Source organism: Alligator mississippiensis, chromosome 8 (assembly GCF_030867095.1).
Source record: "Alligator mississippiensis isolate rAllMis1 chromosome 8, rAllMis1, whole genome shotgun sequence".
NCBI lineage: Eukaryota > Metazoa > Chordata > Crocodylia > Alligatoridae > Alligator > Alligator mississippiensis.
In genome coordinates, this window is record NC_081831.1 from 80,249,678 (window position 1) to 80,372,130 (window position 122,453).

Sequence of the window (122,453 nt, forward strand, 5' to 3'; positions counted from 1 at the left end):
CACTGCAATAAACAAGTAAAAATGCTCTCAAGTAAAAGATCTTTTCTCAGTGACTGCCTTGGCCCAGCTTCTGACAGCTGAGTTTGGTGATGATAGGCTGGTAGCTGGTTGTCATCAAACGCAAACATCAGTCCAAATTGTCAGACATCAGATGGTTTTTTATAAGACTGAATATGGTTTTAATTTTGTGAAAACACTTGTTCACAGTGATAAGTAGATCCAAAGACAAACAGCAAGGCAAAAGCTACGTTTTTCATGCAGGCATACTTTTCAGAAGGGAAGACCAACACACTGTAATCTTGAGTTGCCAATCCCTTTCATTTTCAAGTTCACCTCGCATCTGGGTATCAAAGTTCAAATTGCTGCATGAGTTTTGAAAATCAATCAGTTCCAATTCAAATCCTTCAACATTCATCCACTGAAAGCACTGCAGTTCTATATCTTTCCCTAGTACTGTACACGGGTCCTGTTGCAAAAGTCTTGGGATCGGCTTGTGAACTCTTCTTCCAGCTGTCCTATGTAGTTGCATATATCCCTATTATTCAACTGATGCCGCTCAGAATGGATTTTCAGAATGAGGAAGTAACGGAGGGCAGACATTTCGATATCTCGTCTGAAAACAGGCAACGTATCACAGAAAGTTTTCCAGTCTTCAGACAGAGAAGGATGGTTTTCTGTGTTCCTCGTAACCTAGTATTCAAATAATTTAAAATGTGATGTCTGTCAAAAACATCAATTTTGTTAGCCATTTGTCATCAGTAAGGTCTGCATATTACTGACTACTTTCCTCAAGAAACAGCTGGATGGATTCGAGACCAGCAACAAATCGTTTGAGCATGTTACCTCAACTCAGCCAGTATACATTACCGTGCAGCACTAAATCTCCACATGCAGAATCCATATTGTTTAAAAGTTCAAGGAATCTCCCGTGTGTCAAAGAGGAGCGGGCTATTAAAAAGTTGACAGTTTTCACAACCATTGTCATGATTTCATTTAAATCAGAAGACGAAATCTTAGCGCACAGGCTCTCCTGATGAAGAATCCAACGGAAACTCATAAGAGGACATCCAATCTCAGTTCCCAGAAGCTTTACAAATCCAGCTGTTTGATTCACCACAGCAGGTGCACCATCAGTGGTAATAGAGAACACTCTGTGCAGGCCAATTTGTTCTGTGTGAAAATATTTTTGATGGTATTAAGTATATTGTTGGCCTTTGTTGAGCTATGCCTACGCGCTCAAAGAAAACAATTCCACCCGAACTTCCCCAGAGATAAAATATTGAACAATTATAGCAAGATCGGGCATATAATTTATGTCTATGCTTTCATCCAGTGCAAGGCTCATCATGTCACAAGCATGGAGGTCTTGAGTGATTTGTTCCCTAACATTAGTCGCCATTTCATGTATTTGCCTTTGAGCAGTCCTGGATGACAATGGCATTTCATTAATATGAGCAATATCTTTCTTATTCGCAAAATCCTGAAAAAGGTCCTCAGCATATTTTAAGAAAGAATCTTTTAAGTAATCTGAATCAGTAAGGCAAGGTTTTTTTGAGACCAACATGGCTACAACCAAAAACCCAGCTCCATCTGAAAAACACTTGCTTTTCTGAGCTACAGCTAGAGCTGTGATGTAACTTGCCCACGTGGAAAGAGTATTCCTAGTTACAAAACTATGAATCAACAGCTTTTCTAATGGATTCACATTTGTCCACTTCATCAACCTCAGAAAATTTGGCTTCGTGCTTGGTTGCGAAATGGTGCTGGATGCAGGAAGTACGAGATACCACTTTTGCTGCTGTGATGTAACTTGCCCACGTGGAAAGAGTATTTCTAGACAACATGATCCCCTTGCTGCACAAAACCATACAACTCTCTCCATGCTGGCTGAAACTTTTGGATATCTACCTTTGTTTTTTACTATCCAGAGTTATACATCTACATGCCTCCTAGCTGTAAAATGTCCTGAAGTTCACACAAACCAAACAATGTAAACAGGCAGAAAGCATAAAAATCAGAAAGAACTGAATTAATTCGAAGTGCATGTAAATCTGGGTAAGTATTTCCAAGGAGGCAATCAGAGAGCAGAAAAACACACAAAAAAGTGAGCAATATATGAAGGGTTTAAATTTAGCAATGCAAAATAGAGATCAAAATAAACTGAGTACTAACTGTTCTAATACAGTAAAAACCTGAAAAATACGAACTGATGTAAGAGAGTGAAAAACTGAATCAGAAATTATTTAAATAGAGCAAAATCAACAGATTAATATGAACTGTTTTGAGACAGCAAAGCTGACTATGAATCAATATAACAGAACAAAATCAATGGATTAATGTGAACTGGCTTGAGAGAGCACAGGGTGAATATGAATCAATATAACAGAGTAAAAATCAAGTGAATAATATGAACTGATTTGAGAGAGTAAAAGGTGGCTATGAACCAGCATTAACAGAGCAAAATCAACTCATTACAGGCAGTCCTCGGACTTACAACAAGACGCGGTTTTCAAGAACCAATTGTAAATCGAAACGTCGTAATTTGGAACCAGTTTTCCCATAAGAAACAATGTTATAAATAGGGGATTGGTTCCTGAACCAAGACCCCAAACCCTGTTTTCACCAAAAATATCCCAGAATTTTGTACTTGATCAATTACAGACGAGTAATATAGCTACATTAATGTCTTTATATTGTATATAGCAGTCATATTGATTTGGAAGGACTTCTTTGAGGTGACTTTGCTGGACTTTTTGAAGGGTTTTCAGTTGGACTCTGTGAAGGACTCCTGGCTGGAGACTTCTCTGGAGTCCTGGCTACAGGTTTTTGTCGGCTTTCTTAAAGTGTCCAAGGAAGTTTGGACAGATGTTCTCCATGGAGACGAGCGACGCAGCGGACTTGTTCGCCAGCGTGGCGTTGTGTCAGATCAAGCGTCATGAAATCAAAACTGATGTCAGAGAGTTGAAACAAGACGTCCGTTTATAAACAGTTGTAAATGCGCAACGGTGTAAGTCGAGGGCTGCCTGTAATGCGAACGGGTCTGAGAGCGCACAGGGTGCGTACGGATTTTTTTAACAGAGTGAAAAAAAACAATTAATGAGCCGTTTTGCGGGAGCAAAGGGGTGACTATGAACCAGTATGAGAGTGAAATAAATGAATTAATATGAGCTGTTTTAGGGGAGCAAAGGGGTGACTATGAATCAGTTTGAGAGTGAAAAAAAATGATTAATATGAACTGTTTTGGGGGAGCAAAGGGGTGACTATGAACCAGTACAAGAGTGAAATAAACGGATTAATATGAGCCATTTTGGAGGAGCAAAGGGGTGACTATGAACCAGTAAATCAGAGTGAAATAAAAGGATTAATACGAGCTGTTTTAGGGAAGCAAAGGGGTGACTATGAACCAGTATAAGAGCAAAATAAACGGATTAATGTGAGCCGTTTTGGGGGAGCAAAGGGGTGACTATGAACCAGTATAAGAGCGAAATAAATGGATTAATGTGAGCCGTTTTGGGGGAGCAAAGGGGTGACTATGAACCAGTAAATCAGAGTGAAATAAAAGGATTAATACGAGCTGTTTTAGGGAAGCAAAGGGGTGACTATGAACCAGTATAAGAGCGAAATAAACGGATTAGTGTGAGCCGTTTTGGGGGAGCAAAGGGGTGACTATGAACCAGTATAAGAGCGAAATAAACGGATTAGTGTGAGCCGTTTTGGGGGAGCAAAGGGGTGACTATGAACCAGTATAAGAGCGAAATAAACGGATTAATGTGAGCCGTTTTGGGGGAGCAAAGGGGTGACTATGAACCAGTAGAAGAGTGAAATAAACAGATGAATGCGAGCCGTTTCGCGGGAGCAAAGGGTGACTAAAAATCAATATACCAGAGCAAAAATACACTGAAGAATACGAGCCGTTTCGAGGGAGCAAAGGGTGACTGAATCAATACAACCGGGCAAACCCCAACGGGTGGCCAGGGGCAGTTTTGAGGGAGCAAAGGGGCGACCACGAATCAATGTACCGGAGCGAGACGAAGGTCGCCCGGGAGCGGGAGCGGGAGCAGGAGGAGGCCGCGCTCGAACCCTTCCCGCCTCGCCTCGCCAGTACCTCACGCCGGCGCTCAGCCCTCGCACTGCGCACGCGCGGCCCCGCCCCGGAAGCGGCCGGTAGCCCCGCCCCGGAAGAGGCCGGCGCCGCCGCCGCCGCCTGTGCGGGACGGAGGAGGCTGCGGGCCGGCGAGGCCCATCCCCGTCCCCCAGGTCAGTGCCGGTTACGACCCGCCTAGCACCGCCGCCGTTTGAAAGGCGTATCTTTCTTTATATCTGTATTTATTTGTGTGGCAGTGACCCTGCGTGAGGGGGCGCGGGGGGTTGGCGACAGCGGCCGCGATCCCGTGTGCTTTCTCTTGCAGGATGGCCGAGCCGTCGTAGGCGGCGGCTGCTGCTTGGTCCGAGCGGCTGGCGAGGGACCCGGCCCGGCTCCGCGGCGCAGAAGCGGCGGCGAGGGAGACGCGGCGCCAATGCAGCAGCACAGAAGGCAGCCGGAGTTAGTGGAAGGAAATCTTCCTGTTTTTGTGTTTCCTACAGAGCTGATCTTTTACGCAGACGACCAGTCAACACACAAACAGGTGTTGACTCTATATAACCCCTATGAGTTTGCCTTAAAATTCAAAGGTGGGTTCCTCAGCTTCGGCTTCACTTCAGGGTGACTTGGTTTAACTGTGACTTGTGTAACGCCAAAACCCGCTGTCTGATGCAGATTTTGCTCCCTCCCCCCATCCCCCTCCCCAAACCGTCCGCCTTTCAAACGTCGCTCTGACCGCCGGTGTGCTTTTCCTTCCAGTTCTCTGCACGACTCCAAATAAATACGCGGTTGTCGACGCTGCCGGTGCTGTGAAGCCTCAGTGTTGTGTGGATATGTAAGTAAGCCCCATGCCCCCGAAATCGGGAATATTTGCTTAACTAAAGCAAGCCCGCCCTGTTCTGTATCGAAACTCCCTTTGCGATACAAAAGGCATCTTTTAACCGTGCTCCCGGCCCTCCTAGGGTGGTCGGTTGTAGCCGTCTTGGACCGCGGGTCTTTGGGTAGATGTGATGTCTTTTATTAAATCCACTAAATAGTTAGAAAAATGGTTCTTTGCCGAGTTTTGGGCACAAACACCCTTCTTCAGGCACACGGAGAGCCTCTGAGGGACTCCCTCCTGTTGTAATCACACTTTTTGGACTGTTAAGACTATCGCAATGTTAATGGAAGTGGCTTTTGGATCCAGGTTAGCCAAAGACGACAAAATACTTGAATTTATAAGGTGGGTTCCCACCTTAGTTAGGTCATGTCTGATGCATGCAGTGCCAGGCTGGATCACGCGTGCTGCACACTCGCCTCAAGCTGGAACGTAGGTGCAAGAGAGGGAGCTTCTTGGCACAAGCGCAGCGTGTAACAACTACGCTTTGGCCCACGGCAGGGGGTCGGACTTGGTGATCTGCTGAAGTCCCTTCCAACCCTACCTACTGTGAAACTATGGTATGGGTGCTGGCATGTACAGAGCAGGGGCAGTGTCTCTGATGCACATACCCTGTTAGCCTACAGCCAGATTTCAAAGTGGTGCTGATGAAGAGAGCAGGGGTTTAGGTTGTAGCCCTGTTGGTCTAAGGACATAGGCAGACAAGGTTCCTTGGGTGAATTTGATATCTTTTATTTTATTTGGTATCAAATATCAAATTCACCCAAGGAACCTTCTCACATTTTTAATGATAAAACAAAGTAATTGCCACAGTGATCAGGAATCCTCAAACCCACCACGTCTGTAATATATTTATTTTGATGTGTCTAGCTTTTCTCCTATTAAACCTTCTCAGTTTTATGTTCTGCCCGCTTCTGGATTTGTAATTCCTGGCAGGAGAGGGACTCGTGTTTATTTGTGCGCATAAGTAGCGTTCTAACGAGTGCAGCCAGCAGCAGAGTTTATTGGAACAAAAAGAAGTGTTTGTAACGCGAGCCTCATGAGTGTACTTCACTTATGCAATCTTTTCTAAGAAGAAAGCTGGGGCTGCTGGGGTTGGGATTTCTGTTTTGTTCTGGTTTTATTTTCAGATTGGCAAAGAGAATTTGTAACATTCTGCTGTCTCTCTTTTTCCTGGGTCATATAATATATGTGCTATAGTGTTTAGGCCCCAACTTTTTCACAGAAAAGAGCTGATAATCAGTTAAGATTTGCCCCCAAAAATCCCCAAATATGACTAGTTCTTGTTGTCTGTCTTAAGTACTTTCAGTTACAGGCTGCTCTAATTCAGGGCAGAACAGATTGGTGAATATTCATTTATGCCAAAATAGCCTGACATTTTTCACCTTCCTTATTAGCTTTAGGCTGCTCTACGTGACTTCTAGGCAACAGCATGAAGTATCCACACAAAAAAAAATTGCGCTTTCTAATTAGATTTGTATTTACTCTAAAAAGCATCCTTTGGATTTTCTGGCCAAAAAAGGCCATTCACAAAAGATCTGTTTGTAATGAACGATCTGTTCTTTAGACTGCAAATGGCACTATGATAAGAAGAGAGAGTTCCGGAGTGAGGCACTGATTTCATCAAGATTAATTAGGAAACTGAAGGGTCAAGTCAAATACTATTTTCCAGCTCAAATTCAGAGAGCGACTGTTTTGAAACTTTTCAGTTAGGTTTTTTTTTACTCTGTTGGGACTTGGGACAGTCGCACTGACAGTGTCATTGAAACAATTACAGTGGTGCTCAGCTTTCCTGCCCCATGCCCTGGGTCCAGCTGTGCACTGGCACAATCTCATATGCAGAGCCACATCATCTGGCCCATAAGATTCCCCACAAGTCCAAAAATTTGGCAACAGAGAAGCAGCAATTATTGCTGCCACTGCTCCCCCACCATCAAATTTCCAGACCCATGGGAAGACCCACAGGTTAGAGGTTGACTGTCAGTGGATTAAAACATATCAGTGCATGAAGTGCTCATTACTTTAGTTCAGTGAATCACTCTCACCTCTAGCTGGCCCGTTCTGGTAGATTTTATTTAAGATAATCTTAGACAAACATTAGTCTCCTCTGTTAGTAAGCTTCCAATAATATTTTTTTCTAGTAACAAAAAAGCCCACCTTGTCTCCATAAATATAGACTCAGAATGGGTAACTTTCCTGGAACTGTGTTTATTGCTAGGATAGGAGCAGTATGTAAGTATGGCCATCTGCCAAATAAATGGATATTCTACAGAGAAACATCTATTTTCTTGACAGTAACTGTGTGCGTTCATAATCAGATTCTTTACATAACACTGTGCTGTGTTAATGCTGAGAAGCGTGGTAACAGGAGCAGCAAACATGGGAAAGCAAAACTGAAGTGTTAAAATAAAAGTTATGGCTTTGAACCTGCAGTTCTGGCATAAATGAAGTGTCCAAGTTAGGAGTACAAGATCAAATCCTCATCAGTTAGCAGTCTACACAGTCCAGGAAACCACTCTTCACCAGACAGCAGTGTCTAGCTGAAGGTGCATTTAGTTGATGAAACACTGTCCCATGTAAACTTTTTAGCTTTTAAGGTTATGTTGAACCTTCTGGGTTTCAACAAGCTTATGGTTTAGTATCCAAACTATTTCATACCTCTATCATTCATTTTCCTTGAGGAATGTTCTGTTCAAACTACATGCTCCTTATATGCACATCCTTTATATTAAGGATAATTTAAGCAATCCAGTTTCTTACAATTCAGTTTATAATGCAGAAATTTCTTTCTTTTTCCTGAGCTGTAGCTTAATAGGGCTGAAGAGATCAGTTCCCTGGGGCAGAATTAAAAACGGTACTTTTCATTGCCATGATAGTTAGAAGCCTTTCAGGAGTTTGCAGCTTTAGGTTGAAACCTTTCAGGCTGCAACCAAGCAGGAACTAAATGGCTTAATATGGCTTTTCTCCTGGTAGCTCTTAATATCTCACTAAAGGTTGGAGTTGCCTTTCAAGTAAATGACTTGCATTTTGGAAAAAAACAGTTGCCATGCATATTAACCCAGGAGAGGGACATTGCTCCAGAGAACCTAGGTTGGTGGCTAAATACAGAGGGGTTTTTAAACACTAGGAACATAAAGAATGGTAACTACGTGGGGGAGGCAGGTGAGGAGGTTGCCCTAATTCTCAATGGTAACAGATGACAGAACAAGGAGCAATGGTCTCAAGTTGCAGCAAGGGAGATTTAGGTTGGAAATTAGGAAAAACTCTCTCACTAGGAGGGTGGTGAAGCACTGGAACAGGTTACCCAGAGAAAGGTGGTGGAATCTCCATTCTTGGAGGTTTTGAAGACCCAGCTAGACAAAGCTTTGGCCAGGATGATGTAGTTGGGGCTGGTCCTGCTTTGAGCAGGGGGTTGGACTAGATGCAAGTCTAGCCACAGCAGCCTGGCATTCATGCTGGGTTGTAAGACCTGCTTGAGAAGCTGGATGAATACTTGGGCAGCCCATCTGTGCTGCCACAGCTGCACCATCAGCATGACCTGAGTAATGCTGGAAGTAGTGCGGGTAGGTCTACACCAGCTGTGAACATCCCATTGCATGCAGCGCATGCTGCTTTGGAACATATCCCTAGCACTGACTCTTGATTGTGGATGCGATTATTTTTGTTTCCCAAGGAATATGCATAACAACCAAGACTACTTTTTCTTTACAGTGTGATTCGTCATAGAGACGTTCGGGCTTGTCACTATGGTGTGATAGACAGATTCCGTCTGCAAGTCTCTGAGCAAAGCCAGAGGAAAGCTTTTGGGCGAAAAGAGGTCATTGCCACTCTCCTTCCATCTGCAAAGGAGCAGCAGCAAAAGGAAGAGGAGGAAAAGCGAATAAAAGAGCACCTGGCTGAAAGTGTCTTCTTTGAGCAGACTTTGTGTCAACAAGGTAGTTACAGCCTTACTTCTAATCTCTTCTCACTTTCAGATCAGGCAGTTCAGATAGCTGCAGGGAAAAGGGGGTTAAACTCTAAGAAAAATATTTAAAAATCAGGGCTGTCCAACTGGTGGCCCACAGACCTCATGCAACCCGCAAGGGGTTAAGTTGCAGTCCCTGGGTTCCTGCTTGGCCAGTGCTCCCTCAGGGACTCTGGGCTCCTCGCCTCCTCTAGCTACCACTTCCTGCCTCCATCTCCAGGGCAGGACAATGATGCACAGGGCACAGGGAGCAGAGGGTGAGGGGGGTGCCCACACAGGCATGTGGTGCAGCAGTGAGGGAAAGGAAGGCTCCTTCATGATGCAGCTGCAGGGGCATTTGCAAGGCTCGGGGGGGCCGTGGTCTGCCCTAATGCAGCCTTTGCTGATGCGCCCTGCAGGAAGTATGGTCCTTGGCTGCTGGGAAGTTGGACAGCCCTGTTTCAAATCATTCCCTTTTGCTCTTTCAGGAGCATAGCTTGCTTGGGATTCAGAATGACGATGGTGCTCCAGAGGCTGAACTACACCAGTCTTGTTTCTGTCCTCTCTAATCAGATGAGACTTAAAAACAACCAAAGCACACTTACATTTTGTGTACTGTGCCTTGAAAGGTTCAGTCCTACACCCCTCCCACTGGCTTCAGTAAGCATTTTGGTCGCAGAGGATAGGACCATAGCCTTAGAGGTTACTCGTTCCCTCAGCCTCCCTGTCTACATTTACCTTTGTTTGTTTCAAAACTTTAATCCTCCAACCAGTCCTTGAGCAACACCAGACATGGCCAAGACATCTCCCACAAGTGCCGCTACTGATGGGTCATAGTCATTTATCTCTTTTAAATACACAGAAAAATACATCCACAAGGACTAGTTACAGGAGGAGAGACAAGGAGATGCACCGGCAGCCAGTGCTGAGGCATGAGCTACCTAGTTAGCTTGGGGCAGCAGGGAGGCACCTTGCAGAACCAAAAATTCATACAAGGTTACTTTTATTACAAAAAAAATAAAAAATACACGATTCATATGGGACCCAAACTGGCAAGGGCAATTGCGCTCTTCAGCGGAACACCTCTTACTAGAATTAAAAACAGATATTTATAGAAATAAAGTCAAGATCTTTGTGATATGTTACAGCATAAAAGAACATATAAGGGATTAGGGCCTTGCAGTGTTATCATTGACTTGAGGCATCTATGTGATCCCCTGTGCCTCAGGAGGTAAGTCAACCGCTAAATGGCAGAGGTTAGGAAGAGACTGCTTTGATCAGCACATGGTTTCTTGCCTTTACCAGCTACGGTAGTCTTACCCAAGTTAATGTACTCCTACCTTTTAACTTCCTTGTCTGCTTACCAGACGGGCACACAGAGGTACAGCACAGTGTGGGCATGCAATCAGCCAATTCATAGGTTTATAATAAGACCAGCATTGCCACGTCCCTCTGAGAATCACAAAGTTGAGTGTTGACAGAACAAGGACCCTTAGAAAGCGTCCTCAGAACTGCAGTTTAGGAACTGGATATAAATCTTGGCTAAATGCTAATAGAGTCTAAGCTTCTACGTACAGCATGTTTGGGTGTTAATATGCCAGTGACAAAAAAGGTAGTGAAGTATATTCGCAGAGCAGCAATGCCTGGTTGTGACTAGTTCATAAGCCTCATATTAAGCAGAGACCCACCATGTCACCAGCATATCACCACAGCTACAGGATCTGGGAGGCTCATGGAGTCTTTGCTGACTCCCTGGCAGTGCCAAGGGCAGATGGAGCCTGACTGAATGACTGGGGTTCTCTGTTCCCCAGTAGTTTTGTCCAAGCGCTCAGACATGGCAATAGCAATACCACAGAAACACCGCCTTCAGGGAAGAACAGTGGAATTCAGCACCAAGCCATGCAACCCCCAGCTCGTCTTCCACCCCATGCTCAAGCAGTCCCTAACACCCTTCCCTGTTTTCAATAGGCTCAGCAGAGATGAGTTTGTAGAGGCACTGAAAGGCATTGGTTTCAAGTGACATTGGACCAAGTGAAGGAGTGAATTCCAAAGCTGTGAAGCCCTCGTAGAAAACGCCCAATTAGCTTTCCCCATTTTCATACCAAAGAGGTATCAACTCTAGAGCTTCATCCAATCTCAGCTCTGGTAGCACAGGGAGGGAGGTGGTCAGGCTTTAAATCATAGAGCTTTGTAGGTCAACATCAAATACCTTGAACTTCACTTAGGACCCAATAGTGCAGGCAAGGGAGCAAAATGTTCCACTTACCAAGTGGTTTGCAGCATTTTGTGCCAGCTTCCATGTCCAGGTGACTGTCCAGTGTAGGCCTTATGTACAGCACGCTGCAGTCATCTGGTCTCAAAGTGACTCATGGGGACACCTGCATGCAAGCAATACAATTGTTAACCTGCTCATTGCTACTGCTTAATCTTCTGTCACCTCCATAGATCGGGGTGTAGGTGTTGTCCTTAAGATAGTTTGCTGGCTCTAGTGTGGATCTGTAGAACCCCATCAGCAGCTAACAGGTGCTAATTACAATTTGTGCGTGTGCACGTCTACGTGAACATGGTACCTAGCCCCTTTGCAGCTGAGAGTCCAACTGAACTACTTGATTTAGGATTGCAGTTGCCTCCTTTCTTTAAACTACCAGGGCTTTTCAATACTGTGGTATTCCTTGATATACTAATGATACTTTTTGGAATTAATGACATCACACAATGAAAACTGTAAACAATTCCTTTCATGGGGGGGGGGAATCATACAAAGTGTCTGTCTCCTCTTGCATTTGTTACTAGTAATTGAATTCTCAAGTGATATTGAAGCAAGTCAAGACACCTGAATTCTTCCCCATTCCCATCATTACTTTCAGTGGTAACATCAGGAGCTTCAGAAAGAGAACATAAATCATATTACAGTTATCCAAGGGGAAGGGAGCTGTAGTGGAAAGCTGCATGGAGCGCTGGCAACAGTGTTTACTCCCTTGTCTCAACCAGAAAACTGCCTTAATGCTGTCAAGTCATTTTGCAGTATTTTTAGTAGGATTGCTTCTTTGCAGCAAGTCACCTACGTGCTGAATTTGTACTTTTGTCTTCACATTCACAAGCTGGTCTACAAAGGTGAAGGTCTTACCTGTCATATTAATGAAATACTAACCCAACAACACAGGGCTGTGTGGATCTACTGTTTAAAAGGTTTTATTAATATTATATATGTTAAATGGGCTACATACAAATCCCTGAGCCCATTTTGCGAGTCGTACCTGAATGAGTGCCGATCTCATTTTTATGTTACACCATGTATTTTGTCTGTGCCACACATTTTAGGGGAAACCATGGGGTAAGAGGAGCTTAACCAAGGTATTAGGACTGTATTCCTTCTCTCTGGTTCTGTAAAGGCAGGCTGCTTTATCCCCACGTGCCCAACTCTACAGGTGTTTGATGGAAAGAGGAATCGTATCCAGCAAAATGCATTTGCTAAAGTGCAGCACCTGATGAAGTGAGCTCAGGCTCACAAAAGCTTATGCCTCTTATTTGGTTAGTCTGCAAGATGCATCTCTACCCTGGCTTCTGCCTGACTCAAGGGAAACACAGCTAACTACCTCTCTGCTTATCAGAAATAACAGCTGTAAAACAATGCTAGGATTTTAATGCTGGTATCTTAATCTGCCAGGGCTGGAAACAAATGCTTTATGCAAGGGAACATGTGGTTTCCCAGCTCCGTAGTGATATAGAGGAGTACACCATGGGCTCTAATCCTGGCACAGACCAGAAGACTCCACACCCTGAACTAGTGCAATTTGTAGGTTGGGGCCAAGGGAATGGAGGGATAGGGAGACATCTTGTAACGGTCTTTCTTGAAGAGACATGTTTGAAAGTGGGTTGATGCTTGAAGTATTAGTGTGGCTCCCAGCAGAGCTGGAGAACCAGGGAAAAGAAGTGAGCAGACAGGCAGGATAACTGCAGTCTCTTTAGGTTTGGCAGGCTCTTGCCTGGCTTCAGCCACAGACCTGCAGTGTAAATGTTTTTCCATTTAAAATGTAAATGCTCCAAATGCTCATTACTGCGACTGCCATTTCCTCTTACAGAAAACAGAACTGCCTCTGCGGGACCTAGTTTACTTACAGTCTTCCTGGGAATAGTGTGCATTGCAGCACTAATGCTCCCTACCTTGGGGGAAGTGGAATCCTTGGTGCCTCTCTACCTCCACTTAAGTGTGAATCAAAAGCTAGTAGCTGCTTATGTTTTAGGTAAGTGAGTTGGAAAAGGTTGTTTTTGTTTTTTTAATCCTTATGGGACACCGACGGTCAGCCCAAAGAAACTGCTCTGGAATTCACTATTGGTTTCAGGAGATGTATTCAAAAGTCTCAGGACAGGAGGCCAGGACTGGGGGGTTTTTTGTTGTTGTTCTCCAGTTGTATTTAGAGTGCTCTGCAGTAAAATTTGCTGGTATCGCTGTTAGTGTTCAAACTAAGTGTCCTAGCTCAGTGGTTCTCAACCTTTTTTGTACCAGGACCCATTTGTAAACATCAATGGTCAAGTCCTGACCCCCTGCCCTCAGCCCCCGAGGGCATGGGGAGCCCCTTGCAGGCTGCATCTCTGCCAGTCTGCAAGAGAAAAGCCAGTTTCCCATGTTTTTCTCCTCTAAAGGAGAATCTATTTTTAAAGTTTGCTTGCGACCTTTTCATATATTCTTGTGACCCACTTTGAATTGTGACCCACAGGTTGAGAAACACTTGTCTTAGCTAATCTTCGGACCCAGAGGCTAGCAAGGCTGGGGCCGGCTCCACCTTCACGTAACTGGTTCTGCAGAAGCTACAATCATTTGTCAGAGGAAATGAGTGAAATATTTTGCTGCTTCCTGTTGATTATCCACTGGGGTAGCTGCACTGAAAGGCCCCTCCACTGCAGAACCAGAGTTCATTCATCCTCTGTTGCCTCTTGTAATCCCATCTCTCCAACCAAAAAAAAAGTCAGATGCAAAGTACTGCCTCTGTTCACCCTAGCTTTTAGTCATGGGAATTGCCGGGAGTGGCTCCAGTGCCCTTTGCTGAGGGGGTCTGGCTGTACTACATCCAAGTCAGCCTGCAGTATTGGGGGTGGCTGAACTCACCTTGGCTATGGCGGTGCTTTGCTTTCCAGTCCTGGACTTTGCCATAGTGCTCCTTGATTTTGTGACTTCTAGGTTAGACAATTGCAACACATTTCATCTTTGAAAACCGCTCAGGAACTACAGCTGCGCAAAATATAGCATTCAAAGGGGGAGGATAGTGATAGATTTTATAGACAGCTTCACTATCTTGCTTTTGGGTGTATTTGTGGGTAGGGTTTCCTAATAATCCCTGGATGGTAGCATCTGAGTACAGGAAACCCTCGGTATTCACGGGTTCAGCATTTGCAGTTTCAAATCTCCGAATGCCGAACCCAGATTTTAAACATACTTTAAACACTTACCGGAGTTTTGTGCTTGCTGCTGCCAGGCTCCCACCGCTGTCATCGGGCTCCCACTGTTGCCACCAGAGCCGTGCCCTACCCCCAGCTGCCGGGAGCACTACGTTTATGAATGCAGTGCCCAATTTGCAGATTTTGCCATTTGTGGGGATCACAGGAACATATCCCCCACAAATGGCAAGGGTCACCTGTATTGGGCGTTCTCAGATGTATAGAAAAGATTTCTTCTCTGAGAAACACTTTTCTCACTTGTCCAGAACATAAATCAGTTGCCCTGCATGGGATGGTCCCCCTCTCTCCAACTAACCCCACACAGTAAGGGGGTGTATTGGCACTGGGGAAGGAGAGTAGAAGAAATGAAAAATGGGTTACTATTATAGGCTGGATGTCTCTGGACACATGGCTTACCTGCCCCTCAGTCTTTTTACCAAGCCCATTTGCTGCTCTTGCTTAGTGATTTAAATAACCTGAGCTGAGGTTTGTTCTGCTTTTGGTCCTCTTGACTTCAAGTTTGAACTTGCCATAGTATGAAGAACCAGTGCGGGTTTCTGAATGGATGGTATGCTCAAAAGGGAAAGTAGCTCAGGACCTGCTCCATCATTAACTCATTTAAGAGCAGCACATTCATTTCCATTGTGATCGTTTTAGATTCAGGCTAAACAGCGTCAGGGTGAAAGGCAAGAGTGCTCACATCCCCTATGCTGAGGAAAAACAAAGGTTTTGAAAGCTCTAGATAACTCACTTTTAACCTTACACGATGCTGGGACTCAGGATGACCTGGCAGATATTCACATGTCCTTTCTCCCTTTGTAGCAGAAATCACAGAAGTAGTAGTCTCATGGCTAATTAGTTGTGGATTCTCCTGGAAAGACGTGCTGAGTCAGGGGGAGCGTGGCTGTTTCACTGTACATGTGATTCAGGGAGCCCTCCATCTCCCTTGAACACTTGTGACCAGCATCCATTGTTACTGCCACTTGCAGTTTGCACCAGTGCAAGGTGGTGGTGCCCTTATCTACCCCTGGTTTGGAAGCAGAAGGGGAGCAAGGGGCAAGCAACAGACACAGGCAAAAGAAGAATCACTCAGCCTGCCTGAGCTTCCCCCCTTAACTGTTTCACCCCGGGGTCAGGAGTAACAGCAGCAGTTTAATGTCCATGCAGCAGGAGGCAGGGAATGCTTCCCTGACATCTGCCCAAGAACTTCTTTCTAAAAAGCCAAGCATGACATTGCGTTTCAGAGCACATGTCCCCAGACCATCACCTCCCTGCCAAGAACAAACAAGGCAACAGGTACAGCCAAGGGACTGACATTTGGGCACATCCCCTCTTTCAGGGCAGCTCTGCTGTTTATACGCCCCTTGGAGGTCCTGGGGAAGGGTCCAAAGGATGCTCCCCACACAGCTTGAGCAGTGGCAGGAGACAGGAGTCAAACTGACCAAACGAGAGGTCTGACTTCGGACATTGGTGCTACAAGGCAGAAACGAGAACAGCTTTTCTCTAACCTTTTACTCAGCTGGTGCCAGTAACAGGCCTATGCTGGTGGGCTCCAGAGCCCCATACAGGATTGGTGCCCCATTGTGCCAGGTTCTGGACCTGCAGAAATAGAGAGCATCTGAACTGAATCAAATTGCAACAGGGCAGCCGTTCAGACCATCCAGGGCATCTACAATTCAGTGACTATAGGTGCATTCCTGTTAAGTGATCAAGACCTGATTCTTCATGGCCAATACTTCTATAGTTCTTCATAGCCAATATCTAAAATGCCCTTGCAAACTGTTTGAGGGATGTTTGAGAAAGCTGCTTCATTGCTACATTCAAGGGAAGCATATGTAAAAATTAAATTCTAGACAGGTTCTCTCTGCCTGGGACAGACAGCTGGCTCAGCATCTACTTTCAATATTTGATTGAGGAAAGCCAAAATGACAGTTGTCTCGTTCTCCCATTCTTATCTTTCAGGCCTCATCACCATGGTTATTTTGAGAACATGAGCAATGATATAATAGGAAGTCGAAAACTTACCATACTTTGTATTCACATCATGAATGTGGACTGCCTTTTCCTCCCATTTGGCGCATTAAGATGCTAGAAAGAAAAAACATTCAGCGATTTACATTTACTCTCTAAAGTGTAATATATTTTAACTCTGTGTAATAAACGGAAGATTCAAGCACTCGTCGGTGCTTCCGTTACAGACCGCTATGAGATGTTTGGCGATACCCGTGAAACGAATTTGAAAAAAACCTTTTATATCTACTCTTCCTGTACAAAAGACTTATTAAAGCAACATTTGTTATTTTAAATCCATGTTCACATCAGTGTTTGATCACTATAAAAGCAAATTGCCCCAGCCAAAAGGCTTGTTTGTTCATTCCATGCTTGTAAATATTATTGGTGTGGGGAGGTGGTGGGTATTTAACAGTTGATGTATAAATACCAGAATGATCAGAATTTGCACATGACTGAGCATTGAAGACTGAATTTAAGATTCCATTGCTGAGAACTGTGAAATAAACGGTGTGACGTTCAGGTGAAGAAGTATTTTGTTCTCAAATTCCTTTCCTCGGTAACACAAGTCTTTGGGCTGTTAACTGTGGAGTCTGTTTCTACCAGAGACCCTTCTTGCATCACGGCTGTAACTCGTGAGACATTTTTGTACTTAGACCCTCTCTGGTAAATGAATGTAACGTACACATAAAACAAAGAATCTGTCCCAACCGTGCAGCTGGTCCAATAAAAGGATATCGCCCGCAAAAACTCTTGCCTCACAACTAAAACAAGGGATTTGCCCAACACCCGGCAAGAGAAAACTCAAGTGTCCAGAACTCTCACGCTAAAGGGGAAAATAACACTTTTTTTCCCCACTGGCGAAGACTGCAGTACGTGCAGCAGGGCCAGAGTCCTCTGTGTGCACATCTATCAAGTAATAGACTTCAGCTGGTTTTTTCAAGGAAGGACAAGCTGAGGTTCAGCTTAAGTTTTGCATTTGGGAGGAATCCCTCCCTTGCCTCTTCTGCTGGCTGTCCTTCCGCATGACAGTCCCTCTGGACAGCATTTTGCTAGTCAAAAATGAAAACCTTAGTTTTCTACCTAGGGCCCCACATTGCTGCATTTGGGGTTTTTCGCACAAATCCTCCATTACTTATTTACGGATGATTGCCACATGCATGCTTTGAGCTATGTATAGAATGTGCTCTGGAAATTAAACCCCCTTTCCCTCTGTGCATTCTGGGTCACCTTTCTGTTTAATACCTAGGTGGGCAGGGAAAGACCGGGTGGGAATAAGTTGCTTTAAAACGGCGCCAAACTGGAAGAGCCCGGCCCAGGGCTGTGCTGGATAGTCAGCTATAACTAGACACTATTGGTGGGGCTTCATAGGGCAAGTCAAGCAACATGATGATAGTTTAACTCCAGCAAACGCCAAGAACATGCGCCTTCCGGCAGGGTCAGGCACCGAGAGCACTTTCACACCCACATTAACCTTTTCAGGAAGCCTCCCAGACCACGAGGCATTTTGCATAGCCTCACTCCACCCCGGTGCCAGATGCAGTGCCCTCCTTGGGGCACCTCACCAGGCAGAGACAAGTTAGCTTCTTCCGCGCTTTGACACAGTAGAGTCGCATCCCTCCTTCGTGTTCAGGAAGCCCCTTGCAACTCACTTTGCATCTTAGCTCTTCTTTTCCAGAGGCAACAAGCTCCTCTTCTACCATCCCTTGGTAAAAAAGTGGGGAGAGGCCATCGGGAGAGAAACTGCACGTGCAGTTTCTACTAGGTATGAAAAGCCCATGTTTTCACGTTCTGCTACGCCACAGCGGCTACCTCGGAAGTGATGTAAGCTGTTTTTATCCAGTCTGTGACTAATGAGTTAGTACCAGTGAAGCAAATGAGCATCGTGTATGCATCGCTGGAGCATTGGAGTCCAGTCACTGTGCTAGGCGCTGTACAAACGAAAAACCTCTATCCACATTTGTTTGCTAGCACAGAAACAAAGCCTCAGCGCTAGCCAGGTTGTCAGATGCCAGCGCACGAGGAATTAAGTGTGATGAGGCAGGACATAAGGAAATTCCACGCCTGAAAAAGAAACGTACTGCCAGCATTTCTTATCAAGGAAGGCTACATACAGTTGTGCTAAAAAAGCTTGCCTCAAAAATAACCCCAAGAGCAAATAGTAGCAGCTCCCAGGTGGAATAAAGAAAGCACTTTTCTTCCCAAGGTCACAGTTAGAGGAGCCAGTTTGCAAGCTGATAACACAAGGTTAAACGCACAGAGCGTGGAAGTCGGTCATCAGGTACAGATAATGCACACTACAGAAGGAGCGAGCTGGAAAGCAGTGAACCTTTGACTGCCGTCTATTCGAGGCAGATTCTTGCAGTCACAAACATAACTCCAGTATTGAACAACGGGGCTCCAGTTGGCATTAGCCGCAGAGGGGTCTGCGGAAGCAAAGTGAATATGGCAAGGACAGGAGCTAAGCTGAGTTGTGTTATGGAGAGTACAAAACAGGCAACAGCACCGAATGCCAGAAGTGCCTGGTTCAAGTGGTGCCATCAGTAGGGACCACAGGAAAGATAGCTGTGCCTTTTATACTCAGGGTACAAGGGGCTGGATTAGAAAAACCTTAGACTTACACATTTTAAATACTCCCAAACTTAGCAAAAGGCCCACTAGCAACACTTCACAGGATTTGATTTCAAGCAAGGCAACCGGGCAATGTCAAACGTGTTTCCTTTAGACTGAAACATGGCACAAGCTGATCTCTGCCTTCTGCATTTCGAACCCGGTGGTTAGTTCACAACTAGAAATCACTCTGTAAGACCAAGTGTGGGTGGCTGTTTCAGGGTGGGTTCAGGAAAGAAGCACTGGCGATTCAAGTCTCGGTAACACTATTAAACCCCATTTCCAGTCAGGAAAGCATCACTGTAACATGCTTTAATCCATTTTTTCTAACAGCTGTCAGCACTCTGCCTTGCTATGGGGGGGCACACTTCCTGACCCAGCAGATTAGCTTTCCTTCTGAGCTGAAAAAGCAAGAGCTGGCGCAGGACATTCAATGCTCCTGAAAACACTGGGAGAAAATGCAAGCAGCTTGTGTCAAGAATGGGAAGCAACACAAAACAAGCCGCCTTCCTGAAATGGAAGTGTGTTGTGCAGCTAGAACGGCATAAAGAAAGTCCAGCAGAGCCTAAATCACCTGCCTCTATCCCCCGGCGGCTGCTGGAAGATCTCACATGCAGCTGTGAATCAACCGTCCTACTGGGATAGCAAGCGATGAAATACCTTTCAGTGGGACTGGAGCCAAATCACTGTGCAGCCAGGAGGGTTGTTCAGCTGCCATCGGGGAAAAGATCCATGTTAGCTATGTCCAATCTGGATCAGAAAAAAGATTGGCACGTCTCTGTGACCTCTGATCAAGCGAATCCGGAAACATTCACAGCTGCTTGAGCAATGGGCTCAAGTTGCAGCAAGGGAAGTTAAGAGTTTTTCTTAACATCTAGTCTTGTGAGGAGGGTGATGAAGCGCTGGAACAGGTACCCAGAGGTGGTGGGTACCAGCTAGACAAAGCCTTGGCTGGGATGATGTAGCTGGGACTGGTCTTGCTTCAAGCAGGGGGTTGGACTAGACAACTCCTGAGGTCCCTTCCAGTCCTCGTTTTCTAGGATTCAGTGAATAGATAGAATATAGATGTAGTCAGACCTATACCTACAATCATTTCAGCTCCCCAAGGCTCAAGTTCTCTCTATATTACCCTGCATACACGTAGGCATAGTTCATTATACTCTATTGACATAGAAGTTCACACGCTATAAAATCAAAGCAAGCCCTACCGAGCGCCTACTGAATAGTACTTGGAAATCAGAAATTGCCAGTCTAGAGTAGATTGCTAAAGCCACCTTAATCCACTGTCTGGTCTCTCTTTCAAAGCTTCTCCACTTGCTCCACAAACCAACCCTATCACAGCCTCCTTAAAACACAGGCCAAGAGAAAAACTGGACACTGCTCAATGACCGAAAAAAATTAAGCTACCAGAAATACAGGAAATAGCAGAACTGCAATCAGCGTGTTGTCATCAGCTAGGGTGAATGCTGCTAATCCCCGATTCACAGCTTCAAGAACATATGCCATTTCTTTTCATTTGTAAGTCAAGAGAACCAAACCCTATGGTAGCGGCTCACAAAAACCTGTAGCTTGCCAGCTAAGCAAATTCTGTCCGTCACCTGGTTGTTTGGAAAAATTCATGCCCAAATGCCAAGGACTGTTGTTAATGCTCCCATGCTGCTGGTCAGACACCCCTCCTCTCTCACCGTGAGGCTCTGTAGGGAGTAGTTTATACACTGAGAAAGATTGAAGTTGGTTGAACTTAGTGCTCTCTGGAAGGAAACCAGCCTTCCCAGTCCTGCTTGGGAAGGCTGTTATAGGGAAGGGGTCACTGCAGAGGTGCACTCAAGCTTTGCTTAGGTTGGCAGTGGTTTCTAGCTGTGCTTCAAATGGAAACCTGTGACTTATTAGGTACAGCAGGCTGTGCCAGGCACCATCTTCCTGACAGCTGCAACTTAGCAGAAAGAAAAATGCTTAATTCATGCTGTCCACAGCAGACCTCTTCAGCGCATGTTGAATTGAGGCCTTGCAATGTAGCCTTGTGTCCTTCATGGCATCCAGCCCCCTCGCATTGGAGGAATATCTGTGTATGACCTCAGAAGTAACGCATGCAACTCTCCAAAGCACTTCTCCTAAAGTGTGCCTGTCTTGTTCCAAAACCTCCCTCTTACCCCTCCCCTGCAAGCCTGACTGGTGCATGTCTACAAAGTCCAAATGTTAAAAGGGTCAGGAAGGAACAGCTACCATGGTCCCAATTCCTTAGGGCCATACACCCACTTTACCACTCTCCCAGTTGATGCCTCTCCTTCCAAACTGGCCTCTTATTCATAGATTCATAGATGCTAGGGTCGGAAGGGACCTCAATAGATCATCGAGTCCGACCCCCTGCATAGGCAGGAAAGAGTGCTGGGTCTAGATGACCCCAGCTAGATACTCGTCTAACCTCCTCTTGAAGACCCCCAGGGTAGGGGAGAGCACCACCTCCCTTGGGAGCCCGTTCCAGACCTTGGCCACTCGAACTGTGAAGAAGTTCTTCCTAATGTCTAGTCTAAATCTGCTCTCTGCTAGCTTGTGGCCATTATTTCTTGTAAAATAAGCATTTCTTGCTTTGTTCTGCAATGGAAGCATCTTGGGGAAACAGGCTGCAGATCTGAGCACGCTATCACTAACAGTGCAGGAAAGAAGAGTGCCTCCCGCACCCAGGCTGCAAAGTTACGCCAACGTTCTGTAGGCTTTCCAAGCCTGCAATTCAGCCGTATTAGCAACCATCACAAATACCAGTTTGGGTGATAATTTATGTCTGCTGCATGATAATATTTTGACATGGATCCCTGGAGTGGGAAATGCCTGCGTCACATCCAAGTCTGAGCTCCTGAGCGCCTCCTGGAAGCATGCTACTCCAGAGACCTAGACTGTGCTGCTCAGACCCCATCACTCAAGTAAATGGAGCACTTGAACCACTCACCCTGGTTATTACAGACAAATCAGGTAAGCTGCATCACAAGGGGGACAGACAGAGGTTCCCTTAGGCTAGGGTCTTTATGGTGCATCATAAATAATGGCAATTGCTGAACAGGATGGTAACAGCAAAATGGCAGGAAAGCCTGAGCAAATTTTGATGATAGGCCAGGGACAGCACCCTCTGCCCCTCCTTACACACACACACAAGCGTACAAGGAGCTGCGGGATTACTAAAGAAAGCGTACATACAGGTTATACGGAAAGGTCCGAGAGAAACTCCACCAGTGAGTGACAGGCACAAGACAGACATGAACACAAATGCTGAAGTTGTGCGCAGACAGCATTTGTGATGGCAAATGCTAGTTATGATGGGAAGAACCGAGGAGGATCTTTCAAGGGTAGTTAGCTTGCTTTTTCTAATCTGCCACACGCATCCTGGACAGAGCTCCCTGCTGTGAGCTAAACCTTGCTGCTGACTTGGTAAGGGATCTGCAAGTAACACAGACCCTGCACAGATACAAGGCAGAAAAACATATAACCAAGCTGTCCCCACCGAGTGAAATTTCCTTCTACTAAGTGCCAAGTAATGTGCGCTGGCCTTAGAAATAGCATCGAACAAGCAAAGCAAATAATGTGAGAGCAGGACTGCGACGGCAGACGCACAACCAAGGCTACCGACGATCTCTCCGACAGAAAGAAAAAGCAATTATAAAGCTTGGCTGAATAACAGGATGTCTTTGCTATGCTGCAGTGGCAGAACATAAATACCGAAATAAGTGACTGCAATCATTCTGAGTCACACTGTCCTCCACTTAAGAGGGAGGAGATACAAAGGAAGGAACAAACACGAGGGCATGCTTCAGAATGGGTGGTACAGAAGAACTGCAAACAAAGAGCAAGGAATTGTATACGGGCTGCAAGGGAACATAAATCAGGTGTTTCCAGTTTGACACAAAAGATTAGGTAGAGCCAACAAAGACATCAAGAACAACACACTCAAGTGTATTTTTTCCACTAATGCAATTACAGGTCTAGCCGGCGGCTTATCAGGCAAAAATCCGAAGGCATCAGCACTGGGCATCATTCAGCAAACGACTACGTGGCACCTGTAGGAAGTGCTCCAGAATCACATAATCCATCCCCAAAGACATTAACCCCTCACCTCAGGCACCTGCTGAGGTCTCCAGTGCAAAAACCCACCGCCGACAGCAAATGCGCCTCCAACCTGCAGAATGAGAGGTTAACACCACGATCTAGCCATGACTTCAAAGAGCCTTGGATAGGCTCAGTTGCTTCTAGGAAGTTATTTTTGTTCATGGTAATTATGTTGGGTTAGCTGCTCCAAGTTTTTCTGGATAGGGTGGGATATAAATCTAAGCAGGTAACTGTTTTCCAGCTGTGTGCACATTTCCAGAAAAATCGACAAGGAACGCGCTTGCCTGAATGCAGGCTCAGGTGAGACGTACTTGCATCCATACCCCAGGCGATAGTTCAGCAATAGCACAATATTTTTCCAATGCTGTAATGAGCTCATCATCCAAGTAATAGAACTGCAAACTCCAATGGGTTGAGAGATCACAGGTTAAAACAATATAATTTTCATAGCATGATTACAGGTAGAGCACGTAAAGAAAAATCAAAGCCAGAAGCGAGGAGAGAAAGAGAGGGTAATCATTTTCTTCATTATACAAGTTTGCTGGAAAAAAATCTCAACTCAAGCAAGCCCAGCTTTGATGGAAACGCTCTTGCGTTGTCAGCTAGGGAAACACTTACGACTTTTATAACGCTTCATTTTCAAAATAAATATTAATTCATGAAGCCCCAGAAGTTCCTTAGGAGGCAATTTGGCATGTTTTTCAGAAGCAGAAATGGGAGCAGAGTAAAAGGATTAAAACTCCGGCGCAGCAGACTCCCCCCTCCAGGCTCAGGGACCTGCACGAGACCAACAAGGTGCAGATTTCATGTTCGTGCACCCAGAAGCTAAAGCAAAGCCCACTCCTCTATCAGACATTGGGGACCAGAGGTCCCCTGCCCCTCTGATCGAGTGCAAACCACATAACACCGGGCCATTGCCCGGCGACTCCTCCCAGAGCCCTTGGTCTTCTATTCCTGGAACAACATGGGTTCATTTCCTGCCTGGTCTGAAGAGTAGCAGGGAAATCCCTTGCTGGAGGCTGCTCTTTTGTTACCTAGCTCAGAGCTGCCCCAGTTGCCTGCCAAGCACAGGTAGTACCGACGAAGGCTGGCAATGGAGAATTTGGTCAGCAGCACCAGCCACACGCCGAGAACCCGCAAGCAAGGACTGGCAGTGGAGGGGAGGGAGGTGCCACCTCTCATATATCAGATGGGCTCTGAGTCAAATTAAAAACGGGGCAGAGGCTGCTCTTCTTCCCAGCTCCTCCATGTCAGTGCAAGGAAGCCCTTCTAAATCAAGGCCTCCCTTTCGAGCATCAATGAGGGTTTGAGGCATCAGTTCTAGCCACAAAATGACACGTTCTTCCCAATACGCAGCCCCCGGAACACAAGCTGCCACCCAGTGGCCAGAAAAAAAATCCTCTTAAAAACCAGGACACAGAGTTCATTTATAGTTTAAAGCAATTATAATTCCATTAGCGCACACACCACGGAGTAGAAAGAATAGGAGGGGAAGGGGAACAGAGAGAGTATTTGGGCCAACGGCTGCTACTCGATGGCCACAGCAGAGCAACAGCAAAAGCTATGCAGCCAACTGCGTGTCTCAAGAAAAACTCCATCATCTTTGCCTTAAAGGATTTTTGGTAATAACATTTATCAGGTGAGACCTTGCCAAGGAGCATCAAAACCCAAAGTGAAGGGTGGATGTGGAGGAAGCCAGGGTGGATATAAAGCCAGGATGAAAATACGGCAAGAAATTAATTCGTTTAGTTTACTTTTAAAACTCTACAGGCTTTGGGGAATGTTTTTTTTCAGGGATTTATTCCAATCAGCTCAAATGTAGCTGTAACGGATTCAGAGCTGCAATGCTTCATATGCTCTATGTTGGCTTGATCATTTCGCTGCAGGAACATGTTGATTTAACTCAGTTTGGAGGGACAGACCGGAAGGGCCTAGTATAGCTACATCACAGCAAACACAGTAATTATCAAAGCACAAAATCAGAATCATTAGCTCCAAAGATGCTGCTTCTCTCCTCTCGGTGCAGCCGGCACGACTACTTTTCACCAAAGGAGCCAAAGACAGGGAACAGAGAGCTAGGACAAATCATTACCTTTCAAGAGGAAACTAGAAGTTGCTCAGGAGAGCCAAACAGATTCAAAAACTTGCTGCAGTGTCTGGAGGAGCTAGATCTGGTACATCAAAGCATGGTCAGAGTTTCAGGTAAGACATGAGTATTTTTGATACCTTTTTCTCCACAAGCTTTACTCCTGCTGCTCACACATGCAGGTGGGGTTTAAGAATGGAGGCCAGTCACAAAATCCTGAAAGGTTCCCAAACAGTGAGATGTGCGAGAAAAAGGGTTGATATACAGGGTACCGTAAACGTGGTCCAAGAACTGGGAAAGTCAAGCATTGCACCCCAGCAGCGTAAGGGCAAGAGGACTGAATCGAAGAAGAATCCAAGATGGTCAGAGCGGAGCTAGCCTGACGCCAGTCGAATAGGACTTTTAGATGAACATTCATGAGTTTTGACACATGTGTGGAGAATTACCAAGATGATCAGTGTAGCATAACAGGGACGAATAGAGCTGTTAGTCACCAGTTAGAACCGTGTTTGACACGGCTACGTGGCCATGCAAACGAGCACACAATCTTGTTCTCCGATTTCTCAGCATAGTTTTGCTCCGGGAGGTAGTTTTCTTTCAAGTGAAAGAAGTGTCCAGTCCTTCAAGTTCCAAGGCACAGCACCGCAACTGGCCAACAGCATGAACAATGACAAATGAGCGCTGCATTCACTGCATACTCATAGGTTTTCTGTTTTTGTAAATTGGGGGGGGGAGAGCAGGGGAAGAGAAATGCTGCAGAGATGTGAAAGTTCCTCCGTTCCAAGAGTAACAACTGCCTGTGAGTGCAAAGTCATAACATCTCTCCCCCATTTCTTCCTGGGAGCTCAGTGCCTCCTACTTCCCCAGCTGTTGTAATAGCTAGCTTTCTAAAAGGAAGCACATTTTCATTACAAATCTCTGCACTGCAGTATACCAGGTGGCACAGCAAGCACTTTATTTGATGTCTGCACAAGTGCAAGAGCAATGACTATTTCCAAAACGATTAAAACCCATTTGTTTTCAAGTTTACCTGAACTTGTTACAAGCTTTGCCTGCTGCAAGGGAGTGCTGCTGAACTGAGAACGTGCTAAGGAATTTCAATCAAACTTGCAACAGAACTTACCCAGGCCTGGTTGCAGAAAGCATTTTGATTCAAGGAATTAAACACGTGAATGAACCAGAGGAGAAAGCGATAAAGACATGGTGACAGTCTTGGGTAAGAAGCGTGTCCCAGAAACAGCACACCATCCCTATTTTTTCTAATTTTCTTTATTGGCACTTATTTGCAAAACCAGCATAAATATTTAACAGAGAAAAGACATGTTGACCCCACATACAATACAACTGTTGTCATTGCCTTTTGCTCATGCATCTTTTAAAAAGGACTGGAACAGAGACATAAAAAGGTCCGTCTGTGAAAAAACAAGATAAGCATAAAAATCTAGAGTCGTGTCCCCACTGCAGAAGACAGTGAATACAAAATAAGTCTTTGGCATGTTTGATATTACAAAATAAAGTTATGCTATATATTAAAGAGAAAATAGCTATTAAAGTTTTGCTTGTCTGTAATTGGGAAGGTGGGAAAGCAAGCGTCAGACACTAGAAAAGTGAATTGTGTAATAAGGAAGCATAAAGAGTCTATAATAAACTGTGTTGTCATGCTGCAGCTAAGAGACCATGAGATAAATACTATATGTATTTATTACAGGAGAAGAACGGAAATAAATCTTCAGTCCTCCATCATCACAGATCTTCATATTTCCCAACTTCAGTTTCCTTCTTGTGTGCCGCCTCTGCCCTGTCAAAGTTTTTGTGCATGAATCAGCCACAATGATGGGGAACTGCAATACCACCAGCTTGTCGACAAGCCTCCCTATATTCACTGCTCATTTCCCACCATGCACCGTGGTCTTAACACTCGGGAAGGGAACAAAACAAAACTTCACTACATCAAGCTATGTGAGGATAGCAGATACCTGGGGATCTTTTACTGTTGAGATCAGACTACCTCCAGATAGACTGTCTTTTTTTAAACCTATTATAGGAATCCTGCAACCTGCTCCTGGGTTGCTAGATTCTACATTTAACCATTCTTTTAAGTTTATTGCACCAGAAAAATCAGTTCATGCCATGTTATTGAGGAATGGTTAATAGATCTATGTGTTAATACATCTACTGGGCTGCTATTCACAGACAGAAGTTAAAGACTGTTTTGCACTCACATAGCAGAGTTCACTGCTCATGTGTGATCCCTTCAGTCTGCATGTATTCTAAGGGTCGCTTGCTCACTGCTCTCACGCTCTCCAATGTTTGGGCTTAAACGCTGCCCGGTCCTTTCTTCTGAAGCATTTAATTCAGGGCTTTGGGTTTTAATACTCTGCTCTAAAATACAACTGCTATTTTCCTACAGAAGAATCTTTCGCTGAGTATCCATCACTAGTCAGTCAGAGAAAAAGGAAGCTGGCTACCCTGGCAAACAACGTCCCCCACATTAAGCCTGCGTTTAATCACGCCAGCAATCATGATTCCAAATATAATGTGACATGTGAACGTAAGCTGGTAACTCATGCTCACTTGCTCTTTTCATACTTAATCCAAATGTAAACTTGATTAATAGCCAAAATCATGGACTCAAGCTTCAATTATCTATCAACAATACCATTTACATTTTTAAAAACAGCAAATTAAATACTTAATCCACAGGGAATAAAATGAATAAACATCAATAAACTGATCAGTTGGGATTAGATGGACAGAGGAGAGAGAATCCAATAAAGGCAGCTATTTGAAACCTAGAACAGCACCATTCTAAACTAGTGAGAACAGAAAGCACGTAGCTTTAAAATGCCAAGCTTCCCCCTTTGTAACTTCAGCCACACAGCATCTGTTGTAAATCAACAACATGTGTACAGACACAAAATATCTTAGAACACGTTCACAGTTCAAATGCTTACTGTTTTTAGTAAATGTCATTCAAATCACTATAAACGTGAATTCTTCCTCAAGGAACTATAATGGAAGTTTTCTAGAAATAAAAGACATTTCTGAAAGTTCCTATGAGGAACAGGATCATAAGAAACTCAGTCACACATTGTAGAAAGGTTTATTGCTCTCCAGCTTGTTTTTGCCACTCGGGGGACTAAAGTTTCTCAATCGATAGGTCACTTAGCTGTAAGATCTACTGGTAGAAATGGAGATCTGGAGTCAGGAAGTGAGGCTGGAGAATCTGTGGTGGTATCAACGTCACCTGGTGAATCACAGGAAGATCCAGCGCTGTTTCTATTGTCATCAAGAGCATGGGAAGACAAACTGGAAACAAAGGAAGCGTCACAGGACAACATCAACACACAAAAGAATAGCACTTTGGGGTCATGGTGTTAGTCTCAGGAGGCTTATACTCAATTATCTTCACATCTTTGACAGAATGAATTGGAACTAGATTGAAACAAACCTGTCTTTTCAAGTAGCCAGCTCTAGACATCAGTTTTACTTGACTGCAACTAAATAGGATTTTAGAGAATTTATTGCCACTTGAATTCCAGGAATAATTCGTTTCCCCTCTAAATACAACACAAATAAATCTCTATGGAAAAGTAACAAATACTAATTGCTTTCAGAAAATTCAAAATGGGATACTACTAATGCAAAGCAGTCACGTATCCACAAAGCCAATTACCTGCATTTTGGTCAATCATTCTAATTTCCATTTCTTCTCAGACATTTAAAATACTAGCTTCCATTAGCTATTAAGGACTTTAACAGCAAGAATCAAAGAACTTCAAAACCAGTAAATGCTATCTATATTGTTCCATATAACAAAATACACAGCAATTTATAATAAAATTGTTTCCAGCCAACAAAAACAACCATTTTGTCAATTCATTAGTTCATTCAACTGGCCCGAAGAATTGTTTATGGATTAGATTAGCTGGTCGCTAGCGGGACATTTACAAATCAAGACTATAATGGATTATTCAGCCAGCTCCGCTACCATTTTATCTTTTACCACGGGGATTTTCAAATGGAGTGCTTTCCTTCCACAATCATTACCTCAGACTAGATGGTAAAATAAGCAAGAAATATTTATTACCTACTTCCCAGGGCATATGAAATTCTAACGGTGCATGGGCATTTACTGCTGTTTTCTTTTACTCAAACAAGAATTAGAAACAAAACTCCTCACTCAAAAGTAGGCATTCATTATCATTTTGCATGTAGTATTCCATATTAAACTTTTTGTACATAACATGTTTTCCCTCAGTCTTCACCAGAATAGTTACAGTTTAGGAAAGGACTACCTTTTGCATGTATAGTTAAATACATGAAAATATCAATAACTCAGGTTGGCATTAATATGAAAAATCTGATCCTGACTCCTGAAAGCAGAGCTTCAGAGAAGCCAACCACAATGTCCTACTTCTCAAAATATGCTTAAGTTATGCAAATGTTAATCATATCAGGGATGGGCAATTATTTTGGGTGGAGGGATGCTTACTGAGTTTTGGCAAGCCATCAAGGGCCACATGACAAGCAGCTGGGGTGGATAAATATTAATTTTCTGCATTTTTAGTGGCCCCATGGGCCAGACAGAATGGCCTGGCAGGCCACATCTGGCCTGTGGGCCGCATTTTGCCCACCCCTGTATCAGAGAGGACAGAACCCATTTGGCTATTGTGACACGTCTTTAACACAGCAGTCATGGATAATAAAAAAAATGCTACAAAATATTTGGTTTATCCTATTTAACTCTGCTTGACTTCAAGTATGCCCACCTATTCCATGTGTTTAGATGAAGACATCCTTACACTTCCTGACTGGAGTTACAAGACAGAGCAATACTTACCATGCCCCAAGGTCTGTCAGATGAGAAACTTCAGGCAAAAGCATGCTGGGAGTTCCTTGGAAAAATCTTTTTGGTGGATCCTCTGTTTCCATTTCACCTTTGACAAACCACAAAAGGTAGAGAAAAAAAAATCAGTTGTTACTGGAAAAAAAGGATTTTTGGTTTAAACTAAACACTTAAAAAAATCAGTTTTTATGGCAATTAATATTAAAGCTTGTTTACTATTACAATTGATCATTTCAATAACACTTACATTCCAGCATGCATGTTTACCACTGACGTTTTCAAGAAAAGTCAAATCAGTGACCTAGTGAAAAATCACTGCCTAAGCACCAGGTAACTGCTGAAGTGGTAAACCAGCTTCTGACAGCAGCATCTTCTGCAGATACAGAGAAACTGCTTCCCTTGTTTCAGGGGTGTACTTGGTAGCTGTGTTGGTCCGAGACAAAAAGACATACAAGAAACTAGAACTCTTGGTCCCGAAATTATACCCTCTATTAGACCAACTGGAAAATGGCAAGAAAATTGTCCTTTTTTTCTTGCCATTTTCCAGTTGGTCTAATAAAAGGTATAATTTTGGAACCAAGAGGTCTAGTTTTTTTGTATGTTCCTTGTTTCAGTTCATTCAATTAATGAAGTTCAATGATTAGCTTCTTTACAGCATAGAAGTTGAAAAAGCAGGGAAACTTTTCTTCTTCCAAAGAAGAAAAAACAAGGCTCAAGTTTGGAAGAAGAAAAAATGAGGCTCAAGACAATGAGATCTACCAATTCTAAATACCTCCAGACCATACTGGCCAGAAATAACCAGTTCAGTGTCACTAACTAGCTATTTCCTTTGTTTATTAAACCAGAACGTTGTAAATGTAAACAGCTATCAAAACATGCTTTAAAGCTGGCTTTAACTACACTTTAAAATGCTGGCCATGTGTATTTATAATTGCATTCCAGGTTTTAGTCAAATGCTGTTGACACAAATCATAAACCAAAATAATAATAAAAATAAATACAATATTTACATTTAAAGAAATATGTATAGATACAGTGCATCTTCCAACTTAGCCTTTATGCTAAATGTACCTTTTGCTGTACTTAGTGGCAAATCAACATGTTTGTAATGGTTATCGGCCAAAGAAAGCAAATAATAATTTAAAATAAGACTGACACTGATCGATACGAATGACTGTACTGTGCAAAAAACAACAACTCCCCCCCCCTAAAAAAACCAACCAACCAAACAAAAACAAACCCCCCCCCATTAAATCAGATTCTAATTATGATCTAAAAAGCTAACGCATAACTCGGGTCCAAATTTTGGTCATGAGTACAACCATTCATTTTACATAACTATTTGCAATTTGAATCAAATATACCCAATTTATTACACATTAATACAGTCTTAATGTTCAGCTGCAGTATTTCTTATGTCTAAAACAAGATGCTGCATCTGGAATATTAACCTCAAACACCACCCAAAGTGAGGACACCTGAAAATGTCACAGTGGATTAACAGTCACACACTCCAATTATCTTAAATATTTAATTGAATAACTACCATCTTAATACAAATACTAATAGGTTTACCTCTTAACTTTCATTAAACTACTGTATCCAAGAAAATATTTTGACAGCTAGTGCAGAAGCATCCTCTGCTCAGCTGGCTTTGAAGTTATTGTTCCAAGTCTCTCCTGAACACAAACCTCTCAAAGTAACTTTTAAAGCTCCTGTCAATAACAGTAATTTATTTTCTCATCAAGCTCCATTTTGAAGTACCTGCAGGGCAGAGATGTTGAGAGAAGCAAAGGAAGAGTCCTAGCAGCACTTTTCAGAGCTCAGCTAGTGAATCTCAAGAGAGTTTCAAACACAAACACAATCTGGTCCTCCCTTCCTTCTCTTTGGCAGAACAAGAAGAGCTCAGTTGCAAGTACTTCAAAATTTGACTTACTGAGCCAAGAAGTCATTGTTTTAAAAGTGAGGAGAAAGAAAGCTTTTAAAAACAGATCCAACAGAACTGACTCAAAACGAAGGCACATGGGCCAGGAATAGGAGGAAGGACTGAGGTACATCATCTAAACAAGATAATAAGATGACGTGGCTGGGCTTCCTGTAGGTAAGGTGGCAGCTGAGTTTTGAGAACTGCATTCAATGAGAGTCCAGGGATTTGCATGTGAACTGTGTGGTTATGAACTGTGCACTTGAGATTAAGTCTGCAACATACATGCATTTGGTTGGTTCTGTTCACAAAATTAAGTACCAAGAAATCTTTTAGAACAGAGGTTACACATCTGCGTGGAAACCAATGTAATTTTATATCAGTGGATAGGTATCAGAACAGAATAAACATTTTAATGAGATTCTGATTTTGATTAAACAGCTAATTTGGGAGTTTATCAGCCCAACTGCAGAGACATTCATTTGAAGTATCTGTAATGCTTATTGCTAATTCTCAGCTGTTTTTCTAGCAAATTCCAGGACAAAAAACAAAACCATATGTACAGACATATAAAAGTTAACAATTACACCTAAACATTGAATTAGAAATGCATGATGTACCTTTTCTTTTTATTGACCCAAGAACACTTGGGCGAATGCAGTTGATAGGACTCTGGCTTCTCCTGCTTTAAAAAATAAAAATAATAAATCAGTAGATAAAGAGACTAACCGAAGACATTCGATGCAGGGCTCTATTGAAAGGCAAGCACCAATAGGAAAGGTAAAGAGACTATGAGGCAGAATGACCCAACAATTTTCATACATAAAACTACTCTAAAAACAATACTACTGACACTTGTTCTGAGAAATCAAAGAGCCTATCGGATATGTTTTCAATATGTCCAGCCCAACAAGTGCATAAGCCAGCAGTTCTCATCCTTTTCAGTCGGGGGACCCCCCACCACTTTTTTCCAATGTGGCAGCATCTCTGGTTAAGGACCACAGTTGGTGCTGCCCCAACCTCAGTGCTTCTCAACCAAGTGATTCGGCCTCTAGGTAAAACAGTCTGCATGCCTGCTGCACAGCCAGTCCAGGAAGAGCTGTGGCATGTACCTGTGCTCTTTCTGCACTGGGGCTCCCTGATGACCCTGAAGTAGGACAGGAGAGCTGGCCTGGGCTGAAGCCCTTCCTGGTTTGGTCCCCTCTACACTCCTTCTGGAAACAGAGGCATGTGGGAGAACTGTCCTGCATTCCGGTTTCTGGGAAGAGTGCGAGGACGTTGGGACCAAGAAGAGCTCCAGTCCAGGCCAGCTCTCTTGTCCTGCTTTAGGGTTCTCAGTGAGTCCTAAGGCAGCAAAAGGACATTAGTGCTACAGTCAGAGCACCCAGGTTGAGAACAATCGGCTTAAACTCTCAAATGCTTCTTGATTAGCATGTATACTTACTGATGGTGAGAAGGGCACCCCAAAATAAGACAGTCCTTTAAACTAAAACCTAGAAGGATTCCGGCTTCTTAAAGTGTGAGAGTCAGCAGCAGTACCAAAGAGATTCACCATGTTTGCATGACACTGCTGGACAAGACACTGCCATGGCCAAAATAATGTGTCCTTTACAGATGGGGAAGACTAAGTGACTCAGTTGATCAACCAGCTCTGCCAGAAACAGCCAGTCAAAATTATGAATTGAGTCAGTCCCTCTGTAGGACCTGTGATGTGACACAAAGAGTAGCCTTAAGACAAAACCTATGCTTCAGAAGTCACAAGTAAATAAAACTGTAAAACATTAACAATACAGTCTCATACTTACTTTGAGAAACGCCTGGTTGGACTAGGGCTAGGACTTGGAGGTAACCCACTGCTACTAACCAGACTTTGCAAAGCCGGTGAGAAACATTGCTGAGAACAAAACATGTTGCATTATTTATACACAAACATCATACTTCATTTCTGTAGTAGAAATACATACACATACACAAGAAAAACAAACCTCCTAACATGTAGAAAACGGAAAAATCTGGGAATATTAATACTATTCAGGCCTTAACACAGGAAGCAAGCCAGATTAGTCGACGTATTCCATAATCTATTTAAAAATGCCTAGTATCTACGGCTGGGAACATTAAGATGTCACCTTGGGTTATCACAGAAAAGTTCTGGGATATATTACTTCTACATAGAGCTCACAACTTGGTTCATGTGTTTATTTCCTTGGCCAGTTTGATCAAACCAACTCATGAGAAAGGACTCCCACCCCACACTGGTAGGGAAAGGCAGACAAAAAATGGTATTTATTTATCAACAGATTCGCTTAGCATTGACACTTATTGGGTATTTTGTATATAAATGTGTATCCATAGTTTGTACAGCTGCTACTTCGCATTTTTCATCTTTTAATTTTTGGTTTACAGTATGTGGCCATGCAGAGCTCAGGCGGGCAGTAAAGCTTCATTATATGTTTTATTTATTTTTGTAATAACTAACTGTTTTGTACTATTGGTATTCATGAAGCAAGATTTTTAGTACTTCATTTTTCTTACCTTCCCTATTCCTCTGGTGGGGGAAGGAGCTGGAGAAACTGGGACAAAGTCTACTTGCTTGGGGGATGATGATTTCTCAAAATCACTGTCACTCTGTAAGTATAATAGCACATGCAATCACCGCCAACTGCTTTAAAGCAATATTTTATGGGCCAAGCTCTACATTACTAATCAGTTCAAGGACTGCTGTGTGTGAAATGGAACCAGATGCTGAAGTTATCCGCACAAGTGGTTACCCATAAGAATTCACTAATGTGATTATGTAAGGGACAAATTTTATATTTTTGATGAAAGTAGTTTTAAACATGATGTGCTGATGTCAGAACAAATTAAAATTACGATAGGGGTGAACAAAGCTTCCTTTGAGCATATCAAGCCAAAAAGCAACCCCATAGCTAGCATGATAACCATATGCCCCTGAACGTCATACCCCATTATTACAAAAAACCTATAATAAGGTGACCGCAAAGTTTATTGCTAGATCTAAATTTAGCGATGCTTAGCAACAAACCCAATCTGTTGGGATTCTTTTTGAGAAATTAGTATTCTGTGGACAACAAAATAGGGATAATACTATAACACTGACAAAAGGAACTTCAGTCTGCAGTATAAGCATATTACCAGACTCAAGCTTTCCTCCCATGACTGGCTCATCTGCATCGCTGTTTGCACTTCCCTATAAAGAAGAAAAAAAAATCATTGTTCTAGGCCCACAGAGACCGAGTTAAAGTACTCTCATTGGCCTATTAACACTCACCGTTCATGTACTGTTTCTCTGTTCATCAAACTCATTCCTTCTTCCTGAAAGAGATGAATAGAGGAATCTGTAGGAATGTGTGTGGAGAGATTTTTTTTTTTTTTTATATAGGTCAGAACTCCCTTTTCAGTTCACTTGGATATAAAAGGAAAAAAATGTAACTTAACTACTGTAAGTGTTGATAATCTCAGGCTTTTGCTAGGCATAAGCAGCAAGACACGTATGGTCACTGTCTTATCAGAGCATTATTTACATGTCTCAGGTGCTCGTGAGCCTAGCTTTGGTTCCTTCAGAGATAAAGCAACATTTCCTTACAAATCTCCTAGTGTGCTCATGAAATATAACTGCATAAGGTACACATGAAGCAGAAGCTACTTTGTTTTCACAAGACCTCTTAAAGACTGAGGAAACTACCCCAGACATTCCTCAGTATAGAATTTTAATATTTCTTCTTATAAAAAACAATTTAACATGGCAGGCAATATAATTTTAAGGTATGACTGCATTTCCCAAGTGCATGAAGGTAAATGCCTCAACCACCTGAGTAACAGAAAAAAACAGCATATTTTATGGCTCTGCTTCAATCCAGTCTTAATATCCCAAATCCCTATTGCAGAGTTTGCATTATGTGAGGTTTCTCTTTGGAAATTCACTTTTTTAGGATCCTTCCTCTCCCTCTGAAAGAAAAACCTAAATTTTTCCTTTAATTCAAATGCTTTGGATTGAATTAACCATAATAAAACATGCTCGTAACTAATGAAGTACAACAAGAATGCATTTAATATAATATTTTATTCAGAGTCAAAACGCATTCATGTTTGAGCTTTGGTGCAATCAAGGGATAAAATAATATTGTACAGACTTAACAGACCACCAGGTTTTGAAAAGCCCAAAGCCAGAAAGGGATAAAATCCAGCTTCCAAGATAAGAAGATGCTTCTATAAAGCTTTAATAAACCATTATATAAAGAAAAGGTAACTTAAGTGTTTCATGAGGAGGAGGACCGAGCGAGACAGAAAACATGAAGGTGCAGGACACCTGGTTCGGTGGGCCCCTCCACTACTGTAGTCCCTCAGCATCATATTAGCTTTTCAGTCTTGAGCGTGCTGCATGTTAAGGCTGCTGAATAGTGCGCCTCCTGTCTCGAGGCACTCTGGACCCAACTGTTTCTGACTAAACTCAGGTCACTTTCTCTGATTAACCCTAATGTGCCACACCACACACAAAACTCCTAGTAGTTCCAGCCCCTGCAATGGGTCAGATCATGACACCTTGTGCTTGGGATGTTCCAAAGCCAATGGCTCTGAGAACACCCACTGCAAACGGGAAGACAACAATATACTCAAGTTCAGAAAAATGCCAAGAACCCCACGGTCTAGATTGCAGGAGATGTTAAAGAGGTAGGAACCACCCCCTCTGTACGTAGAAGAGAAAAATGTTTGGCAGATCACCACTTGTAAAGGAGAAAGCAGGGTTTCAGTATACAATGGCATAAAAAGATATTCTACAGTCTGTAAAGCTCAGCAACTCTGAAATGAGATTCCTTTTTCTTTTAAAGGCACACTGAAATGACAGAACAGTGTAAACACTTTATAGACAAACTTGCTTCTAAATGAAATCAAATGATCATTTGTAATTATATTTACAAAAAGAAACAGAATCTGCTCTTACCCGTTTGATTTGATGAAGGCGGCTGCTAGGAATACGAACAGGAGATGATGGCAACAACTGAAAAAAACCAAAACAATCATACTGCTGAAACAGTCTTAAAACTGCAAAAAAAAAACAACCCCAAAACCAGGAAGCCAATACCTACTTCCTAATACTCTCTGAATCTCGGGAGGAAATATTAGCAAGCCCCTTCAACAGCCCCAAAACAGGACTTACCATTTTGCATACAATGACATGAAAAAACACATACTAGCTTTAATAGTAAGATACACAGTATGGGGCGTTCACACAAATTGCTCTGCGTTCTAAGAGCTCCACATTTAAAAGAAAGATGGAAGTTGACGTGAAAATGACATCACTGCCACAAACAAATGGTGGGTTTTGGAGTTTTTTTGTATTCTATTTAAAATGGCATCTAGCAGAAAAGAAAAAAGTTATCTGTTAATCAGGGAGATCACAGCTACTGAGTAGCCCATCTGGTAACAACATAACACACTATAAAGATTTAACTAACATCGTTTCATTATTTTAAATGCTGTATTTACTCACATATCAGCCATACGGTTCCCTTGCATCCCACAAAAAAGCCAGCTCTAGACTATGACTCTGGAAAACCCATTTTTTCAACGTTCTACCTACCAAACCACAAGGTGCATGCCTTATTTGGGGGCCTGTGATGTATAAGAAAATGCAGTATACCCTTAGTAATTAAACTAGATTTTCCAAAGATCTTACTGGAGTTCACAAAGCAAAACTCTCAACATCATGCTCACTGTATGTTAGGCTAGGGACAGAAATTACCCATCAACTGGTCTAAGTGATTGGAAACCAGTTCACATCTGTAATACAACAGAAGTTTAGTGCGCATAAACCGCTTTCAAAATGGATGACGCCAGTTTAAGATAAACCTGGATGGATGTAGTATTAGACTTAACTGATTTAGGTTAAATCGGTTTAACTTCTGTCCTATATCCCCTCCGGATTCAAGTTAACTCACAACCTGCCAACACCCCAGGATGCTTTGTACTTCCCCTGCAACCTCCCTTTTGCAGGCTGGGTGGGCCAGCCTTGGCCCAAGCTGTCTACTCCAGCCAAGCAGGGAGAAGTGCTCTACCACCCCCCGCCCCAGCTTGTAGCCCAAGCATGTGGCTGCATTTCCAGAATCAAAAGTGAATGTCTGGTCATTTGCTTATCGGTTCAATCTACACAGCTTAGACTAACCTGCAAAGAGTGAACCAATTCAGCCTCGGGCTTTTTGACTGTCTGTACTTAGCCTTAATGCCAGCCTTCATAAACAGCTAAACATTTACACCTGTTTATTGAGGCACTGTAACCTACCCCCACATACTATACTAGTAGCAAGTAAATTTTCTTCATGGTATATTTGCTCTTCCTTCCCCTCTCACATTGTAGTGAGTTATGGTGCTCACCACAGTCAATAACCAGAAGCTCTAGCTTGAACCACAGATGCTGTGAAGATTTTCGAGCAAAAACCAATGATACCAAATGCAACAGGGACAAGAGCAGCATTAAATGCATGCCATTCTGTCATACAACACAGGATGCGTCACAGCCTACGTAAAAAGAACTGCAGCATAAACCGCATATGCTTGGGTAGGCATGAAACTCCAAGCTCCGAATAGTGGCCTTCCACAGCTTCCCACAGAAACATACTTTAAGTCCTTTCTGATTCCCACTGAATCAACATTCACTCATCTGTTTGCTACACCAACCTCCCGTCAGCATAGAATACAAAAGTGTTCTTGGATGCAGACCACAAACTGTTCTGCAGGCACGTATACAGAAGGTAATGTAAAAACTGACTAGCTCTGACTAGCTCTTTTTAAGTCAACCAAGCGCAGCTCTGCTGTGCCACTGGGCTCCAAAGCACTTTTGCAACAAAAAGCAAGCTGCAAACAAAGCACATAGCAGCTCACGCTGGTTTTGTGACCTTCCTGCAGTGCATAGGATCTGACAATAGCAGATTCCTATCCACTCCCACTCTGCCACTTCCCCAAGTCATGCATGTGCCACACCCCCAGTAGACTTGATGCAGAGCAGAGCACCAATCCATTCAGAAAGCTCAGCCATTCCCTCCCACAACACACATACGCCCAAGAAGATCCCTATGGTAGAAACACCCCTGGTTCTACTACCCTGATAGCCTCTTTGGTGGGGCTGAAATTGCTATTTAATAATTTTATTAATAGCAGAATATCAGTGGGGAATATTGCCAGGAAAAAAGACAAAAGCTCTTAAAGAATACCCTTGCACACACCTGAAAGATAGCAGGGAAAGCAATTATATTTGAGGATCCTACCTCCTGTTTCCAACCAGTTGCAAGCCTTGTTCTGCAGGGAACCAGACATCACAGAGCTTAAGAGCCAAAGAGTGACCTGATTTCTATGATAAGGAATAATCAAAACACTGACCGGCTCTTAAAGGACACTTTTTCCTGAAACAGAAAGAACTTGTTTGCAAGGTGGATAGACAGCTACCTGGATCACTGGACTTAGAGGGTAGTAGTCAACAGTTTGATGCCTAGTTGGCAGCTGGTATCAAGTGGAGTGCTACAGAGGTCTGTCCTGGGGCCAGGTTTGTTCAATATTTTCATCAATGACCTGGAAGACGGGATGGAGTGCACCCTCAACAAGCCTGCAGATGACACCAAGCTGTGGGGAGTATTAGATACACTGGAGGGTAGGGCTAGGATTCAGAGATCTCAACAGCATGGAGGACTGGACCAAAAGATCTCTCATGACACTCAATAAGGACAAGTGCAAAGTCCTGCACTTAGAAGGGAATAATCTCATGGTACAGGCTGGAGGCACATGTATGGTCCCACCTTTAGAACAAGGATGGCTGGAGGCCTGAGATGTGAAAGACCACTCATCAAGATGAGGAGGGATCAGAAACAAAGCTGGTTAACTGCAATGGCTTTCAGTCCTCTGCATGTGGAGGTGGACTTTGGCATGAAGCCACTCAAGAAACTTTAATTATAATTCCAGACATACTCCAAGCTATTCCCTTAGTCATTTATTCAACACATTCTAGCTAGACAGTATTACTGACTGCATCTTATGAATAAGAAACTAAATCTAGTATGAAAAAATTTTCACATGTAACTTAAAACCATTAAGACCTGTTTTTTCATTCCTGGACCTTTATTCTGCAAGACAATTTGGATAGCTGTTTCTAGTTCCAAAGGTCCCTCCCCAAGTTACAAGAATTTAAAAAAATCATTAAATAGCTGACTACAGTTAATTCTGCCCAATGTTCTCAGAAGACTCACAAGCAATGAGACTACCTATATCATGCACATAAAAAAAATCAGAGCAGGGCATGTATTTGTCACTTCCGGTTCTTCCATCATTAAAATATTACAATTGCACTTTACTTAAAGTGCTGATCAGTTTATTAATGTGTAAGAAATCCTTTTAAAAAAGCATGAGTTTTAAGTCTTCATGCAATGCCTACTGAAAAAGCTGGCTTTCGGCAGAATAGTAAGAGTAGCAGAGAAAGACAAACACCACATTTCAATGACTTGCTTCTTTTCCTTTAAAGGTACTGCTATACTTCACCTTCTTTCTGCACTTCTAAGATCCAATACCACTTCAGCAGCAATACTGAACAGCTACTAATTTAATTTTTGTCTGAGAAAATAAAACTGGTCAGAAACTGCTAATGTCCCTATTACAAACCGTTAGGTGATCATTTAAATCTGCAAAGCTCCTCATGCTTCTTCTCCTCATCCCCCTGCCAGGACTGCTGACTCCTGGGCACTCTGAAGTGTTATATTCCTTAAAAGCCAAACTAGGGGTCCTAAAACAAATCTTGATTCAGCCTAACCTGTATTAAATCAAACCTGCCCATTTCAGAGCTCCTGAGAGTCAGCCAGGACTTTTCCAAAAGACCAAGCAACTGCTTTAGGGTCTCTAAATGCAATCTTTTTTTTAATACATAAAAAGTTTAGTTATCTGCTGCTGGCAAGATGCAGGGGGTGCTGGGGCAGGGGGAAGAAAAGGAAGCTTTGAGGAACAAAGCGTCATTCAGGTGATGATATGGTTTAGAAACTGAGCTCTGGTTGTGGCCCATGCAAAGGCTCCATTCACAAGGCCACTTTACCCCTACCTAGGGGGGGCGGTGCATTCTTCCTACATTTTGGGGGGGGGAGGGGGAAGAGGATCACTGAAAATGATTTTCCTTCCCTGGAAAACACCTGATTTCTTACCAAATAAGCACATAGCTCATTTTTCGGAATATTCTTGCTACCACTGTTGTTATGACTGTCCATTTCCAATAGTTATTTCTCATCAGTCTCAATTTTGTCTACAGGGCTCACTCATCTGCACATAAGGTCATTAACTTACTCTTCTGAACTACTGTTGCTTGTATTAAAATAGAAAAAGCAAAGAGCTAATTTCTATTTGAGGTGCATGAAATATTTTTGCCTCAGTTAATCTTCAAGACTGAAAAGACAGAGTGGCACCATGGGTCCTGTGTGGCTCCACTTCAGGGGAACTGAAAAAGAACTTCAATTTCAAAATGATGTTTCTTAAAGGGAGACTGCCCTCTGTCAGCTGTTGATCCTTTTGATACCATCTGTTTAAGTGAAGCTGTGCAGGACTGAAGGAAGTCCAGTGAACTGCTGGAAAGAAAAGCTTGAAAGCAAATATGGAAATATCAACCTAAAATGAATTCCAAAGATGCCTGAATAGGACAGCTTCTAATTAAGTGTTTCTTCAACCATAGTTGTGGTGCTTCTGCTGTTATGCTTTATTCCTTAAGCAGCCAACACTGCTTCAAAGGCCTGGAAAGACTAACTTAAAACCATCAAGAATTATTTTTTTTCTGTAATAGGTCTAAAGCAGTTTTCTAAACTCCAGTTTTAATTTTCTTGGGATAAGGGAAGGAGAGAGTTTCATAGTTACTATGAAACTGTGAAAGGGGGAGAGGACAGGTATTATCCCTCCCTTTCCCCACCAGTGAGGTAACCCAAACAGAGACCAAGTCAACAATACAGAATTAGGCATCATTTCCCATATTTGTGCTGTCAGTTTTCTTTTGCTCAAGAGACTCTTTATCCTTGTAGTGCATTAACTGCTAGTTGTATTAAACTGACCTACACCAGTTTAATTGCATTAAACTGACCTATTCCCCAACACAGAGTTGGAGCATATTTTGGGAGAAATTTAACACTTAAGCTTTTATTTTTAAGAAATGCCAGGCAAAAAGTCTTCTCCTCTGATCACACCTCAAAAACCCACAGGTATTGGGATCTTTTAGTACAGACAAGCAATGCATTTTACTTTTTCTTGACCCAATTCTAAAATATTACCAAATCAATCCAAACCATTTTTCCACAACAAGTCACACAATGGATGATATACATAAAAGATCAACAATATTTTAAAAGTCAAAGTTGTGCTTTCTTTAGATGGATGAGTACTGTACTAAATTAAAAGTGATGTGTTAATAAAGCCATTTAAGTTTACAGAATTGTAATAATGGAAAAAATTTAAAACAAGTGTATGTTCTTTTAATTCAGGGAAATCGTATGGTTTGGGCGATGCAGAAAGTCAGACTGTATAGTCCTGAGAGTCTGATCCTTAGGATCAATAGTACAGGCAATGTTTAGAGTCAGGGTGTCAGGTTGTTTTAATCAAATTTTAAAGCAGAGATTACTGGGATTCCAGGTTAATTGAACTAAATACATGGTTTTTTCCCTGCAAATTGGCCTTTTTAACCAATTTTAAAACAGTAGCTTAAACAAATTAGCTTATCTTCAGAATTGAATCTGTTTTCTAAAGCCAGATGGTCTTTAAGTAGTGTTTTACCATTGTTGTAAGTATGCAGTATTAATTTCAGTCAACAGCCTCATTTTATTCTTTAATCTTGTCTGCTCACTTACACGTTAAGCCTAATGCGATTGCTCTAATAGTTTTCTTACCAGACTATGACGATTCATAACTGTTGTACTGTTCCTGCGGGTTCGCAAAATGTTAGCCTGGAACACCTGTGAATTATCGCTGTGAAAAGAAACACTTGTCAAATGGAAGAACCACTTCTCCACTCAGAAAAAAAAAAGCTTTTATGATAAGTTTATTTTAAATGCAATGTCAGCTATTATTTCAATGTAAATTGTTTTCAAGGCACAGCTATGTAAGTTTATTTCAACCCTATCCCCTAAAGCAATAGTTCTCACCATTTTTAGATACAAGGCATACCTTGGAAAATGCTTTCACTTTTCTTTGACTAGAGAAAAATAATACAGCAGTTTTTCTGTTGCAAAGACCTTAAAAGGCACAACTATGGATTTCTATTTGAAATCTCTGCATTTATCTTGTGAATCACATTTGCCCACCTAACAGTGCCAAAACTGCATGGCACCCTTGAAAGGATCTCAAGGCATCCTGGTTAAGAATCAGCCAAAACCAACCTTCCGTCCCTTCCCTCCCCAGGCCCAAACTGCTCTAGTTAACAATGAGAATCATGCTGAGTCTTCAGAGTGGCTGCACAATGTTTATGACTGTTTGCTGGGGGTTTTTTTTGTGGTAAAGCATGAATTTGTAGTGAAAGTACATGCAGTCCTTGCCAGAAAACAAGTTGCTCACTAGGATAATTTTGTGAATATAGATGGAATCACTAAAGCAAACCTCTACACCAATGAAATAAAAAATAAATTCTGTTGCAAGTCTTATCCCCGACAGCAACTTTAAGTTAAGAGACTCTTCTTCAGCAAAAGGCTAATGCAACACTCAGCAGGTTAAAATAGACATACAGTATATCTATTTAAGTCTTAGTACTTATGATTGGGGATCCTAGTTTTCCATTCACCATGGAAAACCACAGAAAACTGTGGAATCTGTGATTTTTCTGTGAGCTACCGAAAGCACAGTGGCACCCTGCAATGCATGGCGCCATTTCTGCTTTTATTTTTGCTGTGTTTTTTTTCCTCTCAGCCAATTATCAGCTGGGGGGGAGGCAGGGGGCCTTGGCCAAGAGCAAAAACCATGGAAAAAGAAAGAGCACAGAAATGTTGCTACTCATCACAGGACACAGATGTAATTTTGGTAGGCTGCAAAAAAAAAAAGTGGATTTTTGTGTTTTAAAAAATTTTCCATTTTTTCTCCACAGAAAATGAGGGTCCCTGTTTATGATTATAGAGACATCTAACAAGATGAAGGGGCAGATTTTAGTAATATTGTGTTACAATATTTACTTAATCAAAAGTGCTCTCTTTCCTGAGGTGACAGTTTGGCTCTCTTCTTTTTTGATACCTGCTTCTTCTTCCATTAACTACATTCCTAACACCCAAACTTTATACTCAGTGAAAAAGGTCAAACTGTAATTCTAATTACCATAAAAACCATGTTCAGTTCCTACAGTTCAAGGCCCCAACCTCGCAACCTGACTGCTAGGCCTATGCAGAGCCCCAGTGAAAAAACTAAACTACCCAGTTTATCTGATTTTGTCTCAGTTCATTTCTATTCTCAGCTGGATGGAGACAACCATTCATTACCTTACCAGTGAGTGCAGAACATTTCACACCCCACCTTCCAAGGTTTTAAACACCAAATTGGCAGGTAACATTAGCTTGCTTTATCAAGGGGAGAACTGACCATGTCTTCTGAAGCTGCTGTTTATGGTTCAAAATGTTTGTTTGTTGCATCTAGTAATATGGTTTTTATGTAGGCATACTGTGGCGTAAAGCTACCAAATTATATCAAAACTAATGCCAACTACTTCATAGAAGCCCTGGAAGCCACTAGACACACTTACTGCCCTTCATTTGGAATAAAAATACTGCTTGCATTCTCACCAACACCAAATATGGGGGAATGGACACAGGCATTGATCACAGTTGGAGGAAAGGAAGGTGGTGCCCTACCCTGGGGGTCTTCAAGAGGAGGTTAGATAGGCATCTGGCTGAGGTCATCTGAACCCAGCACACTTTCCTGCCTATGCAGGGGGTCAAACTCAATGATCTATTGAGGTCCCTTCTCACCCTAACATCTATGAATCTATGAAAACTCGAGGCAACTCCATTCAGCTGCTCTATTGTAAATGCAAATGTGTTAACCAATGTAGGAAGCAGGCCAAGAACCAAAGAGAGAGACCATGACCTAAAAGTCAGAGGAAAGTTTCATGCCTGGCTGTGGTCTATAGCAGCGTTACCGCACCCATGGGTCGCGACCCAAAAGTGGGTTGCAAGAAAATATGAGGGCCACAAACAAACTTTAAAAATTCTCCTTTAAAGTAGAAAAACATGGGAAACCGGCTTCTCCCTTGCAGGCTGGCAGAGTTCCAGCCTGCAAGGGGCTGTTTGCCTCCCCCCTCATGCCCCATGCACTCACACCCTGCCCCACACACTGGGGGGCTGGGGCCTGGAGGCAGGGGTCAGTGGGTCAGGAGTGAGGGGCACTGGGTCGAGACTGGCCATCGATGTTTACAAATGGGTCCTGGTACAAAAAAGGTTGAGAATCACTGGTCTACAGCAAAGACTACTTTATGGCACAAAACTGTTAGGCAAAGAAATGGTTAACAAACACCAAATCCTGGATTATTTAAAAAGTGAAAAAATCCCCAGGAAAAAAACAAAAACATTTGAGATTTACTGAGAGCCTGAAGAGCGACTAGGCTTGGAGGCATCTAACCCTTTCTCTTCCACTGACTTCAATCTTCAGACTAGCAGTTACATATTAAGCAAACGAACACGGAGACCATGATTGGCAAAAACCAACAGGGTTCCCTTTTATAGAAAATGAAGATGTTTCCAATTTTTGAATTCAGATTAAAACAGAAATTGGAAAGACTCCTGTGAAAGGGACATTGCAAAATAAGTTGATTTTGCACCCCCCCAAGAAACAAACTGTTTCATTTAGGAAATGCTGCAGGCCCTCCAGCTGCCTGGATCTCAAGCTCCCTACCAAATGAACGGGTGTGCTGGAAGCCCTATACAGGTCTGTGGAAGCAACCCCCTTAGGTTGGGGCAACGCAGGGTCTCCAAGGCAACTGAGGAGCTCAGCTTCCTTTTGTTTATTAATTTTTTTACCCCAAAAGAAAAAAAAAGTGGTTACAATATAAGCAGGAAGTTGTTTCTGTTCAATGAGGATATGGGCACATGAACAATTTACTGCTGGGTAAACCAAGATGTTACTGTGAAGTATACCCAATGCACTAACAAGTGAATTGCCTAGGGACATGCATTTACCCTGAAGTAAATGCGAAGTAATTTGTCCTCCAGTTACCACATGGAAAAAGCATATGTACAGGCAGTTACTGCAAGGCAGCGATGCTCTATAAATTCATATACTAGCTTATTTATTCTCTGTAAGTCTCTCAGTTGCTTTTTTTCCCCCTGGGGATTTTTTACTTTTTAAAAATAATCCAGGATTTGATGTTTATTAACCATTTCTTTGCCTAATAGTTTTGTGCATGAAGGAGTCTTTACTATAGATCATAGCCAGCCATGAAGCTTTCCTCTAAGTTTTAGGTCATGGTCTCTTCATTTTGTTCTTGGTCTGCATCCTACTTCAGTTAACATATTTGCACGCTACATCACTCAACTGAAGAATAATTATCCATGACATTTTGCCTCTTGCACAGCTTAAAAGTTCAAAGATGTTTCTGTCTCCTTTATTCTATTGCAGAACAGATAGACACTGCTGTAACCAGAGAATCACTTAATGCTAAAAAATGACTAGAGAGAAGAGTTAAAGTTCTCCAATTTTTTAAACCAACGTTAGCAATTTCAGTGCAGGTGAACAGAGGGTTTTACAGTGCCCATTAGCCTTCTAATAAAACTCTTTAAAAATCCCATTTTTCTACACCGCGTTTTATGAAGTCTAACACCTGCCATATCTTTCTGACAACTTTCTCAGCGCTGCATGTTGTTTACCAGCACACACTAAGATGACCCAAAATGATATCTACAGGTCAGCAGCCATAAACCGGCCTCGTTGTTAATGCAGAATTGCAACCCAGAGATGCTACAGGTACAAGGAAGCGATGTTCCTGTATGCACCAGGTATCCCAAGGGTTTATAAAACTAAACTGATACGCAAAGGACCAAGGGATTACTACTCTACGCATCACTACCACCGAGATGTGTACGACTGCCGAAATGCCACATAGCAACACGACAAAATGTGAAAAATGGGAGTGGACAAATGCCGTGCAACTGAAACCTCAGGGGAAGTGCAGACAAGCAAATCTAAACCAGTGGTGGCCAACCTTTTTTTTTTGGCAGAAAGAGTCCTGCCCTGCCCTGAGTGCCACCCCCGTTCCCCTGCCTGATCCGCTGCTCTGCTTTCTGTTCTTCGCCCTATCTGCCCCCACTCCCCGTCTCATCCGCAGCTCTGCTCTCTACCCGCCGCCTGATCTACCCCGTGTCCAACACAAGGGCTGCCCAGGCCACTAGTGGCCTATACGGTACGGGTCGACCATGACGGGTTTCCAACGACAGCAGGCCTAAGTCCCACATCTTCTAAGAAGGTGCCCAACATCTCCGGTGTCACATTTGGCCCCAAAAATGCAACCCAAGGGTGTGACATTTGGCCCAAATACCCGCCCCCCACCCCCTTTGAGACACGGATACAGTCCCACAGGGAAGGAGGTACCGAACCATGATGTTGCTGCCAGCAAAACCCGCGCATCTGCCCGAAGTCTCTAGCTGGAGGGAACCCAACGCAGCGGGAGCTGGTATGATCCCGTCTATGACATCTCGAGCCATGTCAGACGCGACCTGGACCTCCAGCCCCACCTGGGCCTGGCCTGAGGCCCCGCCTCCGCCGAGGCCCCGCCCCCGCGCCCACCTGAGGCCGTGGATGAGGGGGGCGCTGTTGGATCTCCTCAGGCCGCCCCCGTCGCTCGGGGCCGAGGCGCTCCCCGGCGGCAGCTCCAGGTCCAGCTCCATTTTCTCCTGAGCCATCGCGGTGGCTCCTCACGCCGCCGGCCGCACCGCGGGCTCAGCCCGGGGGCGCGGCGGGCCCGGCCGGGGGGCGACCACAGGAGCTCCCCATACTCGGGCGGCCTCTCCCGCCGCCTCCGGGGGTCGCGCCCGCTGCGCATGCGCGTTGGGAGATCGGGCAGCGACGCGCAGAAAGCGACGGCGCATGCGCGGAACGCCCACAGCCACCCACCTGCGCGCCGCCATTGCGCACGCCCGGAGAAGGGGGCGAGAGCAGGCGTGTGCGCACGCGCAGAGGGCTGCTCAGGGAAAGGTCAAGGTGGTAGAAGTCCCCATAGGTAGAAATTATATTTCATTTTTGCGCAGGGGACGCTGTGGTGGGTGTTTGTTCCTCTGGGCTATGGACGTAGAGGAATATCCACCAACAGCAAAGTTTATTTTTTACCTGTGGGGACTTTTACCATCTTGAACTTTCCCCCAGCCTGAGGAAGGGCGCATGGGCCTGAAAGCTTGCAGAAAAAGATCATTTTGGTTATTGCCTCTGAACCGAGAGGTCTAGAGTTTTGCATTTCTTTCAGCGTGGAGGCAGGGGTTTTGCATAGGTTGCAGCTGTGTTGGTTGAAGGACAAAGGCAGACAAGGTGCTTTGGGTAAAGGTGCTATCTTGTATTAAACCAACTCAAAGAGCTGGAAAAGTTCTTTTCAATATGGAGTCAGGCTGTGGAGCCCACTGAAGGCAGGCCATAATTATCAGTCATTTCTTTGTACCATCCTGCAGCAAATGTGGACCTGAATCCCACTGTAGCAACTGCAGGACAAATCCACAGTGCAAAGATCAGAGAAAACAGATGGTTGGGGAGGGAATACCAGGCAAGTGAGAGACTATTAGTCAGTTTAAGTTGCCCTCATCCAAGAACATATTTAATTTGAATTGGAGACTAATTCCCAGGATCCGGGCCAGGTTTGAGTTCATCCATCTGCCCGCCCGTCTGCTGCCTTAGGCTGTCTAGCAACCCATCTAGGCTGAGTTTTTAGAGGTCACGTTTCTATGTTTTTTTTTCTCTGCAACCATAAAAACAGGGGAGGAAAAAAAAAAGTCAGGAGCTCGAAGAGAAACATCACCTGTGACACGGCTGATATAGCATATGCCCAAATTCTGGATCTACCTCCTAACAGGGATTTATACACAATGTTAACTATGCACCTACAGTCCTACAGAACTCTTTACCTGTCTGAACCACCGTTTTGAGGCTCGAGGCACCCTTTGAAAAACATCAGTCTTTGTTTTCATCATTTTTCTGACTACGGAAAAATAACGGAGCAGTTTTCCTTTTGCAGATGACTCGGAACAGCCACAAGAAATACTTTTAACACTGGAGTTCCTATTTGAAATCTCTGGGGCTGTCTTGTGAATCACGTTTGCATGCATCACAGCATTCGTTAACCTCGTACAGCTTTCTGGAGCACTCCTGAAAGGATCTGAAAGCACCCAAGCAGCCATGCCACCCCGGTTGAGAATCACTCATCTATACCACGAAGAGCAGCTAGTTTCAAAGAGAGCAGCAGTGCCACAGTGGGCAGACGTAGCTGTAAAACAGTCCTTCAATGACAGCACAAATAGCATACCCCCTCCCCCAAGTTACTTCCTGGCAGCAGCGGGACTCGAACCCGCTGCTCCCACTCCACGGCTGCCCACATCTTGCCATTCAGCCGCCACACTGCTGCCTGTCGCCTATTGGTCCGTTTCAAACACACGCCTGACCCGCTCAGCCAATCGGCGCCTCTCTCCTCCTCCTCAGCGCCTGCTCGAAGCCGAGGTTTCGGCCCCGGCCTGCTGCGGTGCCTCTGCGCGTGCGCAGTCGCGGGATGCGGTTTCACCGCGCATGCGCCTTGCCTCTCCGCCCGTTGAGCCGCCTCCCTGCGCGCGGCGCATGCGCAGCGGGCGCGACCCGTGTGGTGATCGCGGGCCGCGCGGCGCGATCCCCGGAGGCGGCGGGAGAGGCCGCCCGAGCATGGGGCGCTGCTGGGGCCGCCCCCCGGCCGGGCCCGCCGCGCCCCCGGGCTGAGCCCGCGGCGCGGCCTGTCGGGGCGGTCGGCGGCGTGAGGAGCCGCCGCCGCCGGTGAATGGGCCCCGCCGCGGAGCCGGATCCGGAGCAGCCGCCGCGATGGCTCAGGAGAAAATGGAGCTGGACCTGGAGCTGCCGCCGGGGAGCGCCCCGGCCCCGAGCGACGGGGGCGGCCTGAGGAGATCCAACAGCGCCCCCCTCATCCACGGCCTCAGGTGGGCGCGGGGGCGGGGCCTCGGCGGGGGCGTGGGCTGGAGCCAGGTGCGTGGGTGGGGTCCCGTGAGGGGCGGGGCCGGAGTCACGTGGGTGGGATGGGGGGGGTCTCGTGGGGGCGGAGCCGGGGCCAGGTGGGCGGGGTCTCATGGAGCAGGGCCTGAGCCGGGTGGGGGGGGGGGGCTGGGAGGGGTGTCTCGTGGGGGCGGGGCCTGAGCCGGGTGGGGGGGGGGGGGCTGGGAGGGGTGTCTCGTGGGGGCGGGGCCTGAGCCAGGTGGGGGGGGGGGCCTGGAGGGGTCTCATGGGGCAGGGCCGGAGCCAGAGCCAGGTGAGTGGTGGTGGGGTCTTAAATGGGGGGGGGTCTCATGGGGCAAGGCTGGAGCCAGGTGAGTGGTGGTGGGGCGAGGCCAGAGTCAGGTGAGTGGGGGATGGGGCCCGAGACCTGCTTGTTGGCCTGGATGCCTCCTGGTGGGTTCAGGGGCCCTGTCCCGCTTGCCTCAGATCAGCCGTTGGCTTCTCCCCTCTCACGCAGAGGAGAAGGCAGGTGACAGCTCCTTGGTGTCCCCCCTTGTGATGCAGCAGACGGACAGTCTTGCGGTGGGATATCGCCCCTGCCTCATAGCCTCCCCATTTTCTGAGGGTTGCATCAGGAGGCAGCAAAAATGTAGAGTTACAGTAGTGATCTGTCAGTCAACCGTCGTGAGTTCACATTCATGTTCAGCACTGGTATTCGTACAGGCTCCACCTGAGTAGAGGTCGCTAAGTGCTTGTGGTTTTTTGAGGCAGGCTGGACGACTGGGAGGAGAGCACCAAATTAATTGTGTGTGGGTACAGACCACAGTTGGAGCCTGGCTGTCCGTGGGGGGTGCACCAAAGTGTGTGCTCCTCACCCCTTCCTTCACATTTAGAAGTAAATGCTCCACTTCCGCTAGAATGAGAAAATGGTGATGGGCCAAAAGTTGTGATGCAGTAAAATATTGCGTCGTTCTAGCTGACGTGCCTCTTACATTATTAATGAACCTTGTCCTGTCTTTCAGTGACAATTCGCAGGTTTTTCAGCCTTACGTGTTGAGAACCCGCAGGAACAGTACGACCGTTATGAACCGTCACAGTATGGTAAGTAATCTTCAACACAACATGCAGTTATGCTGAACACTGAGTAATTGAGCAGGGCAAATTAAGTTAAATTTGATTTGCAACTGTAGTGAAGTACTTTTACATACCTCCTGGCTGCAAAATGGGTCCTTGCAAATATACTCTGAAAAATCCAAAATACTCTGAAAAATTAAAATAAATCAAGTAGTTTTGTAGGGGTCTATGGGATACTCCAAAAAGTGAGCCATGAAGGGGTATGTATGTATGTAGGGTATTCAGTATTCCATGCAGTATGTAATTACCATCCCACCTTACTGGGATGTCCCTACATTGGTTCTAGTCTCAGAGCTGCCACAGAACTTGTTTATGGGCTGGGAAGAGAAATCTACAGAAACAAAACAACCTTGTGCTGTTTCACTTGCCATGAAATAAAAAACCAAACCTGCCATTTATCCAGCTCCCTGGTTAGGTGACTGCTGTGCAGGACACCAGGACTAGACAGTTGCTATCACAGGTTTGAATCTGGAAGAGCAGGTAATTTTAAGTTGGATGCACAGTACTCTGCTGTTTGCAGGCTGAATAACTTAAATGGTAGGCTTGTAATTATTTCAGTTTTCAAAGATATTTGCAAATCATTGCAAGAGTTTTCCAATTAAATAATTCAGATAAATATGGGAATTTCTGCTATTTTTCAGCAAAAAATCCTGTTCTTACTCCTGCTGTACAGAAGTCCTACTTTATAGTGGAATAGCACTCAAGAGGTGCTGAAATCCCTAAAACATCTATAGCCACTCTGGATCATAATCTGCTAAGCAAAAGTGTGACAGAATTCTCATTTTAAGTTTTTCATTATGAGAAATTTCTCAAAAATGTATCCTTCAAATAACATTACTTGTCCTACTATTTATTTTGTGGTAGTGCCAAAATTCTCAAATACAGCAGCGTGCCATGCAGACATCAGTGAGAATCCTTGCTCCAAAGGGATTAAATAATTAGAGAGAAATAGTACATCTTACACTTTTCCTGAAGCCCTTTCAGTGGTAACTATTGAGAACGAATGGCGTGAGATGTGATTTCAGTTCATTGTTATAAATTAGGTGAGAAATAATTGAGTTTAAGGTTTACAAGCAATTTTAAAAATATATAGATTTCGACTTGGTAATAGCCTACCTAACCTTCACAGTAAAGTTTAAAAATCCTATTTTCATAATGTGTTGCATTATTGCTTCTGTGTTTTATATAGGAGTGGCTCCCTACAAAGCAGTGATCTGTAACACCAGTTGATTAAAGGAATTAGCTGATTTGTTGTGCAGATTGTACTAAGCTAATATTGATCTTTTAAAAGAGAGTACTATGTGATCTGAGTTCTGACCACCTGATTGTCTGGTTTGTTTTAATTTAAAGAAAATGCAGGTGACTGAAGGTAGGCTGCCTGGGGACTGATTTGCGATTAAGCAGAGTGGATGTTTGTTTTTTTCCAGTTGCTGTCGTCCTCTCCTATTCGTATTCCTAGCAGCCGACTTCATCAAATCAGAAGGGTAAATTGCAGTTTACTTCATGCGTAACATTGTATAAATACTTCTCATTTGCCTCCTTGAAGGACTTAATGGAGAAATGGTACTCTAAGAGTTTGTTCTCCATGACACCTCTTTAGCTTTTTGTCCTCTAAGCTTGAGTCTCTCTTCAGACTGAAGCAGTGTAGTCAAAGCTTATTCTGCTATTATATTTAAGTGCCTCTGCATTTCTAATGCTGCTGCTTATTGTAGCCTACATGTGAGGCCTTGGGATGGGCATGGAGAGGTGATGAGTTGGAGTTGATCACAGGCATTTCTTTTTGGAGTGATAGTCTTGCTTAAATCTGACACTAAAGCCAGATTGAGATAGGAAGTCATTCTGAGTAGTCATGGTAATCTAAAAAGTTGTGAAAAGCTTATATAGTATCTGTCTTCTGCAGGAGGAGGGAGTTGACTTAATGAACAGAGAAACAGCACATGAAAGGTTAGTATAACTAAAACAAGATAAGAAAGTAGTTAGAATTACCATCTTTGTAGCCACTCATGGGATTTCCTGTGTTCCAGGGAAGTGCAAACAGCAATGCAGATAAGCCAGTCATGGGAAGAAAGCTTGAGCCTGGTAATATCTCTAATATTTTTAATTCACTTCTACACCTGACTAGTGAGCTTAAGGAAAAAGAGTGGAAATAATTTTGAAAAAAAACCTTTGGTTTTCTAGTTGTTTAGCTAATTTGGATGTCCATCAAAATGTTGCGCCTTAAATTCTAAAATTATGTGCCATATTATTTTAAGGATGACATTTTGTGTTTCCAGAGTGACAATGACTTTGACAAGTCTGAGAAATCTTCCTCCCCAAAGAGAATTGACTTCATCCCAGTTTCCCCAGCACCTTCACCCACCAGGGGAATAGGAAAGGTAGGAAATGAGGAAAATGCAATTTCAGATTAAGATGAACTGCACAAGTGTTTTTTAATATCCCAACAATTAAAAAAAACCAAACACTTGAGCCATTATTTAAAATACTCTTGAATTTTCTCATCGTCTAAGAATTCTCAAAATCTGTGGGACAAACTTCTTTGCTTTTGCATTGAGTGATCTCCGTGGCTGCATTTTGCATGTTTTGTGGGGCTGCAATATTGGTGCTAGACTGTTTGGAAGAGCTCATCCTGAAGGTGGAAGTAAAGGTGTGGGGAAAGACCTTAAATTGTTTGTGGAAAAAGAAACGGATGGGTTTTAAAAATGTAATGAAAGCCACAGCAAGATTTGGGCACAGCCTCACTATATATGGAGAAAGGGAGGAGGCAATGACTCAAGGTCGGAGTGGTGGGCAAAATGAAAGTACTGTCAACAGTGACAGAATGAGAGCAGGGGTGGTTTGTTTTTTGGAGAAAAGAGTTCAACTTTGGATATGTGAAGTTAAAATTGATAGCCCTTTCCCTTCAGTCCGCAGTGTTCCTGATCCTCAGCTGACCCTGGAGAAAGGGAGGAATTGCAGTGCAGATAACACTTCCCAATGGTCTTTTTTTCCCAGTGAGAAGCAAGTAGAGACAGTATTGGAACTTTGCTCAGGGCAACTGGCAAACATGTTTATAAGCAGATTTCTTGGCCTTACTTTCACTGCAGATTCTGTGACATTCTTTCATTGTTGCTGTGTTAGCACGGCTCCTTTATCAGCACTTGTCCTATTGGTAGTGTTGAACAGCCATAAGTTCTTTTACTGTTGTTTTGGATAAATCAGCTCTGAGCAGTTATCCACATAACAGTAGACTGCTGGCAGTTTGTATATTAGTGCTCGTACTGGTAAAATTGCAGCTGTCAAAGCACCAGTGAGAGGACTTGACAAAATGTTAATGTGTACAAGCTGCCCTTGGGCAGAAATAGAGTTCATTGCAAGGGTACAGTATGCATAGAAAGCCCCAGGCGCTGCGTTGACAAATTCATGTTTAATCCATAGTATGTAAAATATATATGTAAAAGAGTATCTTAAGCCTGGGGTGTCTTTTGTTGTTGTAGCTTTTTGATGAGTGGTTTAAGTCATAATCCTACATCCAGCAACTTCAAAAGCAAAAACCCAAATTAATTCCGGAAATCATGCATTCTTCTCTGTGTCTTGACATTTTTTTTAAATTTCATTTTTGTTCTTTGGAAGCATTTTAATTTGAATAAAGTGATGATGATAGTATTTTTTTACAGTATAGTTTTCCCTGTAAATTTGGTTTTAATTTCCTGGGCTTTCTTTTCATAAGTTATTCTATTACTGGAATTTTTACTTTAATGGGGAAATTGCTTGAAATGGATAAAAGTATCAGCTATTTAAAAGTGAACCGCAGAAGCATCTTACTGCATCTCTCTCTCCCTAGCAATGTTTTTCACCGTCCTTACAAATGTTTGTGAGTAGTAATGGATTGCCTCCAAGTCCTATTCCCAGTCCAACAAGGCGATTCTCAAAGTAAGTGAATTAATCTCAAACTAACAACTGCTCACTGATTTTATTTATTTATTGTTAGTTTACCTTGACCTGCTACATTACTTTTAAAGCTATTAAACATTAACATTTTGGCATGAAAACTGAAACTTGGAAAATACTTCATTATTAATAGACTGATTGATTAAGTTGAATAAAGCATTTGACTTCTGAAAGGCTCTAATCCTGTCCAGTTTTGGAGCAGCTGAATTTTCTTCCACTATTTTGTTAAAATGGCTGTTTTTAAGGCTTTTTTTAACTGTTTAGAGGTCCCAGACACTGCCACAAAACATTTAATGTTAAACTTCAAGAGGCAGTGACATGCTGGAATTTTTCCAGTAGCTTCTTTCCATTTAGACTAGACATCCTTTATATAACAATCTCAAAACCATTTTAAAGACAAGTTTACCAAATTCTTCAGTCATGCAAGTAATAGGATGTTTAATGGGTAAGTGGGCTGACTCGCATAGATAAAGAGAAACTAAGTCAACCTCTAAAGATCACAAGGTAGATCTGTCACAGCTTTAAAAAATTGTGGTGTATTACAGTATGAGATTTCCTAACTCTCTCTGTTTTTGAATTGCACAGTTTTATTTAAAAAAAAACCACAAAACAGTTTATTACCTTTTCTAAATGTAATTTTGTCCTGGCTTAATATCAGGAAGAAACTTTAGGAATAGGTTTTATTCAAGCTTTGGAAATCTTTCAGTCCCTACTGATTACTCCTTTTATGACTTCAGCAGGAGGAGTCAGAGTCCAATCAACTGCATCAGACCCAGCGTTCTTGGTCCCATTAAAAGGAAAGGTATGTTGGCAGTATCACATTTTAATATGGCTTTTATTTTGGCAGTTAAATAAGCTTCCAACCTTTTGTCTTAATGCTCTCACCTCAGATTAGTGTGTTTTGCTTCTTGTTGAATTGGAATGTTCAAATCCTTATTTCCAGCTGCAACATATAACAAATAAGTTAGGCTAAAATATACAAGTTAGAATAAAAAGTTTTCTAGTGAGCTTTTACGCCTTTTTTTTTTCCTGCAGAAGAAAAGAATGCTATAAATGTATTTAAACCTTGGAATTCTTTTCACCTTTTTAATTAATAAAAATGGGCAAGAGTTTGGGATGTAAATTTGAGAATTAGGGGCATGGAACAGTATAAGTGATGATGTTAGTTTTAACTGAAAAAAAATCATAATGTATTTAATATTGTACAGCAGTGAAATGTTCTCTTTAAATGTTTTCTGCTAGTAAAAGCTTTTTTTTTTTAATTAAAATGATGCAGTTTTGCTTTCATGAGAGAGTTCAGTTTCTGAATAGTTGCCTTACCTTTCTCTTCTCAGTTTGTGAGAGAATTAAAGTACTATACATGTGTTCTTTTGGGTAGCTCTGCATGATGGAAGCCATCATTCTTTTTCTTCAACGGAGAATGAATATATTACTTGCATGCTACAGAAAATAAGAAGTTATCAGGGCCACCAGTCTTGGAGTACAGGCTGAGTGGTAGTATATTTCTCTTACATTAAAATATGCTGTAAATGAACATTATGTATGTAACATGATGAACCTTTTTTAGTTCTTCAAGGTGACACCAGAACAGCTGTAAACTAATAGAAAGCTGGAAAACACGTGCTACTAGACTGATAATTAAAATGCCTAATGAGCCTGCCCGTAAAAAAGAAAAAATTAAAAAATTAAGCTATTAAATGCAAACAGAACTTGTATAAGAAACTAGTTCCATACAAATTCAAAGGGTGGCTGATCATTTGATCAAACTGCTTCTAGCATCTAGTTGTTTCTTGTCAGATTCTTAAATTAACCACATGGTCAAATCAGTGTTTGGACAAGCACACAGGGCAAGACTGTTTGCATGTAATTATATAGAAGATATTAAATAGAAATTAATTTTTTTAGTTGATTGTTTGGATTATTTTCCTCAGGCGAAATGGAAACTGAAAGTCAGCCAAAGAGACTCTTCCAAGGAACTACCAACATGCTTTCTCCTGATGTGACACATCTGACTGATCTCAGTTCATGGTAAAATTTTCTTATGAGCACTGAAACATCAAAGTAGAGGCCATTTGGTTACCTTAAGTCCATTGTTTTTCCAGAAATTATTAATTTGTGATGTATAAACTGTATATGCAGACTAGTAAAAGCTATGATGAAGTGACAGTAGGCCTCCCCTACTTCCTTTTGGATTTAAAATGCTCTTCCTTGCTGGCTGGTTGATAGCCATAGCTGCCCAAAAGTGGTTTGTTGTCTATGGTTCCTAATAGAGATCTAAGAAATATTTCTTAACACCTGGAATAGGTAGGAATAGCCCTTAGTAATTACATGGCAGAGTCCGTGCAGTGGGTAAGTGTTCCCTGTGTCCCTAACAGCGCTCAAACAGAATCCCTCACTGTCCACCATAGATTACTTACTGCACTGCATAGCAGGGGCCTGCTGTTCCAGTATGGAGTAGGAGCTGATAATCACGCTAATAGTTTTAGCACTTATAGGCTAACACTCTCTTTGGTATATCTGTAAGAGAGTATTTAACAAAGCCACATTCTTCACGTGGGCACTTTACAGCTAAGGTTATGTTGATATGCCCTCTTCAGTTGCAGTCTGATGTATCCTGATCGCACTAAGGTCTGTTTCCTAGAAGTTGGAAGGTAACCTATTTGGCTTCTGATTCCTGCTTTTGTTTTAATAAAATCAGTTAAATTAAAGGGTTCTAAAATATCAACTTCAAGGAAAGGGAAGTTTGAACTTTTTTTTGTGAAATTGGAAACTCACCCACAAAAGAGAATTTTGCCTTTGCTTACAACTGAGTTATGAAACTAATTTGACACAAAAAAAGTTGAAATCACTCTAGAAGCCCTTAGAATCTAAGGCTGGCGGAATTTTCTTCAGTGACAAGAGGGGGAAAAACCTTTAGCAACATCATGCTTTGAGTGGTACAGTAACAGAGCAAACTGGTTAATTAGTGACATCGTAGATGCACCACTGGAATGTTCCTCGGCAAATGAGATCCTTTCCCTTTCACCCTTCTTGCCATTTCTAGGTATTACTTTCACTCGCTGGTTCCCTTGTCTTAGTTGGTTAAACTGTTGATGTCTTGATTTATTCTGCATGTTAAAAATAAGCATTCTGCTCCTCTTTCCCTTGAGGAGCATGAATAAATCCATAACATGCTAAAGAAATTAAGGAGTCTTCAGGGCTACCAGCCTTGCAGTAAAGGCTGAGTGGTAGTATCTCTCTCCTACATTAAAAGAGAGGGGAAAATGCCTTCGCTTGGTTTGTAAACTAATCATCTTTAAATAACCCATTTCTTTTATCTGTAGCCTATCTTCTGATATTCTTGATGGCAGTAGCAGCAGTGTTGGCTCTTCCTCTGATTCACTAGCTAAAGGCAGCATTACTACAGAATCTCCAGTAACGTGCTCAAACTCATGCTCATCATTTATTCTGATGGATGATCTCTCACCTAAGTGACTTAATCAGTTCTGAGTCAGTGTTTGGCTGTGCTTTTTCCTTGCTGTACATTTGTACAGAGAGATGAACTCTGATCCTTGAACCATTAACAGGAGGATTAAAATACTACATGAAAAATTATTCTAACTGTATTCCTTGGCAACTCTTCTCAGTTTTGATTTATCCATTTAATGGACATGCATAGACCATATTAATGTCTGGTTTTGATGATTTTATTTTACAAACAAAATGTATGTTCAGACTGTACTAACTTTGTTTGCTTCCAAAAAGGCTGCATACACTTCTAGATTTCCAAATAAGCACCTACATTTGTGTGTTTAATTTCTAGGAAAGTAACCACCTGCTGTCACTTATCACAGTCACTTTAGTTGGAGAAATACTTGGTGGTTGCAAAAATATATATTTTTTGGAAATCCTCATTTTTCAAGAGCAATTTTTAGGAGTAATTGAGATTGATTACTCTACGTTTTTATTTCTTAAAAGTAAATTACGTTTACGTGGGAGGGATGTATATCCTATTTCCCCAACTAAGTAGGTAAAAAATTATTCTCTCCACTTTTTCAGCCACTACCAGCCATTTCTCCTGCAGAAAGAAGGAAATGTTTAGTTTCCTCTACTGCTACTTGTCATTTTTACAGCAGTTGAACACTATGGTTCTAGAAGTTGCTTTTTTTGTATTTAAAAAAAAAAACAAACCAAAACCCATCCTCTAGGGTGACGAGCACATCTTTTCAATAGAGGAAATACCGACTCCCTGTGAAACATGGTTAACACAGCTGCATAGTTCTCTCCCCAGACCCTTCATCCTACAGACTGTATAAAATATGGTCAACAATCAGACATTTGGCCAAGGAGAAATAATTCCTGCCTTGAACTAAGACTTATGGTGCAAGTAACCAAGTTACTTAAACTACTGTGTAGAAGAATGTGTGTGGCGCCATCAATGTCTCCTGTGGCATTGAGGCCATAGGTATTTTTGTGCCTTAGGGGACATTGCTACAAAATTAAGGAATGTAAACTAGAGGGGTGGGCGGGCAAAGGATTTTGTGTATGGAGTGCATACCAGATGTTGTCTTCAGTGCTGCTTTTCCTTAGTGCTCCTTTCCAAGGTGTGCATTCCAGCGAGAGGTGTGGTCAGTGGTCCCAATCGCTCTGAAACAGCGGCGTGTTTGCTACCCTTGAAGCTGCTGCTCAGCTTTATGCCTTTGCCCGGCAGAGGGCAGACAACTGAGCTAATGTTGATTTCTGGGGGAAGGCCCTTGAGGTTGGATTGGATCCTGACTGCATACTGTGTGTCTAAGGAGTTACGTGTGAGCTACAAGAGGTCTTGATACAACACCTCGGTCAGCCGAGGTAAGACAATACATTTACTTTTTAAAGACTCAACTGGGCTAAAAATAAATCCATTTGTAATCTACTGTGTTATGCTATTTATTATTTATAACTATGTAAAAAAAGTCTGTGGTGATGACTTATAGTATTTTTTTATGATTGAATAAGTTTTTTATGTTCAGTAATAATTGCTGGCTGGTCTGTATTTAATATGCAACGTTGTCTGCCAGAATCATAAGCTTCCATTTTTGAATGTGTGTAAGTCAAATGCTTTGCGTTCTCTAAAAGTACAATTTCTAATTTTGTTTTCCTTTTTTTTTTTTTTTTTTTTTTTTTTTTTTTTTTTTTTTTTTTTAAAGAAAATAGCACTGAATTTAAAGTAAGATTATGTGCTTTAAAGATGAGCACAATCTCTGGCAATACTGTCTGACTAAGAAGGGGAGGGCGAGAACCATAATTTTTTTTTTTTTTTTTTTTTGGTTCTAAAGATAATGTTTAGTTTCCAGTAGCCTTGTCATACATAACATTTTACTTTTAGAAGTGTTTATTTTAAATTGTAACAAGTACCATAATGAGCCAGTAGTGGCACTATTATCTGTATTACCATTTTCACCTGTGGAGCATTAGTTTTCCCCACCTCAAATAAATGTGCATATTATAAAATATTGTCCAGTGGTGCCATTTTTAAACAAGTTCTACAGTATTCAGTGTTAATTTGATTTGTATATGCACAGTGCTATTTCTTGCATTTTGGCTGTACCTTAGATTGCTTTAACTATTTTTTTTTTTTTTAATCCACACGTACTTTGTCTCTGCCTTCATTATGTGTTAAAAGAAGGCTGTTTTTACATTTGCAAAGTATTGATAGTCTGTGAAAGTTCAACTTGTTATCCTTGCCCCTCTTTGGTTTCACCATACTTTTATTGGGACTGTGACTTAAATCTACACAAGGGGCGACAGAACAAGTAACCTTTTGCATGCTTTCTTACAATGGAGAAGAACAACACTTGCTTATTTTGGCTGACTTGCCTGTACAATTTGATGTATTCAAGATTTGTTTGTTAGTAGTGGGGAGTCTTATATAAAATGCTGGCCTTTGTAAACATTAGAATGTAAGCTTCATAAAACAAACGCACAACCATTCAATTTTGTTACAGCATTTTTTTTTTAACGGTCTGGCTGCCATGCACTCTTCACCATCGCTGTTGCTCTTTAAAACTTTGAACTATGTTTGAGTGAATGTCTGGAGCTCTGAGGGCAAGTCTCACATAACTAGTGGTAAGACTACTACTTCCTTTTAAAACTGAATTTCTAGGGATCAGTTCTTGAGTTATTCATACTTTAATCCTGTGATCAAAGTTACATCTGTAGTCTCATGAATGCAAGTACCTGGCAGCGGCATGGCCTAAATGTTTGGGGTGAAGAACACTAGCATCATCTGCAAAGGTAACCTGACTTTTGCTATTGCAAAATAATCTCGCTAGCTTATAGTTTCACTCAACCCCTATCATTTGGGCTGAATTTCCATGGGGGTGTCTTAAGCCAAGAATAACATTATTCCATGTGGCACATTTTTAGGATTTCTGAAGATCTTTGGAGGTTAGCTATTATTACTGAATACAGAGAGTCAAAAATCAGCCTTCTCCATAGCTTCTTTCAAACACATTACTAAACACAGCACTGAAGTCGGTCTCTATGGCTAGATGATTAATGTCCTAAACTAGCCTATGCATTATGTGCATTTGAACCCCACTCTAGCTGTACAGTAGATAATCTGTCTTAAAACACTGAAAGGAATTTAATAATGGTATACTTTCCTGCAGGAAAGTAAATGTTGTATACATGATTGGCTATGGAACTCTTAAATAATTTTAATATTGAATATTTCACCACCCTTTTTCTTCTTAAATTTGCATGTGTTTCTCCTCACACATTGAACTTCAAAGTGGAGTTAATTGACAAAAAGCTCTACTTACAGGCCCTTTCTGCATTCTCAGTGCTAATAGTTCTTCTATATAACATAATTAAAAGCTAGATGGGAGTAGCCCTGCAGAATTTATTGAGGAATCTACTCATGCACAAGGAAAATAATTAGTGCTCTGAGTAATATGGGAACACTGAAGCATGAGTTGGTGGATAGTGATCAAAGCTACAATCAATATTCATAAGTATGAACAAGCATCTTTCTTATTTAAAAAAAAAAAATACTCAAGCCAAGGCCTCGGTCCTACAATGAGAGCTGGGAGGACAGGCCTGTTGCTCTGAACCCTATGAAGTCAATATTGTGTATGCACAGAGGTAAATGAGCAAATTTACTGCTGGAGGGGGGTGAAGTGCTACAGGTATGTAAGAAGTGCATCTGCTTCAGGTGCTAGTTTGCAGATGCACATTATCACATTGTGACAGGTAGAGTCTAACAACAATCAAATGCATAGACAGAAGAAACCTGGTATTTTTCCTAAAGGTGCGTAATCTGCCTATGAACTTCGACATCACAGAGAAAAAGGTAGTCAAATCCTTTCTGAATTGGGAACCACAATGCAGTTTCTAGCTTTGGTTCATGTTTGCCTGTTCAGGGCCATGCAAAAAAATACTATTTTGGAGCTAGCTGCTGCAATTGCTTTAAGAACTGTCTGTCTTCTCCTAAGATCGTCAGAAGGAAACAGCAACAGCCCATCTCTAGGGGAGAGAGATTTTTACAGCTCGGCTCTCGCTCCCAGCTAGCTGGCCAGTCTACAAGAGACTAAGATGCATCACTCAAAAATACCAGTTGACTCTGCTGCTGAAGATAGTTTATCAGCAAAGGGCCTCGCAAGGGTTTGACTCTCAAACACAGACCTAATTCCAACAGCTCAGTTCCAACCTACTCAGTTCATTCTCTGTGCCTGTCATCTTAGCATCCAAAATGCTTCCCCAAGGGCAGGTCTTACAACCTGGACTTCTTACTCATAAAGGCCTCTTCATGGGCAAGTCCAGTACTTTCCTAGAAGTCTTGCTCAATCCTGCCTTAGAGGCAGAAGCTATGCTCCAGGTAACCATGACCAGTCTCCTCCTGCCAAAGGTGTCCTGGGAAGACAGAGGTCCTATTAGGGCTTTTACTAACCGCCAGGTGAAGTAGACAAGAGCACTAGCTAGCTGCTGGAGTCCTAACTCAGACATGGGGAGGTGGGGAATAACATTCAGGAAGAGGTTACCTTTGAAGAGACAAATGAGCCATGTTACTGGATGAAAACAAATCCAGGATAAGCAATGGCACTTCACATCAATGGATAGTGGTGACCGGGTCACGATAGGGCTTATTGACTTGTGTTGTAGGCAACGGCAACAAAAATCATCCTTTCCTGTAACTGTGTGGAGAGTGTTTGCCTGCAGGCGCTCCAGGCCATCGTTTTATTACTGAATTGGACACTTGACAGGAATCTCTTGCTTCACTCCACATAACTTAGAAGTCTTTTTATTGCCCTTTGTTTGAGCCTCTGCTTTGGGGCCCTTTTGGTCTTAGCCTTGACTCTGACATCTGCCTTGGAACATGTTTGAAGTTTATGAGCAATGCAGGTTAGATGGCTCCCTATATTTTAAAAGATTTGAAAAACTAGGGTTGTGGGATTTATTTACTTTCATATGGCCATTACAGAGCAGGCGTGTTATTTGTTGGCATAATTTGTAAGCTAGAGTTTTAAGGGGATGAATATCGTAAAGGTACTGAAAGCAGGACAAAGAAGCATCTAGTTTTAGAGAAGAGATTGGCTTATTGTTGACCACAAATTTTTCCTAAGACGTAGGAAATAGGGGTTTTTTTTTAACACATCCGTAGCAACACAGGAACAAAATCCAGTGTGTTCCCCTTATTGCAAGATTAACAGATAAGCACTTTTTTTGGTTACTAAAGGGCCACAACAGATTCATTTAAAACAAAAAGAGGATGTAGCCAGTCTCAGGTCACTGAATAATACTTTGAAGTAGCAATCCCCTATGATTCAATAAGTCTGTTAATTATACCAAGCTGTCTAGCAGTTCCTTTCCTTATGTTTTCTGTGGTTCTTTAAAATGCATTGTCTTGGCTTACAATAAAAGAAAATACTGCTTTTTGCCAGACACCTTAGCCCTCCTTTAAAAGCTGCCTTCTGTTAGGGAGGGGATAGCTTTTTCTTAGACACTTTAACATAAAAATAAGGTTTTATGTTCCCTGCTCATTTTCTCTGTACCAAAGTGCCGTCCACCTAAATTCAACAGCAAAATCCCCTGCAGACTTATAGACTCTAATTATTTGTCCCCTTTTTTGGGGGAGGAGGGAATGTGGCATATATGGTAAGGCTTTTGGCTTTGATTTTTAAGGTAATGAGACAATTTGGCTCTAAAAGAATTATCTTGAGTAAAGCTGAATTCTCAAAAGCATTTGGATGTAGTTGTGCAGCATGCTAGAGACAAATCAAGGCGTATCTAATGCTAAGAATTAACTGTTGAGATGAGATACCTTTTTCCCCGCAAGAGCTCGAAGTCTGAATTCTTCAAACCAATCCTCCTGTAGCCTGCCACTGCCTCCGCCTCTGTTCATTAGATCTGAAGTCAAGAGCCAGCCTGTTGCTGTAGGGTGATGGCACCTAGGAGCCCCAGTGACAACCTAAGCCTGCATACACAGCACGAAAGGGGTTCCCTGTCCTGGAGTGCTTACACTGTAGGAGTAGGACTCTAGGTGTTTACATCAATGCATTAGACAACCCAAATTCACTGTAGCAAAAAAGGTAATGTGCACAGATACACACAGGGTGCATCTACATGTTCATTAAGGTGCTTTGGGCAATGCACATTACATCTTGTACCTCCATTGTAAGGTACTAGAAAAATATGCATTTGCCTATTTCAAGTGTCACAAAAAAGTGCTCTTTAGCTAATGCACATTAGCTTATTTTAATGCACATTTAATGTGCATTAAAGTGCATGTGTAGATGTCCCTGCTGAGGACTAGTGTGTGACTGCTAACAGGGCACTTAAGTGTAACCAGGGAATCCCACCCCCCACAATTTGGAAAAGCTGTGGATAGAGAGTTGCATCCAACCTTCAGCACTGGCCTCTCATGAATAACCTGTCCTAAAGCAAAGCCTGGGAATAATTCAGCTCCAGCGGTGAACTCTGCAGCACCAGCCTCAGCTCTACTTGAGCAGCAGCACGTCTCTAAGCGAGAGGCCCCGCTTCCAAGAAATTGGATGACAAGGGAAAGGCAAGGAAGTGTCACTAGATGGACCATAGGTGGGTTTGGTCTGAAAACGGCACGGTGAGCTAGGAGCTCTGGCTCAGCACGGTCCCTGTTGGAGCGGACTGACAGGCTCAGCTTTGTGTGTGCAGGAGAAGCAACATCAAAGAAACTAGAATCCTAATAGAAAACACTCACTTTTGAAAACTATTTGCTGCTGGGGTCGCTCATCTCAGAACATAATAAAGGAGGCAGCCATTGGGGCAGTACACAGAAGGGGGCCTGACAAAAAAAATCCAAGCAGGACCAGACCAGCTGTGCATGTTGGTTGAGCACAGCAAGATCCTGCAACTAGCCTGACCAAGTGTCTCAGACTGGCTGCAGCACGGTAAGTTTTGACTGCTGAATTCAGTCAATGCCAAAATGCCAGGGGCTGTTCTGGAGCAGCATCAGTGGTCAGGACCTTCTTGTGCTGGGAAATAGGCATGAAAGAAGGAAAGGGAAATCGGAGATGCGCACACAGCCCCTGGCACAAAGGGGAGAATGAGGGACAACGGTACAGAGGCAGAGGAATATAAACCCCTGTAATATGGCAGGAGGGGAAGGGAGGCACATACAACCGAGAAGTCTCTACAGTCAGAGCGGCTGGAAAGTTGGCCCACGGGGAACTTGTAGCGAGGAAGGTGACAATGAGAAGAGCCCATGCTATGGTGTTCCTGTTCAGCAACGAGTTTATACTCTGACATTCGAATTCCTAGTGCAAAGCCGGAGGACTCTGCTGGGATGCAGGTAGCAAGCCAGCCACGAAACAACCCTCTTTTCCAGCTTGCACTTACCAGGATTCACCACTGGCTCCGACATGCAGAGAACCTTTCCATTTTTTAGGGGCGCAGGTTGTAGCCCTGTTGGTCTAAGGATATAGTCTTTGTCTAGAACATAGTCCAAAACAAGGTTCTTTGGGTAAATATGATATCTTTCATTAGACCAACTCAAATAGTTGGAAAAATTATTTGCGAGCTTTCAGGTACAGAAGGGTATCTGTACCCAAAAGCTTGCAAAAAAGAATTTTCCCAACGATTTGAGTTGGTCTAACAAAAGAGATTGGATTTACCCAGAGAACCTTGTCTGCCTGAGAACCTTTCCAGGCACTTTTGGTAACTTTGCCTTTCTTTGGCAAACGGGAGCAGTGCCATGGTCACAATTTAGCGTGACACGTTCCTGCCGCTCCATCTCGTTTCCCTCCGGCTGTGCTCTGTATGACCACAGGGGGGCATGTCACAGCTTGCAAAGTGTTGAATGGCAACAGCAGCGCCCAAAACAACCACGGCTAAAACTTCCCCAGGCTTGTCTGGGCTCTGAATTTCTTTTTTCTTTTCCATTTAGAGCACTGGTTGCTCCTCCCTGTTAAATGACAGCTTTCCCAAGCGAGGGACGGACCGACTCAATTGCACTGCAGAGATGGCAGCAGCTCGAAATACAACACACGCAAGCTGTCAGCGCGCTCAGCCCAATGCCGTTAAGCTCCAGAGGAGACTTTCAAACTTTCCAGCGCAACAGTTACTTAAAAGAAAGTTAATTAAAAGGCATATTCAGAGCCTGTGCGCATGTGGCTTGTTGTCCTTGAACATATTTTTGCAGTGCTGACATACTCTGGAAGCCCATGGGTCCATCTCAGCTATTAGTCTCTCCACCTATTAAAGCACATTGCTACAAACTTGGGTGGAGGTGGTTGGAGGCCAAACACAAGGTCAGGTTTTGATCCCGAAGTGCCAATGCTTCGCTCTTCCCACTTTTGGGCTTTGGCCCCGTCAGGCTCCTGCCCTCCCCTCTCAACCAACGATTCTCAACCTTGAGGTCCTTTCCAGGGTGCTGCACAAGGTTAGCACCGTTAGGTGTGCAAACCTGATTCGTGAGCCCAACCCCAAGATCCTGCCCTGCTGCAGTCTCTCTGAGGTCTCTGCAACAGGAGAATTGCTCTAGTATTTTTCTGGAGTTCAAAAAGGAGTGAAAACCAAGAGCTGGCATTTTCCACTGGGTGCCTCCAGTCTAAAAAGGTTGAGAAGCTCTGCTTAGACACATGCAGCACCACAACATGCAAGAATTCAGCCTCTAATAGGATAGGCAATAAAGTGGGGGTGATGGGACGCCGCTGCGTGGCTGGGGCTGGCTGCCTTGCAGGGGATAAGCCCCAGTCCTGCTGTTCTCGATGCAGACGTGGGCCCTGGCTCTAAGTCAGGTGCTGGGTGGAGAGTGACTCCTCTACACTCTCGCTGTGCACCTTCTTCCTTGCACGTCCCCAGCAGGAAGTGCAAATTCTGCTGCACCGCACGCTCTCTCCTGTGAGCTGCCGGCTGCCCCACTGAAGGAGCACGCAGCTTGGGCCACTCCTGAGTGAGTTTGCAAACAATGAGCTAGACCACAGCTGGGCTCACCCCTTTTGACTTCAACTCGTATAAAGCCAAAATTTCCACTCCCAAGATGTCTTCGGCCCCGCAGGTTTGTAGACCTGACCATCGCAGGCTCTCACTTTGCAGGTGAGTCAATGCAAGCACTGATGGGGGCAAGGAAGGCTGAGGCTATTCCTTTCCTTTCGTTTCTCATGTCCTCGTGACAAGGGATTTAGCAGAATTTGCAAATTCATTGGAACCTGATGGCCGTGCTGTGAGCGCGATGAGAGCTTGGACCCGAAGCCAGGGGTCCAGAGCCCGCGGCTCTGGGTGTGTGAACAGAGAGGTGAAGCTCGAGCCATCTATCTGCAGCCAGCCTCCCCACAGGAGCAGCGTGCAAACAAGCAGGTGCCTCAAAGCAGGATGAACGTGGACCCGATTCCTCCAGGGGCTAACGTCACCACTGCTGCAGTGGCACTAGCTGCTCTCTGGATCCACCTCCTGTATTTACAGCTTTTGAAAAATTGGGGCACAGTGACTTACTAGGAACCAACCCATGCCTGTGTCTGGCCTCGCCGCACTGACCCTTGGATACCACCTCACAGGCTCATGTGGTTACTCTGGAGCAGGGGTGCTTAACTCCTGGCCCACAGACCAGGTCCAGCCTGCCAGGCTCTCCAAGGGTCTGAAAATTTGGCAGCCTTAACTGTCATACCTCTGGCCAAATTTCTAGACCTGTGGGGACCCCTGGGTTGCAGAAGATGGTCCTACGTGCTATGTCAGCCATGCAGAGCTGGGCCAAGTCAGGATGAGGCCCAGTGCAGCTGGGTGGGACCAGGCTGAGGCAGTGCAGGGCCCAGTACAGGCACTGACCCTGAGATCTGGCCCTGCACCGCTCATGCAGCACGCAGGGGGGAAAGTCGGAGTACCGCTGCTCTAGTCATAACCAACCGTGCATGGTAGCCGCTGTGAGAGCCATCCCAAGATGCCAGATGCGGAGCAATGTCAGGAACAGGGGAAGATGCAGCGGTCTGTCCTTCTACACTGCTTCTTTCCCTCTTCGATTGACAACTTAGTGGGGAAGGGGGTAGAAGCCAGCAGGCAGTAGTGGGGAAAATAAGAAGCTAAGCAGCCCAACCCACCTCTGTCTTCCCCCAGGCAGGGTGGCCTGCAACCTGGCTCCCTGGCCATCCAAATCCGCTCTGCCTCCCCTCCTTCAGTGCATGGGTTTTGTGTCCAGTAGGTTTATGCAGTGAAGCTCATAGGCTCGTCTACAAAGGCGTTTTATAAATTCCCTTTGAGGATTGGAGACAGGGTGTCTTTCCTGTGAGAAGTGTGCCCCGAGTAAGAGGGTGTTCTTGTCTTTGATGGATTTTCGGTGCGTGCTCATGCAGCAATTCTTCACGTGGTATCCGGGTGGCTCTTTCAAACGTGCGATCTATCTCTCTGGAGGATTGTCCTTGTTGGGTGAAAGCCCGTTCAAGATTTGCAAGGTGATGCTTGCAGGTGTTCGCAGTGCTAAATATAGACATTGCTAAATACAGACATGGGATTTATAGCACACTGTAATCTGCCTGCCATCCGATAACCCCAGGTAACCTCTCTACATTTTACCGGCTACTTTTTGTCACCAAGTCAACATTCCCCTCTTTTCCCCACACCTACCTGTCTCACACCTATTCACTCCCATCCCCTCTGATCTTCCCTGCCACGTATTTGCATTTTCACAGACCTGCATGTTGCATGTCGGATTATGTGTCTGTTCTACGCCAACCACCGGCAGACTTCTCCTGTGCCTAAAGAAGGGTGTTTGTACCCAAAAGCTTGCAGAGAACAATTTTTCCAACTATTTAGTTGGTCTAATAAAAGATACCACATTTGCCCAAAGGACCTTGTCTGCCTCTGTCCTTAGACCAACACGGCTACAACCAACACCCCCAAAACAACAAACAGTTGAACTGTGTTACCTGTAACCTGGAAAGAGCTTATTAGCAACAAGTAAGGAGGAGTATTTGCCTATGTAGGTCTGTATGACCCTAGCCAGCATCTTGTTTTACAAACTACGTGACTTTTGTCAGAGATTGCCCCCCAGCACCGGCTGCAGTAACACCGATTACCGGGACAAACGCTGAGGATGAGCCTTGCTTTCTACAATAAATAACCTGCAACGTCTTCCTTGATCCCTCCACCCCAGGCACTTGCAATGGCTAGTCATCACCAGGGATCCTGGTTTTCTCTGATTTAAAAAAAAAAAATCCCCAATTTTCAGATTAAAAAAAGGAATCCCAAATCCACATTTTCCATGATTAAAACAAAACACCACTAATATTTAGATAGAAATATATAATATATAAAATTTATATCTAAATATTAGTGGTGTTTCGTTTTAATCATGGAAAATGTGGATTTGAGGTTACTTTTTGAACCCAAAAATTAGGGTTTTGTTTTTTTTATCAGAGAAAACCAAGATCCCTGGTCATCACAAAGGAAATATCCTTCTCACACACTAGGGAAGATGTTGCTCCAATCCTTGCCATGTCATGAAATGTCCCCAATGAAGGGACCCCCACCCCGTTGTTTAGAAAACAAAATAAGAGTGAGTCCTCTCTTGCCCAATCTTGCCTTCTCCTGTAACGTCCCTGGGCTGGTTGGTTTAATAATGGATGAGAAGTTGCTTTCCAGAGATCCAAGAGGATTTTTGGGAGAAGGCCTAATATTTGATATGCTCCACACGGATGCTGACCTTGAGAATCAGCAGAACAAACATGAGACGGCCAAGGAAAGCAGCAGGGGCAGTGAAAAACCTCCCTACACCCATCGCGGTGGGATTAGCATCATGCTGGGCTTGGGTTACGGTTCAAAGAGCAAAGAGAGGATCCTGGGAACTGCAGCTACTGTTGCTTGGGCTCTGCAATGCCCGTTCGATTCAAGCCCCCGTTGTGCCCCTGGCCCTAGCCGTTCAGAAGACCTCAGCAGCCTGCTGCAGAGAATAGGAGCGGCTCCGGGCAGGACAGGACGCATCCCGGCACAGCACCGCGGACTCTCCCAGGCTCTAACGGGCTCCATGTTTGCAAGCGTGAGAGAGCACTGTGCTAGCAGAAGCAGATGGGAGAGTTTCTGCGGTCAGCTCGCCAGTGGGAAGCAACCGAAGAGGAAGGCCTGCATGCATCGGTGCGTGCTGATGGACCAGCAGCACAATGTGGCCGTGCCAGAGGCAGCTGGAGCCTCCCTCTCCGTGGCCAGTCCCAATGCGTCCACCCAGCACGACGGTGCTGTGCAGAGGGGCTGGGAGCTGCAGCCAGCACTACCGCTCTTCTTGCTTCGCCGGCATAATAATGAAAACCAATTCCAGACACTCCTGAAAACCTTGATCGGAGACCGTCTCCCTTGCCAAGAACAAGGGCTGGGAGCAGCGGGGTCTCCTCCCACCTCCAGGCTGCAGGGTGGGAAGCAGAGGCAGCCAGGTGCGCGGCTCCATGCTTTCCTGGCATCCAAAAGCTTCTAGGAGCAACTAGATATGCATATGAATACGAACATCCAGCTCACAGGCTTCACGTGCACCCTAGCTTTGCATGGCCTTCGCTAGTCTCCGGCTATTAGACTGAACCACAAGCCCCTGGTTCCCAATGGCAGCAATGCTGCTGGGGGAGCCTACACTGGAAAGAAGAGAGACAGCTCTTTTGTGGGGACTGATCACTCCACCAGTGCCAACTGTGCAGCTCCCAACACCTGGAGCATCTGGTGCCAACCACTGTCAGGACCCCAGGGTAGAGGAGCCTGTGGGCCAGTCTGGCCTGGCAGTGCCTGTGGACACTGGGTATTGAGTCAGATGCCAAATGTTAAGTAACTGATTGGAAAAGCAGGCTCCAAACAGCCACCTTGTCACTCCAAAGATCTCCTAGAGCAGTGGTTTCCATCCTGCGGTCCACAGACCCCTGGGGGTCCGTGGACTGTGTCTAAGGGGTCCACAAAAGATGACTGTGATCAACCAGAAGGATGTGAATACCCACACTTACAATTCAAAGGGGTCCATATCTCCAGTCAAAATTTTTTAGGAGTCCGCAAATGAAAAAAGGTTGAAACCACCATCCTAGACCAAGGGAAGGCTCTGCCTAGAGATCCTTGCTGCATTCCTCCTTTAGAGGCGGCAGCAGAAGATGAGCGGATCTTTGTTACGTCTCATCACTGGGCTATTTCTCTCTCATAATAATAATTAAAAAATGTTTTGGATATAAAACCGCAAACAAGGATTCACTGGGCCGTGATGCAATGCAAATCCTCATCCTTCTAATTCTCTAGTCAACAGGCTCATGAGCAACCTCCCATTTTCCTTCCCTGTCCTGTTCAGATTTCCAAACTTAGTTTGCAGTGCTGGGATATAGCGGGGTGTTTCCCTCCACATATGATCTCTAGTCCTGCCCTTTTCCTTCAACTTGCTCTGCCGAACGCCGGCCTAACAGTGCCTCCCTCGAAGACTGGAAAGCATGACCCGGGACCACCTGGCAATAGTGGTCTATTAACCACCCACACCTCTGTATCCAGCACCACTAGGAAGCTAGTTTGGACTTCTCCCTGTTACACATAGGTATAACACATGCACACACACACATTGAATCAGAGAGGCAGTACGACCGGTGCTGGGAAGCACAGAGCTGCCATTCAGAGGTTCAAAGTCATTAGAGATGAGTAAGATCTGCAAGAATCACCAGGGTAAATTCCTATGATCTTAGCCAAAGGCTGAGGAGACAGGGTCTACACGGTCCCTTTTCTGTGATATGATTTTAGAGCACGCCCCACTCAAAATCTCGTGTGCAATGGCAGCTGTCTAACCTGCTGCCTGCATCTCTTCCAGAGCCTGCTCTTTGCACCGGACGCTGGGCCACCAGCCTGACCGCCGCTTGGTGAGGCCATTCACCGAGTACAGCGTGTTGAGTCTCCGTTGCACGCCAGCTCCTTCGTGCTACTTCCTTGGCACAAACGGGGCAGAAGTAGCTCTCCCAGGACACCCCTGCTTTAGAGGAGTATGCAACTTGGCACCCCACGTTATTCCCTTTGTGGTGTGACACACAGACCGGGATGGAGAAGGCAAGCGAGACAGCGGCACGTTCTGGCTGCCCGGGATGGCGAGGGCGTGTGTACGCTGTGGCCATAGCACCCTGGGGAAACAACGCTCCTGAGCACGTGCCAAACGCAGACGTGGGGCAGTCATGGGCAGCCCCAGCCCCAGCCCCAGCCAGGGAAGCTGGTCCCCATGGCACACAGACAGCCTAAGCAGTGCAGAGATCTTGAGCTGGGACCTCAACCTCCGAGAGACAGGCTTAAAGCTCAGGAGATTTAAATGAACGCCCAAAATCGGCTGTGAGCAGACCATTTAGCTGGCTGGCTTTTGCAGGAGCCTTTGCTCCTCAGCCAGCTCTCCGAAGCAAAGTTCATCTTTCTCAACCAGGGCGCCGCAGAAACAGGAATCCACGGTGTTAAAACAGTCTCACCGGGTATGGTCTGTCTGAGGTCTTTGCAATGGAAGAATTGCACTGGTATTTTCTTTAGTCAAAAATCAAATGAAAACCAAAAAGCTGGCATTTTCCGAGGGTACCGTGGGCCTATCGAGGGGTGCCCTGAGTCTAAGAGGGCCGAGAACGGCTGCTTTAAATAAACCACCAAGCACAACGCAATCCTTCTGTCCTGCCCCAGAGCCCCTCTGCTCTGGCCCCGGCACAGCCGTCTGGTTCTCCCTTGCAGCGAGCTGTTCCCTTCACAGCTTGTTTCCTCCACTCCCTTGCTTTCTCCTCTGGGAGCTTTTTAAAGCACTTCTTTACCCAAATGCCTTCCAGCTGGGGTTCCTCACCAGGGCCGACTCCTTTTTCTTCAAGGGACGCACCGCCCCGTTACACAGGCTCCTGCTGTATTTGCCTTCTGCTTTTGAGCTTTGGGGATGAAGAACACCCAAGTCACCGTTACTGGGTTTCTCTCCAACCCTGAGCACTAGAAACTTTTTTTGACTTGGCTTTGTTTTCAATAAAGGCTGCAATTCTCATCTCATCGCTTACAGGACTCAGTAAAAATATTCATTCTTGCAAGATTAAAAAAATAAAAATAAAATCAGGAGAGCTGGCAGTGCTGAGCTCTAGCTCATAAATGTTGTTCTGTTCTCCAGATAGGTCAAATCCTGTCCCCATGAGTCAGTGGCAACCATCCCAGTGATTTCAATAGGACCAGGATTTGAACCGATAAAAAAAACATGCCTGGGCCTGTTAGTCAAACCCTGGCAATATCCCTCCAACCACTTTCCTTTCCTTTCGTGGCGTCAAACACAACTTGACATCCAAACAGCTAAAGAGCATATTCCTTGCAATAAAATGATATCCCCCAGGCCAGCCCTGTCTTTGTTGCTAGTGCCTGTCGATGACCACGGGAGCAGAGACGGCCGAAAGGATTAATCGAGGTGGGAGTCAAAGAGGAAAGCCAGAAGCAATGTTCTGCATCCTCTTTAAATGTAATAACAGCTGCTGAATTAGGTTCAGGTTCTGCCGATGCCAAACCACTGAAACGCTAACGTACTGCTTAAGACCATGCATTGCATTACCCTGGACCAAGCGCCTTGTAACATGCTTTGAGATACCCGGTGTGTTTGGGACGTGGCCTAAAGAAGCTAATGGAAGTTTTGCTGCCGGCTCCAAGAGGAGGAATACGAATGTACGATGAAACCAGAACTCTGCTCGCTGTTGTCAGGGGAGGCAGAAATACACAGTGCACGTGCCAGTGCATCCAAAACCAATCCAGAATGGTTTCTTAGCAGATAAAGCCCGTGTCCCATGCAACCTGCCATGTAGTCTATAAACATATTGCAGGCCAGTGTCTGCTGTGTATAATCTTTTTAAAAGTATGCAAAGGGACAGATTAGCCAAAAAAAGGGCCTGAATAATTCACCCTAAACCAAACAAAGCAGCCCCACAGAACAGGCACATACTGTTGTGCTGTGACTCACATCAGCAAGTCATTACTAAATGTATAGTTTGGATACAGACGGACTCACAATTTTTGCTGTTATGAAAAAAAGAGGGGGGGCGGGCACGCTGGTTTTGCATGGCTCAAGAGCACAGTCTCCACTCCCCACGATAGTTTCTGAGCAGTCACTCACCTCACTGCCCAGATTTCTTGCTCATTATAAAGGCCAGAAGAGCATCTGGTCCAACTGCCCAAATGTTTCCCTGCTTGAACCAGCGCACCCAGGAAACCATCGAGTCTTGATCCTAAAATGGTCCCAATGGGGAAAATCAACCACAACCCTGAGGCAATTACCATCGAATGAAGGAAACGCCACTGCTTATAGCTTTTCTGGCAGAAATGAGCTCAAACTGAACCTATCTGTAGAGCATCTAGCACAACAGGGCCATGACTGCCATGGGCGTTTCTAGGTACAGCCATATTACAAATAAATGCTAAATTAAAATGTACAACAAATGGCTAAGGATGTTAGCCAAGCATTAGACAACCATACTGCAAATGGCTAAGGATATTAGCCAACCATTTTTATTGAACGTAAGCCACATCCAACTGTTGACTTGAAAGACTTGACTGAGGTTTTTTCCTGCCCTTATTTTTAAATCTCTCTCTCTCGTGTTTTGACCCATTTCCTTGCCTTGTCCCGGGTTTTATTTTAATGCAGCAGCTGATAACACAAGTGAAAACCCCTGCAAGGCTGTGACGTGATACAATTAAGAAGCGTCTCCGTGCTGCCATGAGATTTCCGTTCAAAACGAGCTGCAAGACTACAACGATTTTTTTCCTTGGAAGAGAAAACGGTGGCGCAGAGCACGTGGCTGGGATTTGCAGCGGTAGATGGGAAGGAGATGAACTTCTACAGGAGTCAGGAAACAGACATCAAAATGGGTGGAAATGCTCTAAGTGAGCGATTTCCATAGATTTCCTCTTCCAGAAGGGCAACAAACAGGAAAAAATTCTGGCGTGTGGTTTCAGGTTGACCTCTGGCTGGTTTAGCCCCTGTGCGTGGGAAGCCTCAGACTAACTCGCATCCCCCCCAAGAGTGCCCCAGCAGCGACACCCGGCTTCTGCATGAGCTGCCTTCAATACAAGTGCGTCTGGACAGCCGCGGAGGAGATTCAGCTCCACCCAAGACCCCGTGGAGTAATCAAGGGCAGACAACGCTGGCTCTTCTGCCTGCTGCTCCGACACGCCGCGTCTGCGCCCCACCGAAGCAACTCACCTGCCGCCCCGTGGGACGCCACAACGCTCATCCGGGCCCACTAAATACGCGTTCCCTGGGGCTCGACAGGTGAGGAGCTTGCAAAGAACAAGGTGCTTTACTCTGTTACCTGCTCATGGGCGTCTAATGCAAAGGCTGGAAGACGGAGGCCTCTTCCTAGCCCTGGCTGACAATGGTTGGGGGGATGCCAGCGTGACCACCCATTGCTCACCGGGCGAGCGCGTGCACAGGGAGAAGGGCTGGAGCCTGGCAAGCTGCACGGTGCCGTTCCTCAGCCCTGAGAAAGCAGCAGCTGCAGTGCGTGCTCAGCACAGGTCAGAACAGTTGCTTTCATTTAAGCTCATTTTGCTAATGCATTTGGCCACTTGAAAGGAAAGCAGGCAGCTAACACCTGCAGGGCAAAGAGAAGTTGGCAGGACACATGAAACCCAACAGCGTATCTCCTCTCTGCCCCAACGACACAAGTTGGTCCAATAAAAGATATTACCTCACCCCACAGCTCTTTCTTTTCTCTCTCCCTGGACCACCACAGCAAACCGCTATTACAGCAGATCCAGGGCTACAAGATCCCTTTGCTTCTCTGGGAGGATCTATTACTAGCCGTTTTATTGTTTCATCTCGCTGGATAGCAAAAGAGCTCAGTCTCCCTTGGGTATACAGACATCAAATGGTCTCAAACAGCCTTGTTTTCCTAGGAAAACTTGACCAGGGATAGTGGCATGGTTATAGCAATGTAACCCTTCCTAGGGACCCTCTTAATCCAGGACGCGACTGGTTTTTGTTTCAAAGTGACATCAACTACACTGAAAAAAGCCATTTTTTTCTGCTGTCCTAGGAATTCCTTCTTACCCTGTCCCATACAGACTAACCTTCAGCCTGATTAAACTCCCACTAGAGCACATGAGGACTTTGACAGTAGTTGCTACCAGCTGCCTGGCATTGGTGTCTGAGATCACACAGCTCTCCCCTATACACGAGCAGAAAGCCTTTGCGTAAAGCCCGGCAAAGGTTGACTTTTGAATGGAAGCTGCTGTACCTCGACCCTTAATGCAAGTGCATTAAGGACCCTTAATGTAAGTGCATTTTGGTTTCTCTTACCAAAGTAGCATTGTCCCTAATGACCCGAGCAGGGTGGTGAGAGGCAGGGAGCACATTCCTGCTGGTTTTCCACATGGAAGCAGTCGAGTCTAATCGGGAAGCCAGCGAATATCAGCATGAATCGGGATTTGGGAGCTGGTGAAGTCATGGTCAAAGACGAGAGAAATCAATGAGGCACAGCGACATTCAGTAGAAAAAAACATGGCACAAATACAGAGCAGGGAGTTGGTTGCTTGTACTTGTTGCAATCCCGTGAGCACTTTTTGGAAGGATTTGCTTGATTTCCGACGCATGGCCCGGCTGCTTTGGGTCCTGCACTTTTGCTGACTTGTGGCGCTCTGCTCCTGTGTAGTCCTTTCACAGCATGCAACATCCTGGCAATTCTTCTCCGCGTCTGTCCTAACAATGGGCGAACAGTTTTACCAAATGTTCCTACAACAGACCCCAGCCAGGTCCCCTTCTCCTCTGTTTTTGCTTCCTACCGAGCGCGTTACAGAGGAGCCTCGCATATCTGGCTCTGCTGTCGACTGTGCCCCTGACTGTCCTCTTCCAGCCACACGCGAGTCCCATCTCTCCGCAAATGAGCGAAACCCAACCTGTTCCAAAAACAACCAGCCTCAGCCAGAACTGGTGAGAGTTTTAAACCAAATGAAGTGCTTAATCAAGAAGCAGTATAAACACTTGCTTAATTTTCGCTCATTCTAATTCCTACCGAGCCCGTTTTAAACACAGCGTGTTTTTCCATCAGGTCTCAAGTCCAAAGAAAATCACTGAGGTCTGTTCCAGCCCCATCTAGCAACGCGCACGGACACACTGTGTTTCATCAGGATCACATTTTAGCGGGGGTGGACAGCGTGCATCAGTCCCCAGGCTCACTTACCAGTGTTTTAATGCAGGGACTATTGCTCTAAATGCTAATCCTAGCAATTAAAGAAAGACGAGGTTAAGAAAGGAAACAGCTGCGATTCCTTTGCTGAGTGCTCACTCGCATTCATCCCTCATCTGTATCCTAATACTAATAACCTTTTAGCATTACCACACAAAGCATGCGTAAAGTTTGGGGGTTGTGGAAATGTAATACTGGACCTGCCTGGGTTTTTTTCTTCCTTTTTCTTCCAAAATTGGTCCCTATTACAGGGTTTAGCAATTGAAAGGAAAGATGGCTAACTGAGTTAGAAAGTGTACCTGGTCTAAAGGGGGTAATAATATCTCCTCAGTTTGCTTTAAAGGATTTGATTTGGTTTATGACCCCATGCAATATAATGCAGAAAGACCCTTCTCTAGGATGGACCATGGAAAAGGAAAAGCTGTTCCTGTCAGGCCAGGCCTCTCTCGGTCTGCTATCTGCTACCAAATAAATCACTACAGCCTGTTTATGGTCGGTTCATTGGGGACTGGTGCCTCCACCTGAGCTAGCCTGGGTACGGAGGGTGTGTGGACACCCAGCAGGACTCAAATCAAGACCTGACAATGGGAGGATGAGCTCCCTGTAAGCCAACGGCCGTCTGTACCTGGAGAGGAGATGGGCACCACCAGGTTGCTTTGCTCGGAGAATCACTAACAATTTAAAGTAACTCAACTAACCTCATATGGATCAGTCGAGGCCCGGTCTACACCAACTGCATCCGAACACAGGGCAGAGTGGAGGAGGACGTGTGCAATCCCGGTCCACCGTGCTCAAAGTCCATGAATGCGGCCGTTTGGGAACTTGCCGTCAGCTGAGGCACCGAACAGCAGCAAGGGGGAGGACGACTCACTTGCCATTTGCATTACTGGTATTCTGGGGACCCGGACAGGATGGAAAAGGATAGCAGTGTAGGGGCCTGAGTCTGCGCAGGTGCCAATAGCTGGAGGAGAATCTGGCCTGGGTTTGCATCTGGAGACTGGGGTCAATGACCAAAGCTCAATCTTCGCAGTCCACAGAACGCTTGTACCTCCCTGGACCCTGCATCGCTGACCCGAGCGTGGCCGTTTTCAGGCAGCGAACTTCGAGAAACTGCTTTGAAAGGGGAACAAGGAAGCATCCAAACTGGACGGTGTTAATTATGGTTTAAACAGGGGCTGGAATAGCTGTTGGGACTCCCTTTGTGCCTAGGAGTTTACTGCTTGTTTGCTCATCTCTCCCAGCACGGCCCCCTCCCTTGTCTTTTCTCTCTCCTCCTTACGCTCTGCTTCTTGCACATCCTTTCACAGCATCTGATGAAGTGAGTTTCAGCTCATGGAAGCTTGTGCTACATCTATACCTATGTTGGTTAATTAATAAGATGCAAATCTACCCTGCCTTCAGACTAACACAGCTAATGACGTCTCCTCTGGCAGCGCAGAGATGCTACCGTTAGTGATCTTGGGTCAAGAGTCTTAACTCTCTGGGTTTGCACAACTAGATCCTCCACCTTTCTATCCAGTTAATCAGCTCCAGCTGCCTCCATGCCCAGGTAAACTCTAGCCCCACCGTGGCTTTAGCCACTGGAATAATTCAGCTGGGAGAGTCACCACGTCTCAATATTTGGTTGCAATGCCAAGCCCATAATGCCTACCAGCCAGGCCACTGCACTCACCAGAGCGCACCTTTGGATCAGCATCTGGAGGAGCGATTCTCAACCGGGGTATTGCATCTGACTTGCAAGATAAACCTAGAGACCACAGAGTCTGTCCCCATCTGAACATGGGGGGAAATTCCTTCCTGACCCCAAATATGATACTCAGTCTGACCCTGCACAGAGGTGTAAGACCCTCTAGCCAGGAATCTCTGGGTTTGAGTCCCAACAGGAGCACTGGCACAGCCCAGTCACCATCCCCAGCCTGGGCTGCAGCCAGCACCTAATGACTTTGAGGAAGGCTTAAAAATGCCCTGACTTGTGTAGCAGCAAGAAGGAGAAGGGGCAACCAGCAAGGCCTCTTCTGGCTCCTGTGCTCTTTTGCTTTTCTGCATGTCTTCCGACACAAGGCCCATCGCGGGGAGGATGCAGGTGGCAGGCTGAGAGGCTGGGGCTGAACGATGCTATACGTCAGGACAACGTTCACTTTATTGCTGCTACAGACAGAGGTTATTTTAACGTCTCGGGCAGCGTGCATGGTTTCAGAGCACTTTAAATGCAGTCTGGAGGCTAAAGTGTGTTAATCGTTGTCCTCGTGGCTCAGAGCAAGGGGAACCCTCTGCATTTATTGTTAGCATCTAGCATCTGTTTTATGTTTGCAGCAATTTATTCTATGATGGGAGACAGGTAAGAAACCTGAGAAGAAGACAAACTTCGGCAAGAGGAGGGGCTGCTGTTCCATCCAAATCATCCACCTTCGCCGGGGATGCACCACAGGATGAGGTGCTTAAACCGAATGTGGTTCTCGTGAGGTCGGCAGGTCTGACTGCAAGCAGGGCTGGCTGCAGGGCTTGTCTCCTGACACCTCTCCTGAGAGGACCCCGCTTTTCATTCCTCCTAACGTCACACAACTTCAACCATTTGCGCTGTAGTTTTCCATGTCAGCTGTCTGCCCCAGACCGGCGTAGTCTGGCAAACTCCAGCCAAACTGGTTCAGGCGCTTCATAGAGCAGAGCCAGGGAAAAACACAGCTTGGCAGCGTTACAGACACCTTTTCTTTGGAAAGGTCTCATGAAGCCCAGCTTGGAAACGTGGACTGGAGGTGTGGTGAGATGTGGTACGTGCACTGGCCAGTCCCAATTCATGCATGCGCCGTTGGCAGCTGCTAGGGCTGGACAGCTATTAGTCTGAAGCCTGGACCCTCCATGAGTGTGCTCAGCCCTGTGATCAACTTACTGCCCTGAATCAATCGCAAGGCCGGGGCTACGGGCTTGTCTGGAGCGGTGATTCTCAACCAGGGTGCTGGGGTGGGAGGAGAGAAGCAGAGAAACTAGGCAGGTTTAGACTTCTCCCCAGCAGGACAATCCCCCAGTCCCACTGCCAGGAGGTACGCATCGTCATCTACAAATCTGGTTTGAAATTGGATGCCCCTCATCTCACGCAAGCTGTGGAGGGGCGCCTCGAGTCTCCCCTCCAAACAGATGGTGAACCACCGGTCTAGAGAGAAGACTGCAGGGCCACGACAACCGTTCTCCAACACGGGAGAGGAAGGTGAAGTTCACAGGCTGACCGGCACTTTATTTTACCAAGATGGAGCCAAGCAGCCAGCACCTTTCCTTGCAGGGTGGAAGGCAATCGCGTGCCAATGTCTCGTTATTTAATTAGCTCCATTCTCAGCACGGAGGGCCGGGCCCCTGCAGGCTGACCCCAGGAAAAGGAGCCAGTTCTGCGTTTGGGGGGAATATTTGAACTGTCCATTTTATGCAGTCGCCCGCTGCCAGACCATCAAAAGCCCCAGAGTCCAAGGATTGCTTCTGCGAGGCTGTTACCAACACGGGGCAGGCTTTCTCCGCTCCGCAATTTCCAATCCAGAGACCATTTCTGGTGGAGCTCTCTCCTGCTTTGCACATGGGCTGGAGATAATTCTCCGAGGCTCCATCTACACCAGTAATTTGCTCCGCTTCCAGCAATCAACAGCCAGAGGCTGTGAGACGCCCAAAGGGCCGATGACGAAAGCCCCAGTTTGTGCTGGTTTCACTTACTTAGTCTGAGACCCAGGCAGGCTCCACTGGTGCAGACCGAAGCCTTGCTGTTCATGCCAGCGCAGCCCAACCAGCACACGAGGCTGGGGGCAAATTCCCGCTGGAGCGGAGGTCTTTGTAGGCGACGTTCGAGCAGCAGCGAGGCGCTCCGGGGCTGGCAGCTGCTGCAGGGCTCCCAGCGAGCCGGACGGTTGTACTTATAATAGTGCCCGCAGCAGGCAAGCCCTCAGCATGGGCAGCGAGTGCAAGTCCTGGAGCTGCTGGCCAACAGCCAGAAGCCGGTCCTGCCCAAGCAGGACAGAGCACCGGAGTGAGGTCCCCCGCCTCCAGTGAGCGCAGGGCGGCTGGGCCAGATGCCAAAGCCGCCCCGGGCCAAAGAGGATTTTTAATTTCCAGATGCTTTTCAAATAAAATCCAGGCCGTGCTGTGAGCTGGCTCAGCCCGCCCTAGGCTCCTTCAGCCAAGGAGCGGATTGATACGGCCGTGACGACTGCGTCGTAAAATTGCTCCTTGCAATCTGGTTCATTGGGAATCCTGACGAGCTCCCCTCCGACGCTGGCAGCTTGCGCTGGGAGCTGCGGTCCTGCCCTCCCCTGTTGCGGGGCAGGCAGGAGCTATCCGAGAAGGCTCTTTTTTTTTTCCATATAAAAATCTTTGCTCAGCTCCTTGTGCACTAGGAGCTGGAAATCACTGAGATGGAGCTAAAAGGTTCGGGGGGGGGAAACATCCTCCCCTGCACAACGGCTGGGCTCATAACTGCATTGCATGCCAGGAAACGAGCCATCAGTGCTGCATTGGGAGCTGGAGGCCACGCTCTTACGGGACATGCAATATACTGGTAATGACAGTGGTGAAGGAGATGGTTACTCGGCTCGCGCGCTCCGGGCGGCACGGCAGATTTCCAAGTGTCGGCGATGTCCACCGAAGCCTCTCTCACCAAAGCAGCCCTGATCCCATTGCCCAGATTGTTTTGAACCAGGGCCCTGTCTCCATTTGAAGGTTTAGCCAATGGTGCATTTCAAACCCAGCTTAGTGAAGCAGGCGCAGAACCGAGGATGGCTGCTCTGAATTCAGTTTACAGCCGGGTTGTAATAACAGCACTTCATTGCATTGGGCCCCAGCTTAAACAGCATAAATAGGAGCGCCTGTGCGCAGTTTCACCCCAGGTGAGCTGCACTGGCTCCAAAAACCAACCAGCCCTCAAACGAACCCATGCACCTTGCACTCAGCTCAACCGAGACATTCCCTGAATAGGGACAAGTCTTCACTAGTTTCCTGTTGCACGTGCTGGGGGTGAATTAACGGGAGCTGACTCCCGCTGCTGTTGAGAAATAACGAGCTGGATTTTCTAGAGGGGCCTCTACACTTGCCGTCTGCCAGCTGATCAAATGCAGCCTTTAACACCCCGGTCTGCCAAAATCCTTGGCAGCCTGAGCAGTGCAAACTCTGGGGCTCGGCACGTTCTCTGTTTTAAAGGCCAAGCAGAGACATGGTTGCGTGACTGTGATGCACGTGGCCTATGTTGTGAGATAAGGGCACTTTCCCCCACTTTGCTGACACGTCCACAAGAGCAAGTGCTCTGATGCTTGGGGTAGGGGGAAGGGGGTAAATCTTTGCTGGGTTTACTACTACCCGCTAACAGGCCAATGCCACCTCTAGAAGCCACCGCTTCGCAGTAGTGGTCTTAAAAACTTCTGCTTGCTCTTCAGCCTCCTCGTCCTGGAGGAAGCAGAAAAGCTGCCACGCCTGCCTGTTGCATTTCAGCTATGTGCAAAAGAGAAAGAGTTTCCCCATCCCTTCTCTTCGCCATCAAAACGGCTGGTTGCTTCATGCAGAGTGATCTCTTTTAATTGCTCTCCATGGAAATGACTGCATCCTGCTCAGCCTTTCCTGGCCAACTGTGCTGCTCTGGTCGATTTTTATTTATTTATTTATTTATTTGCTTTTTTGCTTTTTTGTTCTTTTAATGGCATCAAGCAATCCCTCTTGGAGACAAGCAGCAACTGTTGTAGCGAGTGCAATCGTACCCGATCAGCCAGGAAACACAGCTGCAGACAAGCCCGTCAGCTGATCGGAGCAGTCTGGCTTTACTTTACTGGGCACATGGTAAATGAAGTCTGTACCCCCCGCTAATGGTTCACGGGAAGTCGTCGCACATGTCATAATGTGTGCACGGATTTTCCAATGCCTTCTCATGCGAGGAGTCTGAGCAGGCTTCGGCGTCTGCGCTGCAGACGAGTGTGGGAAGGACCCGGGTTTGCAGCTCCTGCAATATTTCAGGCAAAGGCTGACCGTGTCTGTAGCTGGACATGGCTTTCTGGGTCAGGTCCAGCTCACAACAACCAGCTAAGCCCAACTGAAGCTCACCCACCCAGCCTCACAAATCAGAGTTTGGATTTGCAATCTGAATTCAAAAGCTGCGGTGCTCAGAGTTGTCAGCGATGCATTTGAAAGAGTCTCTCAGCTACAGTTAATAAGGGGGTAAGAATTCAGATCGAAAAGCTTACGAGACAGAAAAGGCTTTGCTCCGATCCAGCAAAGTCCTTTTCTTTGGCTAGAGAGCATGCACTGCTAAGTTGGCTGTTCGGGCAATGATGAGATGAGGCTAATGTGATACATGCACAGAGCACGGCACTGGGACACAGGAAACCTCAGATACAGTCCTCTTCCATTTGCCTGCGTTTCCACTCCGTGCCTCAGTTCCCCAGTCTGTAAAATGGGAGCAATGACACTGCCCTCTTTTGCAAAGCGCTGTGGAGGAAAAGGACTGGGGAGGAAGTAGGAATAAGTGTTACTTGATGGAGACAGCGGGAATGACCTGCCTAGGAGGTTTAAAGAAGGAGAATGCACCCAGATGGTCTAATATATCACCTATTCCACAAGAGTCCCAGTCCTCAGAGACACATGAGTAGGGTTGAGTATTTGACCAGTCAAATAAAGTTCAGTCAACTGACTGGTCAAATAATGGTCACATTTTTTTTAAATTGCCAATAGGTCCAAATAACACACCAAAAAAGTACAAATATTCCATTAAATGGGTCAAAAACAACAAAAAAATCATTATTTCCATCAAAAAAACAAGAAAAAAATGTTGGGTTTTTTTGTAAAACTGCTAATATCTTGGACTAGTCCAAAAATATGCAGTCAATTGACTGGTCAGTCGACAATATTTGACTGGTCAATTGACCAGCTCGCGAACCGTACACATGAATGCCAGGGGACAGAAAGCAGCAGCTCTGCCATGTGGTTCAGTTTCTCTCCTCCCGCACCCATTAAAAATCAGCAGTTCCAGGTACCAGGCAGGCCAGGCGCTCGGCGTATGTCTGCATCTCCCCTGCCAGAGGACCGAAGGTGCAGTAGCTTTCAGCAGCACGTTCCCTGCGTGCCCTGCCACTCTTTGCCACGTTTACTGTATTGTTGTCGGTCCTGTCCCCCATGCATGTGGCCAGGCCTCACTCCTGCACAAACCGAGGACGCTGTGGAGCGGAGGAGCAACCCTGGGTATCTGCCGAGGGACTCTGACTGGGTCGGACGGGTCCCCAGAGAGCAGGCTCGTGACTGGGGGAAGGATTAATTTAATTTTCTCACGTCGGGTGAGGCCCATCTGCCTGCCCTCAGCCTCAATTCTGCCTGGCAACACCCCTGCTAGATTAGTCTTGGCCACACAGTGTCCTTAACCATGCAAACATATCCCAAGGCAGTGAGCCCTCTGCCCCTCATGGCTGCAGGCCACTTTGCTCCATAAATCAGGGTGGATCTAGGGCGGGTGCAGTGATGTGGTCACGTCCCCCTTTGATTCCTACTTCACCTAAACTTTAAAACCAATTGACCGGGAGGGGCAGTGGCATTTCTATTCAGGCAATGCTGAGAGAGTCCATTGAATTCATAGTGTATTATCCTCTCCCCAATTCCTGCTAATCTCTCTCCACTCCACATGTGTTAACAACCCTCAATCCTTTTTAATGGGCTTGATGAAACTATCCTTTATTCTGCCACATGCAATCCCTGGCAATGTCTCTTTTCTATTTCATAGCCCTGCAGATTGTTTTTAGCTCTAGCTAAAAACCTTCACTCAGGTGTAGAAATGACTGACAGTGAAGCATGGCGGCAATGTCAAGATGCTCAAAAAGGGTAGATTTTGTTTTATGAAGCTGAATAAGAGACATATTTAACTATCATGACTATGGGAAGGATGACAGTATCTTTTGACTATTTTGACAATTTTTTTGCCTCGTTGTAGGGGTTTTTTTTAAGTTTATATATAAATCGGTTTTACTGGTTCTTGCTTTGATCTTAAACTGAATATTTTAGTGCTAGGCTTCTGGCATATTAGCAAAGCTTCTAGTTTCTCTTTAACTGGAGAAAAATAGGTGTTATCTTATGTGTCGCACCATCTGCACCCCCGTTTTCAAAATCCTAGATCCACCCATGCCCACAAGCCCCTCCATGCCCTGCAGCAGCTCAGAAATGCCATGTCACGGACCTATCATCTTCTAAAACAGGGAGAAGCCAAGGCGGACACTCACCTTTCCAGCTCTTCACTGGTTACGAGTGCGGAGGGTCTCATGAGACGCGGGCCCCAGAGCGCCCCGAGGGACACAGCAGTTCCTGGGGGCCATTCTTCACTCCAGCTCCTCACCTTAGGACCAGCATCTAGCAAGGAAATGCATGGGAGGCCATGTCAGACAGGCTTATTTGGAAGCCTTGTAGTTGGGGTAAATACATCTATTTGTCCCAATTCATTCCTTTTTGTATGTAAACATCAGCCTCCACCTCCCCGCCCCCATACAGACACACACAGAGTCACTTCCTGAAGCAGCTTTAAAAGGCATAAATACATATATATCTAGATGCATGCATGCCGATATCTGCATTTATCTCTATTAAGGCTGCTCCAGGAATGGTCTGTGTTATCGATAGCAAGATGCCGCAGGGAGTGACATGCATGGGCCAAGCCCTGAGGTCCAACTCATCTGATTTAAATGTCCCATCAGGGATCCAGAGTGGTTCCTCTGTCCCCACCATCCACTGGCCTCTTTGACAAACCAAAGGAGGCATCCCCAAAGCACGTGCACCTTCAGACACCCCCCAGCTTCCCCAGGCAGGGCACGTGGTCACCTCCAGGAAAGCCAAACGAGAGGCTGTTGTTCTAGAAGCGATGCAGACCGGCTGTCCTCTGAGAATCAAGGTCTCCCCCGGGAGATGTACCCTGCTCGCCAGTGTCCACCATCACCCAGGTACTGCCAGCCGTGTCACCCCCACAGCACAGAGCCCAGACCGGGCTGCAACTGCTCCCAGGAGCTGCAAAAACCCTTGGGCAGCTGCCTTGTGCTCAGCCCTGTCCTGCTGGTACCCGAGCCAGCCTGCTGAGAGCTAGCAGCACAAGGCAGTGCACGGAGAAGCCCACCTGAGAAACACATATCCTGCTGGTTTTATGTCAGATGGGCACAATGAATTCACAGGGCATCACAAGTGCCCCCAGCGCCTCTCTCCCCGGGGCCCCGTGTTCTGCACCTTTGGAAAACTCAGTTCCTCTAGAAACAACGAGATGCCTTTCAGCAGGGTGGGCACAGGGGACCCACTCGACTTGGGGCAAACCCTGCGAGTCTGTGCCTGTGCAGGCTGATGGCTGCATGCATGAATCTCAGGCTGGCATTGCTCATGTCAGGCTCTCATTTCAGCTACAAACAGAGGTGCCCACAAATGTAGAGGTTGAATGAAGCCTGCAGCTTCATAATCCGGCAAGGCCTGGGCCACAGGCTCTAGAGGCAGCCCTAAGGGGAACAGCTACTTCAGGCCGGTGGTAATCAGAAATAGTGGAGCTGACAGGCAGCCAGAGGAGAAGGAGACAGAGTTTCTTCTGGTGGTTTCATTCATGCGAGGGGAAGGCTTGGAGTAACCTTGCATTTGTGCTGCTCCTGCCAGCTGCTGCCCAGGGGACCGAAGCTTGGAGGCTGTGCAAACTCAGTGCTGTTGGCCAAGCTCCCGGCACTACTGCACTGACCTGCAGGGCAGAGGTCGATGGCCAAGCACCCAGCAGGGGTGATGGCCCCCGGCAGGGGCAGAGCACACAGGCGTGGGAAACTCACCTGGATGGGGCGGCTCAGCTGGCACGGCTCCAGCCAAATGGCTAGTTGCAGGTCGGCATTGTAACCGAGTCCACGGAGACCCCACGGCTCTGGGAGAAGCTTCCCCCAGGGAGCGACTGGCTTGAACACCTAGTACGAGCTGCCCACATTGGCCATATAAATGCAATGTGCCAGGTTCACTGCTGGTGCTCGCCCATGGGAGCAAAGGGAGCTGCACTTGGCCTGTGATTCAGGAAAGGCAAACACTGCCCTCTCCCCGGGGCATCTGCCACAGAACAGCCCCCTAGGCAGGACAATGAACCCTGTACAGACATTCAGTTTCTCCTGGGAGAGGTGCTGCTCTCCCAGGAGAAACCACAAGCATACACGCTTTCTCTTACAGGGTGAAAAATAACCTGGGAACAACTAGGGTTAAATCACTCCCTAGAGAGTTTCTCCTGGGAGAGCGGGTGTCTACACATGCCAAGGGTTGCCTCCCGAACTCGAGTCCTTCCTGCCAAAGCTGCAGCTGTGCTGCCGTCTGAATTCAGGCTGGCGGATCTGCCCCCGGACCAAGACAGCAGCGCTTTTGGATGGAGCGTTTCAGAGCAGAGGGAATGGGTGGGTGGGCATAGCCCCCTTCCACGCCCACATAAACCAGCTCTTTGCAGCAGCCTGAAGCACAAGGACCCTCCAGTGCATTTAAAGGTGCTTTTTGAATGACGGAGTGTTCCCCAGAGCCTGAGCACGAGTGTGCAGGGAGCTGCACATCTGCACAGCCCTTGCTCCCTTCACAGAGCTTTGCTCCATCACTAGAAAAGCAACAGTCCCTAATACCAGGGGCAAACACTGTGGCACTGCTGCAAGCCCCAAGGCTCAACTTGCTGCCGCAGGGCTCACGTGGGTCCCCCACTCGCTGTCTGCGAGCCCACCGAGCTCACTCCCCTCTCTGCTCCAGTGGCACTGGTTTCTGTCTCACTTTGCACCCACCAGTCCGGGTGCCCCTCTGAAATCCCGGGAACACAGCTGCACAGACAGCACGGACCCAGGGGCACAACCAGTCCAGCTCCAGAGCCACGGAGGGGGCAGGCCCACCCCCATCTGTTCAGCAGGGTTACAGAGGTGTTTTCCCAACCTCTGCTCTGGGGAAGACAGTGAGTGCTGAGTCCCACTGTGTCCCCGAGACCCCCTCCAGCACACACCGAGGCAGCAAGCAGGAGCTGCACATGCATGAAGTTCATCACAGCACCAGCATTCATAGCCTGGCTCTGGGCCACCAAAATGCCTTGAAGCCGGAGGCCGCAGCATGGCAGCGCTATTCTGAGCCATTAAGCGCAGAGTCTAATACTACCGGGGTCTGCGCGGGTCGTTGGAGACGCTACCTCGGACCCTGCACGGGGAGTCCAGGAGAGCCCTTCCCCAAAGGCAGCGCCTGGGGTCAGCGGGATGTACTTACTTCTGAGCAGACGCATGGCTGGGAAGCTCGAGGGCTTTCCCCCCCTCCCTTAGAGAATCTCATTCCCAGTAATTACTGGTCTGTCACAAATATAATGCTTCTCTTCTTCTAACATTGCTGAGACTATTACAAGTATTACCGATAACAGGCTAGAAGCTGGGAACGTGGCTAGGCTGGGCTATTTTTAGCCGCCGTGGCCTCTGGACAGCATGAGAATTGCCTGGTACAAATTTAGTACAGCTGATGTCTGAACATAATGTCAGCTGGGCAAGCCAGAGTCACCGAGAACGGATCCCTAGAGCAGGCGTTCGGCCCCCAAGGCTTCCCTCGGAAAAGGCTAACCCTTTGTTTTCACTTGGGCCTTAACTCTGGGAAAGCGACCGAGCGAGCAAGCACCATTCTTCTGCTGTGAACAACTCAGGTGGGGTCAGGTCAGAACATCTGAACCCTCTCTGGTTTCCTATCTGAAATCTCCGGGTGCCTCTTGCCAATCACGGTTGCACCCCTGACAGCGCTGACTCTGCGTGGCACCCCGCAGCACCCCTGAAAGGCTCTCCAAGCACCCCAGGGTCCACAGCACCGCGCCTGAGAATCGCTGAGCTAGAGAAATACCAGCCTAGCCAAAAAACTCACTCTGAAACCGATGGGGAAAACAACGCTGGCAAGCTCCGAGTTTCAGATTGAGTCCGAATTCTCTTTGCCAGATCAAAATAAGAATGATTACTCCTAGCTCGGGCAGATAGGACTTACTGCCTGCTTTGAGTAATGGTTCTGTCTAATCCTGCCCACGTTAGCAACCGAACGCATTTGTAGGTACCCCAGGGCTCTTGCGGTCAGGGAGCCTTCTAAAAACAGTGCTCGGTAAGCCGCGATAGACAAGGCAGCAGGAAAAGTCAGCTCCCGCGCTCCCCCTCCGCCGTTAACTGCAGCTGACGCAGCAAAGAGGGTCGGTGCCAAATTCCAGCTGCTGAACTTCAGGTGGGTTTGGAGAGGGAATCTAATAAAAAGTCCGCCGCGTGTTTAACAAGCAAACAAGGTCGAGGTTTTAAATAGCCGAGCTGTTCAAAACGCCCACTCACAAGTCATTTGTTTCTGCCCTGGGGCACTATGTTGTTTTTTTTTCTGTGCACATGTTAAAACCAGATCAGCAAGAGCATCTCCTGAAAGGCAGCGTTGCAGGGCAACCCTCCCGGCCCCTTTGCCAGGGCTGTGGCCGCTCCAAGAGCATCTGCAGCAGCCGCTGCACCAAAACCTGATGCATTTGCTCACTCGAGTAGGCCACAGAGCGAGTGGGACAGCTCGTGCGGGACAGGTGAGTGAGGAGTTCCCCGCGGTGGGCGTGGGAGAGGGGGGAAAACAGATCCAATTCACACGTGGCAGAAATCAAGTCACGTTGAGGCCTCGGATGAATGGAGCCCGGTGGTATCTGAACAGCCAACACACCCCATAAGCATCCCAAAGCGCTCCACACCCGCCACTGGGCTTCCCTGCTTTCCCTCCTCCTGCAAGGAGGCAGCTGAAAGCAGTTGGGTTTGGTGTTCAAAGCAGCACAGAAGTGAAAGTGTTTGTCACACTAAGGGCCTGGGTGCATTGCCACGGGGGACCCCACCGCCCACCCCTGGCTGTGGCTTCACACCGTTCTTCGCTCCATCCAGACCCGCTCGCCACAGGCTTGTTACAGCTGCACCATTAAAGCAGGCACCCGCCTTTTGCCTGAGACCTCCTTACAAAACACCGCTGGAGCCAAAGGAGTCCCCTGTGTGCAGACAGGTGAACAAGGATGGGAAACGAGCTCCTCTGCTAAGGAGGCAACAGGCTCAAGCCCAGCCCAAGACAGCAGCTGGAACGGCCACAGGAAATGGGGATGGCCACCGCTGTTGGCTTAGAAACGGTACTTAAAGGTCTGATTTTGGGGAGTTGGCTTATAGGTACATATATATGCATTATAAGGGTTCAAGATGGGCAGCAGGGGTTAACAGATTAGTAAGAGCTGGAGTTCCCTATAGCCCTGGAGGTAGACGGGCAGTCTAGCACAGCAAGGCCAAGGGATGGACATGGCCGGAGAATTGAGGGGGGCATCCCGTAACACGAGACAGGTCGTCTAACACAACAAGGACACACAGCCTGGGAACTGAGGAAGTATATACCATACTGTCCTCCTCCTCCTCCCTGAGAGGGGTCCCCATCCCCGTGCGGTGCAGGTGCTGGGAGGGAGGCTGAGAGGTTGTCCCTGCTTCCCCAGGTGTGGCATGGCCTTGGGGTCTCGCCACGCTCCTCGCCAGGTTTGGTCGATCAGTGTTTGCAGACCAGTGTTTGCAGCTGGGCGGTGCTTGGAGCAGGCAGGGCTCGAAGCCCAGGGCAAAACACATCAGTGCTAGGGGCAAGGCAGCCCCTAGCAAGGGGATCTGCTCACGTAGCAACCTCCCAACGCAGATTGGGCGAGCCCAGAACCGAGCAGCTGCAAAACCTCCCTGTTTGGGAAGGACTTTCTGTCTGAAGGCTGTACCAGGGCCCCGCAGTCCACAACAGCCAAAGAGAAAAAAGCAGGGGGAGAAAAAGGGTATTCTTAAAAATAACCCTGCGCCCCATGCAAAGCAGCATCCCAGAAAGGGGGCTGTGTGAGACTCCAGGCGGGAGTCCGAGTTTGCATGGGAAGCTTGTTGGATGGGGATTAAGATGGGAACAGAAAGCCAAGTAAGATACTGGCCAAAAAAGAAGGTGAGGAGCATCGCTAAAAGGAGGAATCAATGGCCAAGAAAGGTTTACTGGTGGAGTTCAAGGAACCAACCTCATACGACCCATTCGTGAGTGGACGAGGCGCAAACAGTAGCAGCGTCCGAATGAAATGCAGAAGGGCAAAGGAGGGAGGCAGCGTCAATATAAAGGAGTATCGTAGAGATTAGCTTTGAGGGCTGGGATGATAGAAGCTGAATGAAACTTAGCACAGAGAGCAGGGCCGTGCCCTTCGGTGCCAACAGCAGAACTCCTGCTTTCAGCTGGGGACGTCGCAGGAGGACATGCAGAGGAGGATTAAGGCCTGGATGCACAAAGTCAGTCACTGGACAGCCGCGGGTCGAGTCCCCAGTGTGATGCCGCTGAGAAAAAGGCAAACTCACTCCTGGGCTGTATCACAAGACACCGGAGCTGTTGAAGCAGAAGGGCGACATTGGCACAAGGATGAATGGGTAGAAAGCAGCCATGAATTAATGCCAGCTGGAAAGGGGAAGACTGAGGTCTCCTGCTAGGAACAAGGTGGGTGGACAACCAGACCGGCTTCACAATGGGGCACGAGCGGTCCATGAAAGGGGGTTACACAGCATGGATGCCAGCGATCACAGGGAGCTGGGCTTGATGACCCAGAAGCTCCTTCCAGTTCCCACATCCTCCCCATCCTCGCTGCCTCCCAGGACTCTTCCCACATCCCCTTGCTCCGGAGGACAGCTGCTGGTTTACTAGCAAGGGCCTGCAAGCTGTTCCCGCGGGGTCCCTCTGGGACAATCCCTCCCATTTTCACACCCACCTACCAGTGCCGCTGCATCCGGCTGTCCTGATGCATGGTGCCACCCCAACAGCGTGGCACCGAAAACACAGTGCAGAAGCATTCACCCCACGCGGCTCGGTCACGCGGCGGTGCTATCTCTGAAGTGCAGGGCAAGGAAGTGCAGACAGCCCTAGAGAGGAGAAGCAGCTTCTGATGGCTGGGCTGGGATTAAAAGAAGCGCGAGAGTGAAACCGCCGCCATCTGTGTCTGTTTTGCTAACCCACTTCTTGGGTTTGAGTTGGCAGCTCGACTCTACCTTGGCCAAAAACCCCGTTCCTTGGTTTGTGGAAGGTAGCACGAGCCGGCTGGAGATGGGGGAGGGCTTCCAAATCTATGATTTCTTATTGCAGAAAAAAGTGCTGCCCCAGCTCCATCCATGCCTCTGGGAAATGGGCAACCCCCGGAGCTTGGCAATGCTAACCAGGAGTGGTTAAGGGTGCCAGCCCTTTTCCCCTGAAGCCCCAGCATCTCCAGACCAGAACAGTGGCAACCTGTCAGGTCCTCAGCACAGACTTTTGGGTGGCACCAAAAGAGCGCTTGCATCCTGACCGGGACTTGTCTCCCACTGCAGTGGAGCCTGCCTTGAAGTTAGGAAGAGCGGTGACCTAGGGCCGGAAATCCCGACCCCTGGGACAAGGCCGTTTCCTGCCCGGGCAGCATCCGACGGTACATTTTCCTAGTGCTGTCTGGGCTATCGGGACTTCGTGCAACACGGATGTACTGCAATAGTAAACTGTCAGTAAAAGCCACTGCCTAAGGCTTATTCCAAGGTTTTAACAAATTCCTGGTTAGATTTAAATGTTTCCAGCAACGAGCTTCCTTTAGTTCCTCTAGGAAGTAATTGCACAGCCTGTGCTCAGAGTAGTTTCTGAAGCTGCAAGTTCCCCTTGCTGCCGTCCTTGGACTCGTGATAGTCACTGTTCACATTTGGGCCAATGCAGGGGGTGTCTGGGTGCCACAGGCCGACTATTTCATGCCAGGGTCAATCACCCAAAAATTCACAGCCAAGTGTGTTCATTGCTATTTAGACAAGTGAGGTTCTTTGGGTAGATGTGATGTCTTTTATTAGACCAACTAAATTCATAAATTCATAGATTGTCAGGGGCTGGAAGGGACCTTGCAGATCATCGGGTCCAACCCCCCCCCCGCTGTAGGCAGGAAAATAACTGGGGTTAGGTGACCCCAGCGAGGTGACTATCTAGTCTCCTCTTCAAAACCTCCAGGGAAAGTTGGAAAAAAAAATTTTTTGCAAGCTTTTGGGCACAAACACCCTTCTTCAGGCCTAGGGAAACTGCTGGTGTTATGCGTTTGGTTGCTATTTGTTATTCTTCCCTTTCAATGTTTCAGCCCAGGAGCACTAGCACTGCCATGGGACTTCAGAGACCAGCTAGGCCACAAACCCAACAAACATTCAAAGCAAAATTTGCAAATAATCCATAGTCTGAAACATTTCCAAAGCATGAGGCGATTACTGATATAACAAAGACATCTGAAGAAAATCAGGCTCGGTTCAAAAGTCAGAAAAGTGGGCAAATTAATCACAATGATTATGCATAAAACAACCCCCCTTCACCAGCTGTAGCTATGATGGAAGAATGCGTTCCTCTTATCTTGGCATAGACCAAAGAATATAGATGTGTGCCTTGATTATCAACCTATAGATTTGCCAGCAGTAATTTTTTGGGTCACGACAGGGATAGATTAGCAACAACAACAAAAAAAAAGGCAATTTGTGTGCTTGGCAAATAGCACTTGAATGCCGAAACAAGCCTTTGAAGACGTGTTCTCAGGGAAACGAGACATCTGGTCACCTTATTTTAGGGATTTTCGCAGCGCGAGCTCTGCGTTCGGTTCAGTTCCTTTTTGCTGGATGCCCACGTGAACGCCCGGGCAGTGCGGGCGGACAAAGTGCAAACCCACACCCCAGAACAGGACGCAAGCCCCCGCACTGTGTGCTGGGCTGAAGGACGTGGCACAAGGGGGGGGCTGCCTGTTATTCTTAAAAACCAAGTCCAAGTTTCACCTGCCCACCTCCCCACCACCGCTGGGTAGCAAACAGGCCTCGTGGAAGTAACCAGGAGTGGATTTTAGCCACGACCAGCAAAAAGGACAGCGCTGCATGCCTTTGAAATCCAGGAGCGGGGGGGTTGACCGATGTCTTGCTGAGTTGGCATAAGCCGATGGAAAACGAGCGCTGGCAGGCATTCATTTCCCCTGCCCTGAGCTATCGAGGATGTTTCTCCCTCCCAAGGGGTGGCACACAGCACGGGCAGCTCCCTTTGAAGCGGCTGAGCTCAGTCTTCTGCCTCTCTTGTGCCTTAGCTGCAGCACAACAGGAAAAGCTGTTAAACCTTGTATATGCCGTTTTCTAAAGGCTGAGGAAGAATGCATGCTAAGCGCCGCTTCGCCGCACTGCCTCGGGCTCGGGAAGGTAAATACACATGCCTGCCAACAGCCGTCTCTGAGCCCAGTCCAGGGGGCATAAAAACCTGGAACTGTCACAGATGAAAAGCATTAGCTAATGAATTATCCCGAGGAAACGCGGCGTCCAAAGACGCCTCCATCTCCCTGATACCCGTGCAGGTTTTTATGGGATAACAGACCTCAAGTGGTATGGTATGAAAAGAAACCCCTTGGTGCCTGCTAGGGGCATGCAAGGAGGCCGAGGCTCTCTCGCGCTGGAGTTGAGAGCTCGCACGCTCCAGAGCCGTGAACTGCGGCGGTTCTGCGTTTGAGCAGGATATCTCAGCTGGTGCATGGAGGAAGATCCAACTGAGCACATCTGACATGCTCACTTCCAGGCGGACCTTCAACAGACCGGTGCTTGCCTTTCTCGTTCTGCTCCTCTTGCTCCCAAGCGCCTGATGGCTTCTGCGAGCACATCTGTCTGCAACTGGAGGGAACAGGAACTCATCCGAAATGCTTCTCTAAAAATAGACTGGTGCCTGGCAAGAAGCATTTCTGTGGTTAGCTCCCGGCGCTGCGCCTCTCCCTGATGGTCCCAGCCCCTCCGCTCTTGTGATTGTCCACTTTTCCCCCGAGAGGCCTCTTTGAGTTAACCAGGGCCAGCCAAGCCAAAAAAGGATGCAACACCTCTGCAGGCAACACCAATGGTTTTGTGCAGCGGTCATGAAACACAGTTCAGTATCTCAGTACGAACCAAACCACTGCGAATATAGCCGAGAACGGAGGTTCCCAAACTTGTTCTTATTGCATGCATACCCCCTTCCAGATCGACCAGCTGCCCACGGACCCCTCCCAGCATACGGCTGATATCTTAAATCCTTACATGCTAATTTAAGGATTCCACTGCCCACACCGTTCTTGGTCACTTTTTCTTTTCAAACTGCCTCAGACCCATCCCAAGGGGGCCTTTGCAATGACAACCAATGTCCTTGTGGACAAATTCAAACCATGTCTCATGTTGTTGACACGTGTCCATTTACTGTGTTACCTGGCTCTTCACACTGGTGAGGACATGGCCTTAAGATGCCAAAACTTATGCATATGCTACATAAAATTAAAATGCCAATTATTATTATAATGAAATTTAAATCTGCCATTACACAGTTCCTCCCGCGTATCCCCAGAGATGTCTTGCGTGCCCCCAGAGTTTGGGAACCCCTGGCCTAGGCGACACAAGATACCCCAGGGCAGAACTGCTATAAAGGTGGGGTGGGAGGGAGTCATGTCCGTGGCACGAAGGGATGGGAGGGAGCATGGGTCTCCTAACAGAAAGGGCAAGGTGATTTTATGCCACGGGTGAACGTGCGCAGCATCACGCAGCCTAGCAGAAGGCAGGCCAGCTGTAGACGGGGAGCTCCCATCACACACCCCCAACCGTGCAAGAAGGAGCAGTCACCAGCTGGGCCCCTGGGGACCAAAGACTTTTACCAGGCATCTCCAAAGAGGATGCCCCTCTTTCTAAAGGGCTCCTGTAGCCAGGCTGAGACCAGGAAACGCAGCACAGTTCAATGCTCCCCATACCAGCATTGTTAAAATCCTGGCACAAGTTTCACTACAGCAACTATTTCATCGCTAGCTGAGAGGAGCGGAGGACGAACCTAAAAACTGGCATCCGGCATGCGACACGCTATTGAGAGGAGGCAGGGTTTGCTCTTTCATACCTCAACCCAGGACAGACATGGGAGATCCAGCACGACTCCCGCCCGTGCAATGCGTCGTTTCCCTTAAACACAACAGCAGCTCGGATCGTCACAGCTTTAAAAGTCCCGATGGACTGACAAGCCAGCCCGCTTCTCGTTAGCATCTCAGCCCCTGCATTCGGCAGCCCTGTGCCCGTCCAGACCGACTCCTGCACGGATGCAAGCTATACCACCGGCTGCACGGTGGTCCTTGTCTGATCACGGGAAAGCTGGTCTGAAAAGGACCTCACAAGGTCAGCTGGCCCGGCCCCCTGCTCCAGGCAGGATTTATCCCTGACTACGCCGTTCCAGCCAAGTGTCTGTCCGTGTCCAACCTGCTCTTGAAAAATTGCCGGGCACGTAACTTCTCTAGGCAGCCTGTCCCAGTGCTTGACCGCCCTCCGAGACAGCAAGTTCCTCCTAATCTCCCAGCTAAATTTCCTCTGCGGCAGCTTGAGGCCATTGCTGCTAGTCCGGTCCCCTATGGCCACAGAGGAAAGCCCATCTCCGTCCTCCCTGTCATTTCCCTGCAGGTATTTGAAGGCTGCTATCAAATCCCCTCCTCCAGACTAAATGAACCCAGTTCTTTCAGCTTGTCCTCATGAATCGTGTCTTCCAGGACCCTAATCATTGCTGGACACATCCGTCTTGAAGCACGGAGCCCCAAACTGGGGCCGAATGGAGTGGAAGAATCACTTCCCTCGATTTGGAAGTGACGCTCCTTCCTTTCCCCCCAGCATTTCTAATTGAGGAAGCACAAGAGCCCCTTCATGCTTGGACGACTTGTTGGTGCCATCCCAACCCAGGGAAGTGAATTCTGCCAATCGACACGTGCAAAAGGTGCTCCGACACCTTCGAAACAGCGCTCACGTGCCAGCTTGTTTCATCGCTAGGCTCATGTAGGAAAGGCTCCAGCTAGGGCTGCGAGCAGCTGAGCACATCTGGAAAGGCCACTTTTCCCTGAGGGCTGGCGTGGCAAATCAGCAGACGTCCAGGGTGCGCGCGCTGCGATATCTAATGATTTCGGGGAGGAGGTTTGGGTTTTGGCCATTGACTCTGAACAGAAATGTAGGGAAGAGCGTTCAAACGGTAAGGTGACAAGGATGCTCGGAGACGGGCAAACGACGCTGCGGGTAACCAAGGCTGCCAAATCAGAGGAGCAGAGCTACTGCTTCTCATTCCCTCCGGGCCAGAGCCTGGCAGATGTCCATCACCTGGACATCTCGTCAGGAAGCTCCATTGCACGGGAAACCAGCTCCCTGCTCTGATGGCTGTCACGGCTGAAGCGCCTAGACCTCAACGCAGCCTGGCAGTAGTCCCTAACTTGGCTGTCTATAAACGGAGCCAGTTTTATGGAGCCGCTTAAATGCACATTCATGTCGATGCAAACCAAGGGTTCGTCAGCTCTGGAAAGCAAGACGTGAAGAGCCCGCACCGTTACTGGCAGGCTCGGCGAGCCGCGCGCAGCTCTGCAAAGTACATCCGGATGTTTTGAAGAGACTCTTCCATAGCAGTAATAAGGAAACAGTTATTATAGCTTGGAAATGTCTGTGATGTGACTGAATCCTTTCCAAGGTTATGGCAAATGGTGTATGTGTGTGTGCCTGCATGCGTGTGTATGTGTGAGAGAGAGAGAGTGTGAGTGCGAGAGACAGAGAGAGAAACAGAGAATGGAAGTAATAAAATCATTCATCCTAGGACCAGAATTAAGCAGCTCCAGAGAAGCTGGGTCTCACTCCCAGGTTTGAGTAACTCCATTTAGGAGCCCGCTTTTTGTTCAGCTGGTGCAGCATGAAAATACAGATAAATACCGGTACACTCTCCACTGGGCACGTGATGGTCTGCTACCCCCAGAATGTCTTTGGGAAAACTTGAAGTGTCCTGATGTTTTGTTTAACCAGTGAAAACTGCCCCCACAGACTGTCTGCTCAGGATGCCGGGCATTGCACTTGCTTGGCGCTCACTCGAGGCAAGCAGCCCAGGGGGACGAGTGGGGTCTGGAGTAAAAAGGAAGGACTCGGAGCTGCCTTTGGGCGACGTGAATGGTGGTGACCCTTGCTCGGTGCTCTGGGATGCAGGACGGCACAGGACCAGGGACACGCTTGGGAGCTCTGACTTCAGAAAGCCCAATATTTCCTTCCTTAACGGGACCCTGACAAGGCACCTAGGACCTGGCAGCAGGCTTTGAACACATTGTTTAAATAATGCAGCCTTCTAAGCATGGAAATGAGCTTTCTTTCTAAATGAATGAAATGTTTTCATTGCATGTCAGCGCTCCCTGCCACATCAGCTGCTGTGCCATTGCACGGCCTTTCTAGTGCCGGGAAAGGCCACTACGGTCTCCTCCTCTCTCGGCAAACCTCCAACCAGGGTCAGCGCGGTTGGGTCCCAAGACACAAAAGCCCCAAGTTACACCGAGATAAAGGTGTCTGCACGGGTGGGAGCTACCCACGAACAACCTACCAGCTTCAATACACATGTAACCTTTACGGGGATCACTTGTCTATATAGACAAGTCCTAGATCGTTTCCAAATTTCACGTGAATTAAATGCAAAAACCAGCGGGTTAGCTCAGCAGGAGAACAGGCAAGGTTCATTTTTTAATTTCCCATTTAAATAACCTATTGTTTAGCAGCTCATTTGTTTGTCTTAGGGCACCCATTGCTGTGATCAGGTAACTAAAGACCATTTCATAATGTATTTGCATAGGCGAGGGGGGAATGCGCTTCCATGACCGACACAAAGTCAGGCAGGGTTTGGTGCTGGCGGGCTTGACTTTGCAACCGTAATATTAATAAATTAATGAGTTTATATGCAAAAAATGGGTATTTTACATGCATGCACGAGTGCACACAGAGGTTCGGCACCCTTCTAGCAGAGACAACTCCTCTGGAAGGACTGCACCTCTCTGCTGCAAAATACTATTGCTGGCAGGAAAAGAGTTTGCAGCTTGCTCCAGAAAAATAAATCCTTGACCTGACTCGAGACCTGTGTATTAGTGGCGCCATTCACTCCTTATGAAAGCGAGTGGGTGGGAAAGCAGCCTGCTCTGACTTTTATTCCGGCCATGTGAATTGTGCAAAATGTCCAGCCTTTCAGGAGAGGGCTGATAAAGCACAGACACTCCTCTCCTTGCACTCTGCAAGCCCCAGAAGAAGCACCCGCTGCAAACGTGAGACTGGAGTCTCCCACTCATTACTCGAGAAGGACATCCCTCTTCACAGCCAAGCGGCCTCTGCTTGTTTGGGGGAACCATGTGCTTATCGGTCTCCGCGTGATTTATTTCTGCAGATGAATGCAGCAAATTGGCTGGCTACCAAACATGCCGTGAAGTCTCTGTTTTCATGGGACTGTCCACAACCACAAGAGGTTTCACTGTGTGTTTGTTTTCTGAAGCCCAAAGGAGGGTTATCTCGATTGTAAACCCAAATTTGGCTTCGCTGTGCAGCTGTCAGGCAGCCCACGCTGGTTTTGATCTGCAAGCGAAAAATAGCCCTCTTAAAGTTCAAGAGGGGGCAATAAAACTAGCCCGTCTGCATATGGAGTGAACAAAACCACTGGAAAATGTCCACACCACAAACATGCACACACACGTGCTTGTGAGTGAGCCGGTGTGCAAGCAAGGTGGGAGAGGCAGGTACCGATGAGCTCATCCAGGCAGGTTGTCTTTTGCACAGCTCTCATCGCTTCATCCCTCTGTCCCCCTCTTGCCTACAGACGCGCAGCAACGTTTCCTGGACGCAGGTGGTCCCGAAGCCAATAAAGATGCCAGATTTCTGGCTCCCAGCCTCGCACACAGCTTTGCTATTTTTTTTTCTTTCGAGTCAGGTGCAACCTAGTCGGGCACACGCCGTAGCAAGGAGGTGCTGAGTAGAGTAATTCATACCTGTAGGTTTATTAAACTAAGCTCACCTTTTTATTCTTCCCTGTTAGCTGCCGCGCGCAGATTTCTGCGTTTGCAAACCTGTTACTCAAAAGCATTTGAGCTTCTGCCTGTGACACTTGTTTGCAAGAAACTAGGAAGGAATATGCAGGGATGTGCCGAAAACGTGGCGTCCCAGCCCTCTGGCTAGGTTCAGAGGAGGCCTGGCACACTTCCTTTCCCCCACGGGACTTTGAGGGGTTGTGTGTGCACAGATCTGTCACCGATGGGTCACACTAGGTTAAACTGGTGCCAGCTCCTGTACAGACAGCAATGCTCGTTTTGGTTTCAGGTGGTTTATTTAGCATTAGTTTCAACCCATCCCGAGCAGCCTTGAGCTGAGCGGTAACAGGCTGTCCCTGCAGCCTCCTGCACCATACTTCCAGCATCGCATGTTCGGTGAAGTCAGGGCAACACTGCAGGTAGCTGGGCCAGGAGGCCGTGTCTACATGGTAAACTTGCCTTCCTGGCTGACTCCTAATGGGTAGTGGTGTAGCCACGTCCATGCCGTGCTTCAAGCGGGCCAGTTGGCCAGGAAGTTGTCAGGTGCAGCTGCAAGTGCTTGCAGTGAAGAATTCCCTTTGATTTGCTTAAAACGCTGCTATTTCGGCAGCGAGCTCTGCCCAGTCCATGCACATGCCAGATAATCTAGGGGAAAGGCAGACCTCGCTCTGTGCCGGGGCTGAGAACTGCTTGCACCTGGGTTTGAGTGAAACGTCTGGCCCTTTGCCTGCGGGAGAATTTCAAGCAAAGCAAATCCAGCGAGGATCGAAAGCTGCCAAAGCCTCACAGAACATCCTCAGTCTGTATTTGCACCAGCCCAGCATGTGCATCTCCCCCAGCTGTCCCCGGGCCCTGCTAAGCCCCTAGCAAAACACAGAGCAGCCCTGTGGACCCCGGTGCCAGGGAGAAAGAGATGGCCTTGTTAGCTGTCTGCCGTCCCTGGCCTACACAAAGTAATTCATGCCTCCACTTTCTTGGGCACGGGCTTGTGCTGTAACGCTGCGCTGCTGGCATTTCACGCTCACATCAGAACTGGGGCTGGATGAGCACTGGAAAAAATGTAATCATGGGTTATTATGCAAGAAAGAAGCCAGGCTTTGCAAAGAGTATCATTCACAGCAAATCAGACAACCGGCTCCTGTCGAGCCTTTGGTGTCTCGGAAAGTTTTCTGTCGAAATACATGCAACCTGCAGGCTCACGGGGCGTCACGCTAAGTCTGGAGTCCCCGGAGTATTCGGAGACGGTCCCTGCACCGATTCACCCACTGCAGCCCTTCCTCTGCCTGAAGCAGCTCACAGGAAATAAGAGCACAGCTTGCCTGTGTCAGCATTTTTATCGTGAGCGTCAAAGCCAAGCGTGACTCAAGTGCTTTCCAAACAGAGCCGTGTCTAGAGAATGGCGTGATTGCTCCGTCCTCCCTTCCCTCCGCAAGGAGCAGTGCACGAACACCGGCCAGGCGGGAGTCACGCGGCTGTGGTGCAAACGATCAGCTCCGTGCGCTCAGGGGGACACAGCAGCGCCGAAACCCCCGGGTGCCCGCTAGCGTCCGGCAGAGCACGACAACTCTCGACCCTGCGATGGGAGCGCTGCAGGAGACTGCAAGGCAGTTGCAGGACCCGTTACCCGGAGATGGACCCAAAGCCATGCCCAGCCCTGGATGAGGCTTAGACCTTGATCCTCTTCTGACAGCCTCCGTCCACCACCCACCTCTGACCTTTATTTAGGGATCCCAGGGTCAGGGCTTCACCTCTCCCCGTAGTATTATTTAAACTCTGTAAATATACAGGGGGGCTGGAGGCGACGACTTCACATGCGATGCAGGTTCAGTTCCTGCGTGGAGTTGGGTCCAGCTCCATCTCACAGGGAGCGATTCGGGGTGGGACTGCCTCTGCCCACGTGCCTTGCGTGTAGTCTCCGTGGGGGCGTACAGGCCACGACACGAACGGCAGGGGGAATAAAAGCTCCGTTCCCTGCAAAATGTCTTGACTCTGAAACTGCACAGTCCCATCCCTCCTTGGGGATGCCCATCACCCCGGTGCCGCAGCCTGGCCTCACTAGTGCCCAGCCGTAGCCCTGTGCTTTCGGGTGACCGGACGCAGGTGAAAACCATCGAGCCCTGGGTGACTTTCAAACACGTTCTGGCCTGAACCCCCACCTCTTCCCCAGAGGCGCGGGGGGTGACGCCGAGCTGCTGCAGGCCTGGGCCGATACAGCCAGGGTGTGGGAGCAGGCTCCCCGTGCCGGCATGCACACAGCTTTGCAAGGCGCCCAGCGAGGCTCTTTGCACATCTGCTGAAACCCTCGGCGAATCGCTGTCATTGCTCAATCTGTTTAAAGGCAGCATAAGTCAGGCACCAGGCTGCATCTGCCACTGCGCAGCTCTGATGCAAGCTGTCCTGAAGGAGCAACGCCCACAGGATCAGCCCTTCAGTCCGGGAATCACAGGCCACGTGGAGCTGCATGGGAGAGGTGCCTGCGTTGCCGCTGCCTGAAGGCAAGGGTGGGCAGGGAGCTGAGCCCCACAGCCAGCAAGGGGGCTGCTGATTCCCATCAGCTGTGAGCAGCCCAGAGGGCAGGTCCCCTTCTCCCGCGCCATATAGCTGCCTGCCTCTCTGCGTTCAGCTGAAGGTTTACACCCAAATAACGCAGCATCCCGCTGCTAGCGCATGCCTTGTCCTGACAGCGAGTGTCGGGGCTTTCTCCCCGTGGCGCAGGAGTCCAGACAGCTCTCCTGAATTGCAATGCATGCCTAACTCATGCAGTCTCAGTGGGGGCGTAAAGGCACCCCAGCCACAACACGCACGGCAGAGGGAATAAAAGCCGCGGGCTCCGTTCTCGACTCTGCATGCATGCGTTGAACCTCTCTGGCTTCGGGTTCAAGGCAGAGACTGGAAGGGCCCGAGGCCGGGATCGGTTGTGCAGTGCAAAGTGAGACAACGTGCTCTTCTGCTCACAGGGACGGGCGGCATCCCCCCAGCGTCTCCTTGGGGCAACTCCACGGAGCGGCTCTCCCATCAGAGGGGCACCCTGCCTTGCCCAGGCCCAGCAGGCGTGCGGAGTCAGCTCCAAAGGGCTCTGCTTGCCCTTGTGCAAAGCCCGTGTCCACGTGCTCCATGCTTTCACGTGCTCCGGGCCACCGCAGACGGACACGCCATGCATTTGGGAGCCCACGAAGCAGCGGAGGTGTGAGGAGGGTCTCCCACCAGCACGAGGCCTTCGGGAGCCGGTTCACGCAGAGATCAGGCCCCGCATTTATTAGGAGCGAGTCGGGAGGATGCTCGAGCTCTCCCGTGCCCTCTGCTGGTCCATCGTCACCGTGCAGTCGGCACGGCCGGATCCTCCCGCTGCACTTTCCCCACGTAACTTGGGTGGGTTTTTCTCACTACCGAATGTCAGAGCCTTGGCAGGAGGCAGGCCAAAAATACCAGCATTCGCCAAGCAGAGCGGGGCACGCTGGGTTCTGCAGCAGTTTCGCCAGGTTCGGCATTGCAGGATTAGACCCCAAGGGAGTGGTTGTTAAGTCCAGTCTAACTAGAAGGTATTGCCCAAAATAATGGGGATGAGGAGGGTGTATCTATGATCTTGATGGGGAGAGGTGTTGGAGAAGCACGAGGATCCTAGAGGGGAAGGAAATATAGCGCTGTTGGCCGGAGAGGCTTTGCATTTAGAGAGAATGTGGGCATTTAGGCGCCCACAAATGTCCCTAAATGCAAACTGTTATTGCAAACTTATTGATTAGTTTGCAATAATATGCCAGGCTCACCTCTCCCCTGCCTCGTGCTGCCACGGACGCTGTGCGGAGGAGACACGGTACCGGCAGGTGTTACCCCCTTGACGGAGCGGAGAATCAGGCTGTCTTCCTGGGAGACTCCCCCAGCCTGAAACTCCTCTCTCCTGAATCAGGCAGGGCTGGGAGTGCGTTAGGTATAAGATGCCTTGGTGATCCTAGCAAGGCATAAACCCCACAGTCTTGGCCCGTCTGACCCACCTTCAGCCCTGGGTGCGACCCTGAGCCCGTCAGCCAGGCCTCCTATAAGGGAGGGCAGAGACACCAGAAGCAGGGGAGGACAGGAGTCCGTTTGGAGGAAGCAGCATGTCCCCATCTTGAAGAAATGGGTACAGCTGTCTCAGGGAGGGGGTTGGACTACATGACCTCGGGAGATGGGAGTCCTGACACTTCCCCAGGTGCTCAGAGGTGCCCAAATGCTCGCGGTCCCCCAAATGCCCACGCTGTCATCCTGCACAAAGGTCCCCCCTGCGCCTCCCATCTCAGCCACTTTCCCCGAGCCCCCAGCCGGCCTTTAACGCTGGGGCAGCGCGCGCCGAAAATAGCTGAATTCAATGGTCTGACGCGACAACAAAGCCTCTCTTCCTGTTGCACGGATGGCCCCAGCCCGCTGCGCTCCCAAGGGGGGAAGAGGCAGCCAGAAAGGAGGCAAGTCAGGCTCCAGGCGAGAGCTAGAGAGCAAAACAGAGCATGCAAGGAGCCTCTGCAGCTGCGGCCGCCTTTTCCCGGGGGCCGTAGCCAGCCTCACTGGCCTTGCCCCACTCAGGTGCAGGAAACCCCGGCTGTGAGTTTTCCTGACCCCGAATTGAAGAAGGAACGTGGCCCACAGCACCTCGGTGTCACAGCCCCTTGCGGGCGTGCTGCGTGCTGTGCCAGTCCAGAAGGACAGCAGGTGCCTGGGGACCAAACCCACAAAATGGGGAAAGGACCTAGCACAGCGAGACAGCAAGGGGTGACAGGAGGGGGGAGGCTCAGTAAGGAGGAAGGGATGTGGGATAGCCACTGCCCATCCCTTGTTTGCAATGCTTGCCTGCAAGAGGTCCTTCGTGCAGCCGTGACGTGGGCTCTCCTCCATACCACCTTCCCGTTTATTACTGCATCTTCAGGGGGATGTTCCCATGTTTTGTTCCTCTAGCAAAAAGCCTTGTGTTGTAATGGAAAGCAGATGGTCCCCTGCGTTCCCCTGGCTCCAGGAGATGGAAAGTCACCGCACATCAGGAGGTCGTCGATAAAGCCACAGGAGCGGGCAGGGCCGCGTCTCTGCTGCCACCACGAGCAAGGCAGGCCACAGCAGAGATGCAGGGGCGTCCACGAGTGAACGTGACCTGGTGGGTGGTCAAGGCAGGGCCACGGTCACGGCCATCAGAACGGCCTCAAAGCCAAGTAATAACATGCTTCTTGCAGGTGCGACAGGGGAGGCCCCGGAAAGGCTCCCAGCAGGAGCTGCCTGGGATGCAAGTGATGGTCAAGCAGGGAAAGTCCAGATGCCGCAGGAAGGGCCGGCAGGAGATGGATGCAGTCTGGAAAGGCAAGAACCAGGTGAAACTCAGAACTAGGGATGAGCCGTTCCTGCAGGCAGAGGCCGTCTGTCCCCGTGGGTTTGTACAGCGCCTGGTGCATCTCAAAGACCTCGAGTCCCATTGCTGCTGCTGTATGGAGGCCATCGCTCCCTTTGTAGCAGGGCAAGGAAGGACCCCAAGACGTGGCTCACACCGGTGGCAACCTTGTTGAATCAGGGCTGGATAAACCACAGCGTGGACCATATGCAGCTTCTCATCCGTTTCAGTCCTCCGTCAGTGTGCATTAAACTTGCATGGCGCTTTGGGGCCCATTGCACAAGCTTTCCCTGCCCCAGCACCTCACTAGCACCCAGGGGACTCCACGTACACGCACCTTGCACAACTGAGCCCTCGAATGGACTGCAGGGAGGACAAGAAACCCGAATCCTGAAGCTCAGCCCTGCTGTCCAGGTGGCACAGGGGCTGGGGGAGGTCGTGCCAGCATTCACTCGGATAAAGCCGACTTCTCCTCCTGGAAACTCGGTAGCTCTTTCTTCTGCACCATCAGGGCTATTAGCATTCAAGTATTTCTCACACGCGCCGTGTTTATTTTGGCCGAGCCATCGGTCAACGGTGCTTGGTCAATGCAGCCACATTTCATCGCTTCTTGTAACCAGGCGCTCGATTCAGACAGGATTTGCATCTGTCTCCAGGGGGAACCTGGCTCTGGTGGCTTTGGCCAGTTATTTGTTCTAGGAGATGAAATACAACATTTCGGGAGTTGGAGGCGAGCGCCAGGACCCTGCCAGCGGCAGGAAGATGGACAAACAAATGGCATTGCAAAGAGTCGTTAAAATTCAGGCACGAAATCGAACCTGCTTCAAGAGCTTGAACCGCACCCTCTGTCTCATGCACTCATTGTGGAAGCAGCTCCCTGAGCCAGCTCGGGGCTGTCTTGCTGGGGGGATCATCATGCCTTGCGGCCTTGCTTTGTGGACATGCACGATGGCTAAGAAAAGGGTGCAGTTTTCTCCCCAGCTATCTTCTTTCGGCATCTCCTTCCTCAGCCGCAGGACTGCTGCTTTCACTTTTTTAGGGTTTTTTTTTTTCCTTTTTCAAGGTAGGACCTCAGCTGTTGAGAGAAACCACAGGGCTGATACAGCTGCCTGCGTCACAGAAACCAGGCGCAGAGGGGAAGCGCTTTCCAGCCAGAGAATCATAGACTATTTGGGTTGGAAAGGAGCTCGGGAGGTCACATCCAGTCCAACCCCCTGCTCCGAGCAGGACCAGCCCCAAATACACCATCCCAGCCAAGCCTTGGTCTACCCGGGTCTTCAAAACCTCCAAGAAGACTTATCCGAGAAGGTTTCTCCATCCTTTGAAAAAGCCCCTTATCTCTTAGCAAGGCAGATCTCAACCCCACTCCTCCAGAGAGTCAAAGCAGAAGTAGGCACGACTCAACCTGAAGATCGTGGTGTGAGCACTACCTCCCTGGGAATTTCTATGTTCTTTGAAGCTCTCTGAACCCCGTGTCCCTTGCAATAAGATCACAGAAAGATATGCATTATACTATAACAATAGTGCTCCCCCGAGGTGGAAGGAGGGTGTGGGGGGGAAGGAGAGAGAAAACTTTTTATTGCTTGGACTCTGCACTGAATTTCTCCCTCCAAACCTCTCCAGACCCAGACGTGGAAATAGGGAACCACTCTCCCCTGCCCCGCTGCCCCCCCAACGCAGATCCGAGCGTTTCTCTAGGGGGATTGGAGAAAAAAGAGCGGTCGAAACCGTGACCGGCTTCAACAAAACTCACGTTGGATTTCTCGGGTCACGGTATCGTTTCCTGACATCATGAAACTAATTCAGGCTTTTCCTTTCGCCTCTTTCCCCTCGGGCACTTCCCCAGAGACGGCAATATCTCTGTCTCTGCAGCTACGTTGGATTTCTTTCCTGCAAGAGGCGAGGAAACGCAGAGCCCGCTCCTAGAAGCCAAGCCCATGAATTGTTATTTTTCTTTAAACATTTTGCTAGGAAGCAGCCACCGCTCTCTCGCTAAAACACGGGTGACCGGGTCCTGCCCGCAGGTTGGCAGGACTGGCCCGGGCCCACGCTGCTGGTCAGATGGCAAAGTTATTCGATGTAACCTACATAAAAAGCTTGGCACTTTTGTCTCCAGCTTTTGCAGGACTTCTGCCAGGCCAGCGGCTTCCCAAAGAGCCACGACCTGAGGGCAGCGGTTCCCAGGGCTTCGGTGAGGAGCCCACAGGTCGCACCGGGACCCTCCTCGGTCGCCGGGCGGATGCTGCGGACCCGCACGTGTCCGCAGGAATTTGTTACGGGGCTGGCAGGCGCTCGCTGCTGCAACGGGCTCGGGATTCCCCGCCTCGGGGCTTGTGAAACTGCAGTTTCGGGCTAGAAGCGGCAGCTTTCTCCAAATGCCCCCATGGGCCCGGCAGAGCTGAGCTGAAACCAGGCCGGGAGGTCATCAGGGAGTCCCCGTGCACCTGCCGGAGCGTGCACACGTGTGTGGGGCTGCACACACCTGGGCTTGGTTCAAGGGGGTAACGGGAGAGCAAGGGACCAGGGCTCCTGTGCCCTCGGTCTCTGAATGGCTGTCTGGGGTGGTGATAGCACAACACCCCTGGCCCGAGACTCTGCAGCGGGTCTGCATCCCCACCTCATGCCATGCCACAGCCCCGACCTGGTTGCATGCTCATGCCACGAAAGGACGGGGGACTTCGCCCCTGGCCCCCCATGCAGCGCCGAGCTGTGCAAGGTGCCCATGCAAGGCAGCTCCTTCCCTTGCTTCCAAGATGGCTCCAGCCAGGCACCCCCACCTTTACACACCTTTACACACTTTCCCGTGGCCTGTAGCCAATCACATCTCAGCCGCCCGGCCGGCGTGGCACCCTGCGACATGGCACCCCTCCATGTGCACAAGCAAGCTCCTTGCAGCATCCGGGACGGAGCAGGAAATGGGGGTGACCATTAAACTATAGCCTCAGCCAGTATAGACATCCCTTTACCTTGCCCTGCCTTCACGCCGGTCTTTGCCGAATGCAAATGAAGCACATTTGGAGGGGCAGGAGGGGAAATAATCTCCCCAGGCCCTCAGCCTGTCCCCAGCATGCAGGGTGCAATTAGCCGGTCCTCCTCCCTGCCGTGGCCTCCTTTCCCAGGGACAAAGCTGCATGTGGTGGTCGTTACCAGTCGTTATTTCTTGCAGGTGTTGGGAGAGGGTGACAGGGCCCCGAGCAAGTTCAGTGCCTGCAGTCTTGTACCTACACAGGCAGAATAAGCAGCAGCCTGCCCCGGTGCACGGAAGGAGCTGAGGTCCAGCGAGAGGCCAAGCCATTTGCTGAAGGGGACACACGGGATTGTGTCTCAGCTAGGTCCTGAACCTGGGTCTGCTTGAGTCTTGGTGTGATGCTTTATTCTTAAACCAACCCTCCTTCCTGGCTACAGAGGGGTTCAGGCACAGGAAACATTAAATCCTAGAAGAGACCTGTGCCCGTGTGTGTGTACATGTATGTACACTTTGCACACACACTCTGGGTATATGTATAAATAGGCATGTATATTGTGTGCATATGTGTGTGTAAACGTATATATGCGACATATATACTGTATATATTCACCATATGCAGAGAGAAAGAGTGCCATTTTCTGCTGCCCAGTACAAAATTAGCAGTTTGACTTTCCAGATGCCTCAACCGTACTCGAGCTCCATCGTCTCTGAATCATTGAGCAGCTCTGACGTTTCCTTTCTGCCCTGCGGTTTGGTGCAATGGTCCTTCCTTTACTCCTGAAGGGACCGTGAAGGCCGTGGATAGTGGCTGGAGCGTGTGACCTATGTCTCAGACCCCACTTGGGTGGCAGGACCTGCTCTTCTGACAGCTGAAAACAGCGTGAAAAATCATTATTGCTTGGAAGGAAATGCAGAAGCCCGCTGGGCTGCTTCAGGGTGCGATTCTGCCAGTGAAACCACAGCCAGGCGTTTGCTTCCTTAGGCGCACGGCTTCTGAAATGACTTCAAGAGCTAAGGTAGCAAGCAAGAAAAAAAGACGTGGTGACATAAGTGTGCAGCTGCTGACACGCTGCGGTGCTGACTAAGGGCACGGCTCCATCCTCAGAGCCACATGCCAGGGCCTGCCCCCGTGTCTCGCTCTGCTTTTGGGGGAGCTGCACATCCGGGGGCTGCAGGGTGGCGGGCAAACGCTGGAGTCTCATGGGCTCTGCCACGAAGGGGTGAGGGCAGCCCCCTTCCCAGGCTGACCTAGCTCCCTCCACCCTCGTGGCAGATCCCGCTCCCTGCTTGTGCCCAGCACCCCCACGCCCAGGCAGGAAGACCTGCCTGCCATTGCAGCCACGTGCCACCCTCATATGAGTTGCATTAGCAGCAGCAAAGTCCAACGAGGAAGCGGGTCTTCCCTCGACCTCACCCTGCTCCGGCCCCTACGACCAACACTAAAGCCGCAACATCTCCCCCGAGCCCGCTGTCGTGGCACGATGATTGTTTGAGCCACTCTCGGGGGCACCGGACCACGCCGAGGCTGCGGGCTTGAGCCTCGTGGCTGCATTTTGGTTCCCTTCTCCCTTTGGACGTGCAAGTTTTGTTCTTTCCACAGCGGCTTCCGGGAGACGTTCTCTGGAGCTGCCTCGTGGCACGACAACGGGAACTAGCCCGTGAAGAAGCCTTTTTTGCATTTCTCCTTCTCTGCCCGCCCAGGCTGAAGAGCCAGCAGCTAACCACAGGCTAAAGATAGTAAGAGCACAAGTTGCACTCAGAAAGTGCCTCTCACAGGAGAGCTGGTTCAAGGCTGTCCTCACCACGGCCGCTCTTTTTCTGCCACTGAGTTCAGAGCCTGGGACAACAGGAAACACGCTCGGCTTGCTCCCAAGGGTGGCCACAGCACCCCAAACCGAAGCAAGCCAGGCAGGGCAGCTGCTATGGTCTTCTCAGGAGCAGAAGCTAGGAAAATAGTGCAAGCTGCTATGCTCTTCTAGGAAAATAGTGCAATGCCACGTCAGAGGGGTGATGCTCGCCTTTCCCTCCCAATGTCACTGGGTGCCATCCGTCCTCCAGTCCTTTTTGGCTGCAGACCATGTCAGGCTCACACAGGTGACACGCTGGCCTAACAGCGCCGTACACAGCGATCGTGTTTCCTCCAAGCATCGCCCACTTCCTCCAATATTATCATTTTGCACCAGAGCTGCCAAACACTGTCTCAGGGGAGCAGCTCGGGGCTGCAAGCATGAGCAAAGCTACCTGCCTAGGTAAGCCTTGGCAGCTGCTAGGGACCAGCTCCAGCGCCCGGGTCTGGGGATGTGAGGGCTGGGGATTCCCCCTGCACGGGCGACGGTGGATGTGGCTTCCTCAGCCCGCAGCTCCGGGTGCAGGGCACGCGCTGGGGCCGCGGGGGCGTTGGAGCCGCGGCTGTCCTCTGGCTGTGCTCAGCCCGTCGGCTTCCAGTTGGCAAGCTGGAGCAGCCAGGCAGGGAGCCGGGGTTGGAAACACCGGGTCTCTTCATTTTTTTGCGTTGATAGCTGGAGAAACCGCAGACAGCATCTCTGCAAACTCCAGCTCCCGCAGCATCCCCCTCCTCTCTTCGCTGCCCGTAATGGAAATTCCTGTTTTGTCTCATTTGATTTTAAGTGACCATTCTGTTTACCTGGCAGCGAGCAGGGTGCCTCCTTCCAGCACCGTGTTTGCTCTGGGGCCAGGCCTCCTCTGAAGGCTTCGCCGGGCTTAGGATGCTGGGAACGGGCCTCCTCTCTCCCCCTTTCCAGGGGGGGTCCTGAGTGCACATTTATTCTCTGCTCACCGTTGCAGCCCCGGCTTCCTGGCTGGTGCCTCGCACAGACTGACGAGCTTTGCTTATTGCTTCAGGTCACAGACTTGGTGCGTGGAGATGCTGGGAAGTATACCTTGTGCTTATGCATATTAAATAGGCACATGCATAGAGAGGATGCATCTTATTCATCTGTCGTGCGTGACGTGAGCGGCCATCCGCTGTGGACTGACGGCCTCCACACATGGGTCGTCTTGGGATCTCAATGATTTCTAAGTGTTTTAAGACACTAAAGCGGGTTCGAAAGCTCGTCCTATTCCCCGTGCGCTCTTTTAGCATTTGCTTCCTCTCTCACCGCAGCCAGAACTAGGTTTTTCCTCCGATTAAAGAGACATTCTCCATTTCACACAGTTTTGGACCACTCATTGAATGGCTAAAACAGCTCTGGCACGTTAAGCATCAGATACGCTATTTTAAAAAATTCGGTGTCAAAAGCTGGCTTCGTTCAGATGGCGGCTTCCTGCAAGAAGAAACTAATTAGACGCAGCCACGTGTCTTGGGGCACCAGGCTTATGGAGTGAGTACGGGCCCTGGGTAACATTTTCAGACTTAGGCATCAAAATCCCACTATCAGCAAGGCTCAAGCACTGAAGATATTTAGGAGCTCTGTCTCCCTTTCGCCTGCCCAACAGCACATCCCGACTGCATCCTGGCTTGGCCCTGCTTTGCCGATGGACAGATCATGCACAGAGGGCGAGGGGCCTGCTTTCCTGCTGCCTTGCGAGTGGTGTAATCATTTGCACCCACGCCGAGCAAAAGCAAAACGCAATCTCCCATCAGGATGGCAGCATTTCCCCACTCAAGGCATGCAGGCGAGGAGGAATATAGGAAGATTTGCAAAGTCTGGCTTGTCTGCAGGACCCTTATCAATGCTATATCAATGCTAACAAGCCATTAATTAGCTGGATGATCCCAGTTACCATTTGGCTCCTCTGCTGCTCTTTTCCTGCTGTTTCTCTCTCCCTCCATCACTTCCCCCCTGCACTCCTGGATGCGGCCCATGTCCCTAGCTCTGCTTTCCTTGCAGGAGACTCGAGCGCAGCTGGCTGAGTGGCTCCCACTGCTGTGGTCGCCCTGCGTTTGCTGCCGTTCTTGGGTGCGGGTCGAAAGTTGAAGCACTAAAAAACCCCTACCCTCTTCTTGGCTGCAGCGCGCCCTGCTCCAGGGGCCTGCACGCATCATAAATGCAGACTGCGGGGGGGTCACATCCTGTGTCTGAGCCAAGCTTGGTCATGTCCGCAGAAAGACAGAGGCATCCCAGACCGGAGAAACGAATGTCGCTCTCCAGAGACAGATAAAGTCCAACAGCAAAGTTAAAAACAAATTATCGCTGTGAGAGCACAGGACTCGAGAGCTCTGCCGTGCTTTCTCAGAGGAGCTTGTTCTCTATAAATAATGCTGGGGTTTGCATTTTCAGTGGAAAAGCTTCAGCCTCTTATTAGATTTCACTGGAGCGAAGCCAGGGTGCACCAGCTGGGGGTCTGGCCCTCTCTCCTCCAGCCCTCGCCATTCAAAGCTGATTTGGAGCATGGTGTGTAGTGCAATCAAGAGAAACCTCCCGGTGCAGCCAGGTCCAGACCCCTCTCCTGAGAGCTCCCGGCACTGCTGCTTCTTGTCTCGGTTTGGTACGGACACGTGGGCCAAACTCTGACCTGGCACAAGTCCGTGCAATTGCGGCACAGAAGGGGGTGCAAGGCTGGGGCCTGAAGGGCACATTGCTCTGCAGCTGGATGACTAGCGAACGCAGCACGTGGCCGTGCCGTGGAGGGGCTGTGGCAGCCCGCGGCTTGTCCCCCCGCCGAGAGCCTGCAGAAGCAGTCAGGAAGGAAACAGGCCCCCGGGACTGCGGGCGAAGGGTGAGGCGCCTGGCCCCCAGCCTGCGTGCACGCAGCTCTTCTGCTCTTTGCAAAACGCCGGCGGTCCCAATCCCCGGCTTTACTCGAGGCTAGCTCTCCGCAGGCCGGAGCGGGCAGACAGCACAGTGTGTGCTGCTACAGGGCTCACAGGTGTTTAAAGGAAAGCCAACCAATTCCACAAGCTGGGTGTTTCTTGACTGAAATCTCACCCGGCGAGGACTCAGGAACCTACACTTACATCTCAGGGGGGTGTAGATGCACCCTAAGGCACGACCTAAAGTCTTTCCATCACCTCTGAGGACTGTAAAGGTGCCAGCCTTGAACTTGGCAGATCCAGGCTCCTGCCTTTGTCCGGCTCTGCCATTGCTACCCTGCATGGCCTTGAGCAAGTCATTTTGCCTCCCTCCGGGAGACCCACAGAGGCTGCCCTATGTAGCTCACCCTCCATCCAGGAACAGGCACAGAAGGAACAAGACAGTCCAAGTCCCTTCCCCCAGCATTTTACATGTGTGGGGCAGGAAGTGAGTAGAAGGGGGCTGGAGGATTTAAGCTGAGATGACCGGGGTCTGGGCAGTCCCTTTTCCTCTTGGATTCGGAGCAGCTCAAGCTTTATGTTTCCCGCAGGGGAGCAATGCCAGGAGGGGATGCCCTGCCCTGCCCTGGTGTCAGGGCTGGCTAGCAAGACTTTCCTCTGCGTAACTCAGACCTCAGCCAAGGCCTGATGTCAACGTGGATTTGCATTGCAAATGATTGTGTGTGATAAACAGCAGGGTGTTAAGTAACGGTCCTGCCACGCCACCGGGATGGCAGTGCATTCACACCCCAGAGGGGTGCAGGTCTGACAGCCCCCCCGAGTCACATTGCCAAAAACACACCTGAAAACCAGCGACAGCGGCTTATGCCAAGATGCTCTGGGGAAGGGAGATGAGCAGGTTTTGACCCTGCAAAAATGATCACAAGAGGAGCTCACGCTCCGGGGGCCTGTAAGAATATGGCAAATGATGAGCATGACCAATTAGAGCTGCTTCGCAATCGGGCAAAGGCCTAAGACTAGCAGATCCAACCATCTCCTGAGTCTGCCAGAAGTGCCTTTTGGTTTCCAGTCCCGAATCTGCTGTAATCCTGCCGGCCCCTCTTGTCCCAGCTTTGCCAAAGACATGGGGTTTTGACTGATTTTATGTTTCTGGGCTTGAGACACCAGGGCTCAGCCTGTGTTTCTCCTTATGCTTCAGGCTCTAATCACTTAATGGGATAGCGTCAAGATGCAGAAGTGGCGCGCATGATTCCCGCTGGTCCTTTCCAAGAGGCAAGGACATTAGCAGGAGCATTGGTGCTTTAGGAGGAGCGCTGCCAGCAGATTGAGGGCAGTGATGCTTCCCCTCTGTTCAGCACTGGGGAGGCCACATCTGGAGACCTGTGTCCAGCTGTGGGTCCCGACTACGGAAAGGATGTGGACACGTTGGAGAAGGTGCAGCGGAGGGCGACAAAAATGGTTGTGGGGCTGGAGAACAGGACTGGTGAGGAGAGGCTGAGGGAACTGGGCTGATTGAGTCTGCAGAAGAGAAGACCGAGGGGGATTGAATAGCAGCCTTCACCTCCCTGCAGGGGGGCTGCAAAGAGGATGGAGCTGGGCTGTTCTCAGTGGGGGCAGATGACAGCACAAGGAGCAATGGGCTCCAGCTGCAGCAAGGCAAGTTGAGGTTGGATATTAGGAAAAACTTTCTCACTAGTAGCAAAACACTGGAACAGGTTACCCAGAGAGGTGGTGGACTCTCCATCCTTGGAGGTTTTATAGCCCCAACTAGACAAAGCCTTGGCTGGGATGATGTAGTTGGGGCTGGTCCTGCTTGGAGCAGGGGGCTGGACTAGATGTGACCTCTGAGCTCCCTTCAACCCTCACGGTCTATAATTCTGGGATGCTATGATGTGGAGAGAGGCCGACACCCCGGTGCTGGCACACTGTCCCTCCTTGCATCAAGCAGCATCAAGCTGTCGACAGCAAGGGAGCTAAGCCGCCTCGCACCAGGAGAGGCTCCCACCAGGCCCCAGATCTGTGTTTCAAGTCACTCTTTGGTCCGTTCGCCAGCACAGAGCAGAGGTCAGTGCCTCCCCCATCCTCATCCTCCAGTTCGTTCTCTGTCAAGAAGCCAGCCCACAGTCCTGGCCTAGGCATCCGACCTGCAGGGCGTATCTGGGCTTCCCAGCCCACGTGCCACATCACCTGCTTTTTCTGGCCTTGCACTAACCGTGCAAGCAGCAGGGCAGGGACCAGCCTTGTGTGCAGTGCAGCCCCTAGCACCCCATTGGGACCTGATCCCCGAAGGTGGCTTCTCCGTCTGCCAGCAGCACGAATAAGCAGCAGATATTTCTGGTTTCCTCCCAGGCTCCTGGTGGGGATCCCACGATCAGGATGAAAAGGCAATGAGAAATACTCCCGTCCCCTCTGCCTTCAGGGCTGGGCTGCCGCAGCATCGTGGAGTCCCCATTTCCCGTGGGGAATCCAGGCCGAGCGGGTTCGTTCAGGCAGGGAAAGTTGCACCCTACAAACCAGCTGGCTCAGAGGTGCGAGCTTTCGAGAGCACCCCCTTGCTTCTGGCAACACCACATTAGCAAACCAAATTGACGGCCCGTCCCATCTGAGCCGTACGGCTTGTTTGCTCTGCTGTTTTCCATCTCCCCGTTGAGCTAAAGCCCAGTTTGTCCAGTCTGAAGGGAGGCACCTAAGCAGTGGAGCCCCTGGCAGGACACTTGGATGACCAGGTGATGCAGATACCTGGAGGTTATAAAAGATGGGTCTCGGTGCAGGTGCTTTTCTTTCCCCTCCCTCCGGATCTCGTCAGATGCCCCCTTCCCTGGCCTTGTCTTTCTCCTTGCATTTGCTCCCTGCTACCCCTGTGCCAACGTGGCACCTGCAGGGTGTGTGTGGCCGGAGAGAGGGGCCCGGTCCACGGTGGCTAATCCAGGACAGCCCAAGGGACCCCCAAGGTGCACAGGCTGCCTTTGCACCCTCAGCCCTCGCTCCTTTGGCCAGGCCTGGGACTGGACCTCTCATCCGGGACACGGGCGATGGCAGGGGAGAATGGCAAGGACCTTGCTCACACAGCCTGGGGGAAGCAAAACCAGAGCGGTTTCCAGGAGGGGTTCCCTTTTTTTTCTTTCAGATTTTCCTGTTTCATTGTTTGTTTGCTCGTCTCGCTGTTATATTTCAATAACCCTGAGCAGACCACTCAAGACCCAGTTAGACACGTGGATGCAACCACGCAGGACGGACCACCGTTCCCGGGCCTGATCGTGCCAGGGTTGCACAGATCACCGCTTGCAGGCAGAGCTAAGACCGAACACACGAAACACGCAGAGAGGGCACATCTGGAGCTGGCCAAAAACTGTTCTCATTCGCCCCCTCAATAATACTATTCTTGTACAATTCCATTTTTGTATTAGTCAGTGTTTTTCCTCTTTAAATAAGCATCACCCCTTCAAGCAGCTTCTGCCGACTGGACACTTAGTCCAGTCAAGCAACATTTTTCAGTAAGACTGAAATGATTGCTTTAATCAGCTGCAAAGTGAGGTTTTGAGGCAAAGACCCTCAAATTTTAAATCTTTCAGCCCTAAACCCTCCAATAGCCATCACCAATGGGCATTTCTGCTGAGCCATTTTCCACCCCAGATGAGAAGGAGATGCAGCCGAAGAAATTTCCACGCGGCAAGTTTTGCGCACCCTAGCTAGCGCCCAAATCTGTTACAAAACACCAGTGTGCAGGAAGCCTGGAGATTGGGACCACTGCCCAACACCAGAGCCGAGACCCTGGAAGAGGTCAAGGCTGGTGCCAAAGGTCACCCATAGGAAAACCAGGGCTTTGACACTGAGAAATAAAGCATGAGAACAACATTTCTCATGGGGCTGTGGGACCTGCAATGCAAAGCAGCAGGAAGCCAAGGATGGGCAGGGCTGGACTTCTGCACGATGGAGAAGGGGCTTCCCTGCCCTGCTCGGCGTTGCAAATCAAGAGCTGTTCTGCACTGGAAACAATCATGACTGGGGAGAGAGGAACGCTTCGGTGTGCAAGTCGTCTCCGTCCTTCCCCGTGCGAACCTGCTGCTACAGCAGAGCTTTGCTCGCGTGCGAAGAGCGCCAGGACGCCCCATCGGCCTGGGTGGGGTGACCCTCTCCCTCCCTCCGACGAGCCAGGCAGCTGCTCTGCCCCTCGCTGCAATCCGGGGCCTGCGGCAGTGACGTCAACTCTGTATTTTTTCTTCCAGCCCCTAATTCCCATGTCCCAGACACGAGGCAGGGAATATGGAGCTGGCGACCTCTTAATAAGCAAAGACCTGCTTTGGCATGCAACACCCTTCCTACCATGCTGCTGGGATCCAGTCTGGGGCCTATAAAAGTGCTTGCTGGACCCATTACTTCCTGAAGAAGACAAAGCTGATTAAATGTGTCCAGGTGCTGCAGCATTTTGTCGCTCCACCAGACGCGAAACATCCCCCCCTCCCTCCTGAGCTGTAATATCCTGGATAAGAGCGGTGATGAATGGGGGATGAGGGGGGACTGGATTTCCTCCCGTCCACCAAGAGATGCTGTCATTAAAACGCAGGGCGCTGGTCACCGGGTTAGCAGAGAAGCTATTCTGACAAACACAGCAGCCACCTCGCAGAGATTTCACTCCTTAGCATTGCTCAGCTTTCCATTATCCTCTCTCCCCTCCCCAGTCACCTCCTGGGAGCGGTGGGAGAATACACACACCCCTGGCCTGGCTTTGCATTGAAAGATGCACTGGAAAAACAGAATTCATTGCTGCTGAATACATTTTTCCATGTGTCCAGAAGCACTTTAACCTAACAGTGCTTGACAGCAGAGACATCTCTACGCAGAGTCATAGAAAATGAGGGTTGAAAGGACTCCAGGAGGTCACATCTAGTCCATCCCCTGCTCCAAGCAGGATCAGCCCCAACTGCATCATCCCAGCCAAGGCTTTGTCTTAACCACCTCCAAGGATGGAGACTTCTGCTAGACTCGAGCTAGCCATGCTAACAAGAGTGGGGAAGAGACGGTGATATAAGTGCCATCATGACCCAGCAATAAGAGTATGTCTTGGGTAGCTGGCACGGGTCACAAGGGTAAATGCAGCTGCAACGAGCATCAGACGTGTGCAGACATAACTCGGTGGTGCTGTGAAGACAGCTGCCTAACAAGCGTCTACACACGCGCCCAGAAACGTCACACTGCTACCACACAGGTGAGCCAGGACTGCAAGACCTCAAGCAGACTGCTGTAAAGTTATATAATAATTACCTGGGCATTACAAAATTTACCATCGCATCCATGCGAGCGAAGGCATCACAACACCGGTACTTTTCTTACATCGGCATACACGGCAAAGACAGGACGTCAGTGAAGACGCAGGCTACACTTCAGGCCTCGGCTAAGCTAACGGACACGAGAGCGCCATTACATCCAGGCCTAGGACGACTGGTCCCCGCTCCCCCACTACATCCAAGGCCGGACTGTGCGGTCTTGTGGGGGTGTATCCACCACCCCGAGGGCTAGGAAGGCAGGAAGGTTTCCCTACAGACAAATCCTACCTGCTGGTTTCTCCCCTTTCAACACCCACCTGGCTGCCCACGTCCCACGGGCCAGCATGTTTCTGCCGCCGGGGGAAGCGTGCCCTGGGCTGCAGGCAGCGTCGGCCCAGGAAGGGTCCCGCGTGTGGTACCCCTAACTCCACATCTGGGGTAGGAAAAACCAGCCAGTCTCACAGCCTCTTTTCAGTTTCTACGGATGCAGAGAAACCGCGAGGTCCAACCGTGGAACCAGAGCCATCGGTCCCAGAGCCGCGACCCGAAGCCCAAGCAGGTGTGTTAGCAGGAGGTGGCGGGCGCGGGGAGAGCCGAGCAGTGTTGCTTGGTATTTTGGACCTGCCTTTCCAGCTCGGCACAGATCCCTGCCCTAGGCCGGCGCGCACGGAGCATCCCCGACAAACACCGCCTCGAGCCCCCTCTCCCACCTGCTACGACGTCCCTGCCTTCCCCTCGCTGCAGATCCGGCACGCCAAGTCCTTTCTCCCCGGGAGACCATAGCAAGACCATAAAGAAGTGACATAATCTGATCTTGGCAGACACTTGTGCTGATGTTAAGCCAGTGCCTTTCGCGGTCCACATTGCAACTTTCCGGGCCCTGAGATAGATGGTGTGGCGAGCTTCCCCCCGCAGCATGCCGGTTCACTGATGCTGGCGTGTCTTCCCATTGTCTGCTTTCATTTTGGCTGTTACAAAGGGTGCTGGACCGGTCACCTGCTCAGCCGAAAGCCTCCCTTCCTCCCCAGAACAGGTATAGGCCAGGCAGCGAAGATAATTTATTTTGGGTGGCTTTGCCCACCCAAAATAAATGATCAGCCACCCACAAAAGGGTGCAAGAGGGCAGTGAAGTCTCCTCGCCCATTTACTCCATGCCCACAAAGGCCAGCGGTGACCCGGACGCTGCGGGAGCGAGCGGTCACCGATCTCTTTTGCACCGACACGGCAGAGCTGGCAGCCAGGGAGGACGAGGACGAGGACGAGGACGAGGACTCCTCGTAGTAAACAATAGTAGCAACGCGGGGGGGGGGGGGGGGGGGGGGGGGGGGGGGGGGGAAAAGGGGCATTTAAGGCAGCTGAATGAAGAGGTGTGACTGTTGGCAAAACATGTCCTGCTGTAGTTTATGGGACGTTCGGAGCCTTTTTATTAGGGCTATTTTTTGCTCTTCACTTCCTAAAAACAAACAAAAAAATAAATAAGGGACCAATTGTTTCTGCCATCTGAGAAAACTCTTGGTGGAGCAGGCTGAAATCCAGGAATAATTAAGAAAATAATAGAGCACACCCAACCAGAAAAACAGTATTTGTTTAAAGAAGAAGTCCCAACAGAGTTCTTGGTAGTGATTGCATTTCTTTCAAAAAAAGGAGGTGGGGGGGGGAAGAGGAAAAGACTTCTAAATCAAAAGCAGCAGTCATCAGCTCATTACTCAGATCGAGAGTGGAAAAAGCACAGGGCTGCAGTACTTTCTAGTGGTAAGACTTTTTTCCATTTTCACTGCTGTTATCAGTTTTGGTCGGCTGCAGAAGAATCGTGTTTTGCCCGTCTGTGTTTTCTGCAGAAGGAGACGAGTCCCACCGCTCACCTGCGAGCGCACGCCAGCACCTCGATATGGGAGCAGAGCCCTGGGCGGGGACCCCCAAAGTCAGGGGGGAGACTTCAAGGACTTGACCCATGCTGAGATCAGCATCCAGGCTTCTAGCTGCAAGCCTCATCTTCTTCCCCTTGCAACAGCCCCTCTGGGAGAGGGCCCAGCTTCAAAAACACCCTCACCTGGCTGCTCTTCCCATAACACCCAGGTGTGCGTCACAAGACAGGGGGGAAACTCTTTACAGCAAAAAATTCTCCTTTAGTCCCTAAGGGCAGGACTTTGCCCGCTGGACTATCAAGCTTCAACCCAGGTCTATTAAGTTATTCTTCAGGCCCATGCAATTCTTCTGTACTGAGGATCCCCCAGCGTTATGTCATCAGGAAATGTCATGGATATGTTCTGTGTCTGCCAAAGAAAATACGGCATGAGAGGAGTTTCTAGAGGAGGAACGGTGCCAGAAACCTCTCTTTAGCCTGGCACGTCCTCTTTAAGCACCACCCCATGCTACCTCTGCAGCCAGGCCCTGATCCACCTTGCAGGTCTCCAGCTAAGCCCCATCTTAACTAATATCTTAATACTCTCACAGCATGATTTCATAGTCAGCTACAGGCGCTCCGCCTTCACAAGGAGCTGCCGGGTGTCTCCAAGAGATACGGAAACATGTTGCACGCGTACGTCCATCGCCGTCACCCTCCAAGACGGAAACTTGCATCACACTCACGTGCTTCCCCTTAACTTGGTGCATTTAGCCATCGATGCTCCTGGCTTCATTTCCCCCTCTACACATCACGAATGTGGCAGAGCCACACAGCCGTCTTATCGCTGATGCTTGCCAGGTCCCCATCCCGGTGCGCGGGCGTGCGGCCAGGGCCAAAATAAAGGTGCTGCAGGGTAATGCGACCGAGCTCCGGGGTGGTTGAGTTGTCCTAAAACTTGGCATTTCCTTGCTCTTCAGCGCGGACATGCTTAGACTGCAGTTACATGCCATAAAAGTTGCTTAAAAAAAAAATATATATATATGAGCGCACACAGGAATTTTTCCCAGTCCCTACAAAAACCCAGTAGCCTGGACACCAGGGCAGCATTTGTGCACAGGACTGGGATGAGAAGGAAATCCTGACCAAGACAAACCTTGATGCTACCCAAGTACCACGGGCTCTGCTGCCTGCTCTGTCCAGAGACCTCTTCCAAAATGAAAATGTTTGATGTGTCCAACCTTGGTGCTGGGGAGGGGGTCAAACCTGGCTGACTCTGGTGATTTATGAATGGTAAGATGCTGTGTTTTTCTTTTCTGGAGCGTGCAGCCGAAACCCACTGTGATGAGCGGCTGTCCCGGGCAGCACCTTGTATGGGATTAACAGGTGGTGCCAACTGGGCAAGGGGATCCCACTGCGGGGTGACTAGGCTGAGGAATTAGTGGGGGGTTGGGAGATGACACCCCCCTGGGACCACCAAGGCCCTGGCACAGACAGTCACAGCCCTGGGCACGGGGAAGCGGGTCGAGCATGCCCCCATGCACTGCCCATTTGCAAATGCATCACCCCACGCACTGCCCATGACACTGCACGGACACACTGCCCCTTTGCAAATGCAGTGCCCTGCACTGTCCCATGCAAATACAAAGGGCGGCACACAGAGCAATGTAACACACCCATGCAAATACACTGCCCTTTGCAACACACCCATGCACGACCACTCTGCAAATACCTTGCCCCATGCAAACACCCCGTGCAAT

At 47.8% G+C, this 122,453-nt stretch overlaps 3 protein-coding genes and 2 non-coding genes across 7 annotated transcripts; 4 read left to right on the plus strand and 1 right to left on the minus strand.

The window, feature by feature from the left end:
* Positions 1-4,432: 4,432 nt before the first annotated feature.
* MOSPD1 (motile sperm domain containing 1) lies at positions 4,433-16,878 on the plus strand. The gene is made up of 5 exons (XM_006268188.4): positions 4,433-4,671; positions 4,841-4,916; positions 8,670-8,893; positions 12,984-13,145; positions 16,300-16,878. Exons 1-5 carry the CDS (start codon positions 4,518-4,520, stop codon positions 16,329-16,331), a joined length of 648 nt encoding a protein of 215 aa, XP_006268250.1. The 5' UTR covers positions 4,433-4,517; the 3' UTR covers positions 16,332-16,878.
* A 9,511-nt stretch (positions 16,879-26,389) lies between these two features.
* Positions 26,390-47,948, minus strand: LOC102559101 (P2R1A-PPP2R2A-interacting phosphatase regulator 1). 3 transcript variants are annotated; one of them, XM_006268190.4, is made up of 10 exons: positions 47,692-47,948; positions 42,825-42,903; positions 36,875-36,931; positions 35,204-35,247; positions 35,068-35,122; positions 34,447-34,539; positions 33,717-33,805; positions 32,532-32,593; positions 29,982-30,078; positions 26,390-28,447 (listed from the first exon to the last, which is right to left on the minus strand). In XM_006268190.4, the coding sequence occupies exons 1-10, from the start codon at positions 47,805-47,807 to the stop codon at positions 28,300-28,302; spliced, it is 840 nt and encodes a 279-aa protein (XP_006268252.1). In that variant the 5' UTR covers positions 47,808-47,948; the 3' UTR covers positions 26,390-28,299. The 3 variants fall into 3 exon arrangements, with proteins under 3 accessions (XP_006268252.1, XP_006268251.1, XP_006268253.1); XM_006268189.4 differs by having other exon boundaries at positions 32,532-32,596; positions 47,692-47,947; XM_006268191.4 differs by lacking the exon at positions 34,447-34,539 and having other exon boundaries at positions 32,532-32,596; positions 47,692-47,946.
* A 1,802-nt stretch (positions 47,949-49,750) lies between these two features.
* On the plus strand, positions 49,751-61,092 carry LOC102559632 (P2R1A-PPP2R2A-interacting phosphatase regulator 1). The gene is made up of 10 exons (XM_059732900.1): positions 49,751-50,066; positions 51,102-51,180; positions 52,641-52,697; positions 53,114-53,157; positions 53,238-53,292; positions 53,487-53,588; positions 55,034-55,122; positions 55,878-55,942; positions 57,072-57,168; positions 58,464-61,092. Exons 1-10 carry the CDS (start codon positions 49,951-49,953, stop codon positions 58,612-58,614), a joined length of 855 nt encoding a protein of 284 aa, XP_059588883.1. The 5' UTR covers positions 49,751-49,950; the 3' UTR covers positions 58,615-61,092.
* LOC132252378 (small nucleolar RNA U109) lies at positions 56,521-56,656 on the plus strand. Its single transcript, XR_009464272.1, has one exon. It is a non-coding gene; the product is annotated as a small nucleolar RNA U109 (small nucleolar RNA).
* On the plus strand, positions 58,248-58,389 carry LOC132252376 (small nucleolar RNA U109). Its single transcript, XR_009464270.1, has one exon. It is a non-coding gene; the product is annotated as a small nucleolar RNA U109 (small nucleolar RNA).
* Positions 61,093-122,453: the final 61,361 nt, after the last annotated feature.

Excerpts from the sequence above, each read along its gene's own strand:
- LOC102559101 (XM_006268189.4), bottom strand. The coding sequence starts at position 47,807 with ATGGCTCAGGAGAAAATGGAGCTGGACCTGGAGCTGCCGCCGGGGAGC. Across the intron at positions 32,597-33,716 it reads CCAACCAGGCGTTTCTCAAA|CAGGAGAAGCCAGAGTCCTA; the intron begins GTAAGTATGAGA and ends TATTTTTTAAAG. Across the intron at positions 28,448-29,981 it reads CTGACAGACCTTGGGGCATG|TTTGTCTTCCCATGCTCTTG; the intron begins GTAAGTATTGCT and ends CTTTGTTTCCAG.
- LOC102559632 (XM_059732900.1), top strand. The coding sequence starts at position 49,951 with ATGGCTCAGGAGAAAATGGAGCTGGACCTGGAGCTGCCGCCGGGGAGC. Across the intron at positions 52,698-53,113 it reads GACTTCATCAAATCAGAAGG|GAGGAGGGAGTTGACTTAAT; the intron begins GTAAATTGCAGT and ends TGTCTTCTGCAG. Across the intron at positions 53,293-53,486 it reads GGGAAGAAAGCTTGAGCCTG|AGTGACAATGACTTTGACAA; the intron begins GTAATATCTCTA and ends TTGTGTTTCCAG.
- MOSPD1 (XM_006268188.4), top strand. The coding sequence starts at position 4,518 with ATGCAGCAGCACAGAAGGCAGCCGGAGTTAGTGGAAGGAAATCTTCCT. Across the intron at positions 8,894-12,983 it reads GCAGACTTTGTGTCAACAAG|AAAACAGAACTGCCTCTGCG; the intron begins GTAGTTACAGCC and ends TTCCTCTTACAG. Across the intron at positions 13,146-16,299 it reads AGTAGCTGCTTATGTTTTAG|GCCTCATCACCATGGTTATT; the intron begins GTAAGTGAGTTG and ends CTTATCTTTCAG.